At 35.1% G+C, this 144,179-nt stretch overlaps 2 protein-coding genes across 2 annotated transcripts in view; both read right to left on the minus strand.

The window, feature by feature from the left end:
- Positions 1 to 24,486: 24,486 nt before the first annotated feature.
- LOC145285791 (uncharacterized) lies at positions 24,487 to 84,818 on the minus strand. The gene is made up of 9 exons (XM_080134162.1): positions 84,771 to 84,818; positions 64,662 to 64,709; positions 58,768 to 59,754; positions 48,871 to 49,063; positions 33,123 to 33,249; positions 30,646 to 30,765; positions 28,057 to 28,144; positions 27,232 to 27,358; positions 24,487 to 26,624 (listed from the first exon to the last, which is right to left on the minus strand). Exons 1-9 carry the CDS (start codon positions 84,813 to 84,815, stop codon positions 25,783 to 25,785), a joined length of 2,577 nt encoding a protein of 858 aa, XP_079990288.1. The 5' UTR covers positions 84,816 to 84,818; the 3' UTR covers positions 24,487 to 25,782.
- A 58,004-nt stretch (positions 84,819 to 142,822) lies between these two features.
- Positions 142,823 to 144,179, minus strand: part of LOC145285792 (uncharacterized) — a 31,430-nt gene continuing 30,073 nt past the window's right edge. The window contains exon 2 of the mRNA XM_080134163.1: positions 142,823 to 144,179. This exon is cut by the window's right edge and continues 1,678 nt beyond it. Within this exon, the coding sequence (XP_079990289.1) occupies positions 142,959 to 144,179 (1,221 nt within the window). The 3' untranslated portion in view covers positions 142,823 to 142,958.

Raw genomic sequence — 144,179 nt, forward strand, 5'->3', positions numbered from 1 at the left:
TTAGAGAATTGCTATTTTTTATATCTCTTTTATGTTCACTGAGCCTTTTTTCCAATTTATGCTGGGTTTCACCAGCGTATCGATGATGGCAATTTTGGCACGAAACAGTGTATATGCCTGCATTGGAAACTGGTTTGTTTTGGAGATGTTTTGTCCCTTTTAATATTTGTCTTATAGTTTGTGATGTGATTTGTATGATTGGTATCCCTAGTTTGTTTAGTGCGTTGCAAATTATTGTATTATTGGTGTGTGTGTGTATGGGGGGGGGGGTAAAAGAGGATGTCTGCTTATGAGAAAAATGTCTTCTGTATATGATTTTTGTTTATTTATCCTGGAATATATATATATATATATATATATATATATATATATATATACTAGCAAAAGTACCCGTCGCTGACTGGGTTCAAAAACAGCCTACAGATAATGGACTCTGATTTATGAAAGTATGATAGGTTATGAAAAGGAAGTGTTGTAAAGAGATAGCTTCGAATTTGGGGATATCAAAACCAAAGCAAAATATGATGCAAGTAAAAATAAAATAGATAAACCACATAATTTATTATACCGTACCTGTTCACACTGAAGCACTTATCACAATATTCTGTGGATCTATATTGAAAAAAACTTGTTAAACTTTGTGACATATTTCCATTCTATGAAGGTCAAGCACGAACGAACACTCCATAATTTTATTATACCATATTTCTTCAAACTGAAACATAATTATCAAAGTATACTTACGCAGATAGATATGAAAAGTCTTTATTAAAGTTTGTGCCTATTTCCATTCTATGGAGGCCAGGTGCGAACGCAGACCCCACAATTTTATTATACCATCCCTATTAAAGTTAAAACATACTTATCAAAGCATTCTTATGTACATCTATATCAAAAACACTTGTAAACGTTTTTTTTTATTTTTAAATTTTTTATTTCCATACTTTGTGGACCAGGTGCGAACGCAGACCCCACAATTTTAATGAACCACTGTTCTGGCAGATCAAACATGCCCATTTCTGTGTCTCGATACATCTTCTATCATTATATGTAACCAGTTTTTTAAAATAGTCAACCATATCGGAGCCTATTCGTGACCACACACACACACACACACATTCAGCTTTATGTATATATATATATATATATAATAAAAGGCTATATATCTCTTTGACTGCTTTGATATTTTCAAAGTCTATCTCTTCTGAAACTAAAAGTCGCAGGGCGGCGTTAGGGGCCTCAAATGATTGGATATTTTATGGGCCATTCTTTTATGGATCTTTAGCCGGTTCAAATAGTCTTAAGGGGTCAAAAATGAGTCAAAAATTAAAAAATCGTTATACATTTTGTACAATCACCTTATTTTATATTTTTAATCAGTTCATATGCGTGTCACATTGATACAGTGGTAACGTCACCAGCTTTGAATGCTACAGTTTTGGTTTCGATTCTAGCTGATGGCACCCAAATACTTTCTTTTTTACTTTTGAAATCATGACTCTATAATAATATTTACGAAAACTGGACAAATTAAAATATCATATTTAAGCGTATTTTACGACCGGGCAAAGCCCCCCCCCCTACCTACCTACACCCACACACTATTGAGTAAATAAAGTATAGTTCGAGTTAAAATGGTTGTCTTCTTTATCTTTGAAGATATTCCATCTGCTTGGTTGAGAAAGTATTCAGACAAAAACTTCAGGGGTGAACTAAAAAAAGAAATATCGGCTATATCACACATTTTTATTTTTATGATTTATAAGCAATATTTTTATTTATAGGAAACTTTTTTAACCTAAATTTGTTTTGCGAGAATCGCAGTGATTTCTGGGAATTTTATAAAAAAAAATCACACAAAACTTTATACGCAGTGATAATTAATAATTAACTTACCTGAAACTTTCCAATAAACTATTTATCCATAGTTGAAGCTTTGATAAAGAAATTAAAAAAAAAAAAAAGAATTGTGGTTTGGGAGATCAGCCCAAATGGGGAGGAGGAATTTCTCATCCATGGTAGCAGAGAGAAACAAAAAATAAATGAGAACAAAGGAGCGGACTTCAAGACCTGTTGGCCACTCATGGTCTTGCAGAATCACAATATATTCTTAGAAATTGCAGAATATTACCGATAATATATTATCGAGGGTTATTAGTTGAATTCTATCGAGAGAAGCCAGAGTGTCCGTGGAGTTATGACTCACTGGTGCATCTGGAGCTTCAGAGACTCTGCTCTGCTCGCCTGCTGGACTCCAGGCTATTGAGAGACTAACTCCTGTACTTAGAGCTGAAATCGCTAAACTTGAAAATCGCTCAAACTCTGCTCTGTTCTGCTTGCTCATCGACTCCACGCTATTAAGAACGTGAAATCGTGAAACTCAAAAATTCTCAGACTTTACCCAAGACATAAATATTAAGAATCTGAGTTAAAACTTGTGAAGAATCAGAGTGTATGATTTTTCAATGAATAATAATTGTTACTTTATCGAAAAAGCCCAGTCGTCGTATTGTTATTCTTTCTTCTTTTGGCTTGAAATGATTTTTACTCCACAGTAATACAGACTTTGGTGACTTGTGCTGGACGTTTTGCCTTTTCAATCTTTTTATAATGCGGGGGAAGTGGTCATTCTTTGGACAAGACCTGTCAACACTCAGAGTGACCACCAGGTACAAAGTGACCACCAGGTACAAAGTGACCAACCAGGTACAAAGTGACCACCAGGTACAAAGTGACCACCAGGTACAAAGTGACCAACCAGGTACAAAGTGACCACCAGGTACAAAGTGACCAACCAGGTACAAAGTGACCAACCAGCACCCAGAAAGTCTGAATTTTGGTGTCACTGCTCACTGTTCGTCATCGTAGGAGAGTCGGGTACACGTTATTACAAACTTTTCTATGCAATTATAGATTTTGCTTTATCCAATCGTCGACATGAAAATAATTCCATGTTATGTGATTGGGGAGAGATCTCTGTGAAACAAGACTCTATTCTTTGAATTTGGTGGTGGGTATTCTTTTTTATCAGCGTTTCTTATCAAGATCTTGATGTCATTTGTACTCGGGAAAATAGGTCAGAACACAAACACACAATAAGATATTAACTTGGTTTACTCAGCTTAGATGTCCTTTTTCTCTTTCCTGCAACCTCGTTATTTTCATGGCAAGTGCTCGACTGAGCTTCAATCTATAAATTTTACTTCAATCGCCAAACTTTCACAAGAAACACTTGTCTAGCTGAAAACACTAGCAATAATTTCCCCTACTCTTTATCTGTGCCTAAACCTAAACGTAGATTCCATGAACAAAGCTTCTTTCTTAGAACTGCACGCATATGGAATTGTCTTCTGCGTTCCTGCTTTCCAGCTGACTACGACATGGTTGTCTTCAAGTCCAACGTAAATAAGTTCTTGATTTGCCGTTCCATATAAGTTAACAAATTTACCGAATTTCCATTACTAACGATTACTATATTGTCCAATTGACTACTGTACACTCTTAACCCTTATCCTCGAGTGATCTCTGGGCCTTTATAAGTGGTTATGCCTATGTAAAAAAAAAGATGAGCTACGTCATTTAAATCTACAGTCCAAGGGAAGTAACTCTTAGTCATTAACGAATTACAATTAGCGTATCACAAACCGGAGGCCAATCATAAACCATTGTACTCGGTGTATAATAATAGTTTCTAGCAAAAAATAAAATTTAGATTAAACTGTCGCTCATCGTGATATTGATCCATTAAGACTCCAAACTTTTTCATTCTTGCACTATTATGAACTAAATGTTACGCGAAATTATGTGTTGATTACTTGTCATTTTGTAAAGTGAATTGTTGTATGCCTTGCTTCTCCTCTTATTGCTTTCTAATATAATGACTCATATTTTCACCCCCAAAATGTAAAGTATTTCCCATTCTTTGCTTAGAAATCCTACTATCTTTTATACCCTCTTCTCTCTCTTACCCTTTTGTCTTCCTTTGTTTGTTTGTTTGTTTGTTTTTAACTTTCATAAACCTAAGTAGTTAACTCCCTTAACTGTCACCACCCTCCGTGGCCGGGGGTGACAAGATCAAAGTGTAGTATCTGTTCCGGCAGATACTGCACTTAAGATAATTTGTACCAGTCAATGGAGGGGAAACCCTCTATACTGGGACAATTATTATTTTTGGTAACCAGAGTGCCCCCTTTTTGCCTACTTTTAGGGGAGCTGGTTTTTACCTCACATTAAAAACGGCCTTGTGCCTAATTTGCTCAGTGGGGGAGCAAATAAATACCATCTGTTCCGGCAGATACTGCAAGCAAAAACCATATGTGGGGGAAACCCCACATATAAGACCTTGGTCAATGTAGGGGCAACCCTTCATACCAATTGTAACTATCCAGCTCCCCTACTCCCCGGGGAGTTGGTCCCCATTTCCCCTTCACTCCTCACATTAAAAATCGGCCTTGTGCCTAATTTGCTCGGTGGGGGAGAAAATAAATACCATCTGTTCCGGCAGATACTGCACTTAAGATAATTTGTACCAGTCAATGGAGGGGAAACCCTCTATACTGGGACAATTATTATTTTTGGTAACCAGAGTGCCCCCTTTTTGCCTACTTTAAGGGGAGCTGGTTTTTACCTCACATTAAAAACGGCCTTGTGCCTAATTTGCTCAGTGGGGGAGCAAATAAATACCATCTGTTCCGGCAGATACTGCAAGCTATGACTAGCTATGACTAGCAAAGACCAGATGTGGGGGCAACCCCACATGTCTGACCTTTAACCAGCTCCCATTTCCCACTTCTCGGGAGCTGGTCCCCTTTTTCCCTTCCCCCTCCCTTCACTCCTCACATTAAAAATTGGCCTTGTGCCTAATTTGCTCGGTGGGGGAGCAAATAAATACCATCTGTTCCGGCAGATACTGCAAGCTATGACTAGCAAAGACCAGATGTGGGGGCAACCCCACATGCCTGACCATTAACCAGCTCCCATTTCCCACCTCTCGGGAGCTGGTCCCCCTTTTTCCCTTCCCCCTCCCTTCACTCCTCACATTAAAAATCGGCCTTGTGCCTTATTTGCTCGGTGGGGGAGCAAATAAATACCATCTGTTCCAGCAGATACTGCAAGCAAAGACCATATGTGGGGGCGATTATTACGGTCAATGTAGGGCAACCCTTTATCCCAATTGTCACTATCCAGCTCCCCTACTCCCCGGGGAGTTGGTCCCCATTTCCCCTTCACTCCTCACATTAAAAATCGGCCTTGTGCCTAATTTGCTCGGTGGGGGAGCAAATAAATACCTGGCTGGGGGTGACAAGATCAAAGTGTAGTATCTGTTCCGGCAGATGCTGCAAGCAAAGACCATATGTGGGGGTCCCCCACCCCCACATATAAGACCTTAGTCAATGTAGGGATCACCATATAGCCAACTCTCACTATCCAGCTCCCATTCCCCTCCTCATCGGGAGCTGTTCCCCCATTTCCCTCCCCCCCCTCCCTTCTCTCTCCACATTAAAAAACGGTCTTGTGCCTAATTTGCTCAGTGGGGAAACAAATAAATACAACTGCCGCCATCATTCCTACTAGATTTTTTACCACCATTTAGTCTTTTTAACCAAATTTTTAACTCTATCTTGCAAGTAATTTTTAATTTTTTTTTCATTTATATTTTTTTAATTTATTATAATTTACTCAGACTTCTATGACTGAATTATGTTTTAACTCTTACTTATTTGACATCTCTTAACGTCCATTTCACTTCCATAATTTTTACTGTATTTTAATTTATATCTCCTTATTCTGTCACTCTAATCAGTTATCATTATTCTTATTTTTATCGGTATATTTTAGTTTATTTTCTACTTAGTATTTAATATATTTTTATTACTTCCTAAATATTATTTATATTTTTATATTTATTTTATACTAGCGGGGATACCCGGCGTTGCCCGAGTGTGGTGAGTGTGGTGAGTGTGGTGAAGTTTTACGAAGTCGTTTGTTCGTTTATTCAGTAGCTTGTGTTGAAATATTTATTTTATTAGGGAGTGCCCAAAAAGCATTAACTCTACTCCCTAAAAACGTTATTCACGCATGCGTGTTTGCTTAAATTGTCATGAAGGAATGCTTTTTTGCTACCCTCCCTCATTGCAAACACGTATATTTCTATAGCAAATAATTGACCTTTTTTTTTTTCTAATTCTCACATATTATTCGGGATTTCAGACGGTACTGGTTTCGACCCTGTCCGATGCAGCTAAGAAAAGTTGACTGCAAACATACATACATACATACATACATACATACATACAAGCAAACAGGTGAGATTTATACACTGACCTCTATTACGGTCGCTTTTTTGTTTTCTCTGTCCCAAATCACTATATCTGGTTTAACAGCTGCGTTTTCTAGATATGTAGCAGTAGGGATTATGTAGTCATAGTGAATAGTGTAGTTGTCATTCCCAACTGTTCATTTGGGTATATGTTCCCAGGATTTTTTACTACACTGAATGTTGAGTTTCTTACATATCTTCCAGTGAAGGTATTTGCAAACTCCGTTATGGCGATTTGTCAGTGTACCCAATGATACAGGGCTTAACAGAGCTGAGAGGGAAAAGATAACAAAGTATCAAGAACTTATGTATGATATGAAACGAAATTGGAAATTAAAAGACGTTTCAATTATACCAGTCATCATAGGAGCAACTGGGCTTATGAAAAAGAACTTTAAAAAGTACATAGCAAGCATACCCGGTGAACCAAGTGCAAGTGAAATACAAACGATTGCACTGAAAGGGACGGCTAGAATCCTGAAAAGATCTCTTGGTTGGACTCACTAAAATAGGGGTGAATGTCAGACATCTGGTTGGAGGTCCCATCCCCTAGAAGAAAAAGTTTAAGAAAAAAAAAAAAAGTGAGATTTATATAATAGATTTATTATTTTTATTAGCTATTTACAACTTTATTTTACTTTATTCTCCAATAATTTCTTACTTTATTATTTTCTTTATATTATCGATATTATTATGTTTATCTTTTCTTTATGTTTTTCTTATTTTCTTTATTGTCTTTATTTCATTATTTATACTTATTCTTTGTCTTTTTATAATGTGTTATATTTTCTGAACCATTTAGGTTATCTTTCTAAATTTTATTATAATTATCTTTTTATTATCTTCATTATTATCATTATTTTCATTATTATTATTATTATTATTATTATTATTATTATTATTTTCATTATTATTATTATTATTATATTTATATTTTTATTATTATCATTATTATTTTCATTGTTATTATTATTATTGTAATTATTATTTTTATTTTTATTATTATTATTTCATTATTATTATTTTCATTATTATTATTATTATTATTATTATTATTGTATTATTATTATTGTTATTTTATTATTATTTTTATTATTATTGTCATTTTCATTATTATTATTTTCATTATTATTATTTTATTATTATTCTTATTATTCTCATTATTATTATTTTATTATTTTATTATTATTATTATTATTATTATTGTATTAGTATTATTATTATTTTCATTATTATTTTATTATTATTCTTATTATTTTCATTATTATTATTTTATTATTTTATTATTATTATTATTTTCATTATTATTATTATTTTCATTATTATTATTTTCATTATTATTATTTTATTATTATTCTTATTATTTTCATTATTATTATTTTCATTATTATTATTTTCATTATTATTATTTTATTATTTTATTATTATTATTATTATTTTTATTATTATTGTCATTTTCATTATTATTATTTTCATTATTATTATTTTATTATTATTACTATTTTCATTATTATTATTTTATTATTATTATTATTATTATTATTATTATTATTGTATTAGTATTATTATTATTTTCATTATTATTTTATTATTATTCTTATTATTTTCATTATTATTATTTTATTATTTTATTATTATTATTATTATTTTCATTATTATTATTATTATTATTATTATTGTATTATTATTATTATTATTATTGTTATTTTATTATTATTTTTTATTATTATTGTTATTTTCATTATTATTATTATTTTCATTATTATTATTTTCATTATTATTATTATTTTATTATTATTATTATTATTATTATTATTTTCATTATTGTTATATATTTGTTATTATTATTGTTGTTTGTTATTATTATTGTTATTGTTTGTTGGTAAGTCTTATTAAAGTGATGCTTAGAGAGTCTTTTATTAAGAGTTTGTCTTAGAGAGAGATGTTGTAAGAGTCTTATTAAGAGGGATGTTGTGAGAGAGTCTTGTTGTTGAGAGATTGTTCGTGTTATAAAGAGGTTCATATATATAAAATGTTCAAACTTAGACATTTAGAAGCTCTTTGAGTGAGGAGATAGTGTTGAGACATTGTGTAGACAGTCTTAGTGTTCATATTGTGTTTGTAAAGATATTTTAAACCACATGATATACAAGACATATAATAACAATTTTCACTTTACCTTTTGGTAGAATTACAACACAAAGACGACCTTTATAAAAACACATGATGGGTTTTTTTCTTCTCCCGACCGGTCGTGGTTTTCTGAGTCAAGAATTCAAAGCTTCATTCTAAGTTTACAAAAGTGACCGTCTCGCTTCTAAACGTTCGAATCCCAACTGCAGACTATTGTCTGTCATCCTCAAACTCCCTCTCAGTTTATCCTCGTCTCTCCCTGCTTCTCTCTAAAGTTTCTAACTATATCCAGAACTTCCCATTTTCCATGACGTCATACATATGTTAAAACGTGTCTTCTTTCACGTGTTCTGGAAATGCGTGTCCAAAACTTTTCCTTTGTTTACAAAAGGAATTTTAACCTATATTCCCAGTAACCTATATTTCCAATATGTTAAAAACATGTTTATTAAATTATCTTGTAGTTGCATTCCTCAATTAAATTTTTCATAACAGAATTGACAATGCACATTCTTTTCTTAAAACTATTTTATCTCTAAGCTAAACAATGGTTTGTTTTACATTCCATTTTCTAATTCTGTCTCGTAATCTATTTCTAAACCTAATTTACAAGGTTCGAATTTCGTCTATTCTATTTCATTTTCATTTTAACTAATCCCTCTATTTTTATACTTACATGAAAAGGGGACAGCCCTTATCATGTAACATCCCTCCCTTCCATATTTCACAAAAAAAATGTATGCATTTTTAAATTTAGTACATTTTTTTTCTACATTCACACAACCACCCGGCTAGGAAAGATCAGGCTAAAAAAATCTCTTTCAAGCTTCTCTCTTTACATCATCAACATTCTAATCCACATTTGTCATCAATTGAAATGAATGGCTCTCGTCTTCAGGAGGCCTCAAGTTTTGACAAGCTTCTGGGCTTGACCATTACTCCTGATCTTAAATGGAACACGTATATCAAATCTGTTGCCAAGGCCGCTGGAAAAATGGTGGGATCTTTCTATCGATCCAGTAGATATCTCACTGCTGATGCTATTCTCTACCTATATAAGAGCCAGGTACGTCCAAGGATGGAATACTGTTGCCACATCTGGGCAGGAGCTGCTAGAAAGGACTTGTCCTGCCTTGATAGAGTTCAAAATAGACTTCGTAGCCTCGTAGGAGATGTCCTTTTCTCCTCCTTGCAACCTCTATCTCACAGAAGAGATGTTGCGAGTTTGTCTCTGATGTATCGTTATTTTCATGGAAAGTGTTCAACTGAGCTTCAATCTATGGTCCCCCCTCGCCAAACTTTCACAAGAAACACTCGTCTAGCTGTAAACACTATCAATAATTTCCCCCACTCTTTATCTGTGCCTAAACCTAAACGTAGATTCCATGAACAAAGCTTCTTTCTTAGAACTGCACGCCTGTGGAATTGTCTTCCGTTTTCCTGCTTTCCGGCTGACTACAATATGGTTGTGTTCAAGTCTAAAGTAAATAAGTTCTTGATGAGCCGTTCCATATAAGTTATTAAATTTACCAAATTTTCATTACTAATGATTACTATATTGACCAATTTCTACTGTACACTCTTTAACCCTTATCCTTGAGTGGCGTCTGGGCCTTGATAATGTGGTGACGCCTTTATAAAAAAAAAAAAAAAAAAAAAAAAAGTCAGCCCTCCTCGGCCGACTTCACAATTATTATATTTTTATAAGATCAGAACCTTTCTGATCTTCTTGGCATTTACTTTTTGGGTGTAGGGTCTTTACCTATGATTCACATCAGCTACTTTCCAGCCACCCATATGCCGTATTTTCATTTTATTATTATTATCATGTTCATTTTATTATTATTATTATTATTATTATTTTCATTTTTATTATTATTATCATTATTTTCATTTTTATTATTATTATTATTATTATTTTCATTATTATTGGCTCACATGGAGCTTTCACACAAGTCAACGAACGATTTGATTGGAACTCTGTGGTGTTCTCTGGAAGCTGAGTGACAACAAGTCTCCCCAGACGTCCAGCTCTCTCCACCTCCTTCGATAGCATTTGCAAATGAATTTGCATCATCGCAACAGCCTCTTACCATTGATTTCTCCCTGGCAGTGGGCATTGGTTTATACTGGAATTTGAGTAGCACTAAGCTTCCCCAAGTTCCCAGTTCTCTTTGCGCTTGTCCAGCCGAGGTCTGGCCAACGCTCTTTCCTCGGTCTTTTAATCCTTCTTGACCTTTCTCGGCTCTTTGGTATCACTTATCTATTGGGAGGAACGGTGATGAGACAATGGGGGGGATGCATGATGGGGGTGTAGAACTTGTAAATATGCAGCTTCGGCGTTCTTCATTCCCTGTAACGCTTATTTGTTATATTATCTTCTTGTATTATTCTCCGCATTCAAGGGTTTTCCTTAATATTTCATCCGTTTTCATTATCGTTAGTCATTGTACTTTTGCAGCTATTCCTCTGATTCAAATTTCTGACATTCTTTTTTCAAAGTTTTTCGGAATTGTTCCTAGTGCTCCTACTATTATCGGTACTATTTTGATTTTCTTCATCATCCAAATCCCTTTTAACTCTCTGGCTAACTCTGTGTATTTGCTTCGTTTCTTCTTTTCTTTCATACTCACCCTGTGGTCAGCTGGGACAGCAAAGTCTACTATTTGACAGGATTTTTCTTACTTGTTAATTATTACGACATCTGGCCTAGGTTCGTGCCTATATCGGAGCATGTCACTGATGAGATGCAGTACATCAAACCCCACTTTGGGTCTGGCGTTGTCCGTTGTCGATGCAATTTCTCGATTCCATCTAATTCTGGGTTCTAGCTTTATCGTGAAAAAGTGTATGTAAGCGGGTATTTATATATATATCTATAATCTCCTCTTAATGTCTAATATACATATATATATATATATATATATATATATATATACATATATGATGATGATTGCAACGTCTTGTCAGACGAGTGCCACCCCCTCAGATACTTAGTCTATCAGCCCATATGCCTGAGGGAGTATCTATACAAAGATAATGTTACAGAGTCTTAGCTTTGTACAACAGCTAAATCTCTCTCTCGGTTCAAAATGTTGAGATCTAGCAACAAGTAAGAGCAAGATAGCCAGCAATAAATTAAACTGCAGACCAGCTTAATGTGGGTACTGGTCTCCTGCTTTATGGTTTTTTAAATCAGAGATTTGCTTTTCCTAGAAAGGTTGCCTTCACCATGGCTTACAGGAGCCCTCTCCACCCCAACACATATATACATACACACAAATATACACGGTGCTAGTAAGCCGTTGACCCCGAAAAAGGGCTCATTCGCCCTTTGAAAGGTCTTCTTTTTAATCCTGCAGGGAGACTAGCCGCCCTCCTCACCAAACAAGTCTGGTTGAGGAACCAGTTTATTCGCTGGTGACCCAACCATGAGACAGGTAGTACTGGGTTACATGGTACCAGTAGCATATGACATGACCTGACCATAATATATATGACATGACCTGACCATATATATATATATATATATATATATATATATATATATATATATGTATATATATACATACATATAGATAAATATGTATATATATGATGGGAAATTTTGAATTTCCAAGGTCTTTTTCCGTTTTTCTGAAATAGAACAGCGTCACACTTTGCACGTGAAACATTTTCAAATATTTTGTACTGGTATTTTTTGTTTCTTAATTTCATTTATCCAGAGAAAGTCTCGAAATAAAGACGAGACGTTGATGAACATATAATATGGTTTGTTCCTTTTTATTTATATATATATATATATATATATATATATATATACATATATATACACATACACACATATATATATGCGCACACACACACACACATATATATACGCGCGCACACACACACACACACGCATATATATATATATATATATATATATATATATATATATATATATAATTTCTATCTCTTTTCTAGACTCCTACATTGGTTGCTATAGATCCATCTACATCTATATGTGGTAATCGTTGATTATTTATCCATTTCCATGTATTTTTTTTTAAATGTATATATTTTGGGTTTTTGCTATTTAATTTTATTCATTTTATAATTTATTTTTATTTAATAATTTATTTTATTTTTTTATATACACATTTACATATAGACATGTGGAGATTTGATCAAGTTGCAGTTTATATCTTTTGTGGGAACAAAGGTGACTATTCAGACCAGCTTTGCTCTTACGCAATTTATTGCCAAGGTCATACTTTAGCGAGCCCAAAAGATGTACAGGCTTTTGAAAACAGATCCATGATACCCTGCATATCTTCCGCACTATGGGCCACAAGATCAGCGTCATCTGCGCAGAGCAATTCACGAACCAAGTCCTGAAATACCCTTGTAGATGAAAACAACGAAGATCAAAGATTTTACCTGTAGTTCTGAAACACAAATAAACACCCAGAAAACAATCTTTAAAGGCATAGGAAAGCATAGTTTCAAAAGAAAAAGAAAAAATGAAGGTTTTTTTTTTTGTTTTTTTTTTTTTACAAGGTGGTCACCACTTATCAAGGCCCAGAAGCCACTCAGGGATAAGGGTTATTGCAAGTACATTACGTTAGTGTGGAGATTTGATGAAGTGTTTACTTAAAGGGGCGGTTCATTAGGAATTTGTTAGCATTGGACTTGAAGACATCCAAGTTGTAGTCAGGAGGGAAGCAGGCAGACGGAACAGAGTTCCACAGGCGTGCAGTTCTAAGAAAGAAGCTTTGTTCATGGAATCTACGTTTTGATTTAGGCATAGATAAAGAGTGGGGAAAGTTTTTGACAGTGGATTCAGCTAGACGTGTGTTTTTTGTAAAAGATTGGCGAGGGGGGACCAGAGATTGGAGTTCAGACGAGCACCTGCCATGGAAACAACGATAAAACAAAGGTGCTGGTATATTACTTTGCTTTACGCCATTATCAACTGAGATGGGTTCTGATAGACATTCATTGAAATTTAGGCAAGCCTTCATATCAGTGTGGAGTTCCCTGAGTAACAGTAGAAATTGAGGTGGCCATTCCAACTTACTAGAATTGTCTATTGGGCATTTCTGTTCACCGTATCAAATGCCTTGGTTAAATCAACAAAAACCTTATAAAGTGGAACATGGTGTTCAGTATATTTCTCCTGCAACTACGAGGCCGAGAAGATCATGTGCATGGTTCCTCTGCCTGGACAAAAGCCACTTTGACTTTCTGGAATGACAGACAGACAAATATACTTTAACAATCTACTGAGTAGAACTTTGAAAAATACTTTGCCAACTGATTCAAACAAACTTATCCCACGATAACTCCCACGGTCGGTCTTAGGCCCCTTTCCTTTGTACGACAATATAAGAATTGCACAACCCAGTCCTGATGGACGGGAACACCCTTCCAGACATCAATAATAAGATGAAGAATTTCATGAACAAGCTTGTCGCCCCTATGTAAGAGGACTTCCACAGGAATACCATCAAGCCCTGGGGCCTTCCCAATATTTACATCCTAGATTGCATCTCTAATTTCGTTCTCAGATGGAAACTCAGACATTTCATAGATAATTTCCTGTTGTAGTAAAAATCTATTGATGACGTCCTCACCAACATCCGAGGGGGTGTCAAAGTGATCAGAATAATAAAATCCTTTATAACAGTAGTTCCATCATTTGAGAGTAGAGGCGATACCGGCGCATATATATATATATATATATATATATATATATATATATATATATATGTTATATACTTGGATTTTACCGGCACTGGATTATTTATCTTCCACCAGACTATCCATTCATGTTTAATCACCTTTTTCTTCACCATATTCCCTCTGCTTAACTTTTTTTGTTTTCAAGTAAGATCTTTGACTTACTTGTTGTTTCATCAAATACTTTTGCATGCAAAATTCGATCCCGCGTTTTGCTAATTCCTACCCTCTGATGAGAAGGAAGGTATTTCTTCGAAACTCCGCGGATTAAGGACTATCCATTCATCTAGTGTTTCCTTTTCAGATTAAATATGTTTTTAACTCATTTTAAAGTGTTTTTTAACATATTTTATTAACTATTTGCTCGTATATATATATATATATATATATATATATATATATATAATAGATGTTAATGTTTTTTGAAAGTGTTAGCAACATAATGTGTTTAATGCAACCTTACTCTGCGCTTTCGTTGATTGTGGCAACTGCATTTATAAAAATATGAATTTCTAAAGTTTCATTACCGTTGGAAATATGGCATCAGATATTTAAGAAATTAGCGTTAGGGTTAGGGTTAGGATTGGGTTAGGGTTAGGGTTAGGATTGGGTTAGGGTTAGGGTTGGGTTAGGGTTAGGGTTAGGGTTGGGTTAGGGTTAGGGTTAGGGTTAGGATTAGGGTTAGGGTTAGGGTTAGGGTTTGGGTTAGGGTTAGGGTTAGGGTTAGGGTTTGGGTTAGGGTTAGGGTTGGGTTAGGGTTCAGATTAGGGTTGGGTTAGAGTTAGGGTTAGGGTTAGGTTAGGGTTAGGGTTGTGTTAGGGTTGGGTTAGGGTTAGGGTTAAGGTTGGGTTAGGGTTAGGGTTGGGTTAGGGTAAGGGTTGGGTTAGTGTCAGGGTTAGGGTTAGGGTTGGGTTAGGGTTGGGTAAGGGTTAGGGTTGGGTTAGGGTTAGGGTTAGGGTTGGGTTAGGGTTAGGGTTAGGTTAGGGTTAGGGTTGGGTTAGGGTTAGGGTTTTGGTTAGGGTTGGGGTTAGGGTTAGGGTTGGGTTGGGTTAGGGTTGGGTTAGGGTTAGGTTAGGGTTAGGGTTGGGTTGGGTTGGGTTAGGGTTAGGGTTAGGGTTAGGGTTAGGGTTGAGTTAGGGTTAGGTTTTTATTTTACAGCAAAAAAAACAATTTGTTATGATACCGAGCAAAAGGTTCGATTTTTAGAAAGAAAAGCTAGTAATAAAGATGGGGAGGGAGTGTCGGCGCTTTACATGGCGTTATCTTCCTGTAGTGTGTTAAAAATTTCCACAATGGCTAACTTCAACGTGTTCTCATAAAAACGTGTTGTTCTGCTGTAAAAACAAAAAAAAATACTTGATCAAATTAAATGAGATTTTTTTCCGGATATCTTCAGTCCAAAACGGATATGTACAATATAACCTTTTTTCGATATTTTCATTATTTAATGTCTTGATTAAACTGTACAAGTGCCCAGATCTTAATCTCAAAATGTAATCTAACTGGTTTAAGGGAGATAACTCTATATTAATATGCGAGTTATTTCCCTTACACTAATTTATTTTTAATCAGAGTATTGTTATTAACTGGGACACCACGAATGCTTCCATCCCTCGAGGCTATAGTAAGTTGGCTTAAAGAGGCATAATCACTGGAACGTGACGTCACAACAGCAAATATAAACAAGCCTGCTGTTAAGAAATTTTATAATCTAAAAACATCCAGTGAATTACTATTTTGTCCTATTATCAAATTGTTTTTATTTTTACGTAACCGAAATCCGCGATTTTTGTTTATAGATTTGCTATAAAAAGAAAAATCTAGCTTGATCATCATATTACGAAGATTCTAACTTTTAACTGTTGAAATAATTCTTACAAGAACAAATTTATATTTCTGCCATTTTTTCTGATTTTTTTTAAATAGGGAATCGGATTTTGCCTGTTTTGGTTGGTTTTATCTAACAATCTTGGCCGATATGGACTGTCGGGCATGGTCTGTTGGAGGGCTCAACCCTTAAGGAGTGTATGTTACCGCAAGTACAAGTAGGTATGCATTAGTGCACTGCCATGTCAAAGATGTTGTGTTATTCTGGAGAAGATAGGAAGACAAAGGAGTGGGGGGAAAAACAAGGATAAAGAAACGATAAAAGAATGGTTGAATTTATATAGATATACATTTATTTCCCACAGAGGTTTATCAAAGAAAAACGTAAGAGGAATATAACATGATACATAAAACGGGTGAAAATTACAGATGAATTTACTAATGAAAGAGTCTATGTTAATAGTTTTTAAATACAATCCAAATAAGCATGAATTGCCAGGGCAAACAAATTATACGGAATGAGTGATGTGAAGTACATATGGTTCACTTTGATATTGTCTGGGAACTATTCCAGTAAAAAATGACCATGATTACAACCCGTAATAAAATATTTCTGAATTTTTTTTTTTTTTTTTTTTGACATGAGGGATAATAATTCAGATTTGAATTATTCGGACTATCCGCAAGGACTCATGGCGTAGCGAATAAAAGTACTTAGTAAAGTTCAGTTATAAATTACACTCTTCTGGAGGTTGAAGGTTCAATCCTCAATGTGGGTGATACTCCAATTATAATTGCAAATTACTTAAGACTTTTGTCCGATCATAATTGACAAAAGGAGAACATGTTTCCAATACGTATTGAATAAAGGATAACATTTGAAATTCCTGAGTTCAACAAAGGTCGGAGATTACATCAATCGAAACGTGAAAATAAAATTAAAGATAATAGTCCAAATAATCCATAATAAAACGTCTAGCGATAAATACATTAGTCATGAAAATTATGTGAAAATAGTTCGGCAAAGCGTTTACTGAAAATCTCGCTTACAATCCTGCACAAGGCTAGTGTGAGTGTGTTTGTGCACTCGTAAATAGTAGAGTTCAATTTCTTGTTGCTCAATATAATTCATAAATGTTCTCCGTGATAAAAGTGTTGTTTAAATGCAAATTCAAAATGAAAGTTTGGTAAGCCAATTCAATGCAGACTTCTTTAAAAAAAAAAATAAACACATTTGTTTATAAATCAAAGTGCTTTTCGACAATCATGTTTTCATCAGGATAGACGATTTTTCCCCCATTTTATCCCTCGTGGCATGATCCACTAAGAAAAACAAGATCTGTTTGGTGTTATCAACGGTGATTTTTAAATGTCTAGGATATATATATATATATGATGATGATGATTGCTGCATCTTTCCAGATGATTGCCGTCACATTGAGTTCTCTAAATCTTGTCGTCCATGCCATCTCAGATGACTCTGCACTCCCACCGCAGATTTGCACATCTTGAAGCAGATGTGACATACAAATTGGGCAGTTGACTTCCTCTGGAGGTTAAAGTGTATTCCTTTGAACAATCACATCTTCTCAAACAAGCAATAGACTTGCAAACTTTGCTTCATGTTAAACAGACCGTTTGGTTCGGACTAATAGGTGCAAAGTTGACCTGAACAGGAGTTTTGTGCGACTTAAGGTGGCTGACGTAGCTAGCTTTTGATATAAGCACTCGTTCACAGGTGTCGCATTTCCAGCTCTGTGTGTCATGGTTAAGACCATCAATTAAACCTTTCTTTTCTTTTCTCTAGAGTATCACAACTTTCACGTACAAGCTTTTGCCATTTCGGCCTTTGCAGAGTAAGTTCTTCCCATGTGTCGATGTCGATTTGTAAGACTTTCAAATTATTCTTTGTAGAGTCCCTGAACCTCTTCCTAGGCTTGTGTTGAGGGCGCTTGCCATTTTCTAGCTCCCCGTAAAATTTTGTTTTGGCAGCCTACAATCTTTCATTCGAACCAAGTGGCCCACCAAACGCATGTGAGATCTGATTACCAGGGTCTCAACACTGGAGCAACATTCTCTCACAAGGACTTCAGTATCGGGTGCTTGTGCTTGCCACTTGATGTTTAAGATATCTCAAGCATTTTTGGTGAAATCGTTCAAGCCATTTAATGTGCCTTTGATGCAATGTCCATGTCTCCGATGAATACAACAGTGTGGTTAGCACACAGGTCTTGTAAACGCAGATGTTAGTTCTGTCTGTGATGCCACGATCAGACCACATTATCTTCTCCAACCTTCCAAAAGCTAGATGCTTTCTGAATTCGTCTGCAGATTTCAGTGTCGAGACAGCCATCCCTCGACAGAGAACTACCAAGTACACAAATAAATCAACTACTCCCAGTCTAGCACCACAGATCATGATGTGCGGCTCCATGTATGACTGGGCCGATGCAGGAGTGAACATCACCTTTGTTTTAGACAGACTGATCCTGACCAAAGGCAGTGCAGGAGTCAGCAAAGCTATCCATTATATTTTGCATATCAGTCTCAGTGTGCGAATAAAAAACAGCATTGTCTTCATTCAGTAACTCTTTGACCAAGACATGATGCAGCTCGGTTCTGGCATTAAATCTTCTAAGATTAAAAATACGACCTGTGGTTCGAAACTTCAACATGACGCCCTTATCGCAATCCCGAAACGCAGGAGCAAGAAGAGCAGCAAAATATATAGAGAAAAGAGTAGGGGCAGGAATATCACCTTGTTTGACATCATGAGACTTGAGCTTTCATGTACCTGTGCAGTTCCTTGAATATTCTAACAAAGGTTGGAGGACACCCTAGTTTCTCTAAGATTAACCAGAGAGCATCCCTGTTGATGGTGTCAAATGCTTTGGTTAGATCCACAAACACTTGATACAGCAGTATCTGTTGTTCGATGCATTTCTCCTGGACTTGCTATATATATAAAATTCAGAATTCTCTGGTTTTGGCGAAATTTTAACAAAATACATTAGACATCAATTAATATTCCACAAATTTATGTCCCTTTGGAGTAACTTGATTGGAATTTGGGAGTATAATGTGGGTACAATTTTTCATTTAATGTTTCAGATTTACATTGCATGAGACAACAATAAAGATTCCTTGATTTTCAATTTCTTCTTAAGACACCTTAAGCTTTAATATTAGACATTTCTATAATCAAAATCGTGTCATGAATTCTAAGCAAGATTGGAATAAGGATTCTAGACATACGGTTCAGTTGCATTATATTTTCATTTTAATTTTAATAAATCGTGTAGGGTTTTTTTTTCATAATGAAACAAGTTTCAAACTATTTTCGGAATTGATTTTACCCATCCTGAGTATTCTTCTAGCATGTGTGTGTGTCTGTATATAGACACAAATTATTTTTGTTTTTTCACTAAAATTTATAAACAAAGTTTCGTAAAGATAGATCATATTTTTACTCATATTTTATTAAAATCAAGAACAAATCATTGAATTTAATAAAATTCTAAAAAAAAAATAAATAAATAAATAAAAAAACCGCTAAAAATTTACAATTTTAAAAGAATCTTAGGGCATTTTGCACTTACAACAAAACGAAAATGTGGTAAAAAAGATGTTACCAAAGGCAAGATAAGGTTTTGTGTTTTAACTTTTTTAAAAGCATTTTACTTGGAAACAATAGTGCCAACTCTGCTAAGTTAGAATGGAATAAAAAAATGGTTGACATTATATGGTTATCTGAGGAAACTCAATTACTCAAAAATCAAAAATTAGACAAAACGCTTGTAAAACATTTCTTTCACACGATTGGTGACATTTATTAGGTGAGTTTCCACCAGTATTGGTTAATTTTCGGGCGCTTATCAAGACTTCCCAGATGACCGTTTAATGTCAGTCATTTTTTTTCTTATCCTAACTTAAGACTCAACATTACTTTTATTTCAAAGTAAATAAACGCTTTAAAATAAGTTAAAACAAAAAATATTATCAAGGTAGTAACTTATCTTGCCTTTGGTAACATTTATTTGTTACATATTTGTTTTTTGACAAATTTTTAATTTTTTTGTCTTCCCTGCAAAACCTTACTGTATAGTATTTAAATAATTTAATCATCATAATGAGTTATTTAAACAGTTTATTTTTATTGCCTTTGAAAATTATACTTGCAGAGAATTTTTTATATTATACTGTACTTGGAAGAATGACACCTTGGTCCATGAAAATATATGGTAGTTTTATTTTGGCTTTGGTGGCAAGCGACGATGCATCTGACCAGAGGAGAGGATGGTAGCTTTTGGTCCAAAGAAGGTGTATACTCTTGAATTCAGTCACTGACTCACTAAAATAAATCTCAGATCAACTCAATTTAAACCGCTGTTATGTAATCGACTGTGACCTTTGGACAAAGTCTCTATGACGCTTGATAGGCGTCAGCTTCCTTCTTTTGTTTATCCATGGTCTTTTGACATTTGATTATTTTTATTTGAACGACTTTTTGAAATTTCATTTATACTTTTGCTTTGAAGTTTCGCTTTTTCAAGACTGTTCATGCAACCTTTATTCAACAATATGAAATTTATCTTTTCTGCATTTTTTGGTGTTTCATTTATTCAAGCAATAAAATATTTACACTTCAGTCAACACAAACGTGATATTTGTATGAAAAGATAAATACTAGTTGAGCTGCGTCAACATTCTAAAACAAGATTTCATGCTTCCGAATTTTTTTTTTGAGATGAAGTTCGTAATTGGTATCAGACAATTCTTCTCACCTCACAATGTTTTGGCTGATGCAACCTCCAACCTCCTTCAGGTTCATCTTATCCAACACTGAAATCTTTATATCGAACCTTATGGCCCAACGAATGAAAGTGCTAAGTATAATCAGTTCGAAGTGAACGTCTTCCTGAAATTGAAGATTCTATCCTCATTACAGACACTAAAATACAAGTGTTAATTATTTAAGATTGGATTAAACGGTCCCATTCGAAATTCCATATAGATTTCCAGGCTTAAATTGGTTGAAATGTGGGAATAACATCCAAGATGAAAGCAGTAGTCCGAATAATCCAAGATTTTTTTCTTTACATAAAAATCAAATCTCATTTTTATAAAAATTAAATTCTTTGTTTTGGTGTAACTCATTAAAAAATAAAAAAAATAAAAAATAAAATGGCACATGGACATGAAAAAGAAAACCCAAAGTTTTACTCTTCATGCATTTCAATAAGATTTTTACTTATCAAACGATGATTATTTGTTTTACAGTTTTATTTCTTTTAGTGTGTGTGTGTATGGGTGTGGGGGACAGCCTTAAAATATGTTTGAACATTTTTTAATACATGCAGATTTCATGTTCATTATTACAGAGCATATTCTTTATTGAATATGAAATTATATATAGATAGAGAGAAATAAAAAGGAACAGAGTTATGTGTTCATCAACGTTTCATCTTTATTTCCAGAGGAAGTCTCAAAATAAAGACGAAATGTTGATGAACACAGAACTCAGTTTGTTTCTTTTTAGTTTTCTATTTTGTCGGAATACTATTTCCATAATTCTCATTATATATATATATATACACACACACACACACACACACACACACGAGTACTGATTTCAAAAGTTAAAAAAAAAAAATGACTTTGGTGCCATTAGCATTCCCTACCGTTTGAGCTATCGACAGATGGATAAGAAAGATTTAAAATTAAACCACTTCAAGCTACGAATGAATTTGCACATGCGCAGGAGTAGTAGAAATATGTCGGCAAGTCAAAATGAACATTTTGCATTTCAAGTTGCCAACATATTTTTGTAGGTGCTATTCATCCATTGAAAGATTTTACTTGTTATAAACCATCCCTTGGTGTACGATTACAATTTTCTGCTAATTTCAGTGTTATGTAACCAATAGTTTTAAAAGTTTATTGATTAAATATTTTAACACACACACACACACATGTGCACATACATCTGTTTTTTTTTATATAGATTAGGAATTTGCAATGATAAACTTTATAGTGATAATTTACAATACTTATATTAAAAAGCAAAAATAAAGAAAAATCTTATACAGAAAGAAAAAAATCCTATGCCAAAAATCACGTAAATTGATCAAATCGTTTTATTTTTATAAAGAAAATCATTTTTAATCCCTCCCCATGTTAAAAACAGCTTTCCAAAATCTAAATTCAGGAAATCAACAAATTTGTCTTATTTGGAGTTGTCTCTCTTATTTCTCCGTACAATTTTCAAGTAGCATCACGAGATGGTCTTTTGTAGTTTTGCCAGAAATAAATGCTCTCTTTTCATTTTGTTTCTGAAGACGCCTCCTCCCCACAAAGCAACAAACACTTTCATACACACATAAACAGCCTTTTATAGAAGAGATAACATAACTGAAACCAATAGCGCCATTTGTATATGTAATTGACTGTAGTAGCCAACAATAAAAAAAAAAAAGGTTACCATTTTGAAATTTTCATGGGTTTCTGCAAATTTATTTTTTGTAGATTTTGTTAAAATTCAATTTCATTTCAAAAATTTTGTAAATTATTAAAATACACAAAAAAATAAAACTCATTTGTTTTGACAATCATTTTCACATTTACAAAATTACAGAAACCCTGAATATTTGGTTCGTTTGGCATCACACCATGAAAATAGCAACTTTTTATGTTGTTAATCTATTACTGAAGTAATAAAAATAAAATTCATTGGTTATCGAAATGCACTGAATTATTAAGAGTTCATGAATATTAGAATATCTGTACCAAAAATTGGACCGATTTAAAAAAAATTATAAATAAAAAGATGCATTTTTCATGGTGGTGTGATTATTACAGAGTACCAGAAAAAGAATCGACTTCGTTAAGTACTACTTTTCTTATATATTGTGTGCACACGTGTGCTGTTAATCATTTCAAAAATAATAATCACGTAAGTTTATTTAAAATGGTTGATTAAAAAGTAAAACATGAATAAATTTAATTTCAAAAATATTTTAAAAGCAGTTTTTGTTATAAAATTATGTGGTCAAATATCTTTGTAAAAATATAAATAACTAGACCTTTTAGCCTGTTAAAATCGGCAAAAGTTATAACCTGTTGACTTAGAATGAGTGCGTTGTGCCAAATTGACATGCGGTTAAATTTGCGCTCATTTTGGCAATAAATATATATCTATTAATTCTTACCTTTGTATCAATTGGATACCATAATACTTAGTTCACTGTACCTTATAACAAAGAACCGTACAAAATTTCAACTCGATTGGCTCCGTAGTTTCTAGAATAAATATGGTATTATGGTGACCAATCCCTAACAAGGCATCAAACGGATACCATAATACTTAGTTTGCTGCAATTAATCATAACAAAATTCCATAGAAAATTTCACCCAAATCCGCTCAGTAGTTTGTTGGGGGTGTTTATGTTGAGATGTATAAGTGCTATGAACTTGTCAGAGCACATTCCATTAAAGTACTTGTAAAACAGAGCACAGAGATGCAACATTGTGACAATGGAACAGAAGCCAGAGTTTCCTATTAGATTGGAGACTCTTTTTTGGACACTGTCTTAGAGAGAGAGAGAGAGAGAGAGAGAAACAGACAGAGAGAGAGAGAGAGAGAGAGAGAGAGAGAGAGAGAGAGAGAGAGAGAGAGAGAGAGATACTAGTGGTAAATGTACTGGCCCATACGTGGCAACAATACTTCATGCATGGGTGAATGGTAGCTTTGTAGAGATACAGGATACTGTCAGGTATATTTTTTTTAGCACAGTAGACGGAAGCCTTAGGTAAAGTAACTAGGAGAAAAGACAAAAAGTAAAAGTAGCACTGTATAATGGTGGGTTTATACAAAACGCCTTTTAATAACATTTAAAACTCGTAAAAATAAAATCTTCAAAATTATTAATCTGGCCTTAAATTTGCCAATGATGATCAGACATTTTGTATGCTAGAACAAATTAGCTTAATACAAATAACTATTTAAATATTGAAAATAAAAAACAAATCAATTAAAATGTTAGATCTGAAAAGAAGACATTTTCTCTTAAATAAAAAGCAGAAAGAAAAAAACTGTCCTTTCTCTTATATTAAAAAGAAAACTCTGCAATGTATGTACTCGTGACAAAACAAAAATATCATATTCCAAAAATAACAAATTGATTAAGTAGTTTTATTTTTTTTAAGAAAATCATTTTTAAAGGATTAATTCGATTTCATAGACAGTACAATATAAATATTACATGTTTGAATTATTGCTGAGTTATCTTCCTTTCTTTCTTTAGTATTTTTAACATGATGGGTAAGACAGTCTCTCGTTAGTTACTCCTGAAATTTAATTTTCTTATTCAAAAATAAAACTACCTGATCAGTTTATGTGACTTTTGGAATATGATACTGTTGTTTAGTCATGGCAAATCAATTAGGTTTCAAGGACCCAATGAAACAAACAAAAAAACGACTTTGGTTTACACCGGTTGACTTTTGACATACGTGACATCTGTAAACCAATAGATAATAAAGCAGAGTTTTTTTTGGTTTTTCATCGCAAGTTGATTTTTGATATAAGTAAAGATTTATTTTTTATGGAGTTCTGGAAACATAATGATCCGTCACGTATTCATACATCAAACAGATTTTTCTTTATTTTTTAATACGAGGGTGGGGGGGGGTAATTCTGAAGAAGAACTGAAAAATCAAACACTGTAAAAAAAAAAAAAAAAAAATATTGTCATTTAATTATAAAAAACAGATTTTTGTTAATATATACATATATATATATATATACACACACATACACCACATTATATTATATATATGTGTATGTATGTATATATATATATATATATATATATATATATATATATATACATACACACCACATATTATATATGTGTATATATATATATGCATGTGGGTGCAAGAATCTTTTATTTAGCATTTTACAGGTTTTTATTTCAATTTTTCTTCTTTGGTGCACCTAATCGTTGCTTTCAGTTTGAATAATTCATGTCACATGAGTTCTTATTAATTTTATTGTGTCCATTTTAAACTTCATTTTAAAACCAGGCCAAGTGGAGATAAACAGAATTTTTTTTTAAATTTAGAGATGAGGGTGGAGAGTGTAAAATAATTATTTTTCATCAAAAATGATTTTATTTTTTTTTTATTGAAAAAGAAATTTATTGAGAGGGGATTAACGAGGCGATGGAAAATGTTGACCATCATGAGTCCAGTATCCAATCATCACAAAACAACAAAATATAACTAATAAAAGTGTTCTTGCTTTTTTAATAATAAAATAAAAATAAAAAAAATAATTAAAAAAATGGTTCTTATCTAGAATTCAATCGGATTTTTTTAAAAATTCAGAAAAAATTTTGGATGTATATAGTACCAGTCACAAAACAAAACTTATATTAAAAAAAAAAATCACATAAATCGCTCAAGTAATTTTTATATATATATATACACATGAAATTTTTTTTTTTTTTTACACAATTTTAACGGGAAATTGTAGCCATTACAATTTGTCTCCTCCTTATTTATTAAATATAGCGGATCAAAACATAAGGTTTCAGTCATAAAATTTGACATTTTTAGTTAAAAAAAAAACAAAAAAACTACTTGATCAATTTATATGATTTTTGGAATATGACATTTTCATTCTGTAAGGTACATACATCATAGATTTTCTGTATTTTTTTTTTTTAATTAGGTTGAATTCTGGACTTGCACACAAACAAAAAAAGATAAACTTAGTCTGAATCTGACAAGACTATCACATTACTTGAAGGATTTGTTACTTTTGGCCTTCGTGAATTTTTTTTGTACGTGCTGCCAGGAGTCAAGTGAAAACCTTGATTTTGAACACTAGTGTGTTTCGAAGTGAAATAATCCGTGCTATGGTTGGCGTCCTTAATTGAATAGGCAAGGGAGGTAACTGATGCTATTTTTAAGGAGAAGCCGTCTTGTTTTTGTTGTTGTTGATATTGTGTTTTGACTTGCATGCTAAATTGCATACCATTTTGCGAAGACATCATCATAGTATTAGAAGACGTGGAGGTGCAAGAGGTGGAGGAGATGGACGAGAGGGAAGGGCCAACCCGGGTACGATTGCTTGAGTTGTCCCTATTCATGGAAAACGGAGTCCTGTACGGTACAAGAGCCTGTTGTACGGCTGGCTTTACACTCCTCACCACCTCTATGCTGTCATCAGCATCGGATGAGGAGTCAAGGTCGATGACAATCTCATTAGATGCTGCTTTATCGTCCTGATTAGTGTCAACACCTTCTCTTGTTTTTGCTTTGGGCACATTTAGTTGGGATTCTGACTGTGATGAAAGTAGTTTTTGACTTGCAGTTCGTATCGATACTGCTTTGCTTGAGTTAACATTCTGCGAGCAGGTTTCTGTTGGTGAATTAGAGGAAACGTTTGCTGACGACACACTCGCTTGCTTTTTCACAAGTAGGTTCGGTGGCACGACCAATTTTTCGAGTTGGACTTTTAAGTTTTTAGTAAAAGAAGTGTCTAACTTTGCAGATGATTTTTCTGGAATCTCAGAGACTTCATCTTCATCGCCATCACTTAATGCCATCACTGCCTCATAAATAAAATAAAGGTAAAAAAAAAGAAAAAAAAAAGAAAAATTTACTTTTATAAAAAACATTTTCAAAGCAAAAGAAAAAATAATTCTGAATATAATAAAAAAAGATTTTCTTTTATTTAACTACCATAAAAAATTTAAAATTGGTTCAATTATTTTCCTCATTTATAATTTAAAAAAAAGTTGGAAATAATTTAATTTCAAATGTAATTTGAAATATTGAATATTAAAAGCGTTGTATATTTGTATATACAATGTTTGTATATTGTATATACAGTGTTTGTATATTTGTATATACAATGTTTGTATATTAAAATATTGCATATTAAAAGCAGCAATATATAATAATAAAACAGTTACAAAAAGTTGAATAAATTTTATTATTTTTTTATCAGAAACTTTGTTCATATTTAATAATATAAACAAATATACATAACACATATAGATTATTACAAATCTTATTCCTAAAGTCTATCTTGCATTTATCAAGCATTGTGTTTTTCCTTTTAGAAAAAAAAAAGGGGGGGGGGTGATTTCATCACAATTTTTGTTTTGAAAATATAAAGATTCTTTTAATGTTAAACTGAACTTAAAGTTCACCTTCGTCCAACTCTGGAATGTCTTGGGCTTCCTCTTCCTCTTCGGACGATGAGTCTGGCGCATTTTCATCGACTTCTTCCGGTTGAGCATTCGTTTCGTATTGCTTTCTCGCATATTTTGATACAACCTAAATAGAAAAACCATATCGAGTTTGATAACGAACACTAAAAATGACACGTCACAATAACAGACAAAAGTAATATCTTTCAAAATGAAGATGGAAAATAAATACTCTCTCCCCCTAATCCTAAAACAATTTTTATCTCAAAGGATAAATTGAAATTCTACATAAGAAAATATGTCAAGCTTTTGATCATTGTTGGAATTCTGCATTGAAAATAGGCCAAGGTTTTGTTTTTTTTTTCACAAATTGGTTGTCATGCCAACAAGACAATATCTTACACATTAATCAGAACATTTTAAACTAAAGCAGGCAACTAATCGATTTGATTAAAAAATGGGCAATTTAACCAATGAAAATAAAATCTGGGAAGATGAAACATTTGTTGATCCTCATTCCATCCCGGGCAATGCCATGTCTCCCTGCTAGTATATATATGTTATTAGTTATCATTCCATTAACCAAAGGATGGAATTCAGTCATAAGTTTTTGTTTGTTTTTAGTTCAACTAGATGTCTTCAGGTCACTATTTGAAATCTTGCCTGAAAAGGTCTAGTTGGCTTCCAGGTAGGATAGAAGAAGGTCTGCAAATGTGTAGCTAACAATGTTTGGCTAAATAAAAATTTAGATTTAATGCATATTTTAAATGTGAAAAATTATGTGAGAATATATGAAAAGAAAACAATTGGAAACAAGAAACAAACCTCATCTAATCGACTCTTGGCCAACTTTCTGTTTTCCTGAAGTTTTTTCCGAAGTTCAAGATTAGATAAAGCAGGATCCTCTGCAATACTGAGATAAAAAAAAAAAATACATTTTGAGTGTTAACATCCTGCTGTATGGCCACATCAGCTTCTTAAATCATGCACTTCATATCAGTGTGTACATCTACAACCAACATAATATGGATATTACAATTAAGACGTTTTGTCGTGTGGTGTTGGTGATGATAATGTCACAAAAAAAACAACAAAGCTTGTTATGTGTAGAAAAGAACCGGGGGGGGGGGCAATCAACACTGCCAGGCGTGATTGTCTCTTCACCAGTACCGCTGGCCGACTACCTCCTTTGCTAAAATCTGCACGGTTTTTTATATGATTTCTGTCACGTTCGCCCAGAGACTCCGACCTACACGTAAGCGTAACTCGATCTGCTAGATACTAGATTTCGTTGACATAGAAGGATCGAATATCGACCGAGACATTCCATGTATTGTTCATCTGATTTCTATTTTTAGACGCGAGTGTTTTTTGTTTAAATTAAGAAAGACTGACCTTATTTTGCATGTTTCCACATTTGACAAACAAAAATGTAATTTCGTCGGGGTTTTTTTTCTGTTAAAAAAATAAAACCACCACCAGCGCCAATTCCGCTTTTCGGGCCGCACTATCTAACAGTGACCATCATTCAAAATCAAGACACCTGACTGTGTCACACAATAAGGTACTCTTCTGTCCAACTTTCTACATAAACACATAAACATACCCGAACATAAGCAAATCTATTTCAACCACACAAGTTTTTATGAACACACATTTTGAAACCCGCAGTACCATATTTTGCAACACAATCGTAATATTTTGGTATTTCCAAAATATTTTATAAGTTTATGTTTTGCATTGAGCTCAAAATTCCAAACTAAAGCATATACATTTTTTCAAATGAATGTAAATTTGATTTAAAAATAATATTGCACTTTACAAAAACTAATACTGTGAGAAGTAGAAATGAAACAGTTTTTGGCATAATCAAAAATTTTTAAAATAAACACAGATTTATATTTTTTCCCTCAATTCTGTATACATGTAGATATGTGTGTGTATGCCTATAACAAGAACACTCCAGATAATAACAGAATAAATTTCGAACTTTTTGTTATAAATTAGGGCCTTGCAGTATCTTAGTAGCAATACGACACCATTTTTTTCTTTAGATCGAATAAACTCAAATCAAGCATAAAAACACAAGAAATATTATCTTTATTTTTTTTTAAATTGGTTCATTAGAACTGGAGTTATGATCATTCAAAGTACCAAAACATGCCTGATTCACTGGACATTTTGCCATAAGTCAGTCCTATTCAAATGCATATAAGCTTGTGACTGAAAATGGTAGGAAATTCACACAATTTACAGACTAACCCATCTTTAAAAAACTATCTTCAGATCTTTTTTAGATATTACAATGAAATTTTGAACATATCATAACACCATGAAGGTTCAGATGGCTGTATTTATGATCATCTCACTTGGTAACTTACGGACGAATTAGCATATTTCAGTTTCATTTTAACGACTTTAAGGAGAAACATTATAAAAACAACTAAAAAAAATAGTAAGGCTTATGAAGTATTATTTTAATCATTTGTCATTATTACATCATGAAAAATCCAAGATGGTGGCCAGGAAATCCAAAATGGCCACCATTACACAATTCCAATAAACTATTTACAAAATATGGATTGTAGCATATCAAATGAAAGGAATTTTTTTACAGATTACAATTATAATATTTTCAAGTAGATTAGCATAATTAAGTTTCATTTTAACAGCTTTAAATTGCCGTGAAAATTAACGGGTTTGTATTATTGTACACATAGATTCGAAAAAGTTGTCAAAAAACAAATATATAACAAATAAATATTATCAAAGGCAAGATAAGTTATTTTTCTACCAAATTGGATACATTTTTTTGTTTTTATTCAATGTAACATGTTTATTCAGCTCGAAAAACATGCAATGTTTACCGATATATTGGAAAATTTAAAAATGGCGCCAGACACTCTTTAACATGGTAAGTTTGGGAAAAGGTGTTATAAATAATAAACTAGATAAAATACTATTTAAAAAACACCGAATACATGTCAACTTATGTCACGGTAACATATAATGAGCGAGTTTCTAACAGTATTTTGTCTAGTTTATTATTTATAACATTTTGTCATGAACTTACCGTGTTAAAGAGAGTGTCAGGCGTCATTTTGAATTTTCCAATACATCGGTAAACACTGTACGCTTTTCGAGCTGAATAAACATGTTACATTGAATAAAAACACAAAAAATATATCCAGTTTGGTAGAAAAGTAACTTATCTTGCCTTTGATAACATTTATTTGTTATATATTTGTTTTTTTTGACAACTTTTTCGAATCTATGTGTACAGTAATACAAACCCAAATTAACAAATGAAATAGCCTACCTCGTTTTGAATAAGTAATTAAAAAATAAGTGAAAGGGTTAAGTTAAAGTTATCAAACATTAAAATAAAGCAAGATAGAAAAGTTTGTCACAGACCTGCTCACTTCCGTTTGGCTGTTACCAAATGTAAGAATGAAATTCCTGTGTCGTCTGTCTTGAAGTTTATTACCAACATCGGTAAAAGCTTCTCTCGCCAAATCCTCTATTGCAGACTTCCTGAAAAAGAAGGCATACAGATTTGGTTAAGAGCTAGAATTATAGAGCAATCAAGTTGTTATTTACATTGGTTTTCTTTTGACTATTGCTTCGCTTCCATTAGTCATCTTTCCCTTTCCTGTGGGTGGGGCTGGGAGTGAGGGCAACAGTTTGGTTTTCTAGCGTCTAATAATTAGTTGGATTTTGGTAGTTGTTGAAAACAGACGATCTGTTGGTGTTCGCTTAGACTTGGGTTTTGATTTGTTCGGGATTTGCAGGCCTCTTGTTTGGCAGGAAAAGAAACGAGTATCATTGTAAACGCCAAAGAAAATAAACCTTTGATTACTTGTTTCGAACAGGTCGTGATTTTATTTGAACAGAGATTTTTTCTTTTACAAACTGACGGAGATCAGAAACTGACATTGCAACCAATGTTCAAATCGAGCCATAATTTTGGATACAAAAAATACACACAGATGTACAATCATAGGTGGACAACTTTTAGAAGTGTTTACTATTAAGTACAGCCATAAGAATAAAGGCGACATGGCCGAAATTTGTGAACTGCTCACACCCATCACATGTGCTCAGCATATCTTCTTCAGACTACTATCCTCATCTTTCGGCTAATGTACCCTCCGACCTTCAGGTGTATTTTTTGAATTTGAAAACCATTCTGTCGAACACTAGAACAGGTATAGAATTTCAAACGGAATCTTTTATTTAATTTACAGCTCTTGCTCCATCAGCCATAACCAGTGATGTAAAATATCAACACTTAAGACTGCTACCCAGACATGGTTGACAGATCAAGAGCATGCTACCCCCCTAGATTAAATGAAGAGTTCCTTCAAAAATCCGTGCAGATTTTGGAGTTCAACAAGATACACCTGAAGAAGGTAAAAAAAGAAAAGAAAAAAACATTGTTTGGATAACACTGAAGATATGAACAGTTGCATCCAAATAATCCAGATTTTCAATCCTCATCTCAAATTCAGAAACGTGATATCTTTTTTTCTACTGTTACAATTGATATGCCGTCCAGCCATCTTCAGGTTTATGTACATTCAGGTTTGTCATGTAGTGAAATATGATTGTAAGTTGTACATGTGGACATTTTTTATGTACTGAATAATCCAGTCATTGTTTTAAAGACTTCTTTAATTCATAAATAGAAAACAGATTGAGAGAGGAATGAGAAGAGAGAGAGAGAGAGAGAGAGAGAGAGAGAGAGAGAGAGAGAGAGAGAGAGAGAGAGAGGGAAATAAAGAGAGAGAGGGAAATAATGAGAGAGAGGGAAATAATGAGAGAGAGAGAGAGGAATAATGAGAGAGAGAGAGGAATAAAGAGAGAGAGAGAGAGAGAGGAATAAAGAGAGAGAGAGGAATAAAGAGAGAGAGAGAGAGAGAGGAATAAAGAGAGAGAGAGAGGAATAAAGAGAGAGAGAGAGAGAGAGGAATAAAGAGAGAGAGAGAGGAATAAAGAGAGAGAGAGAGAGAGAGGAATAAAGAGAGAGAGAGAGGAATAAAGAGAGAGAGAGAGAGAGAGAGGAATAAAGAGAGAGAGAGAGGAATAAAGAGAGAGAGAGAGGAATAAAGAGAGAGAGAGGAATAAAGAGAGAGAGAGGAATAAAGAGAGAGAGAGGAATAAAGAGAGAGAGAGGAATAAAGAGAGAGAGAGGAATAAAGAGAGAGAGAGAGGAATAAAGAGAGAGAGGAAAAATAGAGAGAAATAAAGAGAGAGGGAGAGAGAGAGAGAGGAATAAAGAGAGAAGAATAAAGAGAGAGAGAGAGAGAGAGGAATAAAGAGAGAAGAATAAAGAGAGAGAGAGAGGAATAAAGAGAGAGAGAGGAATAAAGAGAGAGAGGAAAAATAGAGAGAAATAAAGAGAGAGGGAGAGAGAGAGAGAGGAATAAAGAGAGAAGAATAAAGAGAGAGAGAGAGAAAGAGGAATAAAGAGAGAGAGAGAGAGAGAGAGAGGAATAAAGAGAGAAGAATAAAGAGAGAGAGAGAGAGGAATAAAGAGAGAGAGAGGAATAAAGAGAGAGAGAGAGGAATAAAGAGAGAAATAGAGAGAGAAGGGGAGACTGTGCATGCCCAAAACAGTGTATTCTTGCAATTCCTAACGTTTATGATACAACAACTATCAGAGTTACTGAATACACACATTTCTTGATTAGAAGGGTAGAAAAATGTCAAGGAATGATGTATAAATTAATCTGTAGCTGATTTTGCAAATATACATTTTAGAAGAGTTTACCTGTCCAGACTCAGAAAAATACAAATTCGGTAAGGACAAGTTAATCTGTTGTCAGAACAGGGATTTAAAACAAGAAAAAAAAATTAAATTTTAACATTTCAGTTAAAAATAACCTTACCCTAAATATAATTTATAATGAGTGTTCACTTGGTTAACAATTTTTTTGATATCATTATAATCAGGAAATATTTTCTTTTTGTTGACAAATTTTTCAATTCTTCGATTGATTTCTGTATATCGTGTGCCTGTAAGAAAACAAAAAGTACATTAATATATATATATATATATACATACAAGAGTATATTATCAAAATAGAAACTAACAATTCTTATTGTTGTGGTGGCACCCACTCATTTACATATGTGGATAATATTACACATAAATAGCAAGACTCGGTTAGTCTGAGTGTGTGTTAACCAGAAGCCACCGAAGGCCGAGCCGAGAGCAGATATGTTCTCCAGCCAAGACTCTCTTACCTGACAACCATTATGAAAATATACTGTAAATATACTTTTGCTAATACACTTCTTATTGATCTACCTTTGTTTGTTGAGTCTTCATTTGTATTGCGTTATACGTTATTTGGTTCAACCTGCAAACATAACATTTGGCGTCGAAGATGAACGTCGAACATAACACTTATTATAGCTATATTGGAGTAAATTGTTCTGAATGAAAAGCCAAGCACATCAGAAAAACGCAAGATTCAACCAGATAAAAGATTAAAAAAAAAAAAAAAAAAAACATTGAACAAGAGCTTGTGCCAACATCAGAGAAAGGAAGGACAAAAAAATAATACACAGAGTTGAATGAAGAAGCAATAAATATACACACTGAGGAGAAAGACAAAAATGTGAAAGATGAGGATCTACATACACACCATCCTTTCTTTCTCTCACTTGATCTTCTGAAAAATGAGTTTCCAATATTTAAGCAGAGAAAAAAAAAAGACTGAATCTAAGTTTTCCTGGTGAAAATGTAATGAGATGTTAAAAGAAACCATTTGGGATTTGTTAGTGTTAAAAAAAAAATTACAATTCATTAAAATAAGTAAAACTTGGAAACAGAAAAAATTCAATAAACTTGTTAGAACGTATTATGAATATGCAAGTGAATTCTAGTTTTTTGAATGAGGTGGGAGTGGGGTTGAACAGAGTAGATTTTTTGGGTTTGTATTACTGTACATATAGATTCGAAAAAGTTGTCAAAAAACAAATATGTAACAAATAAATGTTATCAAAGGCAAGATAAGTTACTTTTCTACCAAACTGGATATATTTTTTGTGTTTTTATTTAATGTAACATGTTTATTCAGCTCGAAAAACAGTGTTTACCGATGTATTGGAAACTTCAATATGGCGCCCGACTCTCTCTTTAACACGGTAAGTTTGGGAAAAGATGTTATAAATAAAAAACTATACAAAATACTGTAAAAACCCGCTGAATATATGTCAGTCTATGTCACGGTAACATATATTGAGCGAGTTTCTAACAGTAGTTTGTCTAGTTTTTTGTTTATAACACCTTTTCCCAAACTTACCGTGTTAAAGAGAGAGTCAGGCGCCATCTTGAATTTTCCAATACATCGGTAAACACTGTGTGTTTTTTGAGCTTAATAAACATGTTATATTGAATAAAAACACGAAAAATACATCCAGTTGGGTAGAAAAGTAACTTATCTTGTCTTTGATAACATTTATTTGTTATATATTTGTTTTTTGACAACTTTTTCGAATCTATGTGTACAATAATACAAACCCGAGTTTTTTATCACTTATCAAGGCCTAGAGGCTACTTGAGGATAAGGGTTAATGAATATGGTAGTCAGAGAGAAAATATAATGATTGGTAGTGGTGGAAATTGGATAGAATTTGATTATTTAAGGAGATGCCTAAACAAGAACTTGTTTACATTGTACTTGAAGGTGATCATGATCAGCTGGAAAGACCCGCGAAACAGAATTCCATGGGGGGGGGCAGTTTTAGGAAAGCAGATTTGTTCATGGAATTTGCATTTAGATTTAGGCATTGATAGAGCATGGGGAGAAATTGTTGACAGTGGCTGTAGCTAGACAAGTGTTAGTTGTGGAAGAATCATAGATTGAAGCTCAGTTGAGCACTTGCTATGAAATTAACGGTGAGAAGAAAGGAGGAGAGAAAAGACATCAGTCAAACCAGGAAAGGGTGCGCTGACCAGCTCTTCCTTTGATGTGACATCGGTATTCCATTTTAAGATATATTTGGCTCTTATAGAAATAAAGGATTGTATCAGGAGTAAGATATCTTCTGGAGAGTAAAGTGATCCAAGTATTTTTCCAGTGACCTTGACAACACATTTTTCCAGTGACCTTGACAACACATTTTTCCAGTGACCTTGACAACACATTTTTCCAGTGACCTTGACAACACATTTTGTTGTGAGTCTTCCATTTCAGATTAGTCCCAAAAGCTTATCGAGGAAGGATACTTCCTCAAAACGAGAGATATTTTTTTTTTTTTTACTCACCTTCCAAGCAAGACATATCGCCACTTGGACGTAAGAGGCTACTAATTGGAACGATGCCTAAGAAAGATTAACAAGATGTTGGTTTACATTACATTTGAATTTCTGCATATCAGTACAGTCAGGGAAGCAGGTAGCAGGAAAGGAATTCCAAAGTCTAGACGTTCTAAGGAAGAAACTATTAGAGTAGAAAGCTCTCTGCCATTTAGGGACCTCAATACAAATACGTGTATAAACCTATCGGAGAGAAAATATTCAATGGTTTAGAGAACAATTCAAGCAAATCTGTAGTCGGAAATCTTGTGAAGTAGACTTTTATGCCAAACCCAATCAAATGCTTTCATATGTCAAGAGCTATTGTTTTAGAGAGGAAACTTTTGAAGGTAGATCCACTAATCTTGTGTGAGATTACAGTCAGTACATCAGCTATAGATCTTGCAAAATAGAAACCATATTGCTTATCACTGATTTAAACAATTTACTTAGAACGTAGAGAAGAATAAGTGGTCTGTACTGAGATGCAAATGACTGATCTCTAGTATTTTTAAATACTAGAGAGACTAATAAGGTCTTCCAGGGTGCTGGGAACCATTTAATTTGTTGTTAGGAGAGACGACTGGTGACAATGAACCATTGGATGACTTTTGGGGTGAATTGAAAAAAATAAATTTAACAGAGTTAGGATCGATGAGCCCTGGTGTTTAATGTATGGTGGAACTTACCATTTCCATTGATACGTGGATTATTGAGTAAAATTGTTATAATTTGTTAAAAAGAAAAAAAAAAGATTACATGATAGACTATATATATATATATATATATATATATATATATCTTACCTACTCCCAAACCTGATAAAAATGAAAAGAATAAACATATTTACAAATCAATAATTAACTGGAAATTTAATCAATATTTTAAAAAAAATTAAGATCAATGAAACGAATGGAAATAAACAAAATTGCGTAAACGGAAAAGAATGAAGTAGAAAAAAAAAATGTAAAAAGATTTTTTTTTTTTGCGATACAAAATTTATTTCAAGTTTTAACAAGAATCAACGGATAGGAACTTCGACTCTCCTAACTGCATTCTCATCCGTAGTTGTTGTCGTCGTCTCTCCACGTTTTGGTCAAGAAGCCTCTGGTCGACTTTGGGTAGGATTAAAACCGCTATCTTCAGACAATGCTCATCGGGACCCGTGGCACAGTAGATACAGACGTTGAATCTCTACGGTTCCAGATGAGCATTGTCTGAAGATAGTGGTTTCAATCTTACCCAAAGCCGGTCAGAGGCTTACTTGGTCAAAACGTGGTGAGACGACAACAACTACGGATGGCAGTAATTGCTGAGAATGCAGTTAGGAGATTCAAAGTTCCTATCGATCGTGGTTACCACCTGACAAAGGCCAGAGGAATAGTTGGCCGAAATATCGTGAAACAACAACCAATAAAGATGAGAATAATAGTCCGCAATAAAATAAATTAAATAATACTCATCTCAATAATGAATTCCAATTAAAATAATATATAAGAATCAATGGAGTTATCATGAATCAGGGGACAATATTAAATAGTCAGAATGGAAAGAGAATTATAAGGAATAAGTTTTCCTAGATTTAATAATTAAAACACCATTCAACAAAAACCTAAAAGCTTTGAGTTAAAAAAAAAAAAAAAAAAATTAATTTCAACTAAAAGTTAATACACTCCAGGAGTAGAATGTTGACAGATAAAATTTAAAATAGATAATTAGTTAAATAAAGTAATCATTAGAGCCTAACAAAGGAAAACAATTGGGAAAGAGATATAGGTGTAAAAACATAAAACTGGATAAATATTGCCCAAATTGCAAATAAAATGAAGGGGAAATTTCTATCTACAAAGAATACATATACTTCTATCTACAAAGAATGTATATATTTCTATCTACAAAGAATGTAAATATTTCTATCTACAAAGAATGTAAATATTTCTATCTACAAAGAATGTAAATATTTCTATCTACAAAGAATGTAAATATTTCTATCTACAAAGAATGTATAAATTTCTATCTACAAAGAATGTATAAATTTCTATCTACAAAGAATGTATAAATTTCTATCTACAAAGAATGTATAAATTTCTATCTACAAAGAATGTATAAATTTCTATCTACAAAGAATGTATAAATTTCTATCTACAAAGAATGTATATATTTCTATCTACAAAGAATGTATAAATATCTATCTACAAAGAATGTATAAATTTCTATCTACAAAGAATGTATAAATTTCTATCTACAAAGAATGTATAAATTTCTATCTACAAAGAATGTATAAATTTCTATCTACAAAGAATGTATAAATTTCTATCTACAAAGAATGTATAAATTTCTATCTACAAAGAATGTATAAATTTCTATCTACAAAGAATGTATAAATTTCTATCTACAAAGAATGTACAAATTTCTATCTACAAAGAATGTACAAATTTCTATCTACAAAGAATGTACAAATTTCTATCTACAAAGAATGTACAAATTTCTATCTACAAAGAATGTACAAATTTCTATCTACAAAGAATGTACAAATTTCTATCTACAAAGAATGTACAAATTTCTATCTACAAAGAATGTACAAATTTCTATCTACAAAGAATGTACAAATTTCTATCTACAAAGAATGTACAAATTTCTATCTACAAAGAATGTACAAATTTCTATCTACAAAGAATGTACAAATTTCTATCTACAAAGAATGTACAAATTTCTATCTACAAAGAATGTAAATATTTCTATCTACAAAGAATGTACAAATTTCTATCTACAAAGAATGTATAAATTTCTATCTACAAAGAATGTATAAATTTCTATCTACAAAGAATGTATATATTTCTATCTACAAAGAATGTATAAATTTCTATCTACAAAGAATGTATAAATTTCTATCTACAAAGAATATATATATTTCTATCTACAAAGAATATATATATTTCTATCTACAAAGAATATATATAAATGTAATAGATTTTTTTTTTTATTAGTGCCATTTGAAAAGTTCTTTTTGCCTACAGAGCAAAGGTCTTCGCATGGTTACACTTACGGTGATGTTTGGGGTAGGCCTTCTGTACAACGTGAAAGCAACGTACAGAATATGCCGCATCACATACTTTATTGTCGTACAGGACGAATAGACGTCTTGTGAATTGGTGAGCGACCAGATGAAAATGGAAACAATAATTGATTACAACTTTTAATAGATATTCAGTAATTTTATTCCTTAGATATTTTTGGCATAATGCAATATTTACTCATCCTGAAGACAAAATAAAACTTTTCCAGGTGTGCGTGGCATACTAACACTCAATATATGTAAATAACTATTGATTAAAACTTTAATGAGCAAAAAAAAATGTTTAATTTAAAAAAAAAAAAAAAATGTTCATTAGTTTTCTGGCATTTAAATAAAATGTTGTGAAAAATTAATGCGTCAATTTTGATAAAATCAAAAGACAAATGGACACTGAAATAAAACAAAAACAGATGTTTTCCGCTTAGCAAGAGGAATCAAAATCAAAATCAAAAAATAAATCTTGATGTTTTTTTTTCTTCAGACAGTGATAAAAAAACAAATAATAAACAAACAAAAATAACTTTTTTTAGAGATAATTTCTCAACTTGAAGGGGTGGGGGATAGGGTACCAATTTCCCCAGGGGGTCAGAACAAAGTATGCTCCTCCCCCTTCAACAATTCCATCAAGCTTAGTAACAAAAGATAAAATGTAAAGTTCTAGCGAGTTGGCAGAAATCAGTCGTTTATATTATTTGCACAAACGCTTTGATCGATGCAACCTCCGACCTTATTTAGGTGTATTTTGTCCAACTCTGGAATCTTTCAGTTAAAAATAGGAATCTACATAGAATTTAGAATGGAATCCTTCATTTAATCCGCAGTGTATGTTCTCGTGTCATCAGTCATGACAGGTACGAAGTCCTAAGTAATTTGCAACTGTAAACACTGATGTGTGGCATGAGATGCACGGGAATTGAAAAGTTCAACAACCCTGGAATTACAATTGCACATGCTATAAAGAGTTGATGTCGGCATGGCAGAGAAACGCAAAGCCGACTGGATGCCTGACCACACCACGATTGACTCAAGTGCATTCAAGGTGGGGTGCTGTCTGACACCTACAGCTGCCATGCTCTCTGTCAAATGTTTTAAAACATTTTTTCTAACAGCCCCCAAACCTGGTGTAGCTAGGTGTTTAAAGTCTTGTCCTACGCTGGAACAGTGTCATAAAAAAAAAAAATTTTTTTTAAAAAGTGAGCTTATACGAAGCAACATTTCTAATCAAACATATCATCCACTGCGCTTTGGTATGCCAGCACTTTTACATTTTTTATTTTTGCTTTTTCATATCTACGAAGCCCGAGCTATCTGGTGTCGGTAAGAACAGTCAGGTGCATCTTAGCAACAATATATATATATATATATATATATATATGTGTGTGTGTGTACATCTTTGTGTATATTTATATGTATATATATTCAGAGATGGCGAGTCATTTGTATTATTTGCACAAACGTTTTGATCGATGTAACCTGCAACCTTATTTAGGTGTATCTTGTTGAACTCTGGAATCTTTCTGATGTAATTTTAAGCTGCAAAAATGTTTTTGTGTTGTTGATTTTTTTTATATTATTATTAATTAAGGAATCATCATTTCAAGTTAAAATCTATTTAGTTTTACGCATATAACATTAAAAAAAACATGCTTAAAATATATCTATATCATTGTGAATAAGTCAAATCACATGACATCAGGTCAAATTTAGTCACCATCTTGTTTTGATTTCATTTATTTAAATAATGTCAGCACATTTAAAGTGTGTTTTATCAAGTTTACATGCATAATACTAAATGGATTTTAACTAAAAAAAATAATGTCTCTTATTAATATTTAACAAACCCAACAAAATACATTTTTAATGTCTATACAGAGTGTTTTCTTGTATTCTACTCTGGCTGCAATCTTTAATGGTTGCCATATTTCTTTGGTGATTTTGTTGAAAGAAAAAAAATATCATAGTGGAATTTATTTTTGTGAATGTAGCATAAGGAACATGATTTGCAAAACAAAAACTGGGTCATTGTTAGGCACAAGGTTCACAATGTGTCGACTGGCAGATGATGTGTGTGTGATCATAGTAAAACGATTATATAAACAAAGACTTTTGAAAAAAATTTTATTATGGAAAATAAGAGTTAGAAAATTTGGGAGAATGTAGGAAGTGGAATTTGTTGTGTCTGTAAGAAAAGAGATGTTATGGAGGGGAGGAACAGAAATAAATATGATGACAACTGAAAATTTTAGAAATCAAGAATATAAGAAAATGATGAGCTTGTGAAATGAGAGATTATTAATCATTGTTATTTAAACTAAATTAATGAAATGTTTTTTCTTGTTTCTTATGAAAAAATTAATTAATTTATTGGATCTAAATTAATGAAATGTTTTTTCTTGTTTCTTATTAAAAAATTAATTAATTTATTGAAAGTAAATTAAGAAACAAGAAAAAACATTTCATTAATTTAGTTTCAATAAATTAATGAAATTTTTTAATAAGAAACAACAAAAACATTTCATTATTAAAAAATTTAATTAATTTATTGAAACTAAATTAATGAAATGTTTTTTCTTATTTCTTATTAAAAAATTTCATTAATTTATTCAAACTAAATTAATGAAATGTTTTTTACTTTCTTTTCATTTCTGATTAAGAGATTCCATAGAGAATTGTCAAAGACTATTGGAGTTTACTTAAGGAATTTGAACGATATTCTTTTACTAGCAGAGATACTCAACATTGCCTGGGATTGAATAATGATCAATTCACACTTCCATATTTTTATTGTCATCGAAATCATTGAAATCACCCATTTTTCAATCAAATCGATTGGTTATCTGCTCTAGTCTGGGATCTATCAGTGCATCGCCAGGAAGCTTCACATGCCTCCTTACAGTGACTTAGTCTACATTGCACTCTAGAGAACCTACTATTGATTTTATAAAATCATATTTTATATATAATAGTTTGAATTAAAGTTTAAAATACAAAAGTCAAGTACCATGTTTCAACAGTGCTCAAAACAGAAACATTGATTTCAAATGCACCTGTCATATCAAAGAACCTATGGTCGATTTTATTATGTCGGACCTTTCGGCTAGCGTGGTAATAAAACTTCTCTGCACTATTGATGTTAGGCTGTGTAAGGTCTTAACTTTGGTCAAAATTGTCTGTTTTTTTCTTTCATTGAATTATTTTTATTATCGATTATCAATACTTATTGATTATTTTTATTATCGATTATCAATACTTATTGATTATTTTTATTATCGATTATCAATACTTATTGATTATTTTTATTATCGATTATCAATACTTATTGATTATTTTTATTATCGATTATCAACACTTATCGAAAACATTCTGATACAAAACCTATCTAAAAGCACATAAAGTACCTTTGTGTAAAATTTCATAAAAATCGTTTTCGAGTCCATAGGGTACGAACTCACACTTACAAAGTTCCGTTTTACGAGTATATAATAGTAGAGATAGAGATTAAAATAAAAAAAAAAAAAAAAAAAAAAAAAAAAACGGAATCTAGCAAAAAGAGAATGTTGGTTGGTTGGTTGTTTTTGTTTTACGGCATATCAACCCTTTTCGGGTTATTTAATGCCGAATCCAAAGATTTTGAAGAAAAAATTTTTTTGATAGAATATATTTGTTGTTTTCACGTCGGTTTCTATTTAACCCATAGTTGGGACCTTAACAGGTACTACCACTCCGGGTCAGAGTGGACCTGGGAGCAATTGTAATTAAAGGGTGGCTCCACACTCCCCAAAGCCCACAAGCTGGGGCCTCACCACTGGATATAGTTTAAGGTCATATCCAGGACCCCCATTGAGGGACTTTTACCCTCTGCAGGGGGGCAGTCGGTGTATTCTAATGCCCTACCGACAGGGCCGAGTAAAACGAGAAGTCACAGGAAGTTATAATAGAGATGTAAAACCATGAGATAGAGATATGTGGATTTATTTATTATGCAGATTTTTATTTTGTTGGCAATTGTAGAAATAGAAACCAAAGAAAGAAATTATTAGGAAGAAAAACCCATGCATTGTGTATTCTGAGACATGGTGATTGGCTTCAAAGTTTTTCGAGATCATAAGGAATAATCTCCTGGAAAGAATTCTGTGGTTTTTTGAAACCGAGAATTAGTGGCATCAACATTTCATGGGAACTCGGCAAAACTAATGGCAGAACTAATAAACCCAAGAATTGAATTGTTCACCTTCTTCCACAACTTAAAGGTTTTCTGCAATTCGCAGGACATGTAGTGTTTGCAGTTGCCTGCATATGTAGGTTGTATTCTTTGATCGAAAAATGTAATGTTGTGACCTTTTGGCTGTGATTACAGCGTAGTATCTGTTAACTATGGCAGACAGTATCAATGGTCAAAACATTATTATTATTATTATTATTAATTGATCCAAGCAACAGCGGGGTCGCTGGATCAACAATTATGATTAGAAAAATAAAAACAATTAGATTGATAAAATATGCGTGACAGCTGAAATAATAATGAAACGCTACAAAGGAATGTTAACTTGAAAAATAAAGGTAAACAAAGTTCTGGAGGAATTTTAGTTTACAAACGAAAGTACTAGATTTAGGCTTACATTAGCGTTGGGGTTTTGGACACGTGATGATACATAGATTTGAGTAGATTTTAATCAGTTGTTAGCAGAATGCCGGGGAAAATAGATGACTCCAAGTAGGTATCCCAAACTAGCCTAGTTTAGGATGCGAAATCTGGTAAATTTCCCTTAACTTCAACTTGCGATATATTTTGTTTATTTTTGGGTTATTTTGATAAAGTTTTGATTTAAATAAAGTTTAATCTTTTTGCTTTATAATTCTTTTTCTTGTGTCTTTAATAGTTTTTTTTTTCCAGGCTACTTCAAGTTATGTCACTAATTTTGGTGAACGCCGCTTTATTTTTTTATTTTTTATTTTTTTTTTTTTTACACAAAAAAATGTTGGTGTTTTTCAAATTTGGTGCGCATGATATTGTGACTCTCTAGGTATAAAAAAAAATAGTAACATTTTAAAGAAAAAGGGTTGCATCAATATGGTGAGCTTAAAAAAGGGTTTTAAGTTGTTTTTCGCAAAAAAATCCAACTTGAAAACTTCAGTGAAAGAAATATGAAAGAAATTCAATTGAAAAAATTCCGAAAATGGCACTGTTTTGTAGAGAAATATCTCCTCTTTAATAATCTGTTGGTGTCGTATTACTAGGCTCATAAATCAAGGAGCGCCACTAATAAAAGTGAATGTACCTACACATCGAGATTTACAACAGACCAAGGTACAAAGTATTATCATGAAAATCAACTGTCAACATGAACGAGCCGAAGCAAAACGTAAACAACTTGTTTCATTATAGATATATCAAAGTTCTTAGGCAAGTTTTTGTTTATTTAAAAGTTATAGAAAGTTATTGCTTAAAATAATATTTTAGTGCATCAATAAAAGAAATGAAAATTTACAATTTTAAAAAAAAATGTCAGTTGTTTATTTTCTATATCTTCTTTCAAACTTTCATATGTTCTTTGCTTTATCTTCTTTTGGTTGGATAAACTTCAGTATTGTCAAAGTATCTTTGAAAAATTAAACTGGATACATTTTAAACAAAAAAAAACATTTTTAGTTGCATGTGACCGACGGAAAAAAATGGAGACGCAATTTTTTATCGCGCACCTGTCATTAAAATCTGAGGGAGAAATCAGTATTTTAAACTATGACCGAAGTTAGAAATCAATAACAAGAAAATTAAACTAGATATTAATTACTTCCGGAAAGAACTATGAAAAAAAGTAAATAAAAGAAAGTGAAAGAGAACATATATCCGTAATTGTTTAATTGGAAATGTTTCGATTTAATTAATGAAAACGGGAAAGTTTTTAATGAAACGTATATATTTTTTTATAATTAAAAACAGAAAATGAAAAAATTATTAAAAGCAAAAAATGAAAATGACATTCATAATTGTCTAAACAGGACGAGTGCCATCTGAAAACGAAAACATTTACTGTATAAGAATTTATCAAAATATAATTGTAAAAACCTTTATTGAAAAGTTTGCGTTAGAAAATATAATTTTAATAAAACAATTTTGTAATGAAAGCAACATTGGATTTTTATAAAATAGTTGGGTTTTTTTTTGGGGGGGGGGGGAGTCCAAACAAAACATAATTTTAATGAAACATTTTTTTTGAATTAAAGCAACTTTTAAAGGTCAACAACAAATTTAAATGAAACCGAAAAATCAATATCTAGTTTAATTTTTTTGTTATTTATTTCATGCTTCGGTCATAGTTTAAAATACTGATTTCTCCCTCGGATTTTAATGACGGGTGCACAAACAAAAAAAGGCAAAAAAGTTTTGTTATGAGAAACAAGTCAAACATCTTTTTGAATTCCTCACCCAAAAATGAGTAAAGTTGCAAAGTTTAAGCTTCTACTTCCAATCCATTTTTACAGCAATTTCAGTAACATGTACTTTTGACTTTTTTTTTTAACCCTTTTCACCAAATTGTCTGTTCGACTGCTTTTACATGGTCCACAATTGAGTGTTTTTATCAATTTATAATTTAAAAAAAAAAATATCTTGATCTCTAATGGGTTATGAATCATACTAAGAAGATTCAATACATTAGCTATTGAAATGAAATTGATATGAACAGTCAAAGTTGCATTTCTGTGTCATATTTGCGCTTTTTTCCCCTCGTTGGTATTGGGATTTTGCCTGGTTGGTTTCATCTAATAATTATTGCTTTCATTCGTATTAATTTTCATTTACCACAAGATGACATTACATTTATAAGGATTTCTCACTTGTTAGTAGCTTACATTTTTAGTTATATACTATGAAATTTGGCTTCTAGACCATGATAGCAAATTTTCAACTTTCCAACAAACTTTGAACGATCATAACATGATGGCTAATTGAACTACCAAAATAAATTTGGTACTTTTCTTTATTGTTTAAAAAAATCTATATGACCACATTCATTTTTTTTTTTAGATATAATGAAAATAAAATTTTGGTTTGGAATACCTACTCCAAGGGAAGTTGATCTCTCTCGTGATGCCAAGATGTGAAGATATGCCGGGCAGAATCAATAGAATAAATGTTTTATATAAAAATGAGGTACGTGTTGTGTTTATCTGCAACTGTTGAAATGAACTATTTTGTCTACAACTGTTTTGATACGTACATGTTAGAAATGTTGCATAAATGCAAAATACACACAATAGATGATACACAATATATACATATATATATTATATATACACATACAGACTCGCATATAATACAACTGAGATATTTAAAAAAATTTTTTTTTTTTTTTTTACATGCTGGTCACCACTTATCAAGGCCCGGAAGCCACTCAGGGATAAGGGTTATTGCAAGTACATTACGTTAGTGTGGAGATTTGATGAAGTGTTTACTTAAAGGGGCGGTTCATTAGGAATTTGTTAGCGTTGGACTTGAAGACATCCAAGTTGTAGTCAGGTGGGAAGCAGGCAGACGGAACAGAGTTCCACAAGCGTGCAGTTCTTAGAAAGAAGCTTTGTTCATGGAATCCACGTTTTGATTTAGGCACAGATAAAGAGTGGGGGAAATTTTTCAGTGGATTCAGCTAGACGGGTGTTTTTCGGGAAAGATTGGCGAGGGGGGACCAGAGATTGGAGTTCAGACGAGCACCTGCCATGGAAATAACGATAAAGCAAGGATAGGCTCGCAATGTCTCTTCTGTGAGGTTGCAGGGTAGAGAAAAGGGCATCTTCACTAAGCCACGAAGTCTATTTTGTACTCTGTCAAGGCAGGGTAGGCTGTTTTTAGCAGCTCCTGCCCAGATATGGCAACAGTATTCCATCCTTGGACGTACTTGGCTTTTATATAGATAGAGAATTGCATCAGTAGTGAGATCTTCTGGAGCGGTAGAAGGATCCCACCATCTTTCCAGCGACCTTGGCAACAAACTTGATGTACGTGTTCCATTTCAGATCAGGAGTAAAGGTCAAACCCAGAAGCTTGTCAAAACACGGGGCCTCTCACAGACGAGAGCCATCCATCCCAATTGATGCCAGATGGAGATCAGAGCGTTGATGATGTAAGGAGATGCGTTAAAGGTAACCACATATATACACACATATATACGTACATGAATATACAAATAATATATACCCCCCCCCCTCAATTCGTTATCCAACACAAACACAATGGTAAGATCTTAGAATAAATAATATATTTTCATGTTGGGTTTAAATAGTTCTTACGTTTGTGAGTAAAAGAGAAGGCCAGAATGGATATGTTTGTAAGTATACACTACCTGAGATCTCTTCAAACTCAAAATTTGCATTGAGTATTGTTGCCACATCTGGGCTGGTGCTTCTGCCGCTTAACCCTCTTAAGACAGGGTTCAAAAAGAGTCTCCAATCTTATAGGTCTCACACTATCGGCCAAGCTCCAAACTCTGCACCATTGCCACAATGCTGCATCCCTGTACCCGTTTTACAAATATTTTAATGGAATGTGCTCTGATGAACTTGTAGTACTTGTACCCCCTCCGACAAGCAGCAAAATCACACCCCTAAAGCTTTCTGCTCTAGCAGTTTTTTCCCCTCTAACAGCTACACTTTGGATTTCCTCCCTTCAGTCTCCTGCTTCCCTTACTGTATTGACATGCAGAAACTTAAATGTCATGTGAAAACTCGCCACATACAATTCATGTAGATATGATCCCAAATAGTAACCACTTATGTCCAAGTAATAATATACCTTGTTTGAGGTGAACAAGAATAATAATTAAAAAAAAAAAAAAAAAGGACCAATTGTGTGCTATGTTGCATATATTGGGTCTGCATTTTTTTTTTTTTTTTTTGTTTTTACATTAGTAGATATAATTCATATTTCACTAAATCGAGTCAGTTTCGTCAGTGGATTTATATGATTAGATGTTAAACAGAAAATTTTAGTGAAGGAAGACATGCCAGAGATATGATGAGGAAACATATCATAGTAATGGATCCAGTATAGATAAGATTGGTCTTTGTTTTCCTCCTACTCTTCCTCCTCCTCCTTTATGATTAAACATTGTTCAAGATGTCAGGGCCCATATTTGACGAACTTTTGTTTAAGTAGACATCTTGCACAATGTTCACTGACTACATCTCAAAACAACTCGTGACAAATCAATGCTAGAAGGCAAACATAACAGTACTTCTCACATTACCCAACATAAGCTTAAATTAAACAACCGCATACATACTTTACCATGCAATAAATCTGTTGCAAGAGCTGCAAACATATAGTTATGGATGCTGGCATAACTCAACCAACATCATCTACTATACCTACTGCATATATTACGTAGGTGAAACAGGTATTCATTTCTGCTTAAAATTCAGGAACCACAACAAGAAAAAAATTGCAGTCTAGGAAAATAACATTCATTCACTGGGATAGAATTACCATCTATTACGAAGGCCGCTGCAAGGAAGGTGGGTTCCTTCTATTGTGCTAGAAGACTACTCACACCAGAGAATATCATGTACGTCTACAATGCTGCCATTCGCCCATGCGTGGAGCGTTGTTTCTACATCTGGGCTGGTGCACCTAATGCTAGTATCTCTCTCTCTCGGATAGGGTCGAAAAAAGGGTATGCAATCTAATTGGCCCCACTCCTTCAACTAGGCTCCACCCTTGCCCCATCGCCGCAATGCTGCATCCCTGTGCCTGTTTTACAAATATTTTAATGAAATGTGCACTGATGAACTCATTGCGCTTGTACCCCCTCAACGTACATATCCCCGACAAACCTACTTAGCAACAAAATCACACCCCCTTTACTGTTGAGGTCCCTAAATGACAGCTTTCTACTCTAATAGTTTCTTCCCTAGAACAGCTAGACTTTGGAATTCCCTTTCTGCTACTTGTTTCTTCGAATACACTGATATGCAGAAGTTCAAATGTAATATATTCCAACATCTTGTTAATCTTTCTTAGGCATGGTCCCGATTAGTAGCTCCTTACGTTCAAGTGGAGATATGCTTTGTTTGAGATGAAGGCGAGTAAAAAAACAATAACATAAGATGCATGTTATTATACAAGCTTCTATTCTACACATCACTGTAGAACTGTTTCTTAGAACTTTTTATATACTCCCTAGATTATAATATGTCCGATTAATAAACTAATAATGTACAAGTGCAATATAAAAAATTTTTTTTTAATAAAACAACAAACCTTGGAATCGAAATTTTTTCTCTATAGGTCTTCCTGTGCTCGTATCCTGACCTTTCAACTCGCACAGTTTTTCCCAGACTTTAACAAACTTTTTCTTTAACCGATCTTCATACATGTAATCCGTGTCATCATTCTCCATTTCTTCTAAACTCATTTCCTTCTTTGTAGTATTTTCAATTTCATTATGAATATCCTGTAAAAACAACAATAGACAATTAGAAAGAGGGAAAAAAAAAAAAAAAAACAGCCTTCAAATATCTCCAATGTAATAACACACCAATGTTTATATACTTACAAATCTACTAGCAAAACCTGTGAAAATTACATTTTTGAAATTTGTAGTGCACTAATATATATTTTACAGAGGAGTCACCGCTCATCAAGGTCCAAAAGCCACTAGAGGATAAAGGTTAATACGTTTATGGTGATGGAAATTGGGTAGAAATTGACTTTAAGGAGACGGCGCAGCAAGAATGTTTACATTGGACTTCAAGATGACCATATTGTAGTCAGCGGAAAGCAGGCTAGCAGAACAGTTCCACAGCCAGGCAATTCTAGGAAAGAAAATTTGTTCATGAAACTTGCGTTTAGATTTCAACACAGAGTGGGAGAAATTGTTGATAGTGGTTGTAGATAGATGAGTGTCTTTTTCTTTTTGTGAAAGTTTGGCAGAGGGGGGGGGAGCATAGATTGAAGCGCAGACAAGCACCTGCCATTAAAATATTGATAGAGCAGAGACAGGTTTGCAGTATCTCTTCTATGGGAAAAAGATTGCAGGGAGGAGAAAAAGGGCATCACCTATCTGATTTCGAAGTTGATTTTGAACTGTCAAGGCAGGATAGGTAACATCGAGCAGCTCTTCCCCAGATGTAGCAACAGTACTCTATTTTAGGATGTATTTGGCTCTTGTACAGATAGAAGATTGCATTGAGAGTGAGATACTTTCTGGAGCAGTAGAATGATGTAACCATTTTTCCAGTGAACTTGACAACTGATTTAATGTAAGTTCAGGTTCGGAGTGACAGCCAGTCCCAAAAGCTTGTTGATACAAGGTGCTTCTTTGATACTAGAACCATTCATATCAACTGAGACCAGGTGGGGATCACTGTATTGGTGGTTTTGGATGAATTTAAACTAACCAGCCAGCCAGCCATGTTTTGGCCCACTGTACCATGTGTTTAAGATCAAAGGAAAAAGAGACTCCAAGAGATCTTAACTGTTGTTGGCCTTTGAAGTGTTGCCATAAATGGTAGTGTCATCTGCATATATGTCGACAAATGTGCTTAAAATGTGGCTTGAGAGATCATTGATGAAGGTAAAGAAGAGAGTTGGGCCCAGGATTGATCCCTGAGGCACACTAGCGTTGATACTTTGAGCTTCCATCTTCTATCAACGATTACTTGTATAAACCTTTCGAAGAGAAAGTAGTTGATAGTTGAGAAGACATTTCCAGATATTTTATAGCTGGAAATCTTGTATAGTACACCTTTATGTCAAACCCTATCAAATACCTTTGATATGTCAAGAGCTACTTATTGTTCTAGAGAGGAACCCCCCCCCCCTCTCCCATCAATAGATTCACATCCTATGCGAGATTAGCACATCATCTGTAGATCTTGTGGGATGGAAGCTATATTGCTGAGTAGGTTATTTTTGCAGAGATGGTTGATAATTTCTATATTTAACACGGATTTAAACAACTTACTCATGATACACAGAAGGCTAATTGGCATTTACCGAGATACAGAAGAGCAGTCGCCAATATTTTAAAATGCTGGGTAAATTAATGAGATTTTTTAAGATTTTGGGAAGTATTTATCTTTTAGGTAATGATTAAACTAGCAATACACATGGCCATTAAAACGCTTTGGATAATCACAGATTTCAAGGGGTTTCTACTAAAATAGTCATATTTTAAAAACCAAAGCACTTTAAGTCTTCAAAATACCACCGTTTTGTTCAGAAATGAATATACTTTCAAATGAATTAGTAAATAATAACATACATTATATATTTTTAGAGTTTTAAGCAAATAAAGTGATAAAAATGTGAACATCATAAAACAGCATTTTCGGTAAGACTTCTGTAGTATCAGTGACCGTAGCACTCAGCAGCAACAGCGATAACATGGCGTAAACAGACATTTGTTTTTGTTGTTTATTTTTATTCCAAATCGATTTTTTTTTTAATCGAAGATCTAGTTATAAAAAAAAATTCTTACATGTTTAGTTAGAGCTATTTTGTTAGCAACCATACAAATATTTTTAAAAAATGTGAAATATGTTTTGGTTCACGTGTACGATTTCGAACAGTAACACACTTCTAATTTTCGTCCCTTAAAAAATGTTTTCAGTGAATTATTATCGAATGGAAACTAATCTACCTGATTATTAAAAAAAAAATAAAATTAAAAAAATAATCAATATTTAAATATTTGTGGGAGGTGCTCAGTTAAAAAAAAATAACGGTGGGAAAAGACATGAAATGTAAGTAAAAATCAAAATAACAAATTCAAATTTTTAACAATTTGTCAGCTTTAGCAAAAACTTGTTTCTTTTTTTATATTTAAATAGAATTTAAATACTTGATATTTTTCCAAGCATCATGTTTTCTGTTAGAGGGACGTCACTTTTTTAAATAACATTTATTTTTGTCTGTTTGTCATAATTCTTGTAAAGTTTCACAATGGGTATCAAACACCCTCTTAAAAAAAACAAAAAAACTCGCTTAATTCTATGTCTAATCCTAGGTACGAGTGGCAAGACTCCTCCTAAAACCTTAAAACCTTAACAATAACACTAAGTACAAGTGGCAGAGCTCCCCACTAAACAAACTTCCTCTGTGAGCTCATATAAACGTAAAAAAAAAAGCATAAAAACGTTTAAAGAAAAGTGCACACGATTAATTCCCCCCCCTCAAAAAAAAAAATAAATAAATTGGTCAACTTTTCTAAAACGCTAGGATCGTCTTGAAATGGTGAATTATTTTACATTTATGTGAAACCAACCCCCACTCTAAATTCTAAAATTGTTTTTGTTTTGTTTCTATCAAGTCTTCAGGATGTTCACACATAATTTTCCATAGCCCTATCATTAACCCAAAGTCAGAGTGGCAACATCCCTACCTTCTCATAATTGCACAAAGACCTTAAAACCACGCATAATCACCTTTTAGAAAACAAATAAACAAACAAAAAAAAAAAACATTCAGGATTTATCTATCATAGGAAAAAGAGGGGGGGGGGTAACTGCCCTAAAACGCTTGAAGGATTCAAAATGAGAAATCATTTTACATTAAATTCTAAAATAATTTTTATCTTTTATTAAAGTTTTTCAAGTTGTTCACATGCAATTGTTTATAAAGGTAGAATCACATATTTTGGAGAGGTGGTCAGATGGGGAGGGGTAACAGAAGGTATTAATCTGCAATAATACCAAAGAAATATTGCAATATATTCGTTTTTAACCAATCCTAGATTTCGATTTCAGTTTTTAGCACATAAAATGCATTACAACTAAACTTTGAGTTCTCTAACTTCTTTTCTTTTAATGAATACATGGCATTTTTAAGTAATCGCAGCATATTTATATGCATTTACTGCAGATTATTTGGAAACCATTAATTCTGGAGATTTTCAGTAGCATATTCAGATTCCTTGCACAAAAATACACTTATATGGCAAATTTCATTGCTTAGTCTTGTGTTTTAACAAAGATATAGCATTTTTATTGAAAAAGTAGTGCAAAAAATGTGACAAAATGCATATGGTCTTAAAGAGGGGAAAATATCCAAACACGCAAGGCATAAAAATAGTCATAACTTCCTTGATTTAAAAAATTTAAAAAGGTTCTTTCTTAGCTTATCAAGCTCTTTCTATATATACCAATATTGAAATATTTTAAGCCAATTGAAATGGCTTAAAATATTTGAACAATGGCATACATAGAAAGAGCTTGATGAGCTAATAAAAAAAATTTTTTCTATGGAAGATAAATCCTGTGTGTTTTTTTTTTTTGTTTTGTTTTTTTTTAAAGACGATTATGTGCAATTATGGGAGATGATGGGGAGGCTTACTCTGACTTTGGGTTAATGATACAGCTAAGGGAAATTATGTGTGAACATCCTGAAAACAAAACAAAAACAATTTTAGAATTTAGCATGGGGGTTGGTTTCACATAAATTTAATATAAAATAATTCACCATTTAAGACTATTCTAGCGTTTTAGGACAGTTGACAAATTTATTATCTTTATGGAAGATAAATCGTATGCAAGGTTTTTTTCATTTTTTTTTTTTTTAGCTGCTTATATGTCGCTTACGAAGAAATTTTACCTGACGTAAATACGCTTAAATATGATATTCTAATTTGTCCAGATTTCGTATATATTATAGAGTTGAGATTTCAAAAGTAAAAAAAAAGAAAGTATCTGGATGCCATCAGCTACAATCTAAACCGAAACATTCAAAACTGGTGACGTTACCACTGTAACGACATGACACGCATATAAAACCAATTAAAAATAAACTAAGATAGATGTACAAAATTTTTAACGATTTTTTCAATTTTGACCCCCTTAAAAACAATTTTAATGATTTTTTCATTTTTGACCCATTAAACTAACCCTTAAAAAACAATTTTGACGATTTTTTTTCATTTTTGATCCATTAAACTAACCCTTAAAAACAATTTTGACAATTTTTTTCATTTTTGACCCATTAAATTAACCCTCAAAAACAATTTAAACGGGCTAAAGACCCATAAAAAAAACAGCCCGTAAAAAATCCAATCATTTGATGCCCCTAGTGCCGCTCTGCGACTTAGTTTCGGAGGAGATAGAGTTTGAAAATATGGAGACAGACAGACACATAGCCGTTTATATATGGTGAATGCTCTGACGAACTGCAAACACTTGTACCTCCCCGACGTAACTACCCCCGACAAACCCGACAAGCTACTAAGTCTCATCCCTTTACAGTAGAGATCCCTAGGTGCAAGAAAGCCTTTTACTCCAATAGTTTCTTCCCCAGAACTGCGGGTCTTTGGAACTCCCTTCCGGGATTCTGCTTTCCCAACTGCAATGATATGCAGAAGTTCAAGTGTAATGTTAACAAACATCTTTCTACTCATCTCCCTTCATAATGACCCCGCTAATTAAGTCTCTAATAGTAGCCCCCTGCTTCAAAGTGGCACTGTGCCTTGTTTGGGGTGAAAATTGAATAAAAAAATAAAAAAATAAAAAAAATAAAAAAATTAAAAAAATAAAAAAATATTAGATTAAGCTAATTATGTTCTGATAACAAAATAGCTCTTACTAAATATGTAAAAACATCTTTTTTATATTCATATTTTGATTTTTTTAAAATTTGTTCTGGAATAAAATGATAACAAAAAAACGTCTGTTTACAGCTGTGCTATCACTAATAGTATTGCTGCTACTGCTACAGGTAGTTTTTTTTTAAATAGAAACGATTTTTTTCCAGGTATGATAATGTAAACTTCCTAGCTACCACAAGAGAAAACAACATACAATTATACTTTTAATCGATAAAAACTATAAAAGATCACCCTAAATTCTTGACCCAAAACTGAAGAGCCACTGCTCAAAACAAAGAGGTATTATAAAAAGGCTGACTGGGAAGCCATTAGGGATCTCATCAGGGAAAATATCTTTTCTCTTCCCACCAAACAGTGCGCAAATGAGACCACTGAATAGTTCAAAACTGCAATTGAAGCACATATTCCCATGCGGAAATTCTTTAGCAAACCCCACTCTTCCCAGTGGTTTACTTCTACTTGTGCAGCTGGCATTGCTCAAAGGTAGTATGTGTATCGCAGTTTTAACCGACATAAGAGCTAGTTCAAACAGACAAGTTTATAGAAGCTAGAAGTAATTGTAAGAGAGAAATAGCAACTGCTAAGAGAGAATATACTGAAACCACCAAAAAACATATCGAAGCACAAAAATTAGGAAATCATGACTTCTGGAAAATCTACAACAGTGTAGTAAATAATGGGCAATCAACAATTCCCCAACTATTAAACAATCCTGAGGTTGTTTGCACGGCAACCGAGAAGGCTAACTAACATGCTTGCCAATCGGTTTGCCTCAAACTCCACAATGGACCCGGCAAACCACTCCCTCCCTGATTTTCCTTTGCGAACAGACATCACACTAAGTGACTTGAAAATTACAGCTTCTTAGGTGGATGGTATCATAAAAAAACCTAAACACCTCGAAAATATGTGAACCCGATCTCATCCCGGTGGTGCTATTAAAAAAATGCTCTGCCCAGGTTGCTCCAGTTCTCTCCAAACTTTACAACAAATTCCTTAAAGAATCTTGCTTTCCTGACTGCTGGAAAACTGCTTCTGTGATACCAGTTTTCAAGAATTCTGGCAAAAGAACTGATCCATTAAATTATCGCCTCATTAGCCTCCTCCTGCTTTTTGCCAAAATATTTGAGTCCATAATAAATCAAGCTCTAGTCTATCATCTGGTAGAATACTTAACATAATTAAATCCTTCTTAGATAAGAGAAAAATCCAGGTTGTCCTCGACAGTTGTACATCTAAACAGTGTGATATAAATGCGGGAGTGCCTCAGGGGTCTATCCTTGGACCTCTATTGTTCCTAATATTTATTAATGACCTCCCTGACAAAACTGCCTCTGAGATGGGTATATATGCTGATGACACCACACTCTATAACAGGCATGACAGGAAAACAAATGAACACATATCTAAAGAAATGGCAAAAACACTAGAGGATGACCTCCAATCTGTAGTTGAATGGGGACAAAAAGGGATGGTCACATTCAATGCTGCCAAGACTAAGTTTTTCCTTCAACAATTAAAAGAAACCTCTACCACTAATAGCAATGGCCAAAACACATTACCTGAAAGTACTTCTTTTAAACTCCTTGGGTTAACGTTCACAAGGAACATGAGCTGGAACAGATACATTGAGAGCATTGCCAAGACTGCTGCGAAGAAGGTGGGCCCTCTACACCATACGAGAAAGTTACATTCGCCTAAAAGTAATCTGTATGGAGTATTGTTGTCATATTTGAACTGGTGCATCTGCTCCTAGTATTTCACTCCTGGGCAGGGTTCAAAAGAGTCGCCAATCTGATAAGTCCTGAACTGTCATCTAAGCTTCAGCCTTTGTCCCACCAACGAAATGTTGCATCCCTCTGTTTGTTCTACAAGTACTTTAATGGTGAATGCTCTGACGAACTACAAGTACTTTTACCCCTCGACATAAATACTCCCGACAAACAGCTAAATCCCATCCCTACACAGTAGAGTTCCCTAGGTGTAAGAAAGCCTTCTATTCCAATAGTTTTTTCCCCCAGAACTGCTAGAATTTGGAACTCCCTTCCAGGATTCTGCTTTACCAACTGTACTGACATGCAGAAGTTCAAGTGCAATGTGAACAGACATCTTGCTGCTCAACTCCCTTCATGATATCCCTCCAACTTATGTCCCAGATAGTAGCCCCTACTTCAAAGTGGTACTGTGCTTTGTTTGGTGTGAAAATGGAATTAAAAAAAATAAAAATAAAACAGCAAATTCATAGCTTCGCTATAATATTCATTTGTTAATATCTTTCCTATGATGAACTCTGCAGATTAAGGAAATTTCAATATATCTTATCAGTCGAGCAATAAATTCATGTAAAATATATTTTTACCGTTTTAAATTTTTATTCTTTATTTCATATATATATATATATATATATGTGTGTGCACGTACACATACACTTGATCCAACATGGAGCAACTTCACTATCCCTCCCCGGAAAATTAATGCTCGCTAAAAAGGTGTTACATCAAATTACCACGTTCGCTCCTGTCTCTACAACATTTTAATGCTCTCTGTCCACTTGTTCAGGAAAATGTCCAATGCACCAACTATATTACTGACCCGTTTAGGTATAAAAATTCAAGCGGATACATATTAATTACATTTCGGCTAGACTTTCTTCCCTATTACCACCTCTCACACACATCGATCATTACACAGACAAGGATCATCAGAAATGTCTCAAAAGTTTTCTTTTTAAAAAAGACCGTTTGTATTTCTACGTCAACAAATAAAAAAATAAAAACATAAACTTTTATATATTTTTCACATTTTGCTATATTCCAAAGTCCAATGTTTTATTTATCTCACCAATCAGTTTTTCTAAACTATATAAAAAAAAAAAAAAAAAAAAAAAAAAAAACACTGATGAGGAGCAATAAATATTTATAATGCCAACATCGGATATTTCCTTCCATGGGCTCATCAGAAAAAAACTATTAGTAGATATGTGTTGCCGCAAGTTACTTTGTTCTTCCTGAATTTTGCACATCATTATGCATTTTGCTTTTCAGGAACTTTGTTTTTTTTTTCTGATGAGTCAATGGAAGGAAATATTTAATACTGGCAAACAAATATTGATTGTTCCCGGCGAACGAAACAGATCTGTGAAATGTATCAAAGTTTTTTTTATTTTTGACAAAAATGATTTGTAAGCTGAATAAAACATTTGACTTTAGAACAAAATTGTTATTCATTTATACATGTTTTGTTGTTACATTTTAATAAACAGAGCTTTTGATTTAAAAAGGACATGTATACGAAAAGAGTAGAAAATATTTGCAAAAGTGTACATTTTCACAAAACTGTGTGTGATGCATTATACTGTCTCTTTTTTAGTGATGCAAATGTTTTCATGCGTAACATCCTTAAACAAAGGCCTAGACAAACAAACAAAATACAACAATGAAACACAAAGACTCATACAGGATTCAAACCAGTGTCTTAAAAAGGGAATCATCTTACCATATTAAAAAAAAAAAATTCAAATTAAATCTATGTAATAATAAAACTGTGGACCTTGCTTGCATCTTGTTTTTGACAATCTGGCGATACCATCTTTTAAAAAATGGGATGACAGATGAATATTATATATATATAAAAATATACACACACACACTACTTTTTATTTACTTTTACAAAAGCAGTAATATGTCGCTACACATTGATGAGCATGTTTCGGTCAGCTAGTTACTAGTAACTAGAGACCTCTTCAGACGATATAGCTTATACAAAAGCAAAGTTTTCTTTCGTATAAGCTATATCGTTTGAAGAGGTCTTTAGTTGCTAGTAACAAGCTGACCAAAACATGCTCATGAATGTGTAGCGACATATTACTGCTTGTGTAAATAAAAATAGAAAGTGTATCTTGCCCTACTTTGGTATTGAGCACTCTTGCATTAACCTTGTTAAACTTCATTGGTTACTTTACCTCTGAAAATATTAACCTCTAATTACACACACACACACACACACATATATAATTTGATTGCTGAAATCTTGTCTTTGAAAAAAATGAATGACTGATGAATATACACACACACACATATATATATATATATATATATATATATATATATATATAAATTTGATTGCTGAAATCTTGCCTTTGAAAAAAAATGAATGACTAATGAATTTAATATACACAGACACACACACATATATATATGGGCCTGGCTCAGAGACTAAGGAATAAGGATGGAGAGTTGTATGTTTTGGTTTCAATTCTAACCCAGGGCAACGAAGTCATATATATTTTTTAGTTTGAATCTCACTACTATATATTAGTTTATCAATATAATAATCGATCGAAAATTGTCTATAATAATAAATACGTTATCTGCCTGAATCATACTATCATATTTAAGCATATCTTACGACTGGGCAACGCCAGGCAGCCTGCTAGCATTTTATTAGAATTCACACCAAAATTTCATATTGTGATGCAATTAAAAGAAATATATCTAAGATTTATTAGGAAGTCTTTGACAAAAACCATTCGAATTCTAAAAAAAGAAAAAGTAAATACTTACACCAAGAAGTTTCTCCAAGCGTTTAATTTGTCGTTCAGAGCCTTTCTTTTTCTTTTGGCCTTTTGTGCTTTCAGCGTCATCAGTTTCAACTGTGTTCCCTTTTTCAGAGTCACTTGCCTGTTCAGGTTCATTGTCATTTTCTACCAGAGTTTTAGAAGGCAATGACTGGACTGTACAAGAATCGTCGTTATCAATCACAACGTGTGGCTCTGACACCATCTCAGATGCATGACCATCAAAGAGTTCATCGTTATTTTTTTTAAGCGTCGAATGATTAGGCAAAGATGCATTAGTTTCTGTGTTAAGGCTTCGTTTGTTGGAGGTGTTTGGGAATGAAGTTAATTGGCAGCTTTTAGACTCTGATGATACTGAATCAACAGAGACAGACTCGGGTTCCTGAGCAAATTGGGTTCTTAAATGCAAAGGTTTATCAGAGCTGTCTGAAGATTTTGTGTCCGACCTCACAGAGTCTAGGGAGGATTCCTCGTCAGAAATGGGAAACGGTTCATCTTTAGAATGGCCCATTGCCGCCTTGGAATTTTTATCAGTTTTCTTGACGGCAGATGAAGAGGCTGAATCACTAGCATCGTTATCATTTGGACTATCAGACTTGGTTAAAGGGAGATCACTCTTCAAAGGTATTTGGGTATTAATGTTTCTTTTTATCTTTTTGAAGAAGTCTGAATCTGAACTTGCGTCGGAACAAGAGTTGCCGGGGCAGAGTCTTTTAGCAACATTGTTAGCAAAGCCACCTCGTTTACGTTTTTTGTCATTCGCGTCAACTCTATAAGATTTTAAGTGTGAAAGAAAGTCTTTGAGATGCACACATATTCGATGTTTCTCTTTTTCCATCTTGGACTGCACATCGTCAACCAAAGAAGTGAATTCTGTCGAGTCGCGGAATTTAACATCACATTCATTGTAGCGCTTTCTTACTAATACCAGCAGGTCTGGGTTCTCAAGGTTACTCGCAAGGAATTCCAAGAACTTAAAGAGAAAAAAACAAACATTAATATCAAAAGAACAATTAGGCACATACATATACAAAAGGTATCTCAATAAAATGTGTAAATTTTAACAGATGATTATGTATTAAATTTACCTTTGCATTCAGCCTTAAATGATTTTAAATAAACTTAGTGGATTGTTCTTTTGTTCTTATTCCGTTTAAGAAACAATATCTACGGCAGGTGTTTTGTATTGCTATATTAATAGTTCCATCCATTGTTACTAGTTTTATGTAGAGACTAATAAGACTTTTTGACTTTTTCATTTTTAATCACATACTAAAACTCATTGTCGTTGTTTGGGACGAGCTGATGTTGTAACACAACACGTATGACGGCTGTATAGAAATACTGAGTTGTGAGCAAAATGACGTCATGGTAAGGAAAAAGAAGGCTATAAAAACGAGACAGCATGTTTAAGAGGGCAATCGTGCGAGAGACGTCGCAGCCGTAACGAGAAGTCACGCGTGGCAGGAGAATGAGGAAATAATATGTTGTTGTACAAAAAAAAGAGTTGGAGTTCTTTTCTATTCTTTGTCTCCTTTGCGACTGAGGTACAGTGTGTTGGGCAACGTTACAATGTTCATCAAGTTGATAATAAGTCTGGAATTGCTTGAAGACAAAGCACTGATGTTTTTGTCTACTTGGCTGAAATTTTTTTTTTTTTTTTTTTTTACATGGAAGTCACCACTTATCAAGGCCAAGAGGCCACTTGGGGATAAGGGTTATTGCGTGTACAGTAATCAATGGGAAAATATTGTAGTAATCGTTAGTAATGGAGATCTGATAAAGTGTCTTACTTAAGGGGGTGGAGCGGTATCAGGAACTTGATTATGTTGGACTTGAAGAATCCAAGTTGTAGTCAGGTGGGAAACAGGCAAACGGAAGAGAGTTCCACAGGCGCGCACTTCTAAGAAAGAAGCTTTGTTCATGGAATCTACGTTTGGATTTAGGCACAGATAAAGAATGGAGAAAATTATTGACAGTGGTTTCAGCTAGACAGGTGTTTTTTGTGAAAGATTGGCGAGGAGGGACCAGAGATTGGAGCTCAGACGAGCACTTGCCATGGAAATAATGATAAAACAAAGACAGGCTCGCAACGTCCTTTCTGTGGGAGAGAGGTTGCAGGGAAGAGAAAAGGGCATCCCCCACTAGGCTACGAAGTCTATTTTGTACTCTGTCAAGACAGGATAGGCTGTTTTTAGCAGCTCCTGCCCAGATATTGAAGCAGTACTCCATCCTTGGATGTACTTGGCTTTTATATAGATAGAGAATTGCATCAGCAGTGAGATATCTACTAGAGCGGTAGAAGGATCCTATCATTTTTCCAGCGACCTTGGAAACAGATTTGATGTACATGTTCCATTTCAGATCAGAAGTAAAGGTCAAAACTTGTCAAAACATGGAGCCTCCCAAGACGAGAGCCATCCATTTCAATTGATGCCAGATGGGAATAAGAGGATTGATGATATAAAGATAGAAGCTTGGTTTTAGATGCATTAAAAGTAACCAGCCACCTCTTCCCCCATTGTACCATGCGCTCAAAATCAGAGGAGAGAGAACTTTGTCATTTACGGCCTTTGACGTGTTGCCGTAGATGGTTGTGTCATCAGCATAGATGTCAACGAATGATTTAAGTATGCGTTTTGGGAGATCATTGCTGTAGATCAGGAAGCGTAATCCACTTCTGGTCCAAAGTTCAGGATTTGCTATGACAGTGTAGAAATATCTTCAGCCAACTACGTCTTTTGCCAAACGGTTAAACCAGTGGTTCTCAACCTTTTTTAGCCTGCGAACCCTTTCATCATATATCAGAATGATATTGCCCCCCACCACCACCACTACAATGTAGAACTCAAAATGTTCATCTATATAATACTAACATAATAGCATTTAATACTGTTATCGTGGGCCTTTTGGCTATGATCACAGCATAGTACCTGTGTTATATTGTGGCGGGCAATGCCAAAGCTCTGAACAATTATTATTATTATTGGTTTGTTAACCGTTATGTATTTTAAAAAAATGCAGAGAATGTTTTGAAAGAAAGGAATGTTTAGCTAAAATATTTATGTAAAAAATCTAACAGACGAATTTTATAAACAATAAAATATCTAATAAACTAGATTTAAGAATTCAATTTTATAAACAACAATGGAATTGACCTGCTAACAAAGAGTAGGTTTTGATAGAAAGACTAAAGATGCAAGTACGAGTCAGAGAACGAGGGAGCCATCCACGATCAGAGGTTGATTTTGTCAGTTATGGAAGCATTCAGATTAGCTAAGAGACGATGTAAGGACTGAAGAGAGAAAATGCTGTAAGGAAACTGAGGGAAACACCTGTGAGAAATAAGAAGAAAGAATAAAGACGTCCTGTTGTTACTGCTTTACAGTGAAATGTTTTCTTGCAGTGTCAGAGAGACAAACGGAGCCACAACCTAAGATTAGTCAAAGGGCTTCTTCAATCTTTGACAGACTATGGATACCCACAAAAGGGTGTCTGCGTGCAAAATTTTTGTGGCAGGAGGTGCGCAATCTCCAACCACACCTCTCCTGAGTCGACATTGTTAAATACCAGTGGCAAGTGAAGTGTATGTTCAGGAGGACTGGAAACAAATGCCAAGATAAGCAGAGAGCACATACACCTTCTAGAATTCCCAAATGGTCACCCATCTGGTACTAACCAAGCTCAACGTTGCTTAACTTTGGTGATCTGATGAGAACTGGTGTGTCAACGTGATTATACAGTATATACTAACCTAAGGTTAGTAGTCCGTTATCAAACAGGCATTGTGTGCTTGTGTAATGTTTATTGAACCTGTCCCAAACTACTGACTTACTTTTTCCATGTTATGTGAACTATTTTTTTTTTTTTTTTTTTTTTTTTTATTACATTTTCACCCCAAACAAGGCACATTGCCACTCTGGTGTAGGGCTACTATCAGGGTCAGCAACTACTGGGGCACTATGTAGGGATTTGGACAGCAAGATGTCGGTTCACGTTGCACTTGAACTTCTGCATGTCAGTACAGTTAGGGAAGCAGGATCCTGGAATGGAATTCCAGAGTCTAGCGGTTCTGGGGAAGAAACTACTGGAGTAGAAAGATCTTTTACATCTAGGGATCTCTATTGTGTGGGGGTGGGATTTAGCTGCCTGTCGGGTTTGTCGAGGGTGTCTGTGTCGTGGGGGCACAAGTGTCTGCAGTTCGTCAGAGCATTCACCATTAAAATACTTGTAGAACAAGCAGAGGGATGCAACATTTCGTCGATGGGACAGAGGCTGAAGCTTAGATGACAGTTCAGGGCCTATCAGATTGGCGACTCTTTTTTGAACCTTGTCTAGGAGCAAGAGTCTAGTAGTAGACTCAACAGCCCAGATGTGACAACAATACTCCATACATGGGCAAATGGTGGCCTTATAGAGATACAGGATACTTTCAGGTGTCAGTAGTTTTCTAGCACGGTAGAGAGAGCCTACCTTTTTTGCAGCGGCCCTGGCAATGTTTTCAATATAATTGTTCCAGCTCATGTTTCCTGTGAACGTTAGGCCAAGCAGTTTGAAAGATGTACTCTCAGACAGGGAGTCACTGGCCATTGCTATTGGTGGCAGAGGTTTCTTGTAGTTATTGAAGGAAACCAGTTTAGTCTTGGCAGCATTGAATGTGACCATTCATTTATGTCCCCATTCTACTACAGATTGGAGGTCATCCTCTAGTGTTTTTGCCATTTCTTTAGATATATGTTTGAATATGTGTAAACACACAACGAACATATCTAACCATTAGACGATTCATGGGCATTGGTTTCATACACACACACATTTATATAGAGTGGACGTGCATGAACGCATTGGTTTCATACACACATACATTTATATAGAGTGGACGCGCATGAACACTCATTATATATAACCCCCACAATCCAACAATACTAATGCTGACTAGTAGAGAAAAAGTTCACCATGACATTTCAGTAGTAATGCAGACTGTTTTTTGTGAGGCTGGATCCAGTTTGTGTCTACTAATCTGTGGTGCCAATTCCCCTCTGGTTGAGAAGCAAAGGATTTAAGAGTTATCAGATCAGGAGTTAAGACACCTTCGAGTTTAACTGACGTGCATGGCTACACGAGTAAAGTAACCTGGGATTTGTATTATTTGGATTCTTTGGACCACCGTTTTCATCTTCAGCGGCATTTTCACAATGTTTCAGTCAACGTAATCTCCAACCTTCTTCAGGTGTATTTTGTCGAACTCTGAATCTTTCTGTTAAACTTGGAAATCTGCATGGAATTTTAAACGGAACCATTTATTTAATTCATGGGCATAGATTGCTCTTGTTCCGTCAGCTATGACTGGGTAGAAGTCCTAAGTAATTCACAATTGTATTTTGAATGTTGTCCACACTAAAGATTGAATCTTCAATATTCTGGAGATGAAAGGTTCAATCCTTAGTGTGGGCAACACTCAAAATACAATTGCGAAGGTCAGAAGTGACATCAACCAAAATGTGAGAAAAAATAACACTCAAGATGGGAACAGTCGTCTGAAGAGTCCAAATAAAATGCATAAGTAATCTAAAAATTCAAAGACGAATCTGAAATTAGACAAAAGTTTGTTCTGTTTAACAACCACATTGCTAACACTCATGCTCAAGTCTGAAATTAATTAAATCAGTAATATTCACCGATTTGAGTAGACGAGTTTAAACTTATTTCTAAAATATTAGCTAAGCTTTCAAAATTGAAATATGATTTTATGAAGAAAAGGTTTTTATAAATATCCAAATTTTAAAATTATAACAAGTTGTTAAAGCCGACGAATATTGCAAATTTATTGAGTAATAAAAGATTTACTGCACATTTAAAAACAAATGTGGAATACTCTACCTTGTTAAAAGTTTTGTCAGACATCATTCGCATACATTTGAAATTATTCTGAAAAAAAAAAAAAAAAAATTACAAGTAATTATTAATATTGAATTTTGAATAAAAAAAAAAAAACAATATATTGGAATCTTGTATTATTTAAAATGCTGCCTTCAAATTAAAATAATTTGGAAACAATTGTAAACTTATTTGCTAAAATTTTTTTCTTTTGAAATTAACTTAAAACTTAAAAACGTGAGAAATGCACTTGACAATTTACTGCAGTTTCACTCATCACCAGAAATGTCATATGATATCAAACAAAGCAGAATATCTACACATATTTTTTTTTCAACCCTTTTGACTTGAATTATGATGTAGATGATTAATAAAAATATTTACTGTTAATTTTAGATGGCAACATACTGAATGTAAGCAACGGATAGCTGCAATCTGGAAGTATTTGGCATCTACCCAGATACTGACCTAACAAGTCATGTTTGAATCAATTCCCACTTTACTTATGCTGTTATATTCATTTATTTACGACTGAACAAATTAGTTCAATCAGGTCATAAAGTGTTAATTTACATATTAAAATTTTAATTCTTATCGATTGCTGTCATTTGTTACTGGCAGATTTCCCCCTCTGCACTATGCATTTTTTCTTCGCCCAGTCCATTCCTCTTTCTGGACACACACAACTGAATACTGGAGAGAACTTAAATGTCTACTATACACTATCCTCGAGTGTTTAAGGTCTGTACAGGAGTTTGTCAGGACAACTTGGCATAAGGATACTTTTCCCTACAAAACAACAAACCAAATATTTAAAATCACATTTCGTATTTAGCCCAAATACTATATCCTTCATATGAATGATCTACGTTGGCTTTTACAAGGAATGGTGCACCTTCTCCAATGTTACTCCACCAGACTACATGAATTCTTCTCCTGGAAGCCAGTAAGTTTAAAATGAACAATTATGGATAAGGAAATTATGTTCTCAAGTTCTTTACTAATTCAATATTTGAAAGATAGAGAGCATTAATGGAATAGAGTTAAAGTGTTAGTCACAAGTAGGAGGGAGGCTTCATTTCCGAGAATTTTGAAGGAAAATAAATCAATATAAGAGTAATAATTGTGAAAAAAAAATTGTAAAAAAATTTAAAATAATGGTGAAACAAAAAATAATGGTGAAACAAAAAAAAAAAATTGTAAAAAAAAATTTGTAAAAAAAAAAAATTGTGAAAAAGAAATTGTGCAAAAAAAAAAAAAAAAAATCAGTTAATTTACTTTACATGATAACATTACAAAATGCGGAAACGTCTGGATAACATTACAAAATGCGGAAACGTCTGGATAACATTACAAAATGCGGAAACGTCTGGATAACATTACAAAATGCGGAAACGTCTGGATAACATTACAAAATGCGGAAACGTCCGGATAACGTTACAAAATGCGGAAACGTCCGGATAACGTTACAAAATGCGGAAACGTCTGGATAACATTACAAAATGCGGAAACGTCCGGATAACATTACAAAATGCGGAAACGTCCGGATAACATTACAAAATGCGGAAACGTCTGGATAACATTACAAAATGCGGAAACGTCCGGATAACATTACAAAATGCGGAAACGTCTGGATAACATTACAAAATGCGGAAACGTCTGGATAACATTACAAAATGCGGAAACGTCTGGATAACATTACAAAATGCGGAAACGTCTGGATAACATTACAAAATGCGGAAATGTCTGGATAACATTACAAAATGCGGAAACGTCTGGATAACATTACAAAATGCGGAAACGTCTGGATAACATTACAAAATGCGGAAACGTCTGGATAACATTACAAAATGCGGAAACGTCTGGATAACATTACAAAATGCGGAAACGTCCGGATAACATTACAAAATGCGGAAACGTCTTGATAACATTACAAAATGCGGAAACGTCTGGATAACATTACAAAATGCGGAAACGTCCGGATAACATTACAAAATGCGGAAACGTCTGGATAACATTACAAAATGCGGAAACGTCTGGATAACATTACAAAATGCGGAAACGTCTGGATAACATTACAAAATGCGGAAACGTCTTGATAACATTACAAAATGCGGAAACGTCTTGATAACATTACAAAATGCGGAAACGTCTTGATAACATTAATATAAAATGGTGACTTGGCCTTCAAATAATGAAAATTTTTTAAATTTTATATATTATGCATCCAGGGTCATAACTTTTAAACAAATATCAACTTTGCATGTGTTTATTATGTTTCAAGCTTTTGCTGAACATAGACATTTGTCGTTTATAACAAAGAAGATTCCACAATTGTTATTTTATACATAATATTTATTATTTGGACAACTAATTTCTTATATTCTCAAATGATTTATTGAGTTTGTGGGGAAAATAGAGAAGGCTTATTGCAAAAACATGCTTGTGTCTGTCCTTCTTGCGGGCTGAGAATGAAAAACGAAAAGATCCAAGATGGCGACTGTGATCTTTTAATGTCTACAGTCTCAAACAGTTCTCCAAAAATTGCATCTCACACATTATTTTCAGGTGTGCCCGGGCACCATGAAAGCAGGTTGCTGGGGGGGAGTGGGCAGAAGTGTTCAGACCTATGTAGAGTGAACATCATCAGACTTTTCTGAACTTGTTTACATTGAACTTGAAAGCAACAATTTTGTAGTCAGTCAAGAAGCAAGCCAGCAGAACAGTGTTCCATAGGCAGGCAATTCTAAGAGAGAAGTGTTCAGACCTGTGTAGAGTGAACATCGTCGTGAGACTCAGACTTTTCTGATTCAAGCGATTTCAGCTTTTTTGTTACATTATGGACAGGTTTGACCTAAAACTGATTTCAGAGTTTGGCGGCTCTCCCGCCGGCCACCCTGTAGTCGGGTGATGGTAAAAGGCCAAGCGTGTCCGCAGGCTATACAAAACAAAGGATCCAGCAGTAGTCATCTCACTGAGGCTCACCAAAAGTGCATGCGCCGTCTATCAGTAGCTTGGAGATGAACCTGGTCTGGAGGTGGTTAGACATGCACTATACGCAGCCTTCGTCGCCTGGAGGCAGTTCACCGAACAGCGGCTTGGGCCAAATGAGACAGTGGATGTGTACCAGGCCAATTTAAGGAAGCTGGTTGTGCCGTTTGGTGGAGTGAGCTACCAAATATTAGGATGCGCTTTTCTGGCCAGACACCCGGACAACGCCAGCTGACTGCTGCAAGCATTGTCAAGGTTCAGTGAGCTGCAGGTTAGAGCTCAGAATATTCTAAAATACAATGAGGAGCCGGTTTCAGCAGCTGTGGAAGCACTCGCACGACTAACAGAAGACGCAGCAAAGTGTTATAAATGTGGTGGGCCAAACCATTTTTCCAGAGACTGCCAAAGCGAGGTGAAGGACACGTCTGACCGAGGGATATGAAGATATGAAGACGCATGCGTTGCTACCAGTGCAACAAGTTAGGTCAAGAAATGGGCAAGGGGGGTAAGTTATAGCGCCAGTCTTCTACCAAGATCACTGCTAAACAAGCGTTACTGGCGGTGAGCGTGCACGTCAATGGGCGTGAGCGCTTTGTGCTCATAGACACTGGGTGCACACAGACTCTCGTGGGACAAGATGAGGATCCCAGTGCTGATAGTTGGCGGGGGCTCTCTAGCCTCTTGTAAAATAAGCATCACCCATGTATCGGCGATGGGCCCTCAGTAGCCGTGCGAGCCCTGGTTATAGACGGTGAGCTGCTTGGTTACGACCTGCTGCTAGGAATAGATGCTATACAAGAATTGGGTGGTGTCCAGATTAATGATTAGGGTAGGGCATGGTTCACTGAAGCAAGTCTCACTCTGGGCGCAGCCACTGAGCTGGAGCAGCTTAACTTTGGTGCTGAATTCGACCAGTGCACAAAGTCCTGGACAGTATCCCGGAAATGGTCGAACGAGCAGCCGCCAGAGAAGTTATACAATAGAGTGCTGGAATATAAGATCCCCCCCCCCGAGCCCGTGCGGAATACAACAAGGAACTACAGACTTGGATTGATAACAGGTGGCTAGTTCCTTATCCCGAGAAGGAATTAAGTTCCCCAAAGTGCCTGGTCTCACTAATGGCCGTTATTCAGTAAAACAAGCAGAAGAAATTGAGAAAATGGCGGCAAATGGGATCTAATGTATCTGTGTTAGATCTTCACAAGGCCTATCTTCAGGTGCGCATGCACCGATCACCGTGGCCCTTCGAAACCATACTTATTAACGGGAAAAGGTATTGTCTAACCCACATGGGGTTTGGACTTAATGTGGCGCCATTGATTATGCAGATGATTGTTGATGCTGTTCTGGCTAAGAATGAGCAACATCTTCATATATTGATGATGTGTACGTGGATGAGGAAATTATGGCTGCGGTGTGCGTGAAGAAGCATCTCTGCAACTTTGGCCTTTCCAGCAAGGAATCGAAAAGGCTACAGGATGGTGCACGGGTGCTTGGTCTGTAGGTTTGGAAAGAGAATGACGTCCTATGTTGGAAACGAGGGAACAAGGTCCTGAACATGCCTCACATTGCTCTGAAGCGAAGCATATTTTCTCCGTGTGGAAAGTTAGTTGGACACCTCCTTGTGGGCAGCTGGCTTTGTGTTGCAGTGGCGTTTATCAAGCAGAGAGCGTCCGATTTTACTGCTGGGTGGGATGATGAAGTTCATGATGAACCTCTCAACACAATGCTCGGGGAGGTCCTTAACAGGATGTGCAATGAAGATTTAGGGTGGGGCAGGTGCTGCATTGACGACCGAGACTTAAGTGTGTGGGTTGACACAAGCTCTCTTGCTACTGGCGTGTTGCCAGTCCATAATGGGGCTGTGGTGGTGGAATGCCGTCATCAAGAGGATAAACTTGGCAATCCTATAGAAATCGACTACCCTGCAACTGTTCACCGATTCTGCCTGCATCCACAAGTATCAGTTAAACAGTGTTTTCCTTGAACGAGGGCCCCCAATAGAGATACTAACCGCCAATGGCACCTCATTCACCAGTGAGCAATTCAAAAAGTTTGCAAGTGGCTGGGGAATGCGCCTGCGATTCTGATGTGCCCACGTACCAAGCGGAAATGGGGTTATTGAGTGGAACCACAGGACTGTCAAGACCATCGCAGCCAAGACGGGACGCACAGTGTCTGAAGAGGTCTACCTATACAACGTGACCCCAAAGAATGATATCTCATCGTCCACAATGTACAGGTATCACATCAGGGTAAAAGGCATAGAGACCAACCCATTGCTCGAACTGGAAACAACCTGAGATAGGTTGTAGAAAGGGGATGTCGTCTGGATTAAAAACCAGCGTGGCGGGTGCACAATGAGGTAAGGAATCATGCACGTCACCGAGGTGATCAGCACACAGGCAGTGCGAGTTGACGGCGTGCCGTCACATTAGGGACCTGCGGCTGGCAACGTAGTTACAACCACTTTTGGACGACACAGGCAAATCAGAGTCGGAGATCAATGAGGCATCGCTCTGGTTCATACCAGCTTTATCCGAAAGTGACTCAGATATCATAGCCTCTCAGATATTTTTTTTTACCCACAGACCGCAGACGAGAGCACAAGTGAAGATGAGGCATATATCGGTTCCCCACTTCCAAGAAGCACCTAGCAGAGGCAACCGGCACCTTCATGCCATTGCTATGATCGCGAGATCGGGAAGGGGTGGGGGTAGAGAAGGCTTACCGCAAAAACGTGCTTGTGTCTGTCTGTCGTGCGGGCTGAGAAGGAAAAACGAAAAGATCCAAGATGGCGATTGTGGTCTTTTAATGCTCACAGTCTCAAACAGTTCTCGAAAAAATGTGTCTCGCATGTGATTTTGAGGTGCACCCAGACACCATAAAAGCAGGTTGCTGGGGGGGGGGGGGATTGGCAGAAGCATTCAGACCTGTGTAAAGTGAACCGTCTGAACATTTTCCGAACTTGTTTATATTGGACTTGAATGCAACAATATTGTAGTCGGTCAAGAAGCAAGCCAGCAGAACAGTGTTCCACAGATGGGCAGTTCTAAGAAAGAAGCGTTCAGACCTGTGTAGAGTGAACATCGTTGTGCGATTCAGACTTTTCCGATTCAGAGTTTTTACATATTCTGACATTTTGTTGCTGTCAGGCTGAGGTATCGTCCTCTTAAGTCTGAAGAGGTCCACCCTCCCAGGTTTTACCTTCCCTTTGAGAGGATTCAGTTTATCAGTGTTACAAAGTTGAGTGTGAGAAAATGGGCACCTGCTAAATTTACATTTAAATGGAGAGGAGTCAAGCTGATCGAAAGTTTTGGCTCAATAGAGCCCGGTGCATGCCGCACGAATCCCTGTCAGTGGAGAATCAAACTCCAAGACCAAAGAGAGCAACTAACTTTAACCCGACGGCCAGTTTGGCTACGGGTCTCAATTAACACCAAGAGATGAGAAGTACTACAACTTCACCGGTCTACCACCAGCCAATTCTGACTTCCACACCAGACCACTGGTCAAATCCCTAGCCTAAGGATCAAGAAATTCATCGAAGGCGCTACTACCAGATGCTGCTACTACGTACACCAGGAGACTTGACAGCTTGCCCGAGAGAAGAGACGCCTGCAGACAAAGTCCATATTGCTGATTGGCAGACGACAAATCTGTACCATGTTAGGATATACAAAGCCATGAAGCACGGCTGAATAAACGTCCTAAACGTGAAAGGAACAACATTTTAAGAACAACTAGACGACAAATCTGCTAAGTTGCTTCCCTTAAAGTTTCCCATTCAAAACAAACTCTTATTCTCTGATATTGTTATCAAAAACAACACCACAATGACTAACAATATTGCCATATTTCATCAACAAAGGAAGACGCGAACCGCCGATAAAGACTATGCTGAAATGAATAACCCTAACATCACTAATCGCCTGAGATACCCCTCAGACATTGTTTGCATACTCCAGCACACTAATCTCTGTGAGCTGGCTTTTCAAACCCATACCTGATCCTGTGCCTGACCCTCTGGTGAGGAGGTAAATAAAATACTACTAAAACATACGCAGATCTTGCTTGCCTATTTGTGATGATATCATCCATTAAAACAGTGAGAGGAGAGAAGAAAGAGATTTTTTTATGACATTACAAAAACAACTGGAAAGAGATACTTTATGATGTCACAAAAGGATGAAATTCATAAGAGAGAGAGAGAGAATGAGAGAGAGAGAGAGAGAGAGAGAGGTGGGTGGGAATTTGTTATGATGTCATAAAAATATGTCACCATTCATCAAAAAATAGGAGGGAAGAGATTCTTTCACATCCCAAAAGGATGACATCATTCATGAGAAATATCGACAAGAAATATGCAGCTGTGGCAGAAGAGAACTTTTTTTTTTTTTTTTAATTTAAATTTTTTTTTTTTTACTAGGGAGTCATCACATATCAAAGCCTGAAGGTCACTCAAGGATAAGGATAATGGATGTAAGGTGGTAGTGCAGTAATCGTTAATGATGTAAATTGGTTAGAATTTGATTATTTATGGGGACAGGTAAACAAGAACTTGTTTGCATTGGATTTAGAAGGGGATCTTGTGAAGTAGACCTTTATGAAATTCTATATCATAGCCTTTGATATGTCAAGAGCTATTGCTCTAGAAACGATGCCCTTGTTGAGAAATTTACTAACTCTGTATGATATAACAGTTAGTACATCAGATGTAGATCTTGCAGAATGGAAACCATATTGCATATCCTTGAGTAGGTTCTTTTTGCAGGAGTGGTTGACGACTTCTGTTTATCACAGATTCCAGAAACAATGCACAATGGAATGATAGATACCGCTGCACGCAGCTTCCTCAACAGCCTGGGACTGTTAATGATATGGCATGCCGAGGACAAACATGAATCGAGTTGGCTTTATCAGTACCTTTCAATTGCCATTATTTGTGGAAATATTTTGAGCCTTCTCTCAACCTGCCAAGGATCCAAGACATCTGATGAAACTTCCTGATACTTGCATGTTGGTTTCAGGAAGGATCATTTTATTAATTAACTAGCAAGGAGGCCCAATGTTGCCTGGGATTGAATGAAGATCAACAATTATTCCACACTTTCAATATTCAAATCTGTGAAATTTTCCATTTTTCCATCAAATCGATTGATTGCCTGCTCTAGTTAAGAACCAACTGTGGTGTACCAGGAGGAAGCTTCACATGCTTCCCTGCAGTGACAGCCCTGCTTTTTATTGAAACCAACCGAGAGGTCTCTTTAGTATCCTCGTTGTTCCCTTAAGTGCAATTGTCTGGATCTCTTTTGCACTTGGTTCATCAAGAATATTAGTTAGGTAGGACTTCAGGTTGCAACTCTCTCCGAGTTATTCCATATAACTATGTCAGGTTTCACACCAGCATTTTCAAGGTAGCTGGCTGTAGGGATTACATGATCATAATGTATGGTATATGTCATTTCCTCCACAGTATTAGGACTGCTAACTATATGTTAATGCACTGCAAACCGAACACAATCAAGTAATGCTTTTGTTTTCATAATGTTAATGCGGATGAGGGATAATAATTTGTTTTCATGTTTTTTTTTTTTTTATTTATGAGATAATATAAAATTGATTTTCATAATTAGAATGTTCGAAAATACTAATATATGTAGTCTTCCCATATGTTTTTTATCAAAAAACTAGCAGGGGGGCACCTGGCCATGCCTGGTTGTAAAACATGTTTAAACATATTTTAATTCATGCAAATTTTGCATTTATTATTACAGAACCAGTTCTCTATTGAATATTATGGCCGACCAGTAACAACGTGGGGATGGAATTCATTTTCCCCCCCAAACGAACGCACCAGGTTTATCATGTACAAAATTATCTTTATTGGTAACATCGAATGGAAATCACATCTGACGAGTTGGTGAGAAAGGAGATTTTTATGAAAACATAAAATCATAAAATTTCCATCCCATTAATGAAACGGCTGTAATGAAGAGATTCAGGATGAAATAAGCAAGAGTTATAAAAAAGAAAAAAATGTAAGTCTTTGAATTTCAACAAAGTTTTGTACTGTACATGCTCTGCACCTATAAAATAGATACATTGAGCTTTACTCGAAATTAATGGTGATTCAGTTTTTATTAGTGGTGGGATGATTAATCGGAATCGTTAATAGTAAGAATTGTGTATTTTGGGGGGAATCGGAATCGCATCATTAAAAAATAACTTAGTTTTACGATTCTTTCATTACGATTCTCTTATATTTTTAAGTTGAACTGTTTGCTTGAAGTGAGATTAATGCTGTCAAAAATTTATGATAAAAACGTCATAGAACTTTTCATAACATATTTAATATGATGTACAAGAATTTTATTAACTACTTTAAAGGTAATCTTTATTTATCTTAATGAATTTTCTTATTCCATCATATACATAGATGCTGTCTGTCTGTTTCGAAACTTCGAGACCCATGATTAGTTATCTGTTTGCACTGTTGAACTGAAACTTTAGGGGCTGCAAGGTAACATTGTTTTCATTTGTGAGCAAAGTTTATTTATGTATAAAACAACCTAACTACGTCAAGTCCATGATAAAAGTTGATGAATACTTAACCCTTAGAGAAAAAAGATTTTACAGTGCTCTCATTGCGAGTAAATCATGTTAAAAATCAGTGTTTTTTTTAACTGGTGACCCCCAAAAAAAATATAATAAGGGGGCGCTTATCTTTGGGTAAGTTTTTCTTTTTTTTTTTTTACCGACACTCTTCCATTAGTAAATGAATCTTATTAGTAAATGAAAAATGTCTTGTCAACATTTATATTTCTTTTAAAAGTAAAACAAGCAAAGTCAAATTGGTGCAGTTGAGATAAGTAGGTCCAGCAGACGAGCCTCGTTCTGAAAACTGAACAGTTAGGTCACGTGAAATGTGACATGGGTTCTTCTACCATTATTGACCCTTTGAATGATGGATATAGAAAGTACATTAACCTCATTGATTGAGATTGTCGGACTGACTTCCTCATCTTGGTTGTTATTGTTACAACGTTTTGCCCTCCGGCCTTCGTTGTGACTATAACAACCAAGATGAGGAAGTCAGTCCGACAATCTCAATCAATGAAAACACCTCATCTCAAAAATACAGACAATTACTACATTAACCTCTCCAAATTGTTTTATTTACAAAAATATTTATTTAAAAAAAAAAAATTTGTTGAACTGCTTTATGCAAACAAACATTTGAACTTTGCTGTTTAAAAAATCTGTTTTCCTTTTTACGTTGACTTATCTTGCCTTTGGTTTCACTTGTTCGTTGTTTATAGTAATAAATGTTCGAAATTTCTTTCAATTTTTTTCTTTCTTTAATTCTTGGAATTTAAAAAACATTTTTTTTTTACTTTTAGCTTTACTTGCTTTTATATTTCACCATTTCGTTTTTTAGTAATAAACACTTCTTTACATTAAAAACCGGCCTTGTGTCTATGGAGTACTGCTGCCACATCTGGGCTGGAGCTGCTAAAAACAGCCTATCCTGCCTTGACAGAGTACAAAATAGACTTCAGAGCTTAGTGGGGGATGCCCTTTTCTCTTCCTTGCAACCTCTCTCCCACAGAAGAGACATTGCGAGCCTGTCTTTGTTTTATCATTACTTCCATGGCAAGTGCTCATCTGAGCGCCAATTCCTGGTCCTCCCTTGCCAATCTTTCACGATAAACACCCGTCTAGCTGAAACCACTATCAAACATTTTCTTCACTCTTTAACTGTGCCAAAACCAAAACGTAGATTCCATGAACAAAGCTTCTTTCTTAGAAGTGCTCGCTAGTGGAACACTCTTCCGTCTGCCTGTTTCCCACCTGACTACAACCTAGATGTCTTCAAGTCCAACATAAACAAATTCCGGATGAACCACCGCCTTAAGTAAGACACTTTATCAAATCTCCAATACTAACGATTACTATTATACTATCCCACTGATTACTGTACACGCAATAACCCTTATCCTCGAGTGGCTTTCGGCCTTGATAAGTGGTGCCTTCCATATAAAAAAAAAAAAAACTCTGCTCTCGTGGAAAAGCAAGTAAATAGGAAGTAATATGGCAGCTGAAAAACGTTTTTCAACCACCATAAAAGCATTACAATACATTTAAACCCTGAAGAATTTCTGCCATGCGCCTTTGTTGTTTTAAGTTGGGTTTCAAACTTGAAAAAAAAAGAAAGAAAGAAAGAAGCGCTTTTAATTAGTAAAAACACTAAAGCTTTTTACGTTTTGGAAGAGATTTCAGGCGCCCCTATTATCCCAAAGAATCAGCTATGTAAACACTGCAATATTTTTCAATAATTAGTTTTAAGAAATTCTTTACAATCAATTTTTATTTAAAATTAAGAAATTATTTTCTAAAATATTTTGTTTATATATGTTTACATTTTGTTTTTAAGTAAAATTAAGAAATTAATTTTAAAATATTGTTTATATACATCTTCATTCAAAAGGGTTACTTTTTGGTAGCTTCATCGGTTATTAAACTAAATTTTCCAAATGTCAGAACGAGGCTCATCTGCGGGACCTACTTATCTCAACTTTACCCAATTACCAAAAATTTACTTTTGGGTTTGTTTTACTGTACACAGATTCGAAAAAGTTGTCACAAAACAAGGTTCTTCTATACTTTATCACCAAAACTGGAGACGCCATTTTATTTCACGCATCTGCAGTTTAAATGCAAGAGAGAAATCAATATTTTAAACTACGGCCGAAGCATGAAATAAATAACAAAAAAATTAAACTGGAGATACAAAATTGTTTTATTAAAATTATATTTTCTTATGTAAACTTTTCAAGAAATGTTTTTACAATTATATTTTGATAAATTTTTATACAATAAATGGCGCTCATCCAATTTAGACATGTATGAAAATGTCATTTTCATTTTCTGTTTTTACTAATAAAAAAAAAATATGTTTCATGAAAAACTTTCCCGTTTTCATTAGTTAAATCGAAACATTTCCAATGAAACAATTATGGATATATGTTTTCTTTCACTTTCTTTATTTACTTTTTTGTCATAGTTCTTTCCGGAAGTTTAATTTTTTTGTTATTTATTTCTAACTTTGGCCATAGTTTAAAATACTGATTCCTCCCTTGGATTTGGACGGCAGGTACATGAAATAAAATGGTGTCTCCAATTTCAAACTCTAGCAGTTCTGGAGAAGAAACTATTAAAATAGAAGATATTCTTACATCTAGGGATCTCTACTGTGTAGAGCTGGAACTTTGCTGCTTGTCGGGTTTATCAAGGGTATTTACGTCGAAGGACGTAAAAGAGCTTGTAGTTCGTCTGAGTATTCACCATTAAAATACTTGTAAAATAAGCAGAGGGATGCAACATTTCGTCGATGGAACAGAGGTTGAAGCTTAGATGACAGTTCCGGATCTATTAGGTTGGTGACTTTCTTTTGAACCCTGTCCATGAGTGAGAGACTAATTACAGATGCACCAACCCAAATATGACAATAATACTCCATACATGGGCGAATGGTGGCCTTGTAGAGGTACAGGATACTTTCAGGCGTAACTTTCTAGCATGGTAGAGAGAGAGTTCACCTTCTTCACAGCAGCTTTGGCAATGCTCTCAATGTATCTGTTCCAACTCATGTTCCCTGTGAATGTTAAGTCGAGAAGTTTGAAAGAAGTACTTACAGGTAATGTACCTTTAACCATAGCTATTGGTGGTTGAGAAGATTTCTTGTAATTATTGAAGGAAACGAGCTTAGTCTTGGCAGCATTGAACATTACTATCCATTTTTGTCCCCATTCCACTACAGACTGGAGGTCTTCCTCTAGTGTTTCCGCCATTACCTTGGTTAGATGTTCATTCGTTTTCGCCTCATGCCTGTTATAGAACATGGTGTCATCAGCATATATACCCATCTCAGAGACAATTTTATCATGGAGGTCATTTATGAATATTAGAAATAATAAAGGACGAAGGATCGACCTCTCAGGTACTCATATTTATATCATAGTGTTTAGACGTATGACCATCGAAGACAACCTGGATTCTTCTCTTATTTAAGAAGGATTAAATTATGTTAAGTATTCATCCAGTAATACCATAGGATCTTCATAAGAAGACCATCATGCCATACCCATGATATATCTAAGGCTACTCTCCTCCCATGCTTTAGCCAGTGCATGGTATATATGTTCATAGATTACAGTTAGGATATCTGCAGGCTTGCCTAAATCCATATTGTTGGTCGGACAGAAGTTTAGCAACTGTAAGGTGGTGAACTAGAGCTTGATTAATTAAGGAGTCAAATATTTTGGCGGAAAGAGGGAGGAGACTAATGGGGCGATAATTTGTCAGTTCTTTCACCAGAATACTTGTAAACTGGTACCATAGAAGCAGCAGTCAGGAAAGCAAGATTTGTAAAGGCATTTGCTGAAGAGTTTGGAGAGAACTGGAGCAATCTCAGCGAAGCATGTTTTTAATAGTACAGCCAGGATGAGATCAGGGCCACATGCTTTTCAGGTGTCTACGTTTTTTATGATATTATATACTTGAGAAGGAATGAGTTTCTGATTATCTAGTGTGGTTTCTGTCTGTAAAGGGAAATCAGGGAGGGAGTGGTTTAATGGGTCCAAAGTAGAGTTTGAGTCAAACTGATGGGCAAGCATGTTAACTTTTTCGGTTGCCGTGCAAACAACTTCATGATTGTTGGATAGTGTAGGAATTGCATTATTTACTACACTGTTGTAGATTTTCCAGAAATCACGAGTTCCTAATTTCTGTGCTTCAATCCGTTTTCTGGTGGTTTTGGTCGATTCTCTCTTAGCTGTCACTACTTCTTTCTTATAAAAAAAAAAAAGAAAAAAAGAAAGAAAAGATTCTTTCTAACTCCAAAACAACTTTTGCAAGTTTTGGGGGGTGCTTAAACCGAATATAACATTTAAAAGTGATGCAGAGAAATAGTTTTCATGATGATATGAAGAAATTACTTTTTCAAAAAGTAGAAGTGATTTTTCGTTTCTTTTTTTTGTTTTGAATTTGCTGCAAACAAAGTAGTTTTCCTGATATTGTCATTCCTTATGATATCAGTGGCTGCCATTTCTGTAAACGCGCATATTTTTAACGTGCATTAGCCTGTGCATACAGAAATGGCTATCATTGAGAACATAAGGAATGGCATTGCTTAATATCTGGAAAACTACTTGTTTGCGGCAAATTTAAATGATATTCGTTTTCAGCACACATGAAAACCTTTGGAAGTCGTCATTTAAAGGCGATGGTTATGGTGGAAAGTAAGTAAAAATTGACCAAAAAAGTTTTCAGGCAACCCAAAATACAAACAAAAATAATCACGAAATGACCAGAAAGTGGGTGCTCATTTTACGTTAAATTTATATATAAAAGTGATTCCACTTTCTCAAAAAGTAATTTCTTCATATCACGAGCCACTTTTAAATGTTATATCTGTTTTTAATCCCCCCCACCCCCGAAAACCTATAAAAGTCGTCACTGTAAAGTTTTTTTTATTGGAGTTGGAAAGAATCTTGATGTTGACCAATAATACATTTTTACTAAAAAATAAAATAATTGGTTCAATATATTCTGTGATCATTAATACTGAAAATTTCATATACAACTGGTTAATTTACATGAATTTTGGTGAATTTCTAAGTTCTAAGTGAAAGGATGGGCTAAAATGTTTATACATTTTGGGGATTGGCCAGAGTTTGTTAATAAACATCCAATTGTGAAAATTCTTAGGTCATGCCTGGTAGGATGGTATCATGATAAACAAACACTTATTGCACTACCCTCCCGAAGGAGAAGATAATGCTTGGGAAGATCGACTTACTAAAACGGAACATATTCTGCACTATTCTCACTCTCTGAAAGAATGGTAAGATACTATTAGTATTGTCCTCAGGGTTGGCAGATCAATGATCTGGCAGATCAATGATCTGGCCAAATTGATAATTGTAGTCAAATTTCCACAAACAAAAAAGCCAAATTAAATCTACAGAAGCACACAAAAATAACAAATTATTTAAATGTTTATATTTATGTACACAATCTTTGTTATTTTAATTTAGCTTTTTTGTTTTATTTATTTACGACTTTTTGGGAGATTCTCGGGACTCCAAAGAAGGGAACAGCATGGTGCTATTGTATACCCTACACCTCACACACACACAAATGAAAAAAAAAATGCTGCCAAAGGCAAGATAAATTACTCTACTGCGTACCTGGGTAAGTTTTTAGGATGCTTATGTATATGTTACCGTGCCATTTTTTAAATAGTACTTTCAAATTAAATTCAATGTGGAGCTTATTCAGATTGGCACTAATGGCGACATTTAAGATTAAATAAAATACAAAAATGTCTGTATCAGTCACGGGACGAAGATAAAAAATTCCAAAAATCACGTAATTTGATAAAGTTTAATCAAGAAAATCAAATGTTACTGTTTCGATGAGAGTGAGGCAGGAAAAAAGAAAAAGACCTGTGGACATGGGGAGACAACCCTAACGCACGTGGAAACTCAAAACAATCACTGATTATCTCCCCTTATCTGTCATAAATTTTTAAATAAATAAAAATAATTGGGTGGACCTGAACGAGCCCCCCCCCCTTGCCGTAAAATTAATTCCTGCAGATTATCGTCGATAGCAGACTTAACTTTCATATTAGCAAGAAAAAAAATGTTTTTTTAGGTTTATTTAATGGCTTTTTAACGTTGGGGATCACTTTTAAATTATAACGTTCTTTAAATTGATACCCCATATTTTGGTCAATCAGCAAAAATTCATAGAACGATATAACTTAAAAGTGATCCTCCATATTAAGTCATTAAATAATTTTTTAAATTATTTTTTCCTGCTACAGAACAGTTACAAAACAATAAACATCATTACCACGTTAAGAATAGGTTTCTAAATAATAAACGTTATTATTTCAGCTCGGTATGCTCATGTACTGTTTTTTTTTTTTTGTTTTGTTTATTTTTTACTTATTTTAAGACGTTTCTTATGTTTGAAACAAATAGTGCCGAGTGAACTTAGGACAATAACATGGTGGAAATTCTTCGGAGTTTCGACTTAAATAAACAAAAATAAGTTAATTAGAAGAATAACTTAATGTGACTATACAAATAAATGCCTAAAAAAATTAGGCCATCATGCTGTTCATATCCATGTTCATTCAAAGGGTTAATTTTCTGCTGTGACACCGTCGATCGAGTACCACGTGACCTTAACTGTCCACAAACTGAAAACGAGGCTCGAATTTCAGACCCCTCTGCGCTATTTGCATTTTAAAAAATATAGATATAACAAATATTGACCTAATGGGTCACGCGTGGTATGATTTTTTTAGAGATTAGAATATTACAAGCTGTTTTATTTTATAATTTAACAATCTTAATGATACCATAATTACTCAATATATGTCAACCTATGTCACGGTAACATATTGAGTGGGTTTCTAACAGTATTTTGTATAATTTTTTAGTTTTAACTCATTTTCCTAAACTTAACGTATTCAACAGAGATCTCGCCGCCATTTTTCTTTTTCAAATACATCGATAAACACTATGATTTTCAAACCGAATAAACATGTCAAATAAAAACACTAAAAAAAATTACCCAGTTAAGTAGAAAAGTAACTTATCTTGCCTTTGATAACATTTATTTGTTATATATTTGTTTTTCTGACAACTTTTTCGAATCTATGTGTATAGTAAAACAAACCCGATTTAATAATAATAATAATAATAAAATAAGGATATTTTTTAAATAAACTCCCGGGCAACACCGTGTATGCACAACTAATCTAAAATAACCTTAAGGATTTAATTTTAGTGTAAAGATGTTATTTTAAAAAGTTTTTTGTGTGTGTGTGGTTGCACAATATTTAATTTTAAATCACACGCGTTTTGAAATCAGTGAAAAAAAAAAACTCAGTCCGCCACTCCGCCATTGTTTATCGGACGAGTAAAAAATAAAAATGAATCTAAATTTTAAATGTTTTCAACAACAAAAAATGTATATTTACCAACTATATGACAAGCTGGGATATAAGATTCGTTAATACTAAAGAATATAGCTTCCTAAAAATAGGGGGACACTACAGTAGATGGATACAAAATAACCCGCGATCGATCGAATCTATCGACATTTCCCGCTAGGGGGCGCTCCGCAATAAACCAATTCATTGAGCAAAAGAAGTACGTAATGCCTGGGATGACGACCTCCTGAGACATACAAGAAACAGATGCATTTTTATAATAGACCGGATTCCTGTGTCACGTTTTGGTAAAACTTGCGGAGTATGCGTTGTTTTACGGTTGTTGTAAAAATTGAACGGAAACTTAAATTTCGTTCCGTTTTAAATTCGGTACATTTTTACATTACGTCCGACGTTCACATTCGACATATCTAGTTTTATAGACTTTCTGGTATGCTGAAAAGGTTAGGGGTGTCTATTCCGAAAGCCGTTTTTAACACGGGAAGGTTGGGGTGTTTCTTCGTTGTAAACGTACCCGAAACGTAACGATGTCATAGTCCAAAAAGCACGTAAATTAGTAGTTTTATTTATAAATAAGAAAATCAAATTTTATGAGCAAGCAAAATGGGACTGTCTCGCGGCGCCATATTGAAAACAAAAACAAAGCAACAAAACAAAATAAGTCCACAATAATTCAAATTTGCGGTAATAGCCTTGTAATTTTATCGAGTCGCTTTAAATCGTTTAAAAATGGTATTCTTTAGAAAACTAAAACCACTTAATCATCAGAGTTTGTTTGTTTTTTAATTAGGTGGAATTAATTTTTTTTTGAAAATTGCTTCTTCGGTATTAGAACGGTAATTGGAATACTAAATTTGAATTGAAACCAATGGTATCTAGTTCTTAATTGTCATGTCGAAATTAGTAATATATCCCAAAATTACTAAAAATGATTAAGTAGAAAATTAATTTTTAATGAAAATGTTTTTCGAAATAATTGCAAGTTAAGCCTAAATAATAAACAAGGGAGATAGTGTTTTGTTACATTTCTTCCCAAAAATAATGGCGTGCCAATGAATCGTAAAATCATGAATCTTTTATGTAATAATAGGCGATTCAGAAGCATAGGCGACCACCATAAGTGCAACCGCGTACCGCCGATATCAGGTAAAAATCTAGTCTCGATGTAAAAATGTTCCGATTACCAAACCGGACTTGTTTTAGTTTAAAATAAATAAGCAAACTGACACGAAAGAAAATATGGGACACTTTTGAACGTTTTTTTTTTTTTTTTTTTTTTTTTAATTATTTTTTGTATACATTTTACAGATTTATTTTTTAAATTAAAACAAAAAGTTCGGTTTAGTAATCGGAACATTTTCACATCGAGACTAGTTTTTCACCTGACACCGGTATGGTCGTATTTAGGGTCGCCTATGCTTCTGATTCACCAAAAATTAAATAGATCATATTGGTTTGTATTACAATAAGTGTAGTATCTGTTCTTCAGATGCGGTTGCGGCACTTCCATTTCTCGTTCTCTTTCAGTGGAGGAGAAATCCTTCACGACTGAGACGATTTTTATTTTTGTACCTTTTCTCCACGTTAAAAAACGACCCTGGTGTCTAACTCTGTCCCGTGGGGAGGCATGGTAAATAGGTACAATACATAGAGGTACGATAAAGTTGTCAGAAAACAAATATCAATGTTGAGGTTTGTATTACAATCCATAGACGGACGAAAAAGTGGTCAAAAATTAATATATAACAAATTGGCCTTCGGGTCAAGATTAAAGTGTAGTATCTGTTCTTCAGATCTACACTTCAATTTCTTGTTCTCTGTCAGTGGAGGAGAAATCCTTCACGACTGAGACAATTTTTATTTTGTTCCTTTTCTCCACATTAAAAAACGACCCTGGTGTCTAACTCTGTCCTGTGGGGGGGGATTGTAAATAGTTAACAAATGCCATCAAAGGCAAGATAAATTACCTATCTGGAAATGTTTTTAGTGGTTTTACTCACTTTAAAACGTTTAATCGGTTCGAAAATAATCAAGTGTTCATTGGTATATTTTTAAAAAAGACAAATGGAAACTGTTAAATACGTGAAGTTTGGGAAAATGAGTTAAAACTAAAAAATTATACAAAATACTGTTAGAAACCCATCCAATATATGTTATCGTGACATATATTCTTTTCGCCAATAAACACCGTATGATTTTCGAATCGGTTTAAACGTTTTAAAGTGAATAAAAATCACTGAAAACTTTCCTGGTAGTTAAAAGAGTAACTTATTTTGCCTTTGATAATATTTATTTGTTATATTTTTTTTTTAAATTTGACTACTTTTTCGTACGTCTGTGGATTGTAATACAAACCCGAGAGTTGTTGTGGAATATTAAAAATTTGATTATTTTTTATTATTATTATTTAAAAATCCTTCGAGTTTATTTCTCATGAAGTTTTGGGAAAATCTGGCGGGAAATGGGAAGTTCTCATGAAATCTAAATAAATTGCTTTAAAAAAGACAAATGAAAACTTATAAACACCCCCCCCCCCCGATATATAATAAGTGTAACTGTTTTTGTTTTTTGTTTTTTTTTTTAAATATTTTAAATAGTCAGGTGAGGTGCGCATAAATAGAATTTGAATTGATTTTTTAAAAAATGAGATTGGCTTTAATTTTTTATTTTACTACTATAAATAAATGCGAGAATCTGGGATTAAAAACTGGTTAAAAAATTACAACCGTGTTTAAAAAATACCTGAAAATGTTTACAAATTCTTCATTTTTCACCTCTACAATGAAATGCGAGCAAAAATATATATATGAGAAAGAAAGCATTTTTTATTGTTTGTTTGTTTGAGAGAATGAAGAATACGCGCGGGATGCCATGAACGAGTGAGCACCCATACATCGCATCCGCCAAGCGAAAGAAACGCGGACACTTACCTGGAGTGATTAAAGATATAAATGCACTCGAATTGTATCGAGTATGAAGCATGGCATCTAGAAAACAACAGATCTAAGTAGGATCGTCTCTAAATTCAAATATTTATCGGTGATATTAACTTTAAAAACGATTTATCTAAACATGGACACACTTACAGAGTTCTCCATATTTGAATAATATGACTTCCGGCGAACACACATACACAAAACAACCCCCCACAAATAGGTTCATCAGCAGACTCTCCGCTTCGAGGTAAAGTTTCACACACACGTGTAAACAAGAATTTTTTTTTTTTTTTTTTTACAGGAATCACCACTTATCAAGGCCAGGAGGCCACTCGAGGATAAGGGTTAATGGCTATACATTAGTCAATGTGATTATAGCGTAGTAAACATAAGTAGTGGAAATTTTGTAAGTTGGATTACTTAGGGGAACGGTTCATCCAGAAGTTGTTTACGTTGGGCTTTGTAGTCAGCTACTACACAACAAATCGAAAAAAGTTGTCAAGAAACAAATATATAATAAATGTTACCAAAGGCAAGATAAGTTACTCTTCTACCTACCTGCACTTGGATAACTTTTTCGTATTTTAACTTATTTTATGGCGTTTATTAAGTTTGAAACGCAAGCAGTGCCCGCCGAACCGAACGCTTACACGGCGGACACGAGGCTGCCATCTCTGGAGTTTCGGCAATCGTTCAAAACACGAAAATAAATAAACATACTAGTATGAATCCATCAAATAAGTGATATGTGTTTAGTGGATTTCTATCAGTAATTTGGGTGCTTATTCAAATTGGCACTTATGGCGACGATTAAGAAAAAAAGGTACTTGTGCATTTTAATCAAGACATTAAAAAATGAAAATATCGAAAAAAAGTTTATATTGTACGTATCAGTTATGGAATGAAGTTGAAGTTCTCAAAAAAAAACTTCACTTAATTTCATCAAGTAGTTTTTTTTGGGGGGGAGAGGGGGTACAGCGAAAAAACAATTTGTTATGATATCGAGGAAAAGGTTCGATTTTTAGGAAGAAACCCTAGTATTAAAGATGAGGAGGGAGTGTCGGCGCTTTAGATTGAGTTATCTCCCCGTTGCGCGTTCTAAAAATCCAAACAAAAATTTAAAAATTCAAAGATGTCTACCTTCAACGTGATGTCATAAAAACGTGTTTTTCCGCTGTAAAAAAGAAATTACTCGATCAAATTAAGTGAACTTTTTTTTTCTGAGATCTTCAGTCCAAAACGTATACGTACAATATAACCTTTTTTTTTTTTTAGATATTTTCATTTTTTTAATGTCTTGATTAAACTGTACAAGTATCGAAAAAAATAAAAACGGAAAAGTCTGCTGTATTCCAAAGAAAATTTAATCAAGTAGTTTTCTTTTTTTTATTTAAAAAAAAAAAAAAAGTTATTTTTTAGATTAGGTCCACCTCCACAATTTTCTTTTAAATGACACCGTTTGTATGTTTTCGACTATGCTGAATACGAAAATTGCACTGAAATTTTCCAGAAATAATTAGTTATCGAGATATAAAAAGTTGTATTATGAATTTTATTAGTTGGCGGCCATCTTTTTACGCGCGTGCAGTGTCAGCCATAAATGAGTAGATTTGTTTATGGCGCACGCGCGTAAAAAAGATGGCCGCCAAAGAATACAATGCGTAATACAACCTTTTATATCTCGATAAGTACTTATTTCTGCAAAATCTGAATGTGATTTTCGTATTCAGCATAGTCGAAAACTTTGAAAGTCGTCATTTAAAAGAAAATTGTGGAGGTGGACCTAATCTGAAAATTTACCAAAAAAATTAATCACTAAGCGAGTCGTAGTGTTTTTGTCAGGCATGCTGCAATCCGATGAAATAAATAAGGGGACACAACTCAATTCAAAGTGTCAAAGAAAAATCAGTTTTGCAGTCAATACAAATTAGTGGTAAAATCGCTAAAAATCATAAACTTTGATTTTCTTAGTTTAAAAAATACTATTAGATCGATTTACATCATTTTTGGAATATGACATTTTCGTTCTGTAATGTACATCATACAGACTTTCTGTATTTTCTTTACTTTTAATTGCCGCTATAATTGCCAATTTCAATAAGCACAGTATTTTGTTTTATTTTAGAGTTTTGAACGATTATCTAGAATCCAAAGATGATAGCCTCATCTTCACCATCTGTTTTTTTGTTTAATGTAAGCGTTTGCACTACTTGCATTTTAAATTTAATAAACGTTTTAAAATAAGTTAAAAAAAACAAAAAAAAATTATCAAGGTAAGTAGAAGAGTAACTTATCTTGTCATCGGTAACATTTATTTGTTATATATTTGTTTATTAACCACATTTTTTAGTTTTTTTTTGTCTTGTAGCAACCGCCTATTCAACCAGAACAAATCTTCGTCCGGAATATTTCATAGCAATCACTGTGTCAACGCCCACATATATGGGAACACACAAGCACATAACGTTGCAATTTGCCCATCTCACACATGGAATAAAGGAACTATGTTGCGTTCCACGTGCAGTGATACAGCAAATAGGCTAGAATGTCCGAGAACACTCATATATAAGGATTTGCCTGCGAAAATCAAATCAGTTTAGTTTTGTTCCAGTTTCTTCTCTTGTCTCCCCCGAGCGAGACTAGATCTAAAAATAATGCTGCCCTTGGAAAGCGTTAAAATTCCCTGTCTTAATTTTATGTGCAAAACAAATGAACCTTAATTTCTCATCATGGAAAATTACCACATCGAATGAAAATTTCAATCTTTTTTTAACAATATTTTATTGAACTATACTTATGTAATGAACACGAACACACACACACATACACACATGCACACACATGCATTACACTTAGATGGTTTAATGAACACTCACACTCACACTCACACACACACACACACACACATGCATTACACTTAGATGGTTCAATGACTGTTTTTCCCCCTCAGAAAATAACCATGTCCAAACCACATGTTACACTCTGTCTATAAAATCAGTAATCTTAAACTTCATTCCATTTTCACAAGAAACACATTTAGCTAAGCTTTCTTAATGAACACTCGTTACAAGAAAACACTAACGTTGTAACGATTTGAATTAATATTTCTCTAACACGTAAATAAATGTTGTTATTTCATATTAATACAGCGATCTCGAGTTCTTTGTGAAATGTCATTATTTTCCAGAGTTATTCATATTTTTATTTTATGTATGTGAGGATGTGATTTGGTGAAAATCTTCTGTTAATCAGAGATCTCATTAAATTTACCTTTAATGGTCCCACAGATACTCTACTATTTTCGACTTCTAGAGATTCCTGCATCTGCAAACTCAGTCTTAAAAATTGATAGATCCTGATTATGAATTGGTGGACGCCGATTCACACTCTTACAAGTTAGTATCTACCCCTCGTAGCACAATAGTGGTAACCCTTTCGTGAGTTTGGAATCTGATGGACATTCTGATAAAATACGATTGCACCTTTCCAGCCTGCATGCCATTCTTTTCAAATCCGCACGGAAATCCGGAAACTGATGACTACTTGGACACGACAAGGGTTGCTCATTTTGAATAAGCGTCACTGAATAAATAATGGTGGTAAAATTCAGTAAATCATAACTCCTGGAGTATATGAACCGTGATTAAGTAATTACTGGACAAGCAGCAGATGAGAACACTCGTGCACCAAAAATGGAAAACGACACCATATCATCGAATTCGACTACGCTGGCGTCGGTTAAAGTCCCACCTTTTTAGGTGGATGACCCCATGCTTTGATTCGCACATGTGGAGGCACAATTTTATACGCAAAGGATCCATAGGAAGCTCACCAATCTCAACCACATTGTGGCGTCGCTATCACATGAAGTACTGACCTAAATGTGTGATTTAATCATGGTCCAGAATAGATCGGTTACATATGACACCTTTAAGTCAGAATTCATTAAACGAACATTGAATACACAACAAAACGCCTCCACCAGGTCCTCATGGAGGAATAACTGGGTGACAGGAAGCCTTCTCAACTCTTGAGAAGGATGAAGCAATCACTAGGCGAGAACTCACTTCAACTGGGCATTTTGAAATAGCTATTCATCAATAGACTGCCATCCGGAATCCAAATGATACTTACGTGCACTCGAGAGACGACACCGAAGTCGAAGGCTTGGCTGACGTTACCGACAAAATTATGGAGGTTTTAGTTAAATATGAAGACAAGAAAAGAGAGTTTCGTTTTAACATTTAAAAACAACTTTATTTGTCATCTTCGTCAGTAGCGTTAGTACAATAGAGAAACGGGTTTGTAGCTGGAAGTGTGTGTAAGAATAGTATAAATATTATACTGAATTTGTTGACGGAGAGAATAGGTCAGTTTACATGTGTTGTAGTCAGTAGTAGTCAGGATAAAGAATTAGATAGTTCTGCGATATAGATAAGCTAAGCCGGTTAACAGAGAAAGAAAGAGAAAGGTATTTAGTGTGCGTCTATTCTACGTATCGACGTGAGTAGTCCTGTAGCTTGTAAAGAAAGTTTGTGCGTGTACCATGTGTTGTGGATAAAGGGTTAAAGAGTCCTACGACGTAGATTAGATATCAGATAAGCCTATAGAAAGAGAGAGAAAAGTGTTCGGTGTATACATGTTGTAGGAGCATGCGTCTGATAGTAAAGACGGGGCAAAAGGTTAGTGTCTGGAGGTAGGAAAGAGTATTTGTGTGAAATGCATGTGGAAGCAAGTTTTGACGATAGCCATGTTGGCTTGTGGTACTCACGTTAGCCTGGGGCTAAAACCCTCAAGCAGTGTTTGCTGCCAGCGAAAGCCAGGGAGAAAGAGAGTAAGAGTTGCTGATTTCACCTTTTATGTACTTGGTCATGTGATTGAGAGCTGGCTTGTGATTGGACAAGCCAGGGAGACGGTTGATTTAAATCTCGAGCCACAAGATTTTGCCCTTGCCTGCTATTGTAGTAAGTTTCGACTGCCATGTCTGTTGCAATACTTTGGACATGTTAATGGGGTATGATCCCACACAGTCGGACGATTCTATTTATAAACGATGCTGCTAAGAACTGACGAATCAAATTAATTCACGTTCTGCTACAAACCAATCAGAAACCGGAATTGCTTCATAAATATTAAACCTTTTCTGGAGCAATTTCACATGTTCTTTCCCGGGTTTCGACACGGTAAGAATATTTTGTTCTGTGGAACTGTCTACTACAAACAAGTCACCTCCCAGGACTTGTGTGTAACAGCAAACCATCTGAAACTGTTCTGAAACTCAAAATGGCTTACACTTTCCCCATTCAACCAAACTGCAGCCTCGACCATCTCTAACACTGCACCTGAAGCCGACGAAGACACCATGGGCACCAAGGAGATGCTTACAAACCAAGCTAAACATACAGGAGTTAACCAACCAGATGTGGAATCTAACCATGAAGCAGCATACTGTCTGCAACAGGTTGACCATTGTGGATAATGCACTGAGAGTCAGTACCCCCATCAACAGCGATGATATATGATCATGCTATTTTCATCAAGTCTTGGAGAAAAAGCCACAAATATTTAGATCGTCGGGAAACAATATGGCCAGTTGGTAAATGTGACTGACACCCTGGCTGCCATCATACGCGTCACACTTTCTGCGGCACTGAAAGGAATTCAGGCATACATTTCCTCGTTGATACAGGAACAGAAGTGAATGGTATCCCAAACAAGTTGATAAAGGAACAATCAACGTAAACACTGTTTCTTTTAAAAGTCATGAACCACCACCCCATTTTGACCTATGGTCACAAATCAATGACATTGAACTTAGGTTTAAAACATACATTTCAGTAGATTTTCTTGGTAATGAAGTTCCCTTTTCCGATACTTGAGGCAGATTTCCTCCACTGTTTTGGCAAATGTAAAAGAATATTGCATAACAATATCAGATTATCAGTGCAAGGCAGAATCAGCAAATCGGCAAAAATAAGCCCAGTCATATTAAAAAACATGGAAGACGAATACACTAAAATGCTTTGCTGTTTTTCAAACGTTACTTAACCTGTCTACATGGACGATACTGTCAAACATGAGGTCACACATCATATACAGACTTAAGACACCTTCAAGGCATGTGAGTCTGATCTCATCCCTGCTATACTAATTAAGAAATGCTAAGCTGAACTAGCCCCCGTACTTTCCAAACTCTACAACAAAAGTCTTGCTGAATCTTGCCTCCCTAATAGCTGAAAGATGGCCTTTATAGTACCAGTGTACAAGAATTCTGGTAAAAGAACCAACCCTCTCAATTATCACCCTATCAGTCTTTTCCTCTTCTTCACTAAAATCTTTGAAATGCTAATCAACCAAGCACTAGGCCAGCACCCTGCAAAAGCTAATCTTCTTTCTGATAAACAATACGGATTTAGGCCATGTCGTTCTACTGCAGATATTTCAACAATAATCTTTGAATACATATACCATGCACTGGATAAGGCAGGTGAAGCCAGGGCTGTACCCCTCGATATATCCAAAGCCGTTAGCAAAGCCTGGCATAAAAGGTTGCTAATGAAAATTAAATCATATGATATAACTGGAAAAATACTAACTATAATTAGATCCTTCTTAAACAATAGGACTATCCAGGTTGTCATTGACAGATGTTCCTCCAAACAGCATAGCATTAATGCGGGAGTGCCTCAGGGGTCAATCCTTGGAACACTATTATTCCTGATATTCATCAATGACCTCCCCGATAATATTGTATCTGAGATGGGTATATTTGCTGATGATTACCCTATAACATGAATGAGGGAAGAACAGATGTACATAAATCTAAGTCAATGGCTGAATCCTTAGAAATTGATCTCTAAAGCTTGTTTCCTTTAATAATTACATTAAACCTTACCAACCACCAATAGCTATGGCGAGAGATACTTTACCTGAGAGCACTTCGTTCAAGCTCCTTGGCTTAACGTTCACAGGAAACATGAGTTGGAATAGATACATTGAGATCATTGCTAAGGCTGCTGCAAAGAAGGCGGGCTCTCTCTATCGTGCTAGAAAGTTACTTACGCCTGAAAGTATCCTGTACCTCTACAAAGCCACCATTTGCTCATGTATGGAGTACTGCCGTCACATTTGGGCTGGTGTATCTGCTACTAGTCTCTCGCTCCTGGACAGGATCAAAAAGAGTCGCCAACCTAATAGGTCCCGAACTGTCATGTAAACTTCAGCTCCTGTCCCACCGACGAAATGTTGCATCTCACTGCATGTTTTACAAGTATTTTAATGGTGGATGCTCTGACGAACTACAACCCCTTATACCCCCTCAACGAAAATACCCCTGACAAACCCGACAAGCACCGAAATCCCACCCCTACACAGCTGAGATCCTCAGATGTAAGAAAACCTTTTACTCTAATAGCTTCTTCCCCAAAACTGAAAGACTTTGGAATTCTTTTCCGGTTTCCTGCATCCCCAACTGTACTGACATGCAGAAATTCATGTGTAATGTGAACAGATCTTGCTGCTAAACTCCCTACATAGTACCCCTGAAACTTAGATCCCTGATAGTAGCCCCCTACATCAAAGTGGCAATGTGCCTTGTTTGGGGTGAAAATGTAATAAAAAACAAAAAAGAATAGGGCTGTGAATGGATGGTAACATTTAATGCTAAGATTAAGCTGCTCTCTTTTAAAGATTACAAGAAGCCTCTCCAACCACTGATATCCATGACAAATAACACCCTACCTGAGAATTCTTCCTTCAAACTCCTCAGCTTAATATTCACAGGAAATATGAACTGGGATAAATACATTAAGGTTGCAGCAAGGAATGTGGGCTCCCTCTATCGTGCTAGAAAACTATTCACACCTGAGATTGTCCTGTACCTCTTCAAATCCACTATTCACAAAAATGAAACCCATATGATTATTAAAGAGTGGAGGACAATATTACTCCTTTTTTTTTTAGTCTGATGAGGTGGTCTCCTTGAATTAGGATTCCACTGAAACATGTCTGCACATATGTAATCAATAATGTTTGTATAATAAACAGACTACATATATATACATATATAAGATTTGTTGTTAACGTTTTTTTAGTAATATTAACAACTTCGAAAAACTTTCTTGTTTTCCCCCCTGCTACTTTAGCAGTTTTTTTTAAGAGCTATAAACTCTGTATGTTATTCATATATACATATGAATGAATCGACATTATTTCTTATGGGGCGTATTTTTTTATTTATTTTTATTATTAAATATTATTTTCCATGCATAAAAGGCATACCTATGGACATGCATGTTTCTAGTTTTTAGCCGTCGTCAGTACAGGTTAGGATCGAACTCATCGCATCAGTATCTGCCATCTGACGCTGTACAAATGTGCCACGATCAATCACCACTTTAATGCACGATGTTTTATTTCTTTTAAACTTAAGATTGGCGTTTATTTAGCGATATTAACAACTTCAAAAAGCTATTATCTCCCCCGCCCCACTAGCTTAGCGGTTTTTTCAAGAGCTTTATATGATTGAATCGCCATTTTTTATGGGACATATCTTTTATTTATTTTTTATTATTAAATATTACTAGCATGGGTGCCCAGCGTTGCCCGGGTGTTTGGAGGTGTGTGTTGAGCAAAAAAAAAAAAAAAAAGGGTAGTAGGAAAGCAGGCTCGAACCCATACCACAAAGGAGGAAAAGAACGGGGAAAAAAATGTGACGTCTGTGCTGTTACAATCACCGCCAAATTGGAAGTGACGTAGGTTTAAATTAAGGCTAGACAATCGAAAAGAGTGGATGACATTAAAAAATATCGATGAAAAAAGCGACCCCCTCTCTATTGAAAAGTGCCCAGTTGAGGATGAAGAAATTAATGCTTTTAGCCAATTTTTCGGTATTTGTCGTCTGAAGGGTCGAGCTTCAAAATGATACTGATCTTGTGAAAATCCGTCGCCTCTGTTGAAAGTTTTAGGTAGACATGCAAACATACATACATTCATACATACATATTGGTAGCTCAAATTTTCAATCCAAACCGATTAAAAAGCTTGCCCTATCTCTGAATACACATTATGTAAAATTTCAAATGTTTAGACCAGAAATTGTCTGAGTAATTTGGTAGAGACCGCAGAGGTCAAATTTGTTTTAACTTTGACCCCTATTATGACCCCTTAACATTTATTGTTTTAGGCTCAAATCAAGTTATTAAGTTAGATCCATGTCTTTTTTTTTTAATTTTTTTTTTTTTATTACATTTTCACCCCAAACAAGGCACATTGCCACTTTGGTGTAGGGGGCTACTATCAGGGGCAGCAACTACTGGGGCACTATGTTGGGATTTGGGCAGCAAGATGTCGGTTCACGTTACACTTGAACTTCTGCATGTCAGTACAGTTAGGGAAGCAGGCACCTGGAATGGAATTCCAGAGTCTAGCGGTTCTGGGGAAGAAACTACTGGAGTAGAAAGATCTTTTACATCTATGGATCTCTACTGTGTGGGGATGGGATTTTGCTGCCCGTCAGGTTTGTCGAGGGTGTCTACATCCTGGGGGCACAAGTGTCTGCAGTTCGTTAGAGCATTCACCATTAAAATACTTGTAGAACAAGCAGAGGGATACAATGTTTCGTCGATGGAACGGAGGCTGAAACTTAGATGCCAGTTCAGGGCCTATCAGGTTTGCGACTCTCTTTTGAACCTTGTCTAGGAGCAAGAGACTCGCAGCAGATGCACCAGCCCAAATGTGACAACAATACTCCATACATGGGCGAATAGGGGCTTTATAGAGATACAGGATACTTTCAGGTGTCAGTAGTTTTCTAGTATGGTAGAGAGAGCCTACCTTTTTCGTAGTGGCCCTGGCAATGTTTTCAATATAATTGTTCCAGCTCAGGTTTCCTGTGAACGTTAGGCCAAGGAGTTTGAAAGATGTACTCTCAGACAGGGAGTCACTGGCCATTGCTATTGGTGGCAGAGAAGGTTTCTTGTAATTATTGAAGGAAACCAGTTTAGTCTTGGTAGCATTGAATGTGACCATCCATTTATGTCCCCATTCCACTACAGATTGGAGGTCATCCACTAGTGTTTTTGCCATTTCTTTAGATATGTGTTCATTTGTTTTCCTGTCATGCCTGTTATAGAGTGTGGTGTCATTAGCATATATATACCCATCTCAGCCAGTTTTGTCGGGGAGGTCATTAATAAATATTAGGAACAATAGAGGTCCAAGGATAGACCCCTGAGGCACTCCCGCATTTATATCACACTGTTTAGATGTACAACCATCGAGGACAACCTGGATTTTTCTCTTATCTAAGAAGGATTTAATTATGTTAAGTATTCTACCAGTGATACCGTATGATTTAATTTTCCTGAGGAGACCCTTGTGCCATACCCTGTCAAAAGCCTTAGATATATCTAGAGCTACCGCTCTGCCCTCCCCCGCTTTGTCCAGTGAATGGTATATACATTCAGAGATTACAGTGAGGATGTCAGCTGTGGAACGGGCTTGTCTAAATCCATATTGTTTGTCAGTCAGAAGTTTAGCATTTGTAAGGTGCCGAACGAGAGCATGGTTAATTAAGGTCTCAAATATTTTGGCAAAAAGTGGGAGGAGGCTAATGGGGCGATAATTTGATGGGTCAGTTCTTTCGCCAGAATTCTTGAATACTGGTACCACAGAAGCAGTTTTCCAACAGCCCAGAAAGCTTGATTCATTAAGGCATTTGTTGTAGAGTTTGGAGAGAACTGGAGCTACTTTGGCTGAGCACTTTTTTAATAGCACAGCTGAGATGAGATCAGGTCCACATGCTTTTGAAGTGTCAAGGTTTTTATGATAGCGTGTATCCAAGCATGGGTGATTTTTAGATTGTCTAGTGTGGTGTCTGTCCACAAAGGAAAGTCAGGCAGGGGGTGGTTGGAAGGCTCCAGTGTGGAGTTCGAGGCAAACCGGATAGCAAGCATATTAGCCTTGTCGATTGCTGATCAAACAACCTCGTGATTGTTGGTTAGTGGGGGAATTGTTGATTGCCCATCATTTACTACACTGTTGTAGATTTTCCAGAAGTCACGATTTCCTAATTTTTGTGCTTTGATGCGTTTTTTAGTGGTTTCAGTAAATTCTCTCTTAGCTGTCGCTATTTCTTTCTTAACGTTACTTCTAGCTTCTACATACTTCTGTTTGTTTGAACTGGACTTATGTCGGTTAAATCTGCAGTATGCATGCTGCCTTTGAGCAATGGCAGTTGCTCAAGTCGAAGTAAACCATTGGGGAGAGTGGGGCTTGCTATAAAATTTCCGCATGGGAACATGTGCTTCCATTGCTGTTTTGAACCATTCAGTGGTCTCATTTGCGCACTGTTCAGCAGGAAGAGAAAAAATATTTCCCCATGGAGCATCTCTGATAAGATCTCTGATGGCTTCCCAGTAAGCATTTTTATAATATCTCGTTGTTTTGAGCACTGGCTCTTCAGTTTTGGGTCTAGAATTTAGGGCGATTTCTACCATTATCACTGCATGGTCAGTGTTCCCAAGTGGGCTGTCAGCATTTGTTGTACAATCTTCGGGAACTGTTGTCAGAAACAGATCTAGAAGTGATGCGTGTTGTTCTTGCTGGTCAGGGAAACGGGTTGGAAACATAACCATTTGTGATAGGGAGTGAGATATAGCAAAACTATGTGTTGTACTTCCTGCTGCATCTGTGCGAGTAGAGTAGTTTTTGTGGTGAACATTAAAGTCACCAAATACATGTACTTGTGCGCTAGTGTTGAGGGAGAGTGCTGTGTCTATGCTGTCAGAGACTTTGTTTATTATGGTGCAGTCCTGGGTCGAGGCAGAGCGGTAGAGAAAATAAAAGTAGCTAATGTTGTGTTGTATGTTTAGTCTAAAGCACATAAAGGCTTAATCGTCCGTTTCTAGGTTTGTTTCTCTCGTCAGGAGGAGGGTGTTACGAATGTAGACTCCAAGTCCGTGCATATGTCTGTCAGAGTCCTTACGGCAGAGTGGGAGATAGCCAGGCATGTTAAAGTAGTTAGAGGGGATGGAGGAATGTAGGTAAGTCTCGCTTAGTGCTAAGATATCCGGGGTATTTGTTAGGAGAAATGTTTCAAGGAACTTCTATCTAAAATTTCAATTGTTTGTATCCAAAATTGTAGGAGGAGTTTGATAGAGTTCTCAAAGATAAAATCGTTGAGCTTTGACCCCTTAACAGCAAAATTTTTGACCAAAAACGGATTACAAAGATTTTCCCAAATCTCAGTACCCTGTATATCAAATTGCGAGTATGTAGACTGAAAATTGACAGAGTTATTGCGTAGGAAAATGTACACAGACACACACACAGACAGACAGACACTTTCATTTTATAGATATACTAGCATTTCAGCCCGGCGTTGCCCGAGTGTTTGGAGGTGTATGTTGAGCAAAAAAAAAAAAAAAAATTGGTAATTTTTTTAAACTTTGACCCCTATTATGACCCCTAATATATTTATTGTTTTGGGCTCAAATCAAGTTATTAAGTTAGATCCATGTCCAAGAAACCTATATCTAAAATGTCAAGTGTTCAGACCCAAAATTGTCAGAGGAGTTTGGTAGAGTTCTGAAAGGTCAAATCGTTGAACTTTGACCCCTTAACAACCAAATTTCTGGCCTAAACCCAATCACATCGATTTTCCCAAATCTCAGTACCCTGTATATCCAATTTTGAGCTTGTAGACTAAAAATTGAGAGAGTTATTGCGTAGGGAAATGTACACACACACAGACACACACACACACACACACACACACACACACACACAGATACGTCCACTTTTATATATATATATAGATATAGATAGACTAGCATGGGTGCCTGGTGTTGCCCAGATGTTTGGAAGTGTATGCTAAGCAAAACAAAACAAAAAAAAACATCAATTATTTTAACTTTGACTCCTATTATGACCCCTTAACATTTATTGTTTAGGCTCAAATAAAGTTAAGTTAGATCCATGTCTAAGGAACCTATATCTAAAATTTCAAGTGTTTAGAACAAAAATTTCGGAGGAGTTTGGTAGAGTTCTCAAAAGTCAAATCGTTGAACTTTGACCCCTTAACAGCAAAATTTCTGGCTGAAAACGGATTACATAGATTTTCCCAAATTTCAGTACCCTGTATATCAAATTTTGAGTCTGTAGACTAAAAATTGAGAGAGTTATTGCGTAGGGAAATGTACACAACACACACACACACACACACACACGTTCACTTTTATAGATATACTAGCAATGGGTGCCCGGCGTTGCCCGGGTATTTGGAGGTGTATGTTGAGCAAAAAACAAAAAAAACAAACGGTAATTTTTTTAACTTTGACCCCTATTATGACCCCTTAAAATTTATTGTTTAGGCTCAAATAAAGTTAAGTTGGATCCATGTCCAAGGAACCTATATCTAAAATTTCATGTGTTTAGATCCAAAATTGTAGGAGGAGTTTGGTAGAGTTCTCAAAAGTCAAATCGTTGAACTTTGACCCCTTAAAAGCCAAATTTCTGGCCGAAAACTGATCACATCGATTTTCCCAAATTTCAGTACCCTGTATATCAAATTTCGAGTCTGTAGACTAAAAATTGAGAGAGTTATTGCGTATGGAAATATACACACACACACACACACACACACACATACACACATACACACACACACAGACACTTCTACTTTTATAGATAGCATTTCAGCCCGGCGTTGCCCGGGTGTTTGGAGGTGTATGTCGAGCCCCCCCCCCCCCAATAGAAAAGCGGTCAATTTTTTTAACTTTGACCCCTATTATGACCCCTTAACATTTATTTTTTTGGGCTCAAATCAAGTAGATTAAGTTAGATAAGTCTTGAAATTTTTTTTAATTTTGCACAAACATTAAACATGATATGAGTAAAAAAGTAACAGAACAGATTTTCTGGGAAAACTCCGGTAGTCCCCTATGGAGGCTTTTCAGGTTATAAAATGGCTAAAATTGACACTTTTGTGCTTATTAAAAAAAAGTTGATACCTTGGATTTTTATAAAACTTTCGAAAATTTGTAACTGACTTATTTCTATATAATTTTGTTTATCAATACTTTGCGTTAACTCTTGGGTGTGCCCCAGGGGCTCTTTTAGGGCTAATAAAAACACTCCATTTTAGGGACTATTTTACCATATTTGTTCAAAATTTTCTGTGTATGTCTATTTAGCAGTTTTGCATGGTGATGAATTCAAATTCAAATATGTTAAGGCCTTGGGGACTTTTGGGGCTAAATGGGGGGGGGGGGGCGGACAAATGATGGGCTTAGTCATTTCTTTTTTTGCATGGTGCAGAACTCAAATTTACATATGTTAAGGCCTAAAACTGCACCGTTTGTTCATTTCTACCAGAATTTAACATCCTCCAGGGACTTTTGGGACTAAATGGAGGGGCCAAATGCTGAACTTTGTCATATTTTTTTTTTTTTTTTTTCATTTTCATCCCAAACAAGGCACATTGCCACTTTGGTGTAAGGGGCTACTATCAGGGGTAACATCTACTGGGGAACTATGTTGGGATTTGGGCAGCAAGATGTCTGTTCACGTTACACTTGAACTCCTGCACATCAGTAGGGGAAGCAGGGACCTGGAATGGAATTTCAGAGTCTAGCGGTTCTGGGGAAGAAAATACTGGAGTAGAAAGATCTCTTACATCTAGGGATCTCTACTGTGTGGGGGTGAGATTTAGCTGCCTGTCGGGTTTGTCAAGGGTGTTTACATCATGGGGGCACAAGTGCTTGCAGTTCATCATGGGACAGAGGCTGAAGCTTAGATGAGAGTTCAGGGCTTATCAGATTGGCGACTCTCTTTTGAACCTTGTCTAGGAGCAAGAGACTAGTAGCAGATGCACCAGCCCAAATATGACAACAATACTCCATACATGGGCGATTGGTGGCCTTATAGAGGTACAGGATACTTTTGGGTGTTAGTAATTTTCTAGCACGGTAGAGAGAGCCTACCTTCTTTGCATCGGCCCTGGCAATGCTTTCAATGTAATTGTTCCAACTCATGTTTCCTGTGAACGTTAGGCTAAGGAGTTTGAAAGAGTTACTCTCAGATAACGTGTCGTTGGCCATTGCTATTGGTGGTAGAGAAGGTTTCTTGTAATTATTGAAGGAAACTAGTTTAGTCTTGGTGGCATTAAACATGACCATCCATTTTTGTCCCCATTCCACTACAGATTGGAGGTCATCCTCTAGTATTTTTGCCATTTCTTTAGATATGTGTTCATTTGTTTTCCTGTCATGCCTGTTATAGAGTGTGGTGTCATCAGCATATATACCCATCTCAGAGGCAATTTTGTCGGGGAGGTCATTTATGAATATTAGGAACAACAGAGGTTCAAGGATAGACCCTTGGGGCACTCTCGCATTTACATCATATTGTTTAGATGTACGACCGTTGAGGGAAACCTGGATTTTTCTCTTATCTAAGAAGGATTTAATTATGTTAAGTATTCTACCAGTGATACCGTATGATTTAATTTTCCTGAGGAGACCCTCATGCCATACCCTGTCAAAAGCCTTAGATATATCTAGAGCTACTGCTCTGCCCTCCCTGGCTTTGTCCAGTGAGTGGTATTTTTATATATTAGTGGTATATTTTTATGCCTCATTCACTGTGCATTCTTCACTTGTTTTCTTTGAAATAAATGAATCCTTGATGCAGCAGCTAGCCAGTATCATTCAGACTGTTTATGGTACTCTTAAAAAAACCTTCACGTTAGCCTGCGTGACAGAAATTTTCTTTTTTTTTACATAGGCATCACCACTTATCAAGGCCCAGGGGCTACTCGAGGATAAGGGTTAAAAAGTGTACAGTAGTCAATTGGACAGTATAGTAATTGTCTGCAATGGAAATTCAGTAAATTTGTTAACTTAAGGGGAACGGCTTATCAAGAACTTGTTAACATTGGACTTTGCAGCTAATTCTACCCTATGCGACAATGGCCATCAACTCCGTGTATTTCCTCCTATACAGACAACTTGCTATGCAACATACAAATATCTGTGCGTGAGGTCGCCAAGTTAATCAAGAACCTTGATTCCAGTAAAGCAACTGGCCCTGACGGCATCCCAATTATAGTGTTAAAAAAGCTTCAACCTGAACTTGCTCCCATACTTACAAAACTGCTTAAGCGTTGCCTTAAGGAGAAGTGCTTTCCAACACCCTGGAAAACCTCATCAGCATACCCTGTATTTAAGGAACAAGGGGTTATTGCATGTACAGTAATCAATGAGATAGTATTGTAGTAATCATTAGTATTGGAGATTTGATAGTGTGTCTTATTTAAGGGGGCGGTTTGTCAGGAATTTGTTTATGTTGGATTTGAAGACATCCAAGTTGTAGTCAGGTGGGAAACAGGCAAATGGAAAAGAGTTTGACAGTCATGCACTTCTGAGAAAGAAGCTCTGCTCATGGAATCTACGTTTGGATTTAGGCACAGATAAAGAGTGGGGAAAATTATAGACAGTAGTTTCAGCCAGACGGGTGTTTCTCGTGAAAGATTGGCGAGGGGGGACGAGAGATTGGAGCTCAGACGAGCACTTGCCATGGAAATAACGATAAAACAAAAACAGGCTCGCAACGTCTCTTCTGTGGGAGAGAGGCTGCAGGGAAGAGAAAAGGGCATCCCCCACTAAACCACAAATTCTATTTTGTACTCTGTCAAGGCAGGATAGGCTGTTTTTAGCAGCTTCTGCCCAGATGTGGCAGCAGTATTCCATCATTGGACATACTTGGCTTTTATATAGATAGAGAATTGCATCAGTAGTGAGATATCTTCTGGAGCGGTAGAAGGATCCCACCATTTTCCCAGCATCCTTGGTAACAGACCTGATGTACGTGTTCCATTTCAGATCAGGAGTAAAGGTCAAACCCAGAAGCTTGTCAAAACATGGAGTCTCTCCAAGACAAGAGCCATCGATTTCAATTGATGCCAGATGGGGATCAGAGCATTGATGATGTAAAGATAGAAGCTTGGTTTTTGATGCATTAAAAGTGACCAGCCACGTCTTCCCCCACTGTACCACGCACTCAAGATCAGAGGAGAGAGAATTAGAGAGAACTTTGTCATTTACGGCCTTTGATGTGTTGCCATAGATGGTCATGTCATCAGCATAGATGTCAACGAATGATTTAAGTATGTGTTTTGGAAGATCATTGATGTAGATCAGGAAGAGAGTTGGGCCCAGGATGGACCCCTGAGGGACTCCAGCATTAATACTGTAGGCCTCTGATTTCTGCCCATCAACCACTACTCTTATGAACCTATCAGAGAGAAATGATTTAATGACTGAGAAAACATTTCCAGTGATACTGTAGCTGGAAATCTTGTGAAGTAGGCCCTTATGCCATACATTATCGAAGGCCTTTGATATGTCAAGAGCAATTGCCCTGGAAAAGAAGCCTTTGTCAAGAGATTCACTAATCCTATGAGATATAACCATTAGAACATCTGCTGTAGATCTTGAAGAGCGGAAACTATATTGCATGTCACTAAAAAGGTTGTTTCTGTTGAGGTGATTTAAACATGGAATGCAGAGGTAGGTCAGATATGAATGTACGGAATCTATCCCAGTTAGCCATAGAGTATCGATATACAGTACGGTGGAGAGGTACGTCTGAAGACTTATTACATTTCATTTTTATCTTAACTGCTACAACGGAGTGGTCGGAGGATCCCAGAGGAGATAGAATGGAGCATGAACATAGCTCAGGGGAAGTTGTGAGGAAAAGGTCTAGGAGGCTTGCATACTGACCGGTAGTATCGGGCACACTGGTGGGTTCATGAACAATCTGAGTGAGTTCAGAGGCAGTGGCAAAATCATGACAGAACCTCCCCTCATCATCGGTTTTATTGAAGTGGGTCAGCCATTCCACGTTATGGACATTGAAGTCACTGCAAATGTGAATGTTAGCTGAAGGATAAGCAGACAGAATGTGGTCGATTTTCTCAGATATGCTCTTAAAGATAGTAACCCCATTGTTGTGGGGGCAATAGAGGGCAAATATAAATGCAGTGGTGTAAGCTAGTACAACCCGGAAGCACATATAAGGTAAATTAGGGTCTTCTCTGGAGATATCCCTACCACATGGGAAGCCATCATTCCAATTTAGATGTTAAGTTAGAGTATCCTTTAATTATGAATTCGTCTAGGGAAATGGTTGGCCCTATGCCAGTTTCACTTAGAAAGAATATGTTCGGTTTCATCTCCTGTAATTGTGTTTCAGCCTCTGGAAGGTTGAAACGTAGACCCCTGATGTTGGAGAAGAAGACCTGGTAGTAGGAGTCTATGTTGGAGGATGAGGTTCTAGGTTTAATCGTGTTTTTTTTTTTAGATATGTCATGTTCAGGTTTTGGGATTTGTGAAGCAGGTCGGTAGATTTGGTTGGAGCAGGACAGAGAGGGAAAATAAGAGAGAAAAAGACAAGAAATTTATTTTATTTTTTTTTTTTTGTCGCACATGAAAAGGTAAAGCCGTAAAAATACCCACTAGTATGGCATCGAGAGGCCCTACCAGAAACTACTGCATGGTCCAGAATCCATTCACCAAATGTTTATGTTGGACTTGAAGACAATCAAATTGTAGTCCCATGGAAAGCAGGAAAACGGAAGACAATTCCACAGGCATGCAGTTCTAAAAAAGAAGCTTTGTTCATGGAATCTACATTTAGGTTTAGGCACAGATAAAGAGTGGGGAGAATTATTGATAGTGTTTTCAGCTAGACGAGTGTTTCTTGTAAAAGTTTGGTGAGGGGGGAACCATAGATTGAAGCTAAATCGAACACTTTCCATGAAAATAACGATACATCAGAGACAAACTCGCAACATCTCTTCTGTGAGATAGAGGTTGAAGGGAAGAGAAAAGGACATCTCCTACAAGGCTACGAAGTCTATTTTGAACTCTATCAATGTCTGTGCTTTAAACAGAAACATACTTTTTGAAGGCGTCCTTATCTTATCAGAGAACCTACTGTTGGTTTTATATGCCAGGCCTTTCTGCTTGTGTGGTGATAAAACAGCTCAAATGCACTTGTGATGTTACATTGTTTAAAAGTGTTAACTTTGATCAAAATCGAACTGTTCTTATTTTAATCAGATTTTTTTTCGATTATCAGTTTTCAGTACTTATTGGATGCATTTCAATATTGAATCTATTTAAGAACACTCTCAGACACATAAAGTACATTAGTGACAAATTTCATAAAAATCGGTCTAGCCGTTTTGGAGTCCATAGAGAAATCTCTCTCTCTCTCTCTCTCTCTCTCTCTCTCTCTCTCTCTCTCTCTCTCTCGCTCACACACACACACACACACACACACACACGCAAAGTGTCTTTCCTATAACTGCCAGCCTGTGGAACTCTGTTCTGCTAGCCTACTTTCCAGCTGACTACAATATAGTCGTCTTCAAGTCCAATGCAAACAAGTTCTTGTTAAGACGTCCCTTTAAATAATCAAATTATACCCAATTTACCCAATTTCTACCAATAACGTTTACTACACTCTTGGCCTGGAGATAAAAATGGACTTAAGAGAAAGAGGGATAAATAAAGACCTAGTCAGAGATAGGTTAATTTGGAAGTCAATTTCTTAAAGCCATCTAATGCATGCCAGCTTATAAAACTGATATTAAATCAAATTCGATTGATAGATAAGAAATCCACATTCAGCAGATGCATAATTCTTGCTTTCCTTATTTTGTCTTTTAGTCCTCACATTCCAGGATTGATGTTTCTGACAAAGAGAGAAGAATTGCTATTTTCTGGGTCAGAATCTGTTCTATCTAACAATTAAGGTTAGCAATTTTTTTCCCTTTAAGGACAATATTTTTTCAGCTATTTACATCAAGTGGCTTACTGCTTTGTTTGGAGTGATTTCCATAAAAAATAATAATATCAAAAGCAGTCTTTCTTATTTCGCACCATTTTTGTTACACAAGCAAAATGGTACTTTTGTTTGGCTGAATAAAAAACTGTGAAACAATAACAAAAGTAGGTCACTAGTGGGAGAATGTATCAGTAATGACTAGGGCTATGACAATAGCGTATTCTTTTCATTGTTTTTTACTCTCGAGTATGTATCCGTTGATATCTTATATGCTTTTATATAGAGTAATGTTGTTTTCGGTTGATTAACTGTGTCTAACTGTATCGGATATATACTCGAGAGTCAAAACAATGATAAGAATATGCTGTTGTCATAGCCCTAGTAATGACTCTTTGTTGCTTTTTTATTTTTGTCATTAAAAATAATATTGAATTTAGAACCCATTATTTTGAAAATATCTATATATATAAAAGCGAAAATGTATGTTCGCTTTTTGTGTATGTCCAAGATAGGCTTTTTTCAGAGAAGCGGTCAGTCGGTTCACAACTTTTTAAAACTTTTTATATCACATGTAAATCGTAATATCTCACAGTTAACAACGGAGCTCGCCTGTCTGTTTAATTTGCTCGACTTAGGGAAGATAAATATTCAACAGTTTCGCTCGACGCATGTAGGTTAGGCCTTTTCCTATAATGTTTCCCCCTACCCCTAATGTCTGGGGGGGGGGGGGAAACATTCCCGCACTAAATGAAATGCTACACCACAGTCAAAAGTTGACCTCATTAAGTCATTAAAACGTGCACCTGCTAATTTAAGTAATTAAATAAATTCAAACGTGTTTCTATTAGCATCTCGCAGTGGGGCAATGGTTAACGTTGCACGTTTTTTTTTTCACACTTTAATTTACAACTTTGCCTCAAGGGTTCGGGTTCAATCCTCATACTTACAACCCCCCCCCCCCGAAGTTTCCACACACACCTCCAAACACCCAGGCAATGCTGGGTACCACTCGCTAGTAAATAATAAATACAAATTATGTCTATCTGTTAGAGTTTCCTAACCCTGTTTATGTATACAATGTCCTGCCTGACCTTCAACCAGGTCTATTGGGGCTTATTTAGAAAAAGGAGAATTTGAATTGAAAGCCATGTTTAATTTTAGAAGAGTTTCTAATGGGTAACTAATCTGTATAAGTCCTGGAGATGAAAAACAGAGTCTATTTCTAATATTAAAAACAATTTGCCTTCGTTTTGGCGTAATAAATGAAAAATGGAAGAGAAGAGTATTAGTAAAGAAAGACGATCATGAGTATGGTCGAATATAAAAAGTTAAAAAGACGACCATGAGTATGGTTGAATATAAAAAGTTAAAAAGACGACCATGAGTATGGTTGAATATAAAAAGTTAAAAAGTCTTGTTTGTGAAGAAAAAAAGACTTCCTATACGAAGGAATGTTTTTACACACACATGTGTAAAGTTGAGCGTAAGTAGATATATGTTACATTATCTAGTCCACATGTGTCGGCGGTGGCCATGTTGAATTCTGGTCAAAGCTCACAGGAGTTTTGTTGAGTATCAAGAGAATAGTTTGGGCTTGATCTGAATACAAATACTTGATCATGGATGTTGAACAAGAAAGAAAAATTAACAGTATCTTCCCCTTTTAAAAAAGTTAACTTTTCCAAATAGGATACAACAAGATACATTCATCTCCAAGAAAGATCTTTTGGGTGCTATGACAGATAGGGAATACTGGAAGGGTGTAGTGAGTTCAATCTCGGCTGAGGTCGCAAGAATATGATGATGATGATGTCAGTACCGTTTCCTGAACAAGAAAGAAAAAGTAAACATTATCTTTTCCCTTTTATAGTCTTCAATTACGTGTTCAACTTGCATGAGAGACGGACTCTGATTGGGCAGGCCAGAATGAAAGTTGAATGCTTGCACCAATCAGCGCCGAGCTTAGAAACTAAGTGCAAATTCAAAATTAATAATGACGGCTTGTTGTCGCATGTTATGGTTGTTGTATGTAGTAGCACTACTATTACACTTCACATAGACTGCAAGACAAATTCTAATAATATTTTGGAACAAAAGGAATCTCCAAATAAAAGGAAAACAAAGACCTTATATAAACAATGATATGTATTTATTTGAGTGACCTACACCATTGGGTGTAGGTTACTGAAAGTTTAAACTGTGACAAAAAAGAATTAAAGTAATGAAGTAAGAAAGTTTTGCCGCTGCTGCTTGTTTTCAAGTTGTATGTTTTCCAGCGGAGAATAACCTTGCTCGGCTATCCTGCGAACAGAGACAGGAGAGAGGATACCTTTCTTCGTTGGTGCCAAGGAGTGTTCTATTAACGGTTGTCTAAATTCTTAAGGATCTGGAAGCAATTCTTCGAAGGTCTAGTAAAAAATTAATTCGCTATGGAGTCTGATTCATTCTTGTGTGACCAAACCACCTTGCAGGGCTGCTATCCAACAGAGATAATAAATGTTAATGTTTATGATAGCTGCGGGTCGAGGTCAGGTTTCAAGCCAATTAGACAGATTTGTCCAAATTGGGCTCAATGCTATAAGGAGACCCCTTGTACACTCTCTTTTTTTACAAACGATCACCACATATCAAGGCCCAGAGGCCACTCGAGGATACGGGTTAAAGAATGTACAGTAGTTGAAATGACAATATAGTAATCGTTAGAAGTGTAAATTTTGTAAATTGGATTACTTAAAGGGGAACGGCTCATGAAGAACTTGTTTATGTTGGACTTGAACACGATCATATTGTAGTGAGCTGAAAAGCAGGCAAGCAGAAGAGAGTTCCACAGACGTGCAGTTCTAAGAAAGAAGCTTTGTTCATGGAATCTACGTTTAGGTTTAGGCACAAATAAAGAGTGTCGGAAATTATTGATAGTGTTTTCAACTAGATGAGTGTTTCTCGTAAATGTTTGGCGAGTGGGGACCATAGATTAGAGCTCAGAGGAATACTTGCCATGAAAATAACGATAACGCAGAGGCATGCTCACAACGTCTCTTCTGTGAAAAAGAGGTCACTAGGCTACAAAGTCTATTTTGAACTCTGTCAAGGCAGGATAAGTTCTTGAGAAAGAGATGCTATTATGAATCAATAATTATGCAGCTAATCTCGAAGTTGCCACAGGTTTAGTTGTGGATTGTGATACCAAATGGCTGGTTTCATTTAATCCTGTTAAGACTCAGCTTGTCTTTCGATTGTAGGTGTGTCCCTTTTCTTCCTAAATTCTCATGCATGATTTTGTTCTCAAGAAGAGATCGACTCTGAAACTTCTTGGTATTTCTTTCTCAGCAAATCTTTCTTGGGGTACATGTATTATTTGGTTAGTGCAAAAAAAATATCGTTTTCTCACATATGTTACTTTTATATATGATTTCTGAATTAATTCATTGATATATATAGCCATTTTATATATCATTTTGAAGCACGTTTTTCACTCTATCGAATCATGTTATTCGTTACCGTTCTTAATCTCTTCACTCATTTTTTTACAGGCTTTTCGACAGCATGGAAAAAATTCAAATCCGTACGATTTTCTTGCTCCAGTTCAAACTAGGCTGAAAGCTGCGAAGACAGCTTGTGATATCAATGATGCGTTTGACCCAGGAACCACTAACGAATGTGTGGCACAATGGTGGTTCAAGAAATTTTGCAATGAAGATGAGAGCCTCGAAGATGGTTGCAGCCGGTCGACTGCGGTTGATAACAAACATTTGAAAGCCTTAATTGAAGTCAATTTTCGCAAAACCACACAAGAAGTTGCTGTTGAACTCGAGGTCGACCACTCAACACTCTTTCACCATTTAAGCAAAGAGGGAAGTCATAAACGTTCGATAAATGGGTGCTGCATGAATTGAACGATAATAAAAAAAAATCTTAATTTTCAGGTGTCTTCTACGCTCCTTCTGCACAACAAAAATGACCAATTTCTTAAGTGGATTGTGACATATGATCAGAAGTGGATCCTCTATGACAACCAGCAATATTTGGCACAGTGATTGGATGCCAGAAAAGCTCCACAAGACCACAACAATTCCCGAAGCCGAAATTGCACCAAAAAAAGGTTATGATGACTGTTTGATGGTCTGTGGCCAGACAGCTTCTTGAATCCAGGCGAAATGATTATGGTAGAGAAGTACTGCCAACAAATTGATGAAATGCACCAGAAGCTCCAACGTATGTGCCCGAGATTGGTCAATTCTCCTCCATAACAATGTTTGTCCGCATGTTGCTCAACTGACTCTGCAAAAGCTGAATTAATTGGGCTGTGAGACTCTGCCTCATCCGCCATATTCACCAGACCTCTCGACCACTGATTATTACTTTTTCAAGCATCTTGACAACTTCCTGTGTGAAAAATGCTTCAAAAGCCAAGATGATGCTGAATCAGCCTTCAATGACTTCATCACTTCCAGAACTACAGATTTCTATGCTAATGGGATAAATAAACTTATTGCCCATTGGCAAAAATGTGTCAATTTTAATAGTTCTTATTTCGGTTAATAAAGTTTATTATGAAAGGAGTTATGATCTTTGGAAGTTGAATGTTGAAAACCGACATTATTTTTGCACCAACCTAATAGATTCATCAATCTTTTTATTCTTGTAAAAGTTGGCTTTCTCTATCACTGAAAACACTTTCTCATACATGAGGCTATTCTCTATCATAAAATCTATAAATCTACAGATCATGCATTTAGTTTTGTTGTCATATTTGGGCTGGTTAATCTCTGCCCCATTCGAGGTTTATTGATAAAGTGCAGAAACATATTTGGCCCCCACCTTTTCTTCTTCTTTGCAACCTCTCTTATAGACGTGATGTAGCTAGTCTCAGTCTTTTCTATAAATGCTCTTCTTTTGTTCCAGCTCATCTAACTTGTTGATTTAGTGGTCTACACTAACTTTCTTTTTTGATATCTTATTGTAATACAACTTTATATTCCTGTAGCTTTTTTCCAAGAACTGAAAGCTTGTGGAACTCTGTTCCTGTTAACTGCTTTCCTCATATCTATAACCTCTGTCTTTGCGATAATCATCTTTTGTCAATGTTAGTTCCTTACATCAAGTGATTTCATGCTTTGTTTGAAGCTATTTTCATAAAAAATAAGAAAGAAAATGTTTTGTGAAGGCAGTGAGACTATTTAGCATACACAGTATGTTAGTAATTATCTTCACTTGCAGTAACTTGAGTCTGCAATCAATGCTGGCGTTTAGGAATGAGTTCTCTGCTAATATTCATTATGTTGATGACGCCACGCCCATTGCTGCTCTCCTTGTTGAAGCTTTCTATTTCTAAGCCTTTTATGAGAAATAAGTGATGAAAGTGAACCCAGGCAAATGCAAAATTTTTTCCTTTTCTGGTTCTGATTTTTTTTTTTACTGTTTATTTACCCCAAACAATGCACAGTGTCACTAAGTCGTAAGGAGCTACTAATAGAGACCAGATTTGCTGGGATATTATATAGGGAGTTGGGAAGCAAGATGTCTGTTCACATTACACTTGAACTTCTGCATGTCAGTACAATTAGGCAAGCAGGGGTCTGGGAGGGAATTCCAAAGTCTAGCAGTTTTAGGCAACAAGCTATGTGAGTAGAAGAGTTCATAGCATCTAGGGATGTCTACAGTGTAGGGGTGGGATTGTGCTGCTTGCTTGATTTGTTGGGAGTATTTACGTCGAGGGGGCATTAGTGCTTTCAGTTTATCTGAGCACTTTTCATTAAAATACTTGCAAACAGGTATAGGAATGCCATGTTTCAATGATGGGACAGATGTTGGAGCTTGGCTGACAGTGCGGGACTTATTAGGTTGGCGACTCTTTTCTGAATTCTATCTACGAGCAAAAAACCAGTGGCAGATGCACCAGCCCAGATGTGACAATGTTCGATGCGTGGATGAAGAGTGGCTTCATAGAGATACAGGATACTCTGAAGAGTGAGTAACTTTCTTTCATGGTAGAGCAAGCTGTCCTTCCCTGCAGCAGCCTTGAACAATTAACTCAATGAATTTATTCTAATTTAAGTAGTTTGCTAGGAACTTGAGGGAAGTACTTTCAGATAATAAAACTACTGAAAGAAAAAGATTTTATTTTTCTTGACTCCATCGTGGTTCCAGAGGTGGACTGACTGGATAAGGGTTGAGACTAGCATGCCGTTCCTGACAGCTGAAAGAGTGACCCAAGACTGTGATAAGTGTAATTTTGTTTTCAAGTGTGTGGCGAAGCTCTTTGAGTATGCAAATAAGAATTTTAACTTGTTATATAACTTTTTAAAAAATTAATATGGCCTTTCAATTTTTTTTTTTTAAATAGAAATTGCTCCAGACAAGCATGAAGCCATTTGATGTAAAGTGCAAAATAAATAAATAAATAAAAATAAATACTGCTTCAAGGTTAAAAAAACTAGCCAATGATAAATATTAGATGGATAGATTCCAACAGCAATTCTCTCCCCTTTGTCAGAAAACATTGCTCATAAAATGTGAGGACTAAAGGATAAAATAAGGAAAGCAAGAGTTATGGAGTAAATCCACATGTTATATACAGCACCAAAATGGGTTAGGGTTACATTGTGTGCACGAATATGTTCCATAATGACGTTCATGTTGAATAGTTGAGTTTTATATTTTTTCTGTATATTCGTGTACGTGTAAATGCGTGTATGTATATACGTTGTATCAGTTAGTTGATCGTCCAGTGTGTATATTTTAACATTTATGCAACAGTTCTAACATGAAACGATTGACGTGGACGTATCGAAACAGTTGTAGATAAATAGTTCTTTTTAACAGATCTAAATAACACAACATATACCTGAATTATTTACGAACATTTATTTTCAGGATTTCAGCTGACATCTTCAAAGATTACAGCGTCTTTACAGCTTGGCTGCCTGAAGAAACGCCACTTCCTGCATTATGGAGAGACCAGCTCTCCTCTTGAGTCGTCCATTCTCTCTGATGTCCAACTGAGGACTGACTCGAATCTTCCCAAATCTAGATCTCATTACGTGTATCAGACCAACAGCAGATGTAACCCCAATCTAGTTATTTGTTTATGCAAACCAAAAATCATGTTTACATCTATTTTCTATTTTCACATTCCTTTTGTAGCGATATTATTATTTCAGCTGTCAATCACCTTTTCCCAATCTAATTGTTTATTTTTCTAATCATAATAATTGATCCAGCGACCCGCCGTCGCTCGAATCAATTAATAATAATAATAATGTTTTGACCTTTGGCCCTGCTTGCCACAGTTAACACAGATACTATGCTATGATCACAGCGAAAGGGTCACAACATTACACAAGGTACTACTCTCCATGATATAGTATAATATTGTGCTGGATGGATGGTGGCCAGTAATCCAGGATACAATGATCCGTGCTAACAAGAAAAAAATACAAAAAATGAAAGAGACTTAGGCTGAACTTGACGGCAATGAAATGCAAAAAAAACTTATGTGTACAACAAAATATAAAGGTAATATTTATTGCAAACTACCAACAACTTTCCTCAAACTCTATAAATGCCAAGACAAGCAGAAAAATCCCACCCCTTCACAGTAGACATCCCTAGATGTAAAAGATCTTTCTACTCCAGTAGTTTCTTCTCCAGAACCGCTAGACTTTGGAATTCCCTTCCAGGTCCCTGTTTCTCCAACTGTACTGACATGCAGAAGTTCAAATGTAACATGAACCGACATCTTGCTGCCAAACTCCCTACATAGTACCCCTGTAGTTTATATCCCTGATAGTAGCCCCCTACATCAAAGTGGCAATGTGCCTTGTTTGGGGTGAAAATGTAATAAAAAAATTTTTTTTAAACTAGACGAGAATTCCAAGGGCAGAGTTTGTTGAACACGATACTCTGTGCCTGCTTCCCAACTGACTATAACATGGTCATATTTGAATCTAATGTGAATAAATTCCTATTGGGGCGTTCTCTAAAATAATGGATGCCCTGCTGGAGTTCCACCATAACTGATCATGTTGTCTCATCATCTACCCAATGCTAAACCCTTATCCTCGAGTGACCTCCACGCCTTGATAAGTGGTGACCTCCCAATTAAAAATAAAATAAACAGTTCATGATTCAGCGCAGGATGATGATTTATTCTGATTTTGGGTGCAACTGCATTATAATAGCGAAATTCGGAAAACAAAAAAATCAACTAAAAAAATGGTATCTACTAACTTTTTGTGTCAATTTCAACTAAAAGCAATGTTATCTACAAGGTGAACGATAAAAGTGTCACCCTAAAAAACTAAGAGATCCAATCATCTTTTCATATGAGAATTTGGAACGCTAAAAACAATGCAAAACATTTAACAAAAAAACATTAACAAAAAACATTAACAAAAAAAAACATTTAACAAAAAAACATTAACAAAAAAACATTAACAAAAAAACATTAACAAAAAAACATTTAACAAAAAAACATTAACAAAAAAATATTAACAAAAAACATTAACAAAAAAACATTTAACAAAAAACATTAACAAAAAAACATTAACAAAAAACATTAACAAAAAACATTAACAAAAAACATTAATAAAAAACATTAACAAAAAAACATTTAACAAAAAAACATTAACAAAAAACATTAACAATAAAACATTAACAAAAAAAAACATTAACAAAAAAAACATTAACAAAAAAACATTAACAATAAAAAAGAAGCTGATATTTGGGCTTGACGATGAATGCCCTAGAAAAAATCACTTTGGATTAATTGTAAAAAGAAATTATTTGTTTTTCAACTACTTTGTTAAATGCAACAAAGCTTTAACAAAAATGTCCTGGAAAAGTCACTTCCGAGTAATTACAAAAATAAAGAATTACATTGCTTAATATCCGGAAAAATACTTATTTTCAGACAATTTTAATATGACATTCGTTTTCAGCACATCCGAAAACCCCTAGAAAACAACTTTTTGTGTTGGTCTACCAGGCCACAATTACTCATTTTTTTTTTTTTATTTATTTATTCTTTCCTCTTAGAAGAAAAAAATCATGTTTTATTTCATTTAATACTAGCGGGGCGGGGCACCTGGCTTTGACAGGTCGTAAAATACTCTTAAGTATGATATTTTGATTTGTCCAGATTTTGTATATATTATTATAGAGTTGTGATTTCAAAAGTAAAAAAAAATTATTTGGGTGCCATCAGCTAGAATCGAAGCCAAAACTGCAGCATTCAAAGCCAGTGACGTTACCACTTTATCAACATGACATGCATATGAACTGATTAAAAATTAAAAATAAGCTAAGATGAATTGTACAAAAATGTATAACGATTTTTTTTTTTCAATTTTGATCCGTTTTTGACCCTTTAAAATTATTTTGATTGGCTAAAGACCCATAAAAAAATGGTCATTAAAAAATACAATCATTTGAGGCTACTCTAAAATGTTGTGGGGGTCGTCAGACCTTTTTAGGAACTAACTTCCTCCACAAATAAATAAAAATAAAAAGAAGAAGACTTACATGCAAAACAAACGGAGGTTTATTCACAGAAATCAACCATTAACAAATAAAATATGATTCTCTTTATAATGAGTTCAGAAGTCCTTTTTAAGTGTTCGTATAAAAAAGGAGAATGTCTTTTTTTTTATTGAACTGTTCATATGTTAAAACATGGTAAGAGAGGCAATAGGTAATGTTCGCCTGTGAAATTGTATGAAGCGTGCGGAACGGTGAAAATGGAAGAGTGATAGTAACACGCGTCGAACGTCCGAATGAGAATGCAGTTGAGAGAGAGATTTGCTGTTTGTGTGTGCTTAAATACTATTTGGACCGGCTCCCAGCGAGCTTAAGAAGAAAAGTTTAGAAAAATGTCCTTGGAGAAATCCCATTGGACAGAAACATCACGTAGGGTGCTCTGTACTACGTCCGCTCGTTTTGAGTCAATTTAATATATAAGGCCACGCCGGAATTTGCGTGGGAGTTATTTTTTATTTTTCACGCGCCAACATAATCATAATCATACTGCGCGCCTAAATTGTATTTATTTTTATAACAATTTTTAATCCGAATCTTAACCGTGTCAACTGGCACAAAGTTATTATAATTATTTTTTCTTTTCAAAAATTTTTCGGCATTTCTGTAGGACAACAGCATAAGGCGAATGTGTGTATTTTAGTTTCAAGGACGGCTGATAGAGGGCGGCTGTCAATCAAAGAACAGGGGTCGATAACTTGTATTTTTCTAAAAGTTGGTGTAAATCTTTTTCCAAAAAATGGAAAAGCACGCATTGAAAAAAAAATAAAATAATAAAATAAAACCAATATTATTAAAAAATTGAAATTAAATTTCGATGCATTTTATACTTTCAAATTATATTTTGATACATTTGTATGCAATCTTTCTGTGCGGAAAAAAAAGATAAATTATTCTTAAACCTTGACAAACTAAAATTATATTTTGATATATTTTTATACATTCTTATTGTGAAAAAGCAAAAAATTCAAAAAACAAAATGTTTCATGTTTTTAGCATATTTTTTTTCATTCCAACCAGACCATTGCCGATTTAAAAATTATATCTTGCTATATTTTATACAATCTTACCGGAAAAACCCAAATAATTCTAAAAACAATCTATAAATGTTTCATATCTTCAACATTTATTAATTTATTTTCAGTTATAAATCACTCATTTTTTTTTTTTTACATAGAAGTCACTGCTTATCAAGGCCATGAGACCACTCGAGGGTAAGGATTAGTGAATGTACAGTAATCAATGGGATAATATTGTAGTAGTCGTTAGTCGTTAGTAATAGAAATTTGGTAGATTGGATTACTTAAGGGGGCGGTTCATCAAAAATTTGTTTATGTTGGACTTGAAGACAACCAAGTTGTAGTCAGGCGAACAGAAGAGAGTTCCACAGGTGTGCACTTCTAAGAAAGAAACTTTGTTCATGGAATTTACGTTTTGATTTAGGCACAGATAAAGAGTGGGGAAAATTATTGACAGTGGTTTCAGCCAGACGGGTGTTTTTCATGAAAGATTGGCGAGGGGGGACCAGGTATTGGAGCTCAGACGAACACTTGCTATGGAAATAATGATTAAAAAAAGATAGGCTCGCAACGTCCCTTCTGTGGGAAGGAGGTTGCAAGGAAGAGAAAGGGGCATCCCCCACTAAGCTACAAAGTCTATTTTGTACTCTGTCAAGGCAGGATAAGCTGCTTCTAGCAGCTCCTGCCCAAATATAGCAACAGTACTCCATCCCTGGACATACTTAGCTTTTATATAGATAGAAAATTGCATCAGCAGTGAGGTATCTAAATAATATTTAAACATTAAAATTATATTTTTTATACAATAAATGTTTTGCTTTTCCTATGTTTTTGTGTTATTTTGTTATTATATATTTTTGCGTTCTCGGAGACACTTATTTATATTTGAGATCCACAGGACGGCCGATAGAGGGCGTTTCTCATTCAAGGAACAGGGGTCGATAACTCATCTCAGTCATCTCATGTTGTCATGCAGAAGTACCATTTTTTTCTTTCGTATTATTTTTGAAGGCTGTTTAAAAGCAATAAAAAAAAGTAGATTTTCATTTTTTTTAAGGGATTAAACGTAAACGATGCTAGGTAGCGTCGTAAAAAATACCAATAATTTTTTGTTGAAACATTTTAATTAGAAACAAATATATTAATTGGAGTAAAGTTTTCAACAGGCAAAAGAAAATCATATCTACAATAGGTTTTCTTGGTTATATAAATCCACAAAGGGAAATAATTCCTTCAAAAAATAAGCAAACAAGAGTTACTTACCTCTAAACAATATATTCACAGTATGTTTTTTTTTGTTTGTTTTTTGTTTTTAATTACAATGACGCAAGAAGAAATAAAAATATTAGTTTGAGAAGAAAGTTCTTGCGGAAGTTTTAGTTTTGATTTCAAACAATGCATTTTCAAATTAGTTTCCTTTATATCTCAGTTTAAAGAGCGGTTTTTGCTCTATCTAATCGTTTAAATTACAATCATTTTAAAACAATTATGTCTACTTTCAGAACATTGAACACAAGATGGAAAAAGCAAATTCGCACAATTTTCTTATTTTAATTCAAGCTAGGCCGAAAAGCGGCTAAAACAACTCGCAATATCAACGAAGAGTTTGGCCTAGGAACTACTACTAAATGCATAGCAAAACAGTGGTTTAAGAAATTTCGTAATGCGGACGAGAGTCTTAAAGATGACAAGCATAGTGGTATCGGATGCTGACAACGATCAATTAAAAGCCTTAGTCGAAACCAATCCATGTACAACTGTTCGAGAAATTGGTTCTGAATAAGACGTAACATATATGACGATTTTCAACCACTTGATACACATATTGCATTATAGTTTTTTGAATGCAGGCGAAACCATTACGGCAAAGAAGTACTGTCAACAAATGGATGAAATGCATTAGAAACTTTGACAACAACATCTTGCATTAGTCAACAGAAAAGGCCTAATTCTCTCCTATGATAATGCCCGACCACACATTGCTAAACCGACCCTGCAGAAGTTGAACAAATTGGGCTATGAAACTCTGCCTCATCTGGTCCATGTGCTCATTTAACTTCTTATGATTTGTTTGTTCTACTGGATAACTGCCATAAGTAAGAATCTGTCTTTTAGGACCTACGGAACTGTTGTTTAATTGAACTGGGGAGTCTTGACACGAAAGCGCATCTGAGCCATAACTCAGAGGGGGGTTTTCTTTGATTAGACACTGTAGGTCACCCAAGTATTTGTCCATAGTTTCCCCAGGTTGCAAACGACAAGAGAGAAACTTGTCAAATGCAGCAAAAGGGTCTGCCACAAAAGCCATAAGAAGGGTTTCTTCTTTCACCTGCTTTAAATCTTTCCTCTGGTCATGGGTTAACTGTAAGTATACTGACGAAGCCTCACTTCTTAGCCTGAGTGGTAGAACATGCAAAATGTGTTGTCAACATAACACATTTTGCATACCAGCTCCAACTGTTCCAATCATTCAGACACTGTGTGATTGGATAAGACGCCATAAAATTTAGGAATCAGCCGAATGCCAAACGCTTTGTCTGCCATTTGCATTTGATTACTCATTAGCCAAAATTACTTGTTCAATAGGGTTTAGAATTTTTGTTGAAGTTGAATCAACCTTTTAAATTTCCACATGCAAATGAAGTGATTGATGTTCACCAATCAGACATAAACAAAATACTATGTACTATATAGCATAATCACGTTGACAAACCAGTTCCCATAAGATCACTGAAGTTAATCAACGTTGATCCTGGTCATTACTAAAGTGGGTGACCAATTTTGGAATTGCAGTCGCTGTATGGCGGAGGACATCGACACCGCCCTGCAAGAGTTGTAAAAATCTAATCTCGCCATCTTCCCTAATAGCGACTGGAGACTGCTTGTGAATTTCACAATTCCATGGATCTCCATCCTTTGTAGGAAGCCAGTTAAACCCAAATCGGGTTAGTGTCGGTTCCCCCCTCCCCCCACACAAACAAACAAACATTGCTCATTAAATCCTGTCACTTCACGTGGGCTTTTAACGTTTTTCTGCATAAAACCAGTCACACCTTCTTCTTCTAGTTTTTTAACAATTTTTTACAATTTTAATGAACTTTTTTACAAATTTTTATAATTCTAATTAACTTTTTTACAATTGTAATGAACTTTTTACATTTTTTTACAATTTTAATGAACTTATTTTACAATCTTTCACAATTTTAATAAACTTACTTTACAATTCTTTACCATTTTAATAAACTTTTTTAAACTATTTTTTACAATTTTAATGAACATTTTTTACATATTTTTATAATTTTAATGAACTTTTCACAATTCTTTTACAAGTTGAATGAACTTTTTTACAATTTTTTACAGTTCTAATGAACTTTTCTGCAATTTAAAAAAATTTAAATGAACTTTTAAACAATTTTTAACAATTTTAATGAACATATTTTACAATTTTTTACAATTTAAATTAACTTATTTTAAAATTCTTTATAATTTCAATGAATTGTTTTATAATAATTTTACAATTTTAATGAACTTTTAATAATTTTTACAATTTTAAGAAACCTTTTTACAATTCTTTAGAAATTTAATGAGTTTTTACAATTTTTGCAATTTTAATTAACTTATTTTACAAGTTTTCACAACTTTAATGAACTTTTTTACAATTGTTTACATATTAAATGAACTTTATTTTACAATTTTACACTTTTTATGAGCTTATTTACATTTTTTTATAGTTTTAATGAACTTATTTCCAAACTTAAATTTTTTTTACAATTTTGATGAACTTTTCCATACTTTTTTACAATTTATATGGACATTTTTTTACTAATTTTAACAATCTTAATGAATTATTTTACAATGTTTTACAATTTAAATGAACTTTTTTACAATTTTTTGGAATTTTAATAGACTACTTTATAATTGTTTACAATTTCAATTAACTTATTTACATTTTATACAATTTTAATGAACTTATTTTAAAATTTCTTACAATTTTTACAATTTTAATGAACTTTTTCACAATTTTTTACAATTTTAATGGACATTTTACTATTTTTTACAATTTTATTTAATTTTTTTAATTTTTTTTAAATGTTAATGAACATTTTTACAATTTTAAAATATTTTTATGAACTTTTAAAAAAATTTTAACAATTTTAATGAACTGTGTTACAATTTTTTACAATTTGAATAAACTTATTTAAAAATTCTTTACAATTTAAATGATTTTTTTACAATTATTATACAATTTTAATGAATATTTTACAATTCTTTTTACAATTTAAATGAACTTTTTTACAATTTATAAAAATTTTTTAGCTTTTTTAAAATTTTACAATATTAATGAAATTATTTTACAATTTTAATTCTAATGAATTATTTTACAATTTTTTACAATTTAAATGAACTTTTTTTACAATTTTCTCCAATTTTTACTAACTTATTTATATTTCTTATAATTTTAATGAACTTCTTTTAAAACTTTAAAAATATGTTTGCAATTTAAGTGAACTTTTTCACAATTTTTTACAATTCATATGGACTTTTTTACTATATTTTACACCTTTAATGAACTTTTTTTATAATTTAAAAAAAAAATTTAATGAATTTTTCTACAATTTTTAAAAAATTTAAATGAATTTTTTCTCAATTTTTAACAATTTAATGAACTTTTTACAATTTTTTTTACACATTAAATAAACTTATTTTTAAAACCGTTACAATTTTTATGAACATTTTTACAATATTTACAATTCAAATGAACTTTTTTACAATTTGTTTTACAATTTAAATGAAATTTCTACAATTTTAATGAGTTTTTTTTACCATCTTTACAATTTTAATGAACTTATTTTACAAAGAAGTTTATTAAACTTCTTTATAATGTTTGACAATTTTTATTATCATATTTTACAATTTTTTGCAATATTTATTAAGTTATTTAAAAAATTTAATTGAACTTTTTAACAATTTTTATCAATTTTTATGAACCATTTTACAATTTTTTACAAATTTAATTAACTTTATTACAATTCTTTGCAATTTTAATGAACTTATTTTAAATTTTTTTACAATTGTAATGAACTTTTTTGCAATTTGTTACAATTGTAATGAACTTACCTACAATTAAAAAAAATTTAATAGACTTATTTTACAATTTTTTACAATTTTAATGAATTTTTTTTACAATTTTTTACAACTTTAATGAACTTCTACAATTATTTTTCAATTTTAATGAACTATTTTACAATTTGATCAATTTCAATGAACTTTTTTTACAAATAGTTACAATTTTAATGAATTTATTTTATAATTTTTTACAATTTTAATGAACTTATTTTATGTTTCAGCCATATTATTTTGATCCTATGTTAGTTTTGTATCTAGAATTTGTTTGGTCTATTTACAAATATATCGGCATGCTTATTTGTGTAATTTCAAAAAGCGGTTGTTGTTTAAATTTATTCCATAAGGAGAATACGGTTAAAATTACTCTTTAATCAATCCAATCTAACTTTTCATTTAAAATTCTGGATTAAATTTTTTTATATATTTTTTTATTTTCTTTCGTTCCAATCTATTTTGATTTACGGTTATCTGTTAGTTTGGACGTTGAAAGGGAGGTAACTCTATACGTAAGAAATTTTAATGCTTTTGTCGAATTCTAAGTTGATAGCTTCCTAATATGTTGTTATGATTTATTTATTATTTAATCATCACCGTTTAATTCTAGGCTAACCTGTTCAAATTATAAGATTGTAATGCGCATCTCTACTGGGATTACGACTTATTTCCAAAGTTTTAACCTAAGTTTGCCAGAAGGCCATAATTTTCTGAGGTTGCAGATGGATCTAATTTTTTTTTCTCATGTCAATAATATCAATTCATCATTTAAGTTCTTAAATACTTATCTAACAATAAATATCCTATTAATAAGTATTCTATTTATAAATATATTACTTAGATCCACTACGTTTTACTCCAATGAATGTGGAGATCCACCTTGGTTTTTGAATTTAACAGTTCCAAACAAAAATATTATTTAATAAGCTAGGATTTTTCAAATTTTACTGATCTAAAAACAGTATCTATTAGTCTCCATTCTTTATTGCTAATATTGTTTTTCTAGTGTTGAATTTGTATTGCTAATCTTTGTTGAGCTGTTTTATTGATCTAAAATCAGTATCTACGATTCCACCATCCTTATTTCTAATATTGTGTTTCTAGTTTGGAAATTATATCGCTAATCTTTCTTAAGCTGTTTTATTATTATGATCTAAAATTCTTATCTATAAATCCATTGTCTTTATTTCTTATAATGTGTTTCTAGTGTTGAATTTTAGATTTCAGATTTGTTTCCTAAATTTCAAATCTATTTTACTCCATTTCTAACTATTTAACTCCATTTTAACTCCGGCCTTTCACTTAAGAACCTTTTTTTTTTCAGCTACATTTTAGACGTGATAGCTGAAATCTATTCCCATGACGACATCCCTGTATAGCATTAAGCCTTTTATTTAATATTTCTTCTTTAGAATTCATTATGTAGTAAACTTCCAGTAAACACAGATTGCATCTTTTTGATTTACCAGGTTTATACTTTCTACCCTCATCTACTATTGACCATTTTAATTCAGAATCTTTTTTTGTTTTTATGAAGTTCCCTGATCCAATCAACTAATGCATTTGCGTTCCTCTTTTTGGTTGGTTGGTTGGTTGGTTGGTTGGTTGGTTGTTTTTGTTTTATGGCATATCAACCTTTTTCAGGTTATTTAATGCCGAATCTAGTTATTTTGAGGAACGAGTTTTAATGGAATTTTTTTTTTTAAGTCAGATGCTATTTAACCCATAGTTGGGACCCTAACAGGTACTATCACTCCGGGTCAGAGTGGACCTGGGAGCAATGGCAATTAAAGGGTGGCTCCACACTCCTCAAGGCCCGCAAGGTGGGGCCTCACCATCGGATATAGTTTTAGGTCATATCCAGGATCGTTCCTCTTTTTATTTCTAACGTTGATTCTTGTTCCATCCCCCTTCTATCATTATAATTGTTTTAAACAAAACAATTACGACTTTTTCACTTCACTTGTTTGGGTATTGTCATGTTAAGAACGGCGTTTGGAATAGACACCCCTAACATCTCCATGTAAGGAACGGTATTCGGAGTACACAACCCCCTTTTGGGGAGGATGGAAAAGTAATTCCCTCAAATTTAACCAAGATAATCGTAGTCAGCATACCCACCCGCAAAAAGAGACACAGAAAAATGGGAGGTGGCAGTGTCGGTAGGAGAGAAGTAGATTGACAGCCAGTGAATTACAGTGAATGATGCAGGTCTTCATATCTTTATAAGTATTTGTCTCTGAAAAATTTGTATGATATTTTCTTAATCAGGATAGGGGAAAAACTATAAAAGTCGTCATTCTAAAGAAAATTGGGGAGGTGGACCTAATGTATAAATTTACCCTCACAAAAAAGTTAACGTGTGCGCAATTTCAAGGACAGGCTCGCAACGTCTCTTCTGTGGGAGAGAGGTTGCAGGGTAGAGAAAAGGGCATCCCCTACTAAGCCACTAGCTAGACAAACATTTTTTTAAAATTGCATTTTCACCCCAAACAAGACATAGGGCCACAGGAGGCTACTATCAGGGACAGAATTTACAGTGATACTATGTAGTAAGTTCAGCCGCAAAAAAAAACTCTATTTACATTACAATAGAAATAAAATATTCCGCCGTATTCAATCGATATGCGATGAAAAAATATATAATCAATGAATGTAAAAACTTTACTTTTATATATATATATATATATTTTTATTATAAGAGTCATGAAAAAAAAGTAAACCTAAAATATAATTATAAGAGGGAGTGGAAGAGAGAGAGAGAGAGAGAAAGAAATAGAGGGGAGGAGGAAGAAGATATATTGCGAGAGAATCCTACTGAGATTGCCAAAACATATGCTTTTAAATTGTCGACGACCGTATTTTGAAAGCCAAAGTTGTGTTTTTCTTTGGTAACCCATTTTGACGAGAACACACGTACACAGAAAAACATATATATGTAAACAAAGGAACGTGACAGAAAAAAATGTAAATATATTGTAAGTTTACCGGCTATCTATATATATATGCATTAAATTTTTTTTCTTTGTTACAATAGTTATAAAAACAGATGTGTTTTTGTGTCAGGCTCATTACCGGGCCAAATAATGTTTAGAGTGACGTCATTATTTTAAATTGTAATTACTGTTCGTTTATATAGAAAAGAATAGAATTCCGTAATATGAGAATGTTCAGAACTCAGCCAATGAGAATTGCCGGAATTTTAAAAGAGAGAAACTATTATTTTTGAGCGGGAAATGGTGGTATGTCTATGAGTATATGATCCAGTTATGACGGGTGTCAGAAAAATATAGTTATAATGTGTATATTTGTTTTCGGTAATGACTGAGGGCGGTATGAGAATTTCAGATATAGAGGGAAAAATAGGAACTACTTCCTCTAAAGATGGTGCGAATGTGATGCTGTTGCTCCTAGGATGAAACGTAGGATTTTATTATAACGAATTAATGTGTCTATAATATCGTTCTAAAGTTACATAAGATAGTAACTAATAGTCTAGACATAATAAATTTGTATGTGGCATCTGTTGTTGCAAACCTATGATACTTTGGTCCGGAGGGGAATTTCTGCAATCCAAATATTATATATATATATATATATATATATATATATATATATATATATATATATATATATGGCATAATCACGTCTTACTCACCTGTTCATGTTGAGGTTAAGCAACGTTCAGCCTGGTCAGTACTAAAATAGGTGATCGTTTGGGAATTCCAGTTGCTGTATGTGCTCTCTGCTTATCTCAGCATTGTTTTAAGTCGTCTTGTTCCCCTTGCCACTGGACTCAAGAAGTGCTAATTTAGGAGAAGTGTAGTTCGGATTGCACAACCCTTGCCTCACAATTACATGTGCAGCTACCCTTAGACTGAACAGAGGCATCGAGATAGATAGATAGATAGATAGATAGATAGATAGATAGATTCATACCTATATTGCATCTACATACATATATAAACATGATTGGTTTTTATGATTCATTGAGTGAGTTAAAATAAATGCTTCTAGCAGACGAAATTGCAACAAACATAAGCAGGAGCCAATTCTCACGGTTGTAAATTTTGAATTCACTTCCTCCATGGCTTGTCCAATAAGAAATCAGTTTTCAGTCAGGCGACCGAGTTTATAAAAGGTTACAACAACTCTTGGGACTCAGCAGAATTCACTCGGCCTTACAGCTCAAGTTTCAACTAAGACGTGAATAAAAACAAGCCAACATGACTATCTCCACACACGGACTTCAAGTACACACACAACCTCTCTTTCTTATCCCACAGTACTGTCTCTAATCATTCACGTACGTTTCCAGTCGTACTTTAGACACAAACATACAGCCTGTCTAATCTTTAATCTACGTCTCTATACAGGAACACTTTCTACAACTAACCCTTTTTCTAATATACAACCTACTAACGAAGATAATCAATAAAAGTATTTTTAAATATTAGAACGAGTCTTCTTGTCTTGTCTACATGTTGCCTTAAATATTCTGATCTATGCTTTTTATTTTAAACTTGATTTGAATGTCTTGAATCAACAACCATACTAATTAAAAATTAACCGTTATCGCCGAGTGAAAATGTTATTTATGACTTTGGTACGTCAGAATTGACACTTCAAACTGTTTTGTGAAGGACAATCTATCAAAAAGAAAATAATAAATTGGTTTGGTGAAAAGGCAATATCCACGAAACTAGTACAAAGTTGCATTTAACATAAAATGAAAAAGAGAATTTACATGTTCTATTTATTGCTAACACGTTCATCCAGATTTTAAAGTTGATTCAGCTGCAATTTTATTACCATGCAACTATTCGAGTGAAATTAACAAAAATTACTCATAGAACAACAATTTCTTATGGAAAACATCCTTAAAAGACACTCTCCGAAACCGATGCGTGTACATATATATACGTGTGTGTGTATATATATATATATATATATATATATATATATATATATATATATAGAGAGAGAGAGAGAGAGAGAGAGAGAGAGATAGATAGATAGATAGATAGATAGATAGATAGATAGATAGAATCAGTATATACTATGTAAATTAGAAATTACGCAAATTTATTATTCAACAAGAAATATAGGGTGGGCCAAAATAAGAGTCCTATTTTTAAAAATTCATAAATTCATGTAAGTTTTAATAAGTGTTTTTCGACCAAAATTTGTTTTGTTTATTTCAAAAAAACTCGGAAGGGTCAGTCTACACACACATAAAGTTTGGTGAGTTTAACTTTTATTTTGTGGAAGTTATTCAAATTTAAAGATAGGACCCTTATTTTGGCCCACCCTGTACAAAAACTTAATTATTTTCCTTACTTCATGAAATTTCAAAGAAAGGCCTTCATTCTCAGCGAAAAGTAGTTAGCAAAATGATATTCCTAGGTAGGCTATAAATTTTGCTGGTTAGCGTATTAAAACTATATATTATGTAAGAAGTCATACTTGTATGAAAGCTGATGATAATGCAGAAACGAAGTCCAGGGTTGATGAAGGAACAGTTGAAAAACATGGTACAATCCAAAGAAAATATTAATTGTTTACACGTAGAGATGATCATGAAAAATTCCAGGAGAAACAGTGATGATCCAAGACGTTTAACGGTAAATATGAACAAATTCCAAAAGTGGAGATGGCATCCTGAAATTGTTGTAGAATATTTTTCCCCTAAGTGAAGGAGCTGTTATAAAGAGCTGACATGAAAGAAAAACCTGTTTGCTTCCATCAGTCGATAAAAATATAGTGAAATGAAAAATGCTCAAATTTAAAAACAGAAAAATCATGTTATAAGGATATGCCAGACGTTCTATTTTTAGAACAAATCCAAATTAGTTGTTAGGCTTAAGATGTCAACGTGACATCTAATTTGAACAGAAAGAAAGAAGAGGGAAAACTTGATTTCATAGACAAATAGATGAAAATAGATGTGCGGAAAAGTATATGTTATATGTCATAAAGATGTTTATGTTCGCTAGGAGTTGTCACACAGGCCATCATCAGTGATCACTTACTGGCAATAACCTGTGGTGTTCCCTGGAGCACAAATGACAACAAGTCTCCCCAGATTTCCAGTGTTCTCCACCTCTTGACTATTCGTGTAGATGATTGCATGTTATCGCAAAGCTGTTTGCCTTGATTTCCCAGCTTTCTCTGCACACTTCCAGTGGAGAGGTTGTTCCATCTCGGTCTTTCCATGACCTTTCACAACTAGTTGGCGTGGCGCCAGTCGATGTTATTTATATCAGTTTTTATTATTATTGTTAACTAAAATTTAATGTATTCTTTATTTTTAGTTCATATCAAAGCACAATAAACCGATTAGTTAATGAATTTTTTAAAATGAATTTGTGTTTGTGTGTTTCGATAGAGAATAGAAAATCTCTTATTTCATTTTCCATTTCAGTCATGTAAATTATTTACAGTTAGAGTGTTATAAAACAAACAAACAAAAACTTTTAAGTTTTAAATATATTTCAAAGAAATAAATTACGCCCCGTACTAAAATATTTAATTCATCGATCGTTTTAGTTAAAAAAAAAACCTTCTAATTGGCGTGAAAAAATGCTTCTAACTTTAAAATATTTGGAAATACTCAATGAAAAGTTTGTAAGATTAAAATTATCCCTTCTAATGTGCAATTATAATAATTGCAATTATATAATTATCCAAATGGAGAATTGTTTTTTCCTTAAGTAGAAGAAAATACATACACGTTTGGACTACCTTCAAAAAATTACCATGGCCATTCTCTATGGCAACGAAAAATATTTTTATGTCTAATAGTATGGCCACATGGTTGGACACGGTAAACTGTAGGCAGCTTCTCTCGGTAGGCACTCTTTACATATATGTCGCTCTGGCAATGACATCGCATTGTCAGGTTCACTTGACTCCTTCTATATCTCAGTAACCATGGGCTAACGTCCACACGTCTCTCGTTCGTCCTTAACCCAATGGTGATCGGTTCACATTTCATTAGGTCCTTGATAATTAATATCTTGCGATACTTCACACTGGTTGGTTCGTACTGACTATCGCAGCAATCACCAGTTCACCTGTAAAAGAATCCAAATCATGGACTAATTCTACTGAGTTATTTATTCATGCAAGGAAGTTTACATACATTTTTTTAGTATAATTTTCTACAAAAGCACAAGAGATTATATGTCCTTCTATAAAAGCAGAAAAGGTTATATGTCCTTATAGTTGGTCATAAAAGCCAAATAAAATTCAGTTCAAATCAGAGACGAGTATACGCCTTTTACTACAATGTTGCTTAGGAGGTTTCAATAGTTTTTGTGTTCACGATCAAAGTTCTTATATTCTGTTGTTCCTAAAAATAACACATACCGTCTAACTAATATATATATATATATATATATATATATATATATATATATATATATATTTGAATTATTTCCCCTGGGCCATTGTCACTAGGAGGTTACACAGTTTTTTTTTCATACCCAAAAAGTTCTTATTCATTTGTTAAAATTTTCTTTCTTTATTATTATTATTATCTCGATATAAATATTTTTTTATTTTCAATTACCTTAACTTGATTCTATGGTCTCCCTCCAGAGTCAAAGTTCATGCCGGTGTGATATGCTATCCTGATCACAACACCAAATGTAATAGGCTATACTGGTCACAGCACCAAATGTGATAGGATCCCTTTCCAATGAAACCCGTTATCACGTAAGAGTCAATTCTCGGTCGACAGCGACTAAATGTACCTTCTTCGTGTGGCAGACCCCGTTGATCGATTTGGTTGATATGCTGTCACACAGCATTTGAATTATAAACATCTTCTCTCCAGAACCCTGAGTCATTACCGGTTTTGGAGTACAAATTTCAAAAAATTACATTGTTGTCGATTTTCATAAAAATGAAAATGATAAACCTAATCTTTTCTCTCATCAGGGGTTTTTTGCTGTCGCCTGGGCATACCGATGATAATTAAAGAATAAAAGTCTCAGCCTCCTTCCAGTGGAGAGCTTAACCGCTCTCTGGGACGGTCACGTCACACCAGATTATGCTTCAATTTCATGCCTATAAAAGAAATCACAATCAATGTAAGTACTCCATACATTATCTTACGGTCCTTGGTGATCAACGCACTTTCTTTCACTTGGGTGGCATCAATGTCCATGCCCACTTTGGCTGGAGTAACATCGATTTCAGGTGAGTTTTGACAAGAGTCCCCTTCACCATGCCATCAGTACAGATATGTGTTTTTTTTCAAGCCTTACAACTCGCATCTCCGCACATCATATCATTGTCACCAACATCAACATTAGAACTGTTATCAAGCTTATCTAATTTTCACAATGATTACCTTATGACTCATTAACATCTTTACTTCCTATTTCAGTCGATACATTATTCAATTCTCTCATTCTTGGCAATTTTAAGCCCTTTATCTATTCGTCTCTGCCTTACTTAGTGATTTACGCCAAACCTTTTCCGGTGTCTCCGGAGGGGTGGGGACATAGCCAAAGTGATTTAATATAGTCCAGTGGGATTCCTTGGTTCACATCCCGAATTTTCTCTGGACTCATAAACAGCCTTACACAACCAGGCATTATTAGCCGCATCGTTTCTCCCTTCTTGCACAGCTTGAGTCCCATAACACTTGGTACCTGTGTCTCAACTCCAGGGTGTTTCTAACCACAGCCTTATGTTTTCAGCCCATACAACTCAGGACTGCTTCATCGGTTTCAGCCAGATTATCACATATAACTCACGGGACGTATCTCTGAATAATTCTTCTTAACTATAGTTTAGTTTTTTTTTCCTTGGATAATTCCGTCAGAGACATTTCACATTTCTTCATCAGGCCAATTATAGTACCAATAAACCTCGACTTCCCATAACCTCAAGCCTCGCATGCGTCAGCACAAAAATCAGTTAATATCGAGAATCTCTCCGGATATACTCAGACCAAGTTCTCTGCCCTTTTTCTTAACCTTTTAATTACATGATTATAACCTCACCTATCTTAAGTACTAGTTAGAAGGCTACTTAACTTTATCGGACTCATCGATTCCGTTTTGATATTTTCCAATAAATATCCGACAGGGTTCAATCACTAACCAGGTTACTGACTGCATGAATATGTGATTATCACCTCACTAGTTTTCTTAAAGACAGCACCGTTTTTTCTTTCTTTCACTCTCAAGGCTCTTGTCATTTATATGACCCCATCGTCATTAAATGGAGAATTCCTTCCCTTATCTTCAGGCTCTACTCTTTCATTCCAAGACTAAACAGTCACTTTAATTCTCTACCTTGTCTTATGAATGAAAATCTAAATCTTCGCCATTTCTTCAAGGTCTAACACTCATCGACAACCTTTCACCTAACGGGAAGCGGAATGAATGTGGTACTCTGGTGGCAGCACATATTTATAACAGAGTTTATCTTTGTTAGGGTGTTAGCTCCGTTTAAGGATCATAGTATATCACATCATATAAGATAATGCTTATGTGCTTCACCGCCGTTAGATTTCTCTTGTTTATTATCTCTCACGGGGGGGGGGGGTCTACTGCACCCATCTACTGGCAAAACACTGAACAAGAATGATCGACAGAGGATAGATCCAGGGCTCGATCCGTCACCAGCCCACACCGACGTCTGCACGATCGGACGAGACTCTTGTTCGAATATGCCGACCAAATCTCAGACCCTCAACCATCAATCATCAATCATCGTCCGGTTGAATGCCTTCTTGTTGGTATCTAGTGCTATGTATACAGTCAGAGTACGAACCCATCGAAGCTCAACTAATTTCTTTAAGAAAAAAGAATTAAGCTACGGAACTGGATTACTCCTAGTCTATAAGTGTTGCATTGTGTGCACTCAGTATATATAACTGCGTGAACAAATGGTCGCCGGACAAGTTTACCGACGAGTGTATATTTTGAATGACAACTAAAAGACTCGACTGTTTACAAAAGAATTCGAGTTTATTTTCAACAATCTTTCTTTACACTTTGGTGTCGGTTGTCACTGACTCCACTAGCGAGGAGAGAGGTGTTGAGAGAGATAGGTGGCGTGGCGGGGGTGTTGACAGACGACAGACTTGTTTCTCACCACGTCGGTCGCTACTCTTTTTGTAAAACTAAAACATCTTTGTTTATATTGGTATCGGTCACGTTTCTCTAGCCCCAGCTGTGAATGTCAGCTGCATTCCGATCTGGTCATAAAATATTTGTTGATGTTATTATTTTCGATTGTAGGTCAATTTCCTTTTGTTTGTTTTGCCTTGAAACATCACCGCATTCCAATTATGTGTCACTAGCTCAGGTGACGCTCGTCCAACATTCCATGTTGCCATGGTTGAAACGTGACCCTCACATCACGTTCTTGGCTTGCCTCTCCGATTTCTTCACAGCCTGTCCCCTTATTATACAACACCCCTTCCATTCTCCATTTTCAAAATTTTTACTGCAAAATTTTTACCTTCCTCTCTCCTCCCCTTGGAGTTTAATTACATTAACAACACATATAATTTCACAACAATTTACAGTTTTTTTGTTTTTTTTCTTTTTTCTTTTCACACAAGTTCACATTAAATATAGTCCACAAAAGTCTTTTAACAATTGTCCTTTTTCAACACAAACAAAACAAAACAAAAAAAACAAAAAAAATCATAATGCATACATCTTTTCCTTTTTTTTTTTTCAAAAGTTCATCACAAAACATATTTCAACAAACAATGATCAAATTTGTCCATTTTTCTTCTTCACTTCTGATGCGTAGTCCATTGACCACCAGCGGTTACTGCACTGTAATTATTAAATTAGCATCAGTTGTTATGACACTCGATAGCTTCCCTGCGTGCTTCTGCCAAAGTTTTTTTTTTTTTCAAAAAAAAACCTACTTTTCCCTTTCAACTTACTAATTGAAATGAGGAGCCGCTGCTATTTCCTCAAGTGTCACTCATTGTTCGACCCGTGGAGAAAAGGCTTTTATTAGCGAGGTTTGACTACCTTTCTCAACATGGTATTCACCCATCCCAAACATCCCCCTTTCTCCCTGCTCCCAGCAACTGGCCTAGCTTATGCCCTATTTGCTACCGGGTCGACTATATGTCTCCTTGCACGACGCGGAATATTATCCAAGTCTGCAAAATGTTCCAAGTGTTCCAAGCGTGCCGTCATGCTATTCACATTTCCTGACGACATGCTTCGCGTCAATATACAGCACTCCATCAACGGAACATTAGATTCCTCCTTGGAATCCCTTCATTGATGTCGAGATTTCTGCACTGGGAAACCAGTCTCTTCTGGTTCGGTATCGCTCTCCGAATCCTCTGATACCTCCGGAGCTGCCAATGCAGTTTCCCTTAACGGTCTCTCTGTAGTGGGGATCTCCCACTCCTCGATAGACGCTGCCCGTAAGTGCTCAGCATGCGCCTTTGTTACAGAGCCCGTTAATTGGTCTTTAATTCTATACGAGACAGGACCCGTTTTATCTATCACTACATAGTACGGTTTCCACCGCATATCTAATTTTCCTTTCCTCTGGTGGTTCTTGTAAAACACTAAATCACCAACCTCAAACTCGACAGTCTTTGTCCTTTTTTCCGAACTATCTATCATTCTTTTTCTAGCTCTCCTAATATTGTTCCTAACTAGTGTGAACGTCCGATGCATTTCTTGTAGAGCGATCTCGTGATGTTCATCACCATAGTATACTCTGCGGCGTCTCAATATATTGTCTAAAGGCAGAATCACATCTCTATTATAGAGCAAGTAATATGGTGAGTATTTTGTCGTTTCGCTCACATGGAACCTAACAGCCGCTAGCATCTGATTCATATATATGTCCCACGACTGTTCATTGTTCCCCATTTTCTTAGCTAATACGTCATGCATCGTTCTGTGAAAGCGTTCAACTTTTCCATTACTCTGAGGATGATAGAACGACGTGGTCACGTGATGCACATTGAGGTCCTTCAATGCTTTTTCCATAATTTTATTAATATTTTCGGGCCCATTATCCGTTAAAAGCTGGAGTGGTGCCCCGAACCTGGGAAAAATCTCATCAATCAATAGATGCACCACAGTTTCTGCTTTCTTATTTGGAACCGCAAAAGCCTCCGGCCAACCACTGTACATGTCTATAAATGTCACTATATACTGATTACCCGAAAGCGTCTTTGGGTAAGGCCCAGAAACATCTAACGCCAGTTTAGCGAAAGGAAAAAGAGGCAAATCGCACTCCTGCATTGAAGGTTGCTGTTTCCTCAAATTTCTGGTTTGGCACGGAATACATTTCCCTATGTATTCATTTATTTCCTTAAATAAACAAGGCCAGAAATATTTTTGTTTAATAGCGTGAAACGTCTTTTTCACGCCCATGTGATCATTATCATCGTGATATTGCACTAAAACCCTTTTCCTAAGATGCGACGGTACATATAACCTAATTAGTGGTTCGTCATCGGGCTGCGACAAATAGTATACTACTTTTTTCTTTCCATTTTAGACGCTTTACCATTTTTCATACGCATCTTTAAGTCCACGATCTCCTTATCCTCTTCTTGTTCCCTAATCATATCTATGCCCGCTAACGTAGGTCGTTCGTGCTCACCCGATGAGTCCTCAGCATTCTTATACGATGCATACTCATTCGGCTCAAAGAGATTAGAGTTTATTGCGCTCACTCGATAGTTTCTATTATCTATCTCTACAGGGGGATCATTTGTGTCCTGGCTTGGATTCACCGCATGTGACAAAAGATCAGCACAAACATTATCTTTCCCCTTCAGGTATCGTATGGTGCAATTATAACTAGCCATACTTAAAGCCCACGTCTGTATTTTCCTATTCTGTATTGGTGAGTTTAATAAATATTCTAAAGGTCTATGATCCGTATAGATGGTGAACGTCGCACTATGCAAATAATGATTTAATTTATCAAGGGCATAGTGTATCGCATATGCCTCTTTCTCTATCGTTGACCATCTTGTTTGCATATCACTTAACTTATGGGATAACAAGTAAATTGGTTTCTCTACCTCTTTACCTTCCCTTTTATCATAGACCATTTGTGACAAACATGCCCCAATCAAGTGATCGGAGGCATCCGTATACAGTCTGTAGTCCCTTTCTGGATCGGGATAGGCCAGTAGCACCATATCTGCGAGCTTTGCTTTTAAGCTATCAAAGGCAGACTGACATGCGTCGTCCCATTGGAAACGTGCATGCTTTCTCGTCAACCGGACTAAAGGTTCGGCGATATCGGAAAAATTTTTTATGAACCTCCGATAATATGACGTCATACCAATGAAAGCTCTCACTTGCTTCACAGTGGTTGGAGTCGAAATCAATTTTATAGATTTGACTTTCTCCAGGTCTGGCCGTATACCCCTATTGCTAACTTTGAACCCCAGATACTGTATCTCTTGTTTAAAAAACTCACACTTTGTGGCTTTTAACCTGAGGTTATGTCTCCTAAGACTACCTAATACCCTATCTATATGTTTTAAATGGTCTTCCTTCATATTGGAAAATATAAGTATATCGTCTAAATACGGCAGCGCAAACTCTTCTGTTCCTCTCAAAACTATGGACATTAACTCCTGGAAGACCCCGGGGGCGTTCGCCAGTCCGAACGGCATCACATTAAATTGAAATAATCCCCGATGGCAGGTGAACGCTGTTTTCTCTTTATCGTTCTTATTCAATTTAACCTGCCAGTATCCTGACTTTAAATCTAATTTTGTGAAGTATTTTGCTGACCCGAGCGAGGTTAGAATATCATCAATTACTGGTAATGCTCGGGCATACTTCTTTGTGACTTTATTTAGTGCTCTAAAGTCCACACAAAATCTTTTACTACCATCCTTTTTCTCTACTAAAACTATTGGAAAACTCCACGGGCTATTTGATCTTTCGATTACTCCTGCCCGCATCATTTCCTCTAACGCGAACTCTACCTCTTTTCTTTGTTTTAGCGGTGTTCGATACAGGCATTTTTGTATGGGCTCATGCGTTCCTGTATCGATACGCATCTCCACCGTATTCATTCTGCCCAAATCTTTATCCTCCGTAACGAACAAATCTTTATTCCTCTCTAGTACCTTATCAACTTCCGACTTAAATTCCTCGGGTACTTTAACTCCCTTCACGGTTTTGTCGGACTCTTTTCTCATATGTTTTTCTGGCATGGTAATTTCAGTAATACTACCAGCCACACTACATCTAGCTATTGGACAACCTCTTCTTAATGTGACTGTCTGGTTGGTATTATTCATGATCATCAGTGGAAGCCTACGGGACTTGTTAATTCTTACTACCGAATTTGCTACAGATATCCCACTAAGCTTGCTAACGTATCCACTGCTAATCTGTTCTATCTCGTATTCCATCCCTTGGCCATTTTTAAACCCCACCTGAGCCATGCATGTATCAGGTGTTGTGGTTTCAAAGTTATTTTCCCGGCCAATCTAACTAATGCTGAAATATGAGCATCTTCCTCCAATGCGATGTACTCGTTTCTAATTTTATCGCTCCTAAATCGAAGTACATCCTTACCCCATTTTGGCTAAGCCAGTCTCGGCCTAATATCACACTCCTGTCGAGATTCTTTACTACAAAGAAATCTTGATAGATGGAGTAGCCTCCTATGCGCATCCTTAATCGGGCAACCCCTTCTACTTCTAATGAGGACCCGTTGGCAGTCCTTAGATTTACTGCTTCCTTTCGCAGCTCAGGTGCATGTCTAAGTGCGTAAAAAACACTACTATTTACGACAGACACCTCTGCCCCCGTATCCACCAACGCCCTATAATTCTTCTTTCCTATACCAATGGAAACGGAATTCGCTGCGCCCATATTACCGATTACATACGACAGTAATTTTTTGTTCCGTTCGACGAACGCTTTTCGAACGGATTTTTTTCGTTTCCCTGCATACGGCTTCTGCAGTCTCTCTGCATGTGGCACACCTTGCCACAAAAATAACATCTTGGTCCCTGTCTCGTTTTATCCCTATCCTTAACTTTGTGTTCTGGTCCCCTATTTTCTACCTGGTATCCTCTTCTACGTCTATCCTCGTATCTTGGGGGGTATCTGGCTGGACCCAAAGCATCAACCTGAATCCGCCGCCTAGTTTGACAGATTTCCATGGGTTCCTCTTCGGACTCCCTGTTTGCATCCAGCCGAATCTTCCATTTCATTTCCGTTAAGGCTTTTTGATACGCCTCCTGAAGATCCTTTGGCTCATGCCTCATCACTGCCATTCTTATGTCCCTATCACTTAGACCCTCTAAAAAAAACCCTAACATTTGCTTTTTTACTATCTCACTATCCGGGTCTATACCGTTATAAGCCCCCGCTGCTAGACGTAGTATCCTTTGCAAATAATCTTGGATACCCTCTTTTCTACCCTGCCTAATATTAGCTAGTTCTGCTATATACGCATTGGGGTTTGTGACAATTCCATAGTAATCTTCCATGGAACTCTTCAACTCTCCCCATGTTACATGCGCATTGCCAGCCAATAATCTATTAACATAATGTCCGACTAGACCCCTTGTGGTTAGAAGAGCTGTTTGACATTTTTCTTCGTCTGTAGCTCCAACCACCTTAAAATACCTCTCCAAGTCATCCCGCCAAGCCTTATAACCACCCTGATCTCTACTCTCTAAATGTGTTATGTTCTTTAAAAGGGATTCTCCCCTTATAGTGTTTGACACCGAACTAATTGCCTTTTTCATCTCCGCTGCGAACCCCTGCATGAAACTTGAAAAAACTTGCTGCTCCATCAAATATTTTTAAAACAAACAATATTTTACGTATTTTAATCGTATGCAATAGTCGCTAACAAGCGAAAATATATTTTTAACGAACTTTCATGCATACAACAATACGCATGTATATTTATATATAGTTTTTTAAAAAAAAAATTTATTTTTTTAAGCAGAAACACACAAAGGAAAAAATCGAGTGTACTTACTATTTGCTGAACTTCTGGTCTTTCCTTTGGTTTCTTGTCTTCGTTTTTCTGTTTGTTTTTGTTCGTCTTTCGAAGCAGTCTGTTTGTTCCTTCGTTCTTTTTGTTGTGTTATTTCTTCCGTGGATTTTTGTTTGCCTTGCTCCAGGTTCGATCTTCCTATTCCTTGATGGAATAGCTGAGTCACGGCACCAAAACACTGTCTGTTGCGTTGTGTGCACTCAGTATATATAACTGCGTGGACAAATGGTCGCCGGACAAGTTTACCGACGAGTGTATATTTTGAATGACAACTAAAAGACTCGACTGTTTACAAAAGAATTCGAGTTTATTTTCAACAATCTTTCTTTACACTTTGGTGTCGGTTGTCACTGACTCCACTAGCGAGGAGAGAGGTGTTGAGAGAGATAGGTGGCGTGGCGGGGGTGTTGACAGACGACAGACTTGTTTCTCACCACGTCGGTCGCTACTCTTTTTGTAAAACTAAAACATCTTTGTTTATATTGGTATCGATCACGTTTCTCTAGCCCCAGCTGTGAATGTCAGCTGCATTCCGATCTGGTCATAAAATATTTGTTGATGTTATTATTTTCGATTGTAGGCCAATTTCCTTTTGTTTGTTTGGCCTTGAAACATCACCGCATTCCAATTATGTGTCACTAGCTCAGGTGACGCTCGTCCAACATTCCATGTTGCCATGGTTGAAATGTGACCCTCACATCACGTTCTTGGCTTGCCTCTCCGATTTCTTCACAGCCTGTCCCCTTATTATACAACATAAGTAATTTTTCCTTAAAAACCATCAAAACTCGAACTATTGTATCAGCATAGCAGAATTCGCTATAATTCGCATTATCGGAGCCGGGCAATACAGAGATAAGAACCTGGTTGCTAATTACCTTGTTTGATTGACAAGGAAGACCTGACGCACGTGCGCGTCACCTACCACTGGCAGAGGATTTCTCATTTTTCTCCTTTTGGTTTTAGCTGCCCGCATTCGTCCGTTTTCCTTTTTTTCTCTTTTTTTCATCCAAATTCACTTGTTATACAACATTAAATCAACCGCAGTTGATACCGACGGTTTCAGTTCGCTACATGTACGTTTAATTATATATTTTAAAACTTTTCAGTTCACTCAACCTCAGATCGCAATTTTTTTTTCTCTTGAAGTATCAATTAAATTTTTCAATCTCTTTAACTCACAAATATATCACTTGAAATTCTCAATTTCTTTAAACGACATCAGTGCGCAAATTCTTTTTCGAAGTACCGATTTAAATTTCTGGATCCTTCAAAGAAAATTTCAATTTAATTCACAAATTAATTCGCAGAAATTTCAGTTTCAATTCCTTCCAATTTTCTAATTCATCGCCAAGGGCGAGACCGCTCAGAACGTATCTATAAGAATCAATAACAACTTCAGCCTTTTTTCCAAATGTGAAGAATTCATTTATAAACTTCACTTTACTATAAACCACGCAGTTAAAACTCAATTTAATTCCCCAGTTATTTCAAAATCCAACAATTCATTGTAGTTGCGCACAATTTATTCTTCGACATCATCTTGCAGTCAGAAATAATCATTCAGACGGTTTATCATCGAAATCAATTTCAAATCAACAATTTCATTTTAAATGCTTCCAAATTATTCTTAAACATCATCTCAATTTCAAGATCAAAATTATTCACTTTGCGTTTTTGTAATTTATCGCACACACTGTCAAATACAATTTTCACTCATTCTCGCTCTCTACTCTCTTATGTGGCGCACCCAATTCAATACCTTTTTCCGTGGGCGGGTGCGATCTCGGTTCTTCGAGTCACTATTTGGGGATCATGAGGCAACACATCATTCCATTTCCTAATCCCTAGTCTGCGACCTGTGACGTCAGTATACCGCTCAATTTTGGGGGGTAAAAAGTCACAGGTCGCTCTCAGACTCACAGGCCTTACATCCCATTTTCTTTCTGATCTCGACGGAGTGCATAGCGGAATTTTATTGACCCTTCGAGGTCGGGTCTTCTACATTAGCGAGTTTTTGCAACATTTTTCGGTGCAATGTCATGTGATTGAGCCTCCTGCAGTTTCAGCGAACTGCCCTTAGAGATTTCTGCTTTCGTGTTCCTGTCTACCAACGCCTTTTGAAGATGGCATCACTGCTAAGCTTTCAATTCTTATTGCCAGTTTGGTCATCTCCTCTCCAACCCGCTGTCCGGCGTCAAAATCAGATATCTCACTGCTCTTATGACAACTGAGAATGCTTTCACAGTATTCTCTTGGTATACTGTGACTTTTTACTGTCCACCGCTGCATAGACTCTCAAAACTATCCGCCTTTCATTGACCCCTTGCGACCTTTTATCTGACACCCTCGCACTACTGTCGACAAACTTCGTTCTCACCTGAGCACGCATCTCTAATCTATTCATTCACCATTCAACAGCTAATTCGACTGCATTAATTTCTCATTTCTCTGTTTTCACTCGAGTAATATTTAATATTGAAAGGCCTTCCCCATTTAATTGGACCAACAACAACAAAAACGAAATTTAAGTTTTAACTTCCAACGATTCACCTGTCTATACAACAATAATTAACACATCAAAGTTCACAAATGGTTCCTCTTAATTAAACATTTTACAACACAATTTACGTAACAACTGTTCCATTCACCAAAAGACAATTTATCGCGCATCACTATTTTAACTGCTATTTCTCTCTATTTCCTTTACTTTATTTCAACCTTCCAGCTTTCTCTCTCTCTCTCCACAATTAACGTCAAATCAACCGTTTCCCTTTTTTAACAATATAATATAACGTGTTTGATAGTCAGGAATCAGGGACTCAACTCAACTTATGTACCGGGTTGGGGTAGGTCGGAACACGGCTGGGTATCCCAAATAACCAATCATCATCCAATCCGTCACACCTTGGTTCATCTATATTGGATAATCAGCTACCCCTCCCCGACATCCAGATCAGGTAATTTTCCACAGAACAAGGGGTTTTCATCGATAATCGTCACACGCACCCGGGAGCCGTCCTTGACCTTCCCCCAGGGTCAAGCTTGAGACTAAACATCCGCTAATATCCCAAATAATCACCTTTCTGGTGTTTTCCAGACCTACCATTAAAATAAAAAGGGCTCCAATTCTTCTTTCACTGGCCCCTTTTATTTAGTTTTCTGTAACCCTTCCTCTGGGGTAATATCTTCTTACCGTGGCTGGTTGGATCGCAATCATCATCATCATCATCATTATCATCATCATCGTCGTTGTCATCATCGTCGTCATCGTCGTCAGATATTAATAACTACTTTTAATTAATAAAATGGTCTGTTAATTAAATCAAATTAAATTTATTTCAGCATTCAAGCATAACTATACATTGCTAAATAAAATCAAATATCTTTTTATTAATAAGTGCATGTCAGTCATTTTGCTCTTGCTTAAAAAGAGAGACGATATCAGAAGAAAGAACGCCAAAGTATAGTTTTGTAAAAATATTTTTTATTGAAACAATGATGATAAAGATAAATAAAAACAGAGTTCGTTACAAACGATAGTTCAGAGCGTCTTAAGCAAGTTCAAGATGAAAAATGGGTTGTTATTTTTTTTCTGAAATGAGAAATTAAGTTGAATGTTTATTTCGCCTTGCAAGACTGTGTACAACAGTGTGTGTAAAATCAGTTGGCATTATAGATATATATTATTTTTTTCTGTTTTTTCTGTGTGAAAGAGAGAAATAGAGAGATAGATAGATAGAGAGAAAGAAAGTAAATGTATATGAATGCGTATGTTCGACATCAGTGTAGTGGGCGTGAATATGTTGTCATTGTGCGCATAGTATTTGGGAGTTTTTCTTGTTTTGTTTTTTTTACATGGGGGTCACCACTTATCAAGGCCCGAAGGCCACTCAGGGATAAGGGTTATTGCGTGTACAGTAACCAATGAGATAGCATTGTAGTAATCATTAGTATTGGGTGTTTTGATAGAGTGTCTTACTTAAGGGGGCTGTTTGTCAGGAGTTTGTTTATGTTGGACTTGAAGACGTTCAAGTTGTAGTCAGGTGGGAAACAGGCAAGCGGCAGAGAGTTCCACTGGCGTGCAGTTCTAAGAAAGAAGCTTTGCTCATGGAATCTACGTTTGGATTTAGGCAAAGATAAAGAGTGGGGAAAATTATTGACAGTAGTTTCAGCCAGACGGGTGTTTGTCGTGAAAAATTGGCGAGGGGGGGACGAGGGATTGGAGCTCAGACGAGCACCTGCCATGGAAATAACAATAAAACAAAGACAGGCTCGCAATGTCTCTTCTGTGGGAGAGAGGTTGCAGGGAAGAGAAAAGGGCATCCCCCACTAAACCACGAAGTCTATTTTTTACTCTGTCAAGGCAGGATAGGCTGTTTTTCAGCAGCTCCTTCCAGATGTGGCAGCAGTACTCCATCCTTGAACGTACTTGACTTTTATACAAATAGAGAATTGCATCAGTAGTGAGATATCTTCTGGAGCGGTAGAAGGATCCCACCATCTTTCCAGCGTCCCTATTTGATGTACGTGTTCTTTTATTACGTCTATCACCATGGCATCGGCAAAATTGAGTAGACATGTTCATGTCGACTATCGCCTTGCATCTGCCATTATGCTCTCGACAAAGAGACGAGACTATTCTGAAAGACTTTCTTACATGCATCAGGTCTGAAAGAAAAAATACCGGAAAAAATACAAACTGCAGTGTGTTCGGATTTTTATAATACGCGCAAATTTTTGGCAGTGAATATTCTTGCATCTATAATTAGTTGAAAGAAACTGTTGTTTGAGATTTCATCGAATTCAGAGTCGATATATAAAATAACATTCGCTGCTGCTGTTACTGCTGTTTTCCATAAGTATGTTAATAATATTTCTGTACTATTTCTACATTTTTTTTTAATTTCAGTCTCTAGAAATTGGGCTCTTAAATGACTCAGATAAAATTATGGATATAAGAAAGAAAATATAAAAGCGACGCCTTTTTATTTTCCAAATAAAAAGCATTATACGTTATTCGGGTTTGGAGTAGTTTTGTCTGGCATGGAAAATACGAAGTATTCCACGATATTTAGACGCTCGTTGCAACCAATCGAGACATCAATATTGCTGTTTTTGATTTTCAGTGATCTTCCATTAATCTATATTCTAGATTATTATGGATATTTACAAATTTACAATTAATTATATAAAAAATAAAACTTGATATAAGAAAAAAATCAAACACAATTTAAGAACTAATGAAAAAAAATAAAGGGATAAGGTATTTCGATAATTTATTTTTCAATATAGTCCCGTAGTACACGATGCCTAAAAATTTTAATACAAACAAACACACACGCGCCCCCCCCCCACACACATATCAGCAGAAACACTAAGAAGCAAATCCTAGCATACGTCTTTACGCACAATTTTTTTCTTTTCTTTACCAAACAACAACCAGCATGCCTGAAGACAACCGAAGGACAATCCGACCAAAACGTTGCACAAATAAGACTCAAGAGTCTGACCAATCCAAGTAATATAAACTCAGAACTGTTCACAGAGATAACAAAAAATCTTGTCCTATTAAACCACAACGGCAAACGAAACAATATACTAAAAACAACAAAAATAATAAAAAGCAAACGCCAACCCAAAACACCTAAAACACATTCTAACCTCATCCGTTCCAATCAGCGTACAACACAAGGGGGTGCAAAATGCAACAAGCAACGATGTGGAGTCTGTGAGATAAGAATAGAGGGAAACACATGCACATTCAAAAACCCAACACAAACGTTAAAAATAAAAAGACCTAATCTGCACCTCCAAGTCTATATACTAAAATGTACAACATGCGACAAATCTTACATAGGCGCCACCAAAACCCTCAGCAACAGAGTCACCTTACAGAGAAGCAATATAAAAATGGCAGAAAGCAAACACTTAACAATGTTACTCCCAGAACGCGTCGTTAAGTGCGACTTTTTGAACGCAGGAATCTGTACTGAATTTCGAATTGAACCCCTTTTTTGATCTGCGAGTGTAGATTGTCCCCGTTCTATCCCTGCGAGCACCTGGATAAAGCCCTAAATAATGATCAGTTTTTAGTATCAATCTTAAGGAGGTTGAAGCTTGAATCGTTGATAGAGACGATACCAAGAATATAATTAAAAGAATACTTAAGACCTCTACCAAATTATGGCTTACTGGATGAGAGCAATCTACCCGCGTAAAATGATAAACAGCTTTGTTCGAACTTACGTACAAACTTCCAAGTCCGACATAAAGATTTTTTTAAGTTCGATTAGACGAGCCTGGAGAAAGTTGGATGCTGCATCGGCCGAAACGTTGTAAGAATAACATTCCGGATGAGAACAATAATCCAAGTCGTATTATTTGGATTAATCGGACTACTGTTCTCATCTTGATTATGATCACAACGTTTCGGTTGATGTAACCTCCGATTAATCCAAATAATACGAATAACCAATCCTCATCTCAAAAATCCAGAAATTATCTAAGTCACACATTGTATGTATTGTTTTAATTAGGAATTCATTTTTGAGATGAGTATTATTTATATTAATTTATTTTATTGCGGACTATTATTCTCATCTTTATTGGTTGTTGTTTCACGACGTTTCGGCCAACTATTCCTCTGGCCTTCGTCAGGTGGTAACCGCAAAGGCCAGGGGAATAGTTGGACGAAACGTTGTGAAAAACGACCAAAAAAGATGAGAATAATAGTCCGCAATAAAATAAATTAATATAACAATATTATGTTTTTTTGGGGTTTTTTTAAGCCGAGATACTAATGTGGAAAATTCGGCTTGTTGTCACTTGATGTCGTGTGATGCTCAACTTCTATAAATATATCTGTTTTACTTGAACTTTCTTTTAAACTGTTATCATCCGAATTAGAGTGATGGATTTCTCGGACGGTCGGTTTTGAAAGATGGACGTAAAGACTTTTAACCTCATTTCTCAGCGTATAATCAACTTCTTCGCAATCCAATATATGAACCGTCACATTCTCGTTTTTCTCATCATCACCCCCATCATCTTTTTTCGTATTTTCATCTAACGGCTTCCAATCGCCTACGATATCCAAGATTTTCCATTTCTGGACAAACTCGTCGATTGCTTTCTTGAAAGTATTTTTGAAATTAAGAGATTCCGTGTTTATTTCCTTGCTTGCCTTTTCTATATCCATAATTTTCTCAACAAACCAAGGCAGAGCCCCTCCAGCCAGCGTAGCCAACATTTGATTGGCTGAGGAAACATTGTAGACTTCCCCAAACGTTAAAACAACTATCGTAACGAAGACGAGAAAAAGTAGAATGAAGAAGAAATTTAAGAAGGATTTAAAGAAGTTCTTTGTCAGGGAACCGGGTAGATTCGGAATATCCATTTCGCATGCTTTATAGAAGAATGCAGATGGTATACGGGGTCTCTCATTGGCATCCAAGAACAAAATCAAAGAGTATACACGACAGAGAAGGCCGTTACTTTTGCTGAAGTTGAAGCCGTCTAAACGACCGTTGGAAGAAAAATGCGCAGTATTAGCGCTTGTTTGTGGATCGTACTGTTCGACTGACTTAATGATTTCATTCACAAGCATGGTATTAAAATCCATATAACTTAGTCTGACTTTATTAATGGATCGAACAAAATAGATAATGATAAGAAAAACTAGCGACAAAGCAGGTAAAACGATATCGGTGTGTAAAATGGTTCCGATTAGAGTGAAAGATATGATCTCTATCACGTAACCTACGCATTCGGTTATCAGGATTGCAACCGCTGCCAGAGTAAAAAGGCACAGCAGCGCCATCAACATCTGAAAGAGGCGATAAAAAACGGACGTCGAGCGACTTTCTCGGTTAACGATTTCGTGGTCAGGATACAAAGACTGCAAGTCGATTAGATGCCGAAGCTTCTCCATCCGAAGCGAGACATGTTTAAAGCAGAACACCACTTTGCTATCGAGCACAGCATTAGGAATACAAAACCAAATTATGTGCAGAACGAA

The sequence above is a fragment of the Euprymna scolopes genome, chromosome 10 (genome assembly GCF_053919585.1).
Source record: "Euprymna scolopes isolate OS-2025 chromosome 10, ASM5391958v1, whole genome shotgun sequence".
Classification (NCBI taxonomy): Eukaryota; Metazoa; Mollusca; class Cephalopoda; order Sepiida; family Sepiolidae; genus Euprymna; species Euprymna scolopes.

Bases quoted from the DNA above. Each gene is read 5' to 3' on its own strand.
- LOC145285791 (XM_080134162.1), bottom strand. From the start codon at position 84,815: ATGTGTGTTCGCCGGAAGTCATATTATTCAAATATGGAGAACTCT. The intron at 33,250-48,870 runs GTTTGTTGTTTT...GTTTTCTTACAG, and splicing joins GAAAAAATTTCGATTCCAAG to GCACACGATATACAGAAATC. The intron at 26,625-27,231 runs GTGAACTTTAAG...TTTATGAGGCAG, and splicing joins CATTCCAGAGTTGGACGAAG to TGATGGCATTAAGTGATGGC.